General features: G+C 37.9%; 2 protein-coding genes across 8 annotated transcripts; one reads left to right on the forward strand and one right to left on the reverse strand.

Annotated features, from left to right (window-relative positions):
* Window positions 1–13,452: 13,452 nt before the first annotated feature.
* On the forward strand, window positions 13,453–95,125 carry STK39 (serine/threonine kinase 39). Of its 7 annotated transcripts, XM_053947348.1 has the most exons (18): window positions 30,090–30,164; window positions 30,653–30,765; window positions 31,573–31,693; window positions 35,723–35,831; window positions 37,242–37,383; window positions 38,641–38,696; window positions 40,308–40,417; window positions 40,515–40,616; window positions 40,808–40,941; window positions 43,385–43,433; window positions 43,540–43,605; window positions 57,191–57,313; window positions 57,443–57,475; window positions 59,440–59,507; window positions 73,564–73,616; window positions 75,474–75,542; window positions 89,528–89,592; window positions 93,646–95,125. In XM_053947348.1, exons 4-18 carry the CDS (start codon window positions 35,738–35,740, stop codon window positions 93,718–93,720), a joined length of 1,239 nt encoding a protein of 412 aa, XP_053803323.1. In that variant the 5' UTR covers window positions 30,090–30,164; window positions 30,653–30,765; window positions 31,573–31,693; window positions 35,723–35,737; the 3' UTR covers window positions 93,721–95,125. The 7 variants fall into 7 exon arrangements, with proteins under 7 accessions (XP_053803320.1, XP_053803317.1, XP_053803322.1 ...); XM_053947345.1 differs by lacking the exons at window positions 30,090–30,164; window positions 31,573–31,693 and adding an exon at window positions 13,453–13,677; XM_053947342.1 differs by lacking the exons at window positions 30,090–30,164; window positions 31,573–31,693 and adding an exon at window positions 14,079–14,201.
* Window positions 95,126–113,791: 18,666 nt separating this feature from the next.
* On the reverse strand, window positions 113,792–115,002 carry B3GALT1 (beta-1,3-galactosyltransferase 1). Its single transcript, XM_053947349.1, has one exon. The coding sequence runs from the start codon at window positions 114,842–114,844 to the stop codon at window positions 113,864–113,866; it is 981 nt and encodes a 326-aa protein (XP_053803324.1). The 5' UTR covers window positions 114,845–115,002; the 3' UTR covers window positions 113,792–113,863.
* Between the last annotated feature and the right edge of the window lie 29,177 nt (window positions 115,003–144,179).

Here is a 144,179-nt window from a genome sequence, read left to right on the forward strand (position 1 = left end):
GTTGCCATAATGACACTGTAGAGAGATTGCCTGGTTGATTCTAAGATTTGTGGCACATGAGAACTCTGTTGAGACACTTCTTACAGTAGAAGCCACAAACAGACTTAAAACATATACCACAAAGAAAAACTGGGGACAGAATTTTCAGAGTTGGCAATTAATTAAAAGTTGCTTCTTTCTTCTCAGTTCCTATTTAAGTAATTTATCAGTTTAAGTGTTGCATGGCCCACAATTTCTGATTTCTGATAGAAGATTTTATTAAATCAATAATGAAATAGATATAAATTTCAGCTCCATAATCCCATTTTAATTTGGTACAATCAGAGAAAAACACAGCCCTGCTCCGTTCAACAGTGCCAGGCTGTAAATCCTTGCAGCTCTCAGCAGTGCCTGGTGCAGTGCAGGTGCCCCTGACTCAAGGAGACAGAACGAGCTCCTCCAGGAAGCAAAATGCAGCTCCCCCGTGCCCTGAGCAGCAGCTCCCACAGCCACTGGCACATCTCAGCAAGTATACCATAGGATGGTGATAATGGAAGGGCTTTGCTTTTTGTGAATCTGTTTTATATTTGTCTCACTTGCCTGTGTCTAATCTTACCCCTTCCCCAGAGAGGCAGGAGGACTGGGCTCTTCTGGGAGAACCCAGTGTCTCTGTTCTCCCATCCCTCTGGACTCTGGGGAGTTTTTGAAGTCCAGTGGTAAGCTCTAGACTGGGGTATCTTTTGAATGAAAAAAAATCAAAGCATTAGAAGTAGTTTAAACAAATCATTTAATGCCAAATACTATATTTGAAGTAAGGTAAATTGTGTAAGGATTTCTCTTTTTGGCATGCTGGCATGATGGTGGGATGGATTTTTACACACTTCTAAAGAGCTTTGCAAAACAACTATTTAACCCTCCAAGGAGAATGTTAGGAACGGAAGGTGGTAGGGTAATTCCAGTAGCTTGTAACTTTTCTGAGTACCCTCACATTAGCAATCCATCTGGTTTTGTAGCTCTTCTACAAAGAGCTTTTTTAACTGCACTGGATACCAACAAAATTATATTGCATGTTCCTTATACATGCATGTATCTACCAGGGAATAAAGTTGCTACAAATACCTTGAAAACTTCCTTGAACAAGTAAACCTGCAGCAATTCTTTCTCCCTCTATTATCTCAATATAGACTTTTATAAGACTTGTTTCAGGCATGTCAATGTAGATGTCCTTTCTGATGAAAGGAAAATATTTTAGATGGTAGTTCTCTGCATTCAAATTCTGCTGTTAATTTACAATTTTTTTTTTCTAAAGACAAGGAAAAGATAAGGAAGAGACAAGGAAAGATGGCTTAAAAATCAGGTGACATGATGAGAATAGGATAAAGAGTATTATTAAATAAATAAAACACCAATTGACTGATATACATTGGGAGAAACATGTTGACACACATTTTCTGACCAGTGTTAGGAAGTGCTAGAAAGAGCCAGGCTGTGAACTTTCTGGATTCCCATGTGTTAATGGAATTCTGAAAAATTTTACTGTAGTTACACAGATGGCTACTGAACTTTTTGGTTTGATTACCATTAAACACAATATAACTAGTACAGAATGTTAACCTGCATCAGCTTCTCTTCAACATTACTGCACTTGTGAGATCCGAACTTTAGAGCTCTGTTAGACATGATGGACCCAAGTCAAGGAGCACTGCTTCTTCTTTGACTATAGGTCCCACCAGCAGGCCCTATCCTTCACAAACCTCAATTCCCAATGGACAGAACTGAGCTGAAACAAAGCCATGACTGTTAAGGCCTTGAGTCCCTCACCACGCAGTGTTGTCTTTCAGGGATTGCTCTGCCTGTGCTCGAGGCCCAATCTGACACATCATGGTTGGGTGACCTGAACCAGCCTGCTGTGAAAGCTGTAAGTCCTGCCCTCCTCCCCTGGCTGGGGTCATGCCAGACTGCCCCTGCCACTGGCCCTGCTGGCACCCAGAGCTCCCAGATTACCCTGTCCTTGCTGCACCCTGATTGATGCAGATGTACACGGTCACCTTCCAGAAAGCTTCAAGTCTGGGAATACAGCCAATGCTAAACAAAACCAGAAAATATATTGTCATGCACCTAAATGCATGTGTACTCACCCTATGGTCTGTGATAAGTTCCAGGAATAAGCCCATGGGTAAAGATAATCAAGGTTTATGGAAGAGTAAGGAATGGTATTGTAAAGGTATGATGGGACAAATAGGAGAGATTCCATCTTTTATAGAGCATTGATCAACCTTCAAACCTAGAAACTGACAGTCGACAAGTGAGGTAGGTCTATTTGCCTCTGATTACAGAGTGTCCCTGGCCCTGTCACCTGGCTGAGAGAAATCAGTTCGTTCTCTCCTTGCAGTTTGGGGGCTTTGCTAAATGATGCTGTGTGGCAGTCTCTGCAGAGACCTTGAAGATTGATGGGGTGGTGGAGCCTGGGACTGTGTTGATTCTGCAACCATAGGAAGCCTGTCTGCTTGCCTTGCAGTATTACTCTTCCTCCATTAAGTAAGTGGTTCTAGCATCTAGACTAGCCAGCTTGGCAATGTTGTAGGGGCAACTTTTGGGCCACAAGATTAAAATGGTTCAAAACCTGAGAAAACATTAGCTCTTTCTGTTTTGAAACCTCTCATCTGAAAGTGATAATTCTTTGTGTTTTTCTGACTTTTCTCTACAAGCAGTATGAACTTATAATTCATCAAAAGAGAGGAAATGTCACCTGAAACTTGCTGAGGAATATAAGATCAGCATTAATGCAAATCAATACAGGTTACTTTCCTGATTCATAATGTGTGCCAGGTTGCAATTCCCATGGCTGAAGGCAGCCTGCCTAATATATTTGTCTAGTACTTGAATCCGTGCCCAGCTCTGCAGAATATAAGATTTTAATTTAAAAGTAATAGTGAGTTTTTAGGCTTGTTGAGAGATTTCATATTGCCATTGGAGTACACAGGTTTTTAAATGTGTTTGGATGTGTGGCCTAAGAAAAGTCCTAGTGGTGATGGTAATAAGCAGCACTATTTCCAGCTCGGGGTCATCGCGGTCAGCAGGGAGAGTTTCCTGAAGGGTTCATCATTCATATGCTGGTGCATCACTTGTACTGTGTCCAGAATGGCTTAGACAGTAAGACTGGGTCCTGCATCTTTCATGAGTCACCTTTACATTCCCTGCAAATACAGCTGGCAATTATTTTTTCCATTTATTTTTTTTTTCAATCTGTATTATTGGTAGGTTTGGGATAAAAAATACTTAAACTGATTTAAGACCTTCCTCCTGATTTTTGACTATGCTTCAGAGAAGTTACATAGTTGAATAAAGACTTTACCAGAATCTCTAGGCAACTTTGAAGAGGACTGGTATTATGTGCAGTTCAAATGTTAATTCAAGCAAACATAATCAAAACTATTTTATTCGTATTACAGGAAAATCTTGCATGAGCCTAGAGCAGTTAATTTTTTGTTATATGTTTTACTTTACAGCCCAGAATCTAAGGCACTAATTAAAAGTGTAAGTCTTTATAGTCTGATTTAAGATATTTGGAAGACAAGATCTGAATCTAAAAAGTAAACGTATTTTCTCAACATGCTCTTCTTCTAATTGTTCAATATAGCATTTTTACTGCATAATCTGTCAGGGAACAGTAATAAATATGCACACAATTTGTATGAAAAGAAAGCTTTTGTGCTGTTTATTTTAATAAAAATAGCATTTTACTGTAGCAGAATAGAGAATTCTTGCAAATGTTATAACTCCTGCATATTTTGAGTTTACATATTGTACTGTTTGAAGCAGTGAAATATATTAATATATAGCTTCAGAAGTGCATCAAAGAGACAACATAAACTTGTCCCTTTAAGTGCGAATCAACAAAAAGCCCTTTATGTATTGTCACTTGCTGGGAGACTTGGAAACATTAACAAAACCAAAGTCATATTTTATTCTTTGCTTGACAAGGCAGCAAAGGAAATATTAATTTCTTTTGCCATCATTAAAGGCTACCACTTTTCTGCCTATTAGATAAAAACGACCTGATTTAAAGCAAATACAAATCCGACTGAGCCTTTCTTAACCATGGTATTAATACATTCTTGGAATACATTCAAACATCTGCTTGCTAAAAAGCTTGTGGCAGAGACAGGAGTTTCTAGCCTTCAGTTGGGGTGGTGTAAATGACCATAGGGAAGTCTTTAGCTGTTTTTAATGCTTCAAATTTCTTTGTGGGCAGATTAAAAAAGATATGAATATTTTTTAAATTTCATGTTATAAATGGAGTCTACTTAGACGTCTAACAACTTTGAAGTGACAGTGATTCTTAGCTGAAATACCACTGCCACTACTGATACAGAAAATTCATTTGTTCTGCTTGTTTTATATCAGGAGATTTGATGGTCTTGCCTCAATTCTGCAGCAAGCCATTATTCTTGTATGTATTTGGTCTCACACCTTTCTGGGAGCTGGGTAAGGTGCCACGTGTTCCTTTTTCCTTTGACTGTCTCTGGTTGGAGATCAGACTTACTTGTCATCTCTGATACGTGTTCCCATCTCTTCTTCTGCCTCCAGCTTCCTCCATTGTAAGTATTCTAGTTGTGAGTTTTCTATCAAAAATGTTTGCAGGTTACTGCCAATTATTCATTGCTAGACCTGTCAAATTATACTTTGTGCTATTAAGTAACAGGATATGGCATCAATGAAACTGAATCTGACCCTGTTTCTCCAGGGTTAATCCTTTTCAATAGGGATGGTGTTACTTGCAAGGGACTTTCAGCAAACTACTAAATTAAGGGATAAAGATGATCAACTTTTCTGTGATCTGCCCAAACTTGTGCCACACAAATTTCAACTTAGAATATTTATGTAGCTAAAAAAGGCTGACTTTGTCAATCAACTGCTTAGATGAGATACTCCTTTAGCATATCTATTCCAGAAAAATGTGTATATTAAATTGTGTATTTTCACCATCAACATAGACAGGTCTATGAAAGATTTTACTCATGCTCATTTTTCCTGTTTTTGTCTTCAGGAAAAAACTCTTTTGTGTCCACTGAACTTGTGTTGTGGCATATCTTGTTTGCTTTTTAAATCCACATATAGTCTAGAATTTTTAATACATTTTGATCTTAAAGATCAGGCCTCTGTTGTCTTGTACAAAAATTAAAATTAGCATATGAGTAAGATCTTGCTCCAAAATTGTTAAGTGGAGCTGGGCACCTCCCGTCCCCATTTGTGCTAATGGCTTTATCTTTGTAAGGCATGTCCTTAAGAATATTATTTTTGACAATCACAGCCTGTGTTTTGTTCAAGTCAGTTTTCTGGTTTGGTTTTTTTTTTTTGTTTGTTTCTTAATCTAATCATTATTTACCTGCCTGCCTTTTATTTTTCTTCACTCATGGAGGCAAAGGCTTTCAGGGCTTTCATGTTTAGTGCTACTGTTAGGACTACCTGCCAGTCTTCCTGGGTTTAGAGCTCTGCCACCTTTCCTGCCTCAAGACTGTGCTAGTTCTCAGTGCCATGTTTTCCACCCTCTGCAGATATCTTCCTAGAGTGGATAACTTCAGTTGTCTCAACATGTCAGCAGGCTAACCAAGATTCTGGACTATTGAAAGACCAGGAATGATGCTTCTGTTCACACTTCCAGGATCAACTTAAAAAACCAGGATAAGTTCATAAAGACACACAGCTTAATCAGGTTGCATATTTCCTTAGAGTTTCTCTTTCCTTTGGTTAAAAGATATTGCACATGTACATTTCAAATATATGTGTGATACACTGCTCAAGTCTTTGTAATAAAAATTCATAGTAAACTTGTTCTAAGTAAACAGCGTCTGAGATGCTACTGTAGGAAATGAGCTGATATCCCAAGAGTTTTTTGGCTTGTTGTACATTTTTTTTTTTTTTGTAGTACAAATTCAGATGAAAGATCTGTTTAAGTATCTTCCTGTTGTCATTTGTACTGCTGAGTCACAGAATCAGAGAACCACAGAATTGTTAGGGTTGGAAGGCAGCTCTGAAGATCATTATCTAGATATTCAATTGTACTAGAGCTTCCAGATACCCTATTCTTCCCATGAAATACCATTCTTGCCTTTTGATTTTTACCCCTCAATATTCTCCATGGACTTTACACATCCCAGAGTAAGTTGTGCCTGCTGCCCTGGCTTGTAGCATTCTCTTCCCATACAGCTCTCTTTGGTGCCACTCAAAGATCACATCCCAGAACTGCACCACTCCAGCTGATGCTCTGGCTAAGTGGTATGACCTAGATCAGTGAGTACTTTCATACCAGCACTAAGCCGTCTGTTGGTGGTGTAATCACTAGCAAAAAAAAAAAAAAAAAAAAAAAAAAAGCTGTGCCTATGCTAGGACATATTTACCAACAGAGATAATCTGCATTTTACTGGCACCATTTCCTAGTATGTTTTTTGGTATATTGGCAAAATCAGGCTTTTATATCAATACAATAAGCACCCTTACATAAGCACAACAAACAGAACTAGGCAAAGTGTGGCTTCTGCAACTATACCTAGTTTTGTAGGTGCATTGTACTGGCCAGAATGCCAGGTCAGAGGGAGGACTTTGCTGTATTTGCAGGGGATGCATTACAAGATGTAACAGCAAAGCCTGCTGAAACTAAAGTAGCTGGTATTTGTGCACAGTTGATTCTACTATTGGTAAAACAGGAAACAATATTAAGAATTCTGTCTGTTATACATAGTGGTATACACCAAAAGTAAGGCTTTTATGGGTACATCATCTGTGAATAAAGATGTCTGTTGAGTGTACTTTGTATATATTTTAATGATATGCCAGTAAAACCTAAAGAATGTTGTGCCTAAACTGCTTAATTTCTGTTTCTCATCTATTAAAAACACAATGTTGATTAGTTTAGGTTTCTTTTATTCTTGGATAAATTAGATTTTTAAAGAAATCATTAAAAAAAATAAGAGATGTGTTAGGAAAAAATGTTATTTATAATTCTACATTTAAATTCCTTTTATGAATGACACAAATTATGCAAGATCCAAAGCAATTGTTAAATGTCTTTAAAAGAAGACTAACACCTAAATTTTTGAGTCAACAAATGTTTGGGTTTTTTTAATATTGTGAATATTCTAGGAGATACGGAGAGGAGAAAAAGAAGTGTTTAGGAATTTTGAAGCACCTCACTGTTTTTGAGGAAGAGAGATTTTTCTTTAATTTGACTTCTTTTTTAATGCCTTAACTGGTATTTTAATCTTCCTAGAGTAGAGGCTACTCATTTGCTGGATTTACTCCATGTTGCTTTGTTTCAGACATTATTCCATAGCTTGTCTTAATCCAGGAAGCTTTATGAGATGTAGCTGATACACAGGAAAGGATGGTAACTTCTGTACTTTCCCCTTTGGGTAGTTTCTTGCAGTGTTTCAGCACTTTATTAGAGTAGAAGGAATTAGAGCAATAGGCAATTTTCTGAATTAAAATCTGAACCTACACTGACAGTACTTTTGATCTGTCACATGACTCTAGAAATTAATGGTGGGTATGGCAAACACTCCTAACAAGAGGAGCACTCGAGTTCTTGATGCTAAGCCCATGTTGCCAGGGCTCTGAGCACACCAACTGGATTTGCAACCTCTTTCCCTACACCTAGAGTTTTACTGTCTGCACTCAAGGCCAGCTCAGACATGGTGCTGCTCTGTAACCTCGGATCAAGGTGCTGTGAAAACAACCAAGCTGTAAGACAGAGGTAGGAGTCTTGCCTGGGTCCTCTGCTGTGTCCAAGCTCAGACCTTTGCCTGTGGTTCTTGCCTGAGCAATGCTGAGCCTGTGCTTGGTCCTTGCCTGAGCCTACTTTTACCCGGCAGCAGAGCCCAGTCTTGCACCTGGATGATCCTGACCTTGCCTTGCTGAATGAGCTCTCTAGCTGCAGCTTGGACCTGCTCTGTCCCTAGACTGACCTGGCAGTCACTGGACTGTTAGCTGACTCTGGCTGCCACCCCTCGGTCTGCCTGGGCTCTTGACAGGATGTCTCCTGCTTGGTGTGGCCACTGGCCCTGCTGCCTCACTGGTACTTGTTCACCTGCCCTCCAGGGCAGCCCAGCCCTTGTTGCTCCCTGCCATGACTTGTTCAAGCAGAAGCTCTTCATTAAACAGCTTTCTTCCTCAAGGGTGACCTAGACTGAGGAGCTCGGCCAGTCCTGTGAAAGCCAAGCAAGCTGCCCTGAGAGAGGGGAGGCTGTGGTTTTTATAATGCTCAAGTTTGACTGGGAATCTTATTGACTTACTTGAAGGGAAATTTATCCAGCAGCATTGGACATTTTAATTTCTCATTTGTAAATCATAATGTTCAACAGAAATTATAAAATATGAGCAAGTTTTATTTTGGTTTTAGGTGCCGTTTTGATTTCCCAGGAAGCACTGCTCATCAGACCCCAAATTTTCCAGGAAAAAAAAAAAAAACCAAAAACAAACAAACAAACAAAAAGCAACAAAAAAACCCCACCAAAAAAAAAAAAAAAAAAACCAAACCAAAGAACCAACCAACCAACCAAAAAAAAAAAACCGAAAAACAAATCAAACAAACCAAACAATAAAACAAAAAAAAAAAAAACCAAAACCACCAGAAAAAAAAATCTAAATGTAATTACAGTTTTTTGGTTAATGGCTGAGCTTCATATACAGCCACAATTATGGCATTTAGATTACAAAATTATTTCAACTTAGATTCCCAAAACTAAAAGGAAAACCTTTAGAAATTTTTAAATCCCAAGAACTCAAGCACATTATAAACATTGCTCCATTGAAGCTTGTAGCTTTCCTGTAAAATATGGACTGCTTCTTCTTTGATACTATAAAAAGAAAATGAACAAAGGCTAGGGTCATTTACTCAAATGATGAATAGCCTTTTCTAATTAAGGTATTGTTTTGGTCATTCCATGATCATCTAACAAAGCTAAAACTGTGCTTCTGCTTAAATGGTGGCATTTCCTATTCCCCACTATTGGCTGCATTTTTTTCAGGTCTCCCTTTTTTATCCCGTCTATGGCTTGTTTGGCTAACCAGTAACTAGCCAATGTTTTCAGATGAACCAAACCAGGAACTAGCTGTCAACCAGATTAGATCCCTGATCTCGTGAGGCTGTGTGAAATCTCATCCTTAGAAAATGTGTGTTACAGTCCCAGTTTTGCTACAGAGTTCTTTTATGACCTTTAGCAAATCCCTTGAGCTTTTTCTGTTTCCACATGTGAACTAAGGTAATTATATTCCCCAGTCTTTTTGTATGTGAAGATTGATTTATTAATATGCATCCTACAGTGATGAAAGCCATAGAAGTTCCTAGATCAAATCTTTTTTATATTTGAATTTTATTCATTCACAGCTATGAAGAGTTTATTCCTGCTAAAAGCTTCAGTAATCCAGACACCTCCACATCATCCTAATTATATTAAACTTTAGTTCAAAAGCAACAATAATATTTAGCTCACTGTCATTTTCATGGTGACTGTATCCTAAATTCATTCAAATAATCATTGTGGAGATTGTGATTCCTGCAGGTTCCAAAAAGGCTATTGTTGTCATTATGGCTAGCATGCAAATATTCTAAATGAATGTAAAATTCTGAATTTTGAATATTTGAAATGTATAGTGATTGATGTGCCATCACGACTTAGGTCATTAGCCACTGGGGCTCATGGTGCTGGGATGAGCTAGTAATATTTAGCCAGTGATTTTAAAGTTTTGGGCGGTTTGGCAGCAAGAGCAAGTTAACAGCACAATGTGTTCCCATGGCCTTGTTTGAAAAGCTGGATGGGCGGATGTGAAGGCTTAGCTGCTGTAACAGGAGTTTCCAGCATGCAAAGTCAGCTGGGACATTGAGGAACATGCTCTGATAACACAGAGAGGCTGCATCTGCTCTCCAGCTCTGCAGAGAAGCTCGCCCAGGCTCCGTTACTCTTTTTAAGCTATGTCTTCAATATGTCTGTCAGGGCTTCTCACTTTCAAAGGGGTTGAGACAAAGATGTGAGCATTTCCTCTACCTGTGGCCTGAAAACCAGGTTAACAAAAAATAAAACCCTTTTTGCAATGACCAGAAACAGCTTGGTGTGTGACACATAAGTAAATAATTAAAATACCCATTTTACTATATAGCAATAAATTTTAGCTTAATAGTTATTGGCTCAATAATCATTAATATCCAAAACACAGCTTTTCCTAGGATATTAAAAGGACTAATCTGCTGAGTGGAACACCTTGCAATGGTTTACAAGAGGAGGAGGGGAGAAGAAAAGAGATGAAGGCATCAAGGCCTTTAACCTAGGAAAAAAATAGAAATGGCTTATTTTGTAAGGTCACCATGCTTTGATGGACATTAACTTCAGTGAAACTTAGTAAGAACTCAGCTGACAGTGCCATTGGAATTGAAGCCTTTTCAGTGTAAATGTTCCAGTGTTTCCATCTCAACATGAGAAAGAAAGAAAATGTACTTCTTTACATTAAGTACTGCAGAGCACTGGAATGCACTGCCCAGGGAGGTGAAGCCTTCTCTGAAGACATTTGAAACCCACCTGGACATATTCCTGTGTAACTTGCTCTAGGTGACCCTGCCTTGGTTGGGGCAGGGTTGGACTGGATGATCTCAAGAGGCCTCCTAACCCAAATGATTCTGTATTAAGTACAATGTGTTTTGTAATGTGAATTGCCAAGATACTCATGTGTTCTCTGTGAGCAGAAACCAACCTAAGCTGTAAGCTTTGATGAAAGGAAGCATCCTAGTAACAATAATGGGCATGGCACCTATTTGACTGTGTATTAACTAGAGGAGAAAGGGAGGTTGAAAGCATTTAGTCTGCTCCCATAAGCACCAGCTGCTGTTGTGTCAGCCTTCATATCTCATGACATTGTTTAAAGCACAACCATTCCTCAGTGCTACCAAATTAGAAGCTTTCAGACCTTACCTACATTATTGGAGAGAGCTGTGCTGTATGTGATAGTCATAACTGCATTTTTAGGCCATTTTTGGAAGAGAGGGTGGTTTTCCTTCACTCATTTCTCTGAGGTAGACTAAGCGACAGTAGAGAGTCTGAGTTCCTTCTTGCTCTGGGTTAGTCTGTGGTAGGTAATATTGCTGTTTTGGTGGCATCTGCTGCCTTTCTATTCAGAAAAAAAGTTGTTTGGGTGGATGCTGTCCCTTGTCTATGCTACTAGCATACATACCTTTGCTTATAAACCCCAGTCCTTATGCTTGTCTGAGATTTATATAGGTATGCTTATGTTTGAAATTATTTAGTTGGTCTGCAAAGTCGTTGTAAGTACCAATGTTATCTTGCCTAAATTCTGCAAGCCTAGAAAAGGAGTCTGACTTATTTTGCTCTGAACACAATTTTGTCCCATCTGCAGAGGGTACTGTGGGAACTTTCAAAAGGTCTGAGCGTGGTCTGACTCTCCTGTCATAGTGGCCTACATGGATTTAAATTTTGCCAGTTTTGATTGTAACTTGGCTGTGTAAAGCCTTTATTCACTTTGGAATCAATCATTTGGTGACTGGACTCAGTGACCCAGACACTGAGAAAGTGGCACTCAGAAAGACCAAATCACATTCAGACGGGACCATTCTGAATTGTCATCAGAGAACAGTGATTTGTACATGAGGCCTATCAGTTTTTCTGGAACCTTCTAAACCGGCAGCTTGCTGTTCTTTCCAGTGTCCAGAAAGCCTTGCGGAGAAGGGCGCTGCCTGCGCGGCGGAGCGCGGCCGAGCCCGGGGCTGCAGGGCCCTTCCCCGCCGCCTGCAGCAGGGGGCGAGAGGCTCCCGGCCCCGGCCCGGCTCTCCCGGCCCGCGCTGCCCTCGCAGCCGGCGCTGCGGCGAGACCTTCTCCCGAGCTGTGCCCTGAGCGCCCGGAACACTTCCCACTGCTTATAAAATCACTATCCGGTAAGGGTCCTCCTGTAGAAATGACTCATTTCAACTAATTACAGAGTGCAGGTGCACTCTAGAAATCCCCAGAATGGTAGGGATTTTTGGGCAAATTGGGCAACAATCAGGACAAAAATAACTATAATGGTATCAGATGTTAACCAGCAGTTTAAAGAGTGATATGGCAGTAGCATCACAGAAATTCATGGCTCGGAAACTAACCACCTCCAACCTCCTCCCCCTGCAACAACAACTGAGTACAGATGGAGAAGTTGGCTGTTTTCCATCGATAGTGAGCAACCCATTTTCTCTGCTGATTGATTTGGCCTGTGCTGTTGCTCTTCTACTATTTTTTATGCTATTCCTGGCAGAAAGGTCTTGGCATTAAACTTAATGCCGAATGACAATTTAATACTTCCTCTTCCAAGTCTTGCTGACCTTCAGTTTTGTGGCAAATTATTTCTAATTTGTATATACTCCATATATACTTTTAAAAATGAGATTGAGAGGAATCATTAGTTTAGCACAAAAATGTGCAATATTTTTATTCTACTGCTAAAAGTCTCTATACTAAGCTAAACTTTTGCTTGTGAGAAAATGGAAGTGCAGTGCACAAATATTTGCAAGTTGCTGATACACCTGATCAATCATTAAGCAGTGGTTAGGACTTCCTTCAGCTTTCTCAGTAACACAACAAAATAGAAGTAACTTTCTTTCCTTTTTGGAACAGCCTTGAATTAACTGAGTCCTCACTGAATTGACCACACACAAAAAAATTAGTTACCAAAAGGACATTATCCCAAATGGAACAAAGTAGCTAACAGGCGTTAGTTGTTAGATGTATCTTTTCTTGACTCTAAATCACGCTTCATCATACTTCCTAACAATTTGTGAGGTTCTCTTCTTTTCGACAGTGCTATAGCTTTCCTGCTTGCATACTGTATTAGTTCTAATTCTCTTAGGTTCATTCTGTAGCAGGAAGTAAGAATTTGAACTATATGGAAATGCAAAGCATTCAAAGTAGGAATGAGACTATAGACCACACAAATAACTATTTTCTAAATTACTTCATAGTAAGTAAAATCCTGATGATATCATTGAACACTTGACACTACTAAGAGTCTAGAAGGAAAAAATCCATACTATATTAACACCAGAGTTTCATTTAACCCCAGGTTGGTTATTTATTTTTTTTTAACCTTGCAATGTATAATGGGAAGCGCTAGAGACATTTAATCATGATTCTTATTTGTTTAAATCACTTGGTACTGGTTAGCTAAAGGGAGCATTTTCAACTGTCCTCAGTCCTTCAAGGTAGCATGAGCTGAGGCAGCGTCTGCGCTGAAGTGACACGGTGCAGCTGTCCTGCTCATCCTGGAGAGGGCTACTGCTCATATGGTGATTTAAACACTTTGCAGCACGATCACCGATGAAAGCAAATGCTTTTTTCACGTCCTCAAATTCGAACACAAGTCATCTTGCAGCAGTGACACTTCTAGTGAGCTGTGCTCCAGAGCAGCCTGTGTGCTTATGCTATCGGCCTAACAGGTGCTTTAGCATCCGCCACGCGACGTGGCTTCCCTCCCTCCAGTCCTGCCCGTCCCACGCTCGGCCCTGGCGGGGTCCGGCAGTCCGCCGGCAGGGCCGTGGCCTGCACACGCTCAGCCCGCCGCCCTGTGCAGGACCTCGCGGTGCTTCCAGACGCACAGAGCATCCCAGCGAGCCGCGGGATGAGCGGGGAAGGGCGATGGCCAGAGCTGCCGCCAGCAGGCACGCAGGTAGGTTACGAGGTGCCGGGGAAGGCGGCGAGCACCGGGGTGCGCGGGGCCGCTCCCGCGGGGCGCCTCTGCCAGGGCGCCCGCGCTTCTCGCTCGGGCGGGGGCGCGTCAGGGGGCACCGCCTCGCTCTGCCGGCGCCGCACCGGCACCGCCCGGGGCCGCCGGGCCCAGGCTCCGCGCTCGGGCTCCATCTCTCCGCAGCGGCGCTGGGCGAGCGGCCGGGGCCGGCGGCGACGCCCGCCTCTGCCTCCTCCCCCTCGGTGCCCTGCCTCCTCCCTCCGCCGGGCGGGCGGGCGGCCGGCTGCGCGGGCAGGGCGGGCGGGAGGCAGAGCGCGGCTGAAAGGTGTTGCTGGAGGGGAAGTTTGGAGAAGGTCGTCGGGTGCCTGGGCGCTCCGGCAGCATCATGGCGGAGCAGGGCGAGTCACCGGTCCACGTCCAGCAGCCCCAGCCGGCGCCCGCACCCGCCGCCCCGGCCGCCGGCTGGCCCATTTGCAGGGACGCCTACGAGCTGCAGGAGGTGATCGGTCAGTGGAGCGGAGGCGCGGCGGGGCGGAGGTGGGGAAGGAAGGCAGGGATGCCGCGGCCGGCTCCGGGCCTACCAGCGCTCGCTCTCCCGCAGGCAGGGCTCGCTCACTGCGGCGGACGCACCCGGCACTGCAGCGGCGGCGGCTGCTGCAAACTTTATCCGCCCGGCAGCGGGCGGCCCCGGGGGGCGGCAGCTCCTGCTAGAACCCGCCGTGCCCCGCCCGGTGCGGCTCGGCGGAGGTGCCGCTGTCCTGCGGTGCATCGTCACTCCAGCCTTGACCTGCTGGTTTGCGCTGGGACCCCGGCAACTCCTCAGATGCGCTCTGTGTGCTTTGTGTGTCTACGCTGCGTGTGTCCGTGGATGCGCACATGTGCGTGCATCCGCTTAGATTACTCTGCATTTTTCCGGTGCTTTCATGGGGGAGGTAGATCTCACCCGTAGATCTGCTACTCACGTGACGACTCTCTATTAATCAGTATATATACGTATATACATATTTAAACTATTTCCTCTTCTCCCTCACCATTTCATCTTGTTCGCATCTCCTTGTGCCCCGTCGGTGGCACGTAAGGCCAGCGGCGGATTACAGCTTCATTTTCACCCCGGCCAACCTGCTTTTGACCCGGTTTGCCATGTGAAGTTTAACCCGTCTGCTGGTCCCCTCCCATGTCCCTGTAGGAAGGGGACTTTATTGGTTGTGTGCTTCAGCACTTTGTTCACGTATCCAACTAATGCAGATCACATGTGTTCAGCCTCCATTCCCTTTATGTAGATAAGGTTATTTTGAATTTTACTTTGTGAATGCTAACTGTTGTTGAAAGTATGTGCAATGGAAAGTTTTTCATCTCTTGCCCTAGATGCTGCTTGCTGCTAATGATCTACTTTGGGAAAACTTGCTTTTATTTGTATGTAACATTTTAAACTTTTAGCAAATACTGCTGATGGCAAAGACCAGCTCTGATTGCTATTTCTAACAAATAAGGCCACTTAAGTGAGAAAAGTCCAGGTGACTTGCCTGCTGATGCTGTTGATTCTCTTCAGTATTACACTAATTGCTAATTGTTGTCATGCTGATGACAACCAGAACTGCATGTTATTGATCTGGAAGTTGTGTGTACTCAACTTTGTCATTAAGCTTTTTTATTTTCCACAGCCACAGAAACAAAATAGTTGAGAAAAGCACTTCTTCCTTAAAAAGGGATGGCTTTTTGTTGACCCAGGTGGTACCTTTGTGTTTCTGTTTGTACTTCCAGGCTGTGAATAGGGACTAAGGAGGGATGAGGGTTCAGGTGTTCAGGTCCCTGGAGGTGGCTGACTTGGTTCGGTATTGAGCAGGTGTTACCCAAGTATGGGTTTACTGGACAGAGGACTGTGTCTTCCTCAGTCTGGGGAATGGATCAAAGTTAGCTAAGTGGAAGTGATTCTATTAGCATAAAGGTGTATCTTTGCTGAGCAGAAGATCCCTCTTCTAAGGTGAAAAAGGCCTCAAAAGTGTTGGATTAATCCTTGTCAAGGGTGTAATATGAGTCATATGAGTTACTTAAATAATAGTTGTTTTCTGTTACAGTACCTGTAGAATGCCTGAGAATTTCCTTTAAAAACTCCTTTCCACTTTATTCTTTCCACCTAAAAGCTTGTATCTTTTGATATGTAAACTGTAATCCTAACTAATACATATTTATATACATCCATTGAACAAGTGGATGCTAAATTGGACTAGCAGATACTTATATGTAGAGAAACTTTTTTGCTAGTTAGCTGTGGGTGCTCCTAAATATTGATGTTATTTAACTGAATGCTTAGGGAGTAAATTGAGGTCAGGGTACATTGAATCAGATTCTTGGACATACTGAACTTGCCTGCTGAAATTTCACTAAACTTAGGTTTCTTCCATGACTTTCCTTGAAAGTTGCTGAGATTTATTTTGTACCACTTGACTAAAAAATCTTGCGCTTAGTCAAACATGTCTTTTTTTCATTAACACCTTCTATTTGTTCTCTTAGTTTACAGGAGACTTGCTATGAGATTAAATTTAGTCTGGATACTATTAAAAATAGTAAAAAACCCCAACTGAACATGCCCCACCCTACTTTCTAAAAAATAACCCAGCCAAACCAAGGCCCCTGTAAATTCCATGTGTTTGACCACATGCTAACTTAATTTTGGAGCTGTAGGATGAATATTGTTTGTTTTAATGAACATGGTAAGGGACTCTTAAAGAATATTTTTTATATTGGAGGGAGGAGAGAATGACACAGTCTGAACTAAGCTCGGCAGCAACCCTTTGCATGCGCTAGGCCAGGCTTAATTGTGTTGTGAAAAGGAGTAGTTACTTCTTGCTGAAACAGGGCTGATCACCTCTGGAAAGCACCACATACTTCTCCCTGAGGAGCTGCATAATGTCAGTTGAGTTCAGTTACAACAGCCCTTTCCCAGTTAAATGAGAAAAAATAACAATGCAGTGAAGCACCATTTTGGGCTTTGCAGGAGGAAAGATACACCATGATGGTTTATCACAATGCTTCCTGGCAGAATAGACTTCAGATTCTTTGGAAACGAAAGCAGAGATGCAGGAATAGCATCTCTGGGAATGTTTAAAAGTTTGGGTGGGAATTACAAAATGAAAATTATTGTTAGTCTTGTGGGCCATCTCCATCCCTTGGATTTAGCAGTCAGAGAAGTTCTGTTCTTCTTCTCTGTGAGAACATGAACACTTCTTATTGCTCGTCTGCATCTAGCCACATGCTATGTTGAAAACCAAGGCCACATTATATGGATTTCCAATGAAAAAGCTTTTTTTTTTTTTTTTTTGGTCTGTTGTATCCTTCAGGATGGCTGGGAGATTCAAGTGTCTGCTGAGGAGCAAATACTAGCTTTAAGGAACACTTCTTATGAGATGTTATTCCAAATCTGCTTTATTTTTTAGGTGGCTGGCCAGTTCTCTGTAAACTCTTTGTATGCAGTTTCATGATGCATTTAATCTGCTCTAACAGGCAGCTGCTGAAAGGATCACATTGATCTGACAGCAAACTAGTTCTTCTGCCGGGTCAGTTTTCTGCAGGATCAGATTCCCTGCTTGACTTGCTGCATGGCTTTGTGATTGATAGGTTTGATGCAAGGAAGAGACTCTTCCAGTTAATGCCTAGATGCTTATATTTTCTGGAGTGGGAGAAAAGCACTCTGATTACTCTCTGTAAATGTATAGCATAAAGAGGAAACTTTTACATTAATTCAGATTAAAACAGACTGTCCATATATAAAAGCACTTAGGTGTTAGAAGGGGATTCCTAATTGTTAGGAAAGGAGGATCCAACCAACTTTCTGGCAGTAGTTACAGAGATAAGAACTGTAATTGCTATTAAGGTAGAGCCAGATTTAAATTAGTGAAGACCTGGGAGATGTCTTTCTAATATTTAAATGCATTAAAATGCTCAGTGGATTTTAATATGTGTGGAGGGGATTTTGTTTCTTTTTGTCTTTTTTTTTTTTTGTAAGATGAATATGACTTGGATTAAAAAAGCAATACTGTGAGAGATGTTCTCACAGTTTGGGTTTATAACCAAGTATTCAGAATAAAATAACTGAAATAGATTTCTTTGAATTTGTCATGTACATATGACTTTTTTTTTCCTCAGAAGCAATATAAATCTTCACAGAACAAGCATTTAAATGGTAATCAACACTAACACTTTATTCAATTTTCAGTTTTTAAAAAATCATCTTTCTACCTTTCCAATTGTAATGAGCCCTACATCCTGTGGATGAGACAAAGCAGCATTAAATCTTGGTCAGTTTTTTGTTTTATTTTGGGTGGTGCTTTTTTTTTTTTTTTTCTTTTTGTTTAAGTATGATCAAGTTGCTTCCACTTTATTTTGGAAAACTACTTTGGAGTTGACGCTTCTCTGCTGGATGTAACTTGTTCTCATCCTGCATTGATGGAAGGTGGATTCTGTTATGGAGAAGCAGTGGATAATCTTGTGATTAGGTTGGGTACTAGTTTCCATTATGAAATTATATTTTTCTCTCCTGCTGCAACTGACTTGGAAAATTATTTTGGCTGGGAAACAGCCAGAATTAGATTGAAATAAAGGGTTATTTTTATGAGACAGATTATCTATATTGGCTGCAAATCATTAAAAAGTTACCTTAGTTGAACTTGTGTGTTTGTCTATTTTTTTTTTTTTCTAACTTTGAGCTAAAAAATATCTTGTGGTTTGTTGCCTCATACGGTGCAGTGTTACTAAGTCAAGTGTGTTGGGATTTTGGGTAGAACAAGTTACTATGTGAGACTGTTCTGCTGATTTTATGGTTCTTATTATAAGCAGCCTGAGAACCTCTCCTGGTTAATGGCTCTGGGGTCCTTGGTTCTGTTTCCAGGGTATGTTATTTACTTTTTTTTTTCTCCCCTGCTGCATGTATTGCTAATGGCTCTTTGTTTGACAGAGAATAGACTCTCCTATATTTGTTATTATCAGAGATCTTTGACTGTTTCTATTTATGGCCCTCAGGAACCTGTGTTCATGTTGGTAGTGCTGTACAATGTTTTGAAAAGCCTCTGTAGTTAGAGGTAAAATAACAGTTCTGTGTTGTTCTTCTGTTGATCAGACACTCATGTCTCATTCACGTTTTCCAAAATTGCTTCTCCCTGTGCTGAATCAGGATTTTTTTTAACATTTGAAGGTCTTTCTTTTGCAGTAGTTTTTATGTATGTGCTGTAAAGTAAATCACACTGTACCGAATGAAATACCACACTAACAACTAAAGCTATGGAATAATTTCGTATTTGCTCTTGCAAAACCTCCATAATTCTTGCATGAGAATCTGCATAATTTGATAAGTAATACTTAATGCTACCTAATGTCTTTTTATCAAAACATTTTGTAAAAAGAAAAATGTGTCTGCCTTAATTCTGCTCCAAAGTAAATTCTATTCCTCACCAATAAATTTTAAAAGTTACTACAGCAGCCTAAGCATATTTTACATGCACATATTAAATACAGCCTTTGTAATATTAATTGTAACTTAATACAATTGCAGCTTGGCAGGAAGAGTTTAATTTTGTAAGTTAAATTTTACGTTTTGGGAAATAATTGGTTGATATTTTCTGTCTGCTAATAAACATCTGTAGAAATGGTGGAAATATTAAATCCCCATTTAATATTTTAATAAGGAGTGGCTTTTAATTCAGTTGCCAGGGTAAAGGTGGTCATGGTGCAATTTAAAAACACCTTGTGGAACATTCACAGTGCTGTGCTGCTAATGAGGCTGTGCAGAGCTCAAAGTTCTTAATTATTTGCTTTGTCTCCACATGGTAGTGTTGGGGAAGGGACCTGTCTTGGCTATTTTTTGTTTTTTTTGAATGGAAGTGCATTAGAAATACCAAGATTGGAGACATGGCTGTACATAGCTGTAGTTTTCATTGGTTCAATAGAAGTAAAACTTTAAGTGATTCAATGTTCAGACTTTTTTTGTAATCTAGTGAATTTTAAAATTAATGTAAATTGTAAAAAAAAACTGAAAAAAAAAAATAGCTTCCTTTGGGTTTCTCCTGATTGGAAGTAACCAGGATATTAACCTTGTTTTAAAGTTACCTTGTTTACTGTAAGGGTAAAGGAACATAGATCAACACATCGGGCAGTTGGCTGGTGCTGTGTAATGATAATTTATAGAAATATGCTTTCCTGCTCTTCTGATCTGCCTACTTCCCTATTGGTTGCTCTCTTCTCCCTATGCTTTCTCTTTCCCTTCCCTCCAAGTTCTTCTTACAGTTAAGGCCCAATACCTCTGGAACCTGCAAAGTCCTGGCTCCACAGGATTTGCTTGAGTGTTAGAAGAGGAGCTGCTCTACTGATGAGCGTGTAGAAATTTGAAGAAATTGCATGATTTTGCCCCTTGCTAAGTGTTACAACAGCAAGGCTTTGCATCTTCAGAGTAGAACTACTTCTTGTAACCAGCACTGTGCTTTGATGGCAGAGGCCAAGTTCAGATCTGGCAGAGCTATTTTAGATTGGGACAGATGTTGTTCTGAAACAACTTAAAAACTGCTTTACTTTTTTTCTTTTAGTGAAGAACCATTTTCTCTTAGGTCCTAGACCAGTTTGTTTTTTTTCCAGAATCTGTTTGTCAAATGGAGCTTCTCTTTGTTAACTGGAAACAAAACCACATCTGTTCTGATTGGCTTGAAGGGAAAAAACAGTTAGCTCTCCATGCGAAGGAGATGTGGATGGCTCATATAGTGGCTACTTGTCTAGGTCATATTTAATTCTTATGTGCACTGCCTTGGTGCTTTCTTTCTTTTCCCCCATTTGACCTTCCAAAATAATTTGGAACTGTAAGGCAGCAGTTGATAGAGGCTTTTTTCCCCCCCAGTAATAATAGTAATTTTCAGTGTTTAAAGAATGGGCCGTAACAATCAAGTTAGCTACTCTTGTTAACTTCTTGGGTTTGCTGAAGTCACTGGGACACTGCTGGGCAGGGGTTGCAGAGGAGCGCTATGCTTGAAGCACTTGGAAAACAAATATGTCACTAGGACATTTTCTGGTGCCCAAAATTAAAAGTGAGTTCCCCCCCAACCCCAAAAATCATACATAATGTATGTTGATATTTCTTACCCTGTGTAAATAAAGAATGAGCTGTATTGAATGGGTGGATTTTTCCTTATTTCTGCCTTTTACAGCACAACCTTTCCAGTGGGATGAAATCCTTACAGCTCTACTAGTTTTCACTGTTTCTTACTAAGTTTGAAGGTCTTTGGATGTGCACAAGGGTTTCATGGTTGAAGCTTGTGAGTGTAAGAACATTATCATTCAGCAGAAACGTAAGAACATTATCAGGCAGAATGAGGTGAGACTGGTATGGTGAAAAAGTCTTGAGGAAAGAATTATGTCTAAAACATTCCTTTTTCCTTACAAGAAGTGAAACTTCAGTATGATAAATTAGCTGTCGCCATTAATCCTTTGTCTTCACAAATAACAATTATTTGTTATTTGAATTATTTTATTAGCCTAATTATTCCTCAGAGGTATTTTGATTGTAAGTTAAATATGGATGAAACTTGAGAATGTTCTATAGGCTGATGTAACATAATCATTACATAGCTTTTGAGCTATGCTTCTGCACTTGGAGAAATTAGAATTGGAAGGAGACTGAAAATTTGGAGCTTTTTTGTGTTCCTAATCATCCTTTCAGAAGAATTGTCTACTTAAAGTTCTTGAAAGTTAAGATCCATATTGAATGTCTATGTGCCAAGTATACCTGGTTCAGGGTACTGGTACAAAAATAGTTAATTTAACCGACCAGAAAAATACTGTGTATTTGTTAATTGTGGTTTCTGTCTTTTAGGAGTAATATGAACAAGAGCATAGACTTGAGCTATTGCTTTAGAATTCTGAGAAGCAACATATTTGGACTCAGAAGCATAGCCATTTAATTATGAAGTTGCTTTTTCCTTCTCACTTTCTTGCTTTGAAGACATTTTATTACAGGGACTGAATTTAAGTTTATAATTTATTCCTCTTAGTGTCTTGTGGTTCCAGACTCTAAGCCACTTCAGACTAATAATAGGAACCTCATTAGAATTAGGTTAGAATTGCCTAATGAAAATTTAATGATATGATAGTATTAATATTGCTCCAACTCCTCCATTGTTTCATGAGAAGCAATATATGAGAAATAGGTAAGTTTTCTGCTTGTAGTGTGTGGTCACAGTAGACTCAATTTCTAGAAGGCACATTTTTTGGGGTGAACTAACTGAAGACTTGTAGCTCAAAACTGCTGTATTAATTAGAGATCTTTATGACACTACAGTAGCAATAATGCCTTTGTTTTGGTAGATTGCTGTTTTTCATTCTCGGAAGAGAATGATGCACTATGTGGTGACATCCGGAATACTTGGAAAATACTGCATTCATGGTATTAGAATTGTTGCAAGTGTTTACTTTCAAACTAAATGAGAAACAATGAAATATGCTGACTAAATCAACACCAGAATTTGTTTATAGTGCTACTTCAGAAATGAATAGTAATTATTTTTTAACAGCTTTTTTCTAGGCAGGAGACCTGACACAGCATAGCAAATCTCAGTTTGCCCTATTTTTATAAGGGAGTTCTGTGGAGTTCTGATGGTACCCTAGTAAAGTAACTTTTGGTTCCACAGTGAATACCAGATACCAAGTTCTCTCATAGGACAGTAGGTCTGATTACAAAACAACATTTTTGTAAAAAAAAAGTTTTCCTCAATTTTTCCAGTTTATCCACAACTGGAGAAGGCCTCATGTGCCTCAGTTCTCTTCTTCCCCTCCTCAGTCCTTTGAGCTGGTTTACAGCTAGTTTTTTTCATTATGCCCAAAGAAAAGTATTCTTTCAAATCTCTTCAAATAATGAACTGTTACATGTTATGTTACTCATTGTTCAATGGCATGTGTATTTTCTAGTCCTTAAGTTTGGTGAATTCACAAGTTACCTTTATATGCTGATATGAAAGTGAAGGCATTTTAGGTATTCATTAGGTGAGTACAGCTAAACACCCTCTTTGCTGTGTGATGTGATATATTTTGTTTCTTGGTGGTATTGAATTCCTAATTCCTGCTCTGCAAATGCTGTAAATTGCAGTAAAATTAGTATTATACAGAGCATAGTTTATTTTGCTCTTACACATAACATGTTTCACTTTTTTCTTTCTAATATGGCAGTTCATATGGAAAATAATGTGATTGAGAGGAGAGGTAATTTCAGACTTTTCACTGCTCAGTTCAGTTTCATACCCTTTAGTTCATTAAGCTCTTAAAATACTATACTTTATTTTACTTCATAATCACAGCTTTGGAAATATGATCGTGAAGGGAGTGTGAGCAGACTAGGTGTATAAAGTGGTTCTAAGACACCTCAAGCAGACCTAAAAGCCATGGAACTTCTGAGGAAAGCGTAAGTTCTGCAAACTGGAGCAGAGATACTTTATTTGCATTTCACATTTGCTGCCCATTAATGTATTATATGTTTTAAGTAGCATATTTTACGAGAGATTCAATGTTTTTGGGATCAGAACGAAATATTTTTAGCTAATTTCCTTGTTTGGCTTAGCTTTTGTTGAATTTATTAAGTAGTTTCTGCGTATTGGTTGTTTCCCCCATACCCTTCTTTTTTAGCATATGTAAGCAGAATAATTTTGCCGATTTACCAAAATGTAATTAAGATTTAAGCTTTATTTCTTAACCAGATATTATGTTTACTATAATACAGAAATTATGACTAGAATGGCACAGGATTTTTATAAACAAAATCTGTTTAGAACAATTTATAAGTAGCATAATAGAGAACTTATAATATGACAACTGAAGATTTCTTATTGACTACATCCTAACTTATCAACTAAGTATCATAGAACTTATATTATAACTTAGCTTCCTGTTTCCAATCACTGGAGCCCTCTGCAGATCGGGTCAAAACCCAGTGCATTGTTTCACGTGTCAATATAACAATCATAATCTAGACTGGAAGATCGTATGGAAGATACGAGTCAGTCCTCAGAGGTAGCAGATGATGGAAGCTTCTCTGGCCACAAGGGTCCTGGGTCTCACTCTCCACCAGCAGCTTGAGTCTAAGTTCCTTACTCAGGACTTGTAAGTGCTTGATGTTATGGGCAGTTCTAGTCTTCCCTATGTTGTTGTACTTCCCACTAACGAGTTTGTCACCAGCACTGGGACCTGGGATATTCAGTGCTGGTACAGAAGGGACTAATCACAGTGATTCCCAGGAATCTTGAAGCTGGGAGGGAGAAGCAGGAGAAATCCATTTGGTTTGTCTGCTTGGTTCACAGGACCTTCAGTGCCTGAGAATATGGGGGAAGGAATGAATATGTAACCTGTTCAGTCACAGAGAATTCCTGCTTGCCTTATAAAGTGGCATTAGTTATGCCAACCACTTTACAAAGGGTCAGGAGCAGGGCCTGTGGGTCGCACCAGTCTTATCCTGACATTTCCACAAGGCAAATTCCAGTTCTGATAACTCTAAAGCCTTGTGGATTATGGATTTTTTTATACAGACATTTCTCACCTAAAAATAAAACTTCTTATGAAGATATTTGAGATGTGGACCAGAGCAAAAGGAATTTAATATTGAGTAATGTTTATAATAGGGGGTTTCCCTAGACAGTTCCCTTTCAACTTTATTTAGATGACTCACCTATTTTAAAGGACAAGTCTGGGAGAAAATAACACCCACTGATAGTGGACTGCTCTTGTTTAGGTTTTCCTTATCAGCTGTGATGCTGACATTTCCATGACAGGTTTACTTGAATGCCCCAAACATAGTTAATGGTCATCCTTGGACTTTTCAATCTAATCTTAGTGTGTTGATGGCATTGTATCAAGCTGACAAGTGCTGAGCTCTGTATGGCTCTAGGCAGAAGTCTCCTTAACAAGAAAGTGTCTGAAAGCAAAAAGCCATCACTTGGGCTGATATTTCATTTTAAAGCTGAACACAGTCACTATTAAAAAAACCTATGTCAGATCTAAATATACCTGGTTTCACTTTCTAGCCACAGATTTCTTAAATACCTTTGTCAGTGACAGTAGAACTCTATAATTCTTTTAACCATGGCTCGTGGTGATAGCTGATTATTCTTCAGATAAGAAACATGTTTCAGGAGAGATCCTGCAATACAGTGTGTCTGAGCTCTCTGATGGAGGGAAGTAAGACTTGTATTTTCCAGATCATTAGTAAAGCTTCTCTACTTTCTTGTACAGTTCCAATTTGTCATATTTCCTTAATTCGTTTGTGATTGACACTTATTTGCTGTACTCTGACGCTACAGCCCTCTGTGTTCAAGAAAGTAGTTCTATTTTATATGCTTTTGGAGAAAATTTTATTCTGTTCTGAAGATTTGACAGGGATCTATATCACAGCAAACCTCAAAATATTTTTTGTCATTTATCTGTGTAAAACATCTGTTATAACCAGTTCTTCTACTATTTTAGTGGGAAAATAAAGATAATATCTCAAAAAGCTAGGTATTTTTCTCCTATGTCTGTTTTTCATGCATGTGGGGTTTATTGCTGATTGTGAATCCCCCTGCCTTTTTCTTTCTGTATGGAGAATATGATATCTGGTTAATGCTGAAACTTTCTTTATCTTAGCCCTAGCACAGATTGTCTTAACACTTGTATAGAATTTTTTTATAATGCATAATCATTTTGACATCAACATTTAGGCTATTTATGACTTCTCTGCAATCACTGAGATATCTGTATAGCATATTTGGATAGGTTTTTCTGGATTGTTTATGCAATGGGCTTTTAAAAAGTAGTATGGGATAAGCTGGATCTCAGATATTGTGTAAGTTAATTTCCTACAAAAAGGTAAATACAAAACTGAGTAACCTAGTGGTTCTATAGCCATAATAGTGATGTTTTTAAATGTCCAACTGCAAAACAAATTAATTGAGGAATTAAAGAGATCAATCGTTGAATGTTGAAAATGCAGAAGTAGCAGTTCTATGTGTGGGCAATTGATTTAATGTAACAGTGTATTTAAGTGAATTATGTCATAATTGCTAGGATAAGCAAAGTAGTATCCAAGTGAGCTATAAGGAGAGAGATTTGATCCCAGCATGAATTCAGAACACAAAGTGGGCAGGAATTGTTAGTAAATTGTACTTGCATGATTATTGTGAGGTTCTTAAGAACTCAAGTATTTGTCATGTGAAGATGTAAAGGGAAATAATGACTCATTTTTTGTCAAGAAGCTAAATTTCAGAAAGATTTAAGAGTTCAGTATGGAGGTGTAAGCTTTACCTGGCTGATTTATAACTTATTTTAATCAGTGGAAGTAATATGAAAGAAAGTGAATAATATTGAAAGTTGTCTAGAATATTGTGGGGTAAAATCTAGAAACCAAAAGGAATTCTTTGTTCTCTGTTTGTTAACCAAAAGTATTGCTTTGCCACCAACAGAATTAATTCTTTCAAAACTGAAGAGACTAGTTTGGCCCAGTGCTGCTATGGAATATTTTGAAGGGCTGATTGGTTTCATAACACATTTAGTAATGCTGGAAATATGCTACACATTATTGCGTGCAACATACAGCACACACAGCATAGCTTTCCAAGCTTGTATATAAGTACAGATGCTTTGTATATCACATTAAAAAAACTCCACATGTATTCATGAGTAGGAACCTGATCTAGATTTGTGCACAGTTTTTGTGCACAAATGCATTCTGCTCCATGCAAAAGGAATCCTGCAGTTACACTGTGTAGGAGTTACATTTAAGAATTACCTAGGGGCCTCTTCTTCAGAACTAGGATGTCATGGGAGATTAAATATTGATAGGCAGTTTCTGTAGGCTGGGGGAGCAGAAGATGTGTGCAAAAATGCAGGAGGCATAGGTTGGTTTATAAGACTTTATAGATTCTGAAATAAGATAGTCTTCTCCAATTGCAACTGTTCTCTAGCCCTTCAGACACCTAGTCAACAAGAAAACTTACCATTATCAACAAGTTTCATCCTCCTCTTCAAAAATTAGAACCAGTGTAGTATTGGGGAAGATCTTTTTTGTTAGAGTGGCCTAAACTTCAGAGATCTTTAAAAGAGGTTTGTGCTGAAATACTGTAGAGACTAACACTGAGCCACTAAAAGAGAGTCTTGATGAGTCATTATAGGCTAGTGGGCTTTTGTTTTTAAAGAGAGGAAGAAAATTGAAAATAAATGTTTGTGATCTATTTTGAATACAGTTACTGTGCCATGAGAAGTGGAAAGTATCAGACCTTTATCAATAATGGAATAGATGAAGTGTATGAAGGATATGGGCATGTGAAATATGCCAGTGATATGGTCCAACCATCTCACCTCACTGTCTTCTTGAGACTTGACTAGTGGAGAGCAGTTAAAGCTAAAAGCTTAATGTCAAATATCCTTCTTCTCTTTGTTGAGTCGGGTTCTGCAAGGGTTAAATTCATGTTTTAAAAAAAAAAAAAGGGCGAGAGGAAAAAATACCTTTATGTCAAATTTAGGAAGGAACTTGAACTTGAAGAAACTTGTTCAGGTAAGCTTAAATCCCAGATAAGTATTTGTGGAGTTTTTATATGCTCTCTGTGAGGTATATGCAAAGTGGAATGCAGAAAACTGCTTTTAGGTTACATCCTTTCAGAAGAGGTGAAGTGTGGCCATATGTAGTAGCTCTTGAGAAGGTTTCTATTGTGTGAACCCAGATGGTTAAAAAGCAATTCTAATTGCTCTGTTGCATTGAGGACAGGATGGTAGGGAGTGCATGAAGGGACAGGTTGGCTATAAGGGCATGCTTACACTAGAGAGGATGGCAGCAAAAACACCAGGACAAGATGAAAATCTGACCTGTTGTCTGTTGTGAAATGGGAGTAGTAGGTATCTTGATGTGGTCTGAAATTGCATTGTTCACTGCTAACTTTTGAAATTGGCAAAGAGAACTTGTCTCTAGCAGAATGACTTTTCCAGTAGTGGAAAAACCCAATTGTTCTTACAAAGCTGGTGGTTTTTTTTTTTTTTTTTTTTTTTTTTTTTTTTTTTTTTTTTTGTTTTGTTTTTTTTTTTTTTTTTTTTTTTTTTTTGTTTGTTTTTGGTTTTGTTTTGTTTTGTTTTGTTTTTTTTCGAGTCTGACCATGGGTAATCCTTTTGTTTTGTTCTGCAGGTGACAACTGGATGTAAAGGCTTAATGGTTTATGCAACCTGAGCTTTCATTATACTTTATCAGTTTCCTAAACAGAGACTGGGTGTTAAACCAGTCTATATTTTGGTTATGTTGTAGTTAGCAGTCTCTGCTGTGAGGGTTTTGGAAGACTTCCAAGGCTCAATGTATCTGAAGAAGCCCTACCTTCTGACAAGGAATGGTTGACTGTAATCTATTCTATGCAATTTTTTCTGTGATCCTAATTTGTTTTGCTAAATGGTTTTTGTGACAATTTAGTTTCACTGTATGATAGTGCATTACTTCTGTATTCTGTTACCTCTCAACTGAAATGCTTATTTAGGTAGTCTGGTCTCTAATAGCTGGTCCTATGGAACACTTCACACTTCTCCTTGTTTAGTAGATGAGACAAAAGGAGTCTTTTGACAAGATGTGAAAGCTGCAGGTTTTTCTTATCTCTATCCCTGCTTGTTCTATCCCCCTTGTGAACCAGAGAAGGAGAGAACATCTTTAAGAGGAAGGAGGCATATAGCTACTCAGTGTCCGGCTCCTGCTTCAGTATGTGAAACTGCTTTTTCGAACAGGTTTTATAGGTACGTAGGTCCAGCTGAGAAGACTGCACAAATTGACTTTACTTTCAAACTAGTGTATTGTGTAGAGAATTACAAAAGCTGGAGAAAGAAGAAACTAGGTATATTGGCTTTATTCTAGACCTAAAAAGCTTTTTGCATTGTCAGCAAATCTTAGTAATGTGGTGAAGAACGTTGCAAGTCATCTCTGTCAGAGAAGAAAACAGAGAAAAATATACTTTTTTTTTGTAGTTTATTTTTTCCAAATGTTTTAAAGTGTTACTTGCTGTCATTTAACTTGAGGAAGTAGTTAAGATTTTATCCTGGCACTGGGTGAATAAATTCTCTGTGTGCTTGTTCTTTCTGTCTTTTTTGAGGCTTTTGTATACAAATCTATTTTAAAAGTAAAGATCTTAGTTGTTTTCTACAAGTAGTTAAAACTACTGGCATAGATGAAAAAGATACATAAGGAAAATCTTGGTCTTTTTCCTGTATACTTAATAGCTAAAAATACTCTTTCTCCTGTTTCAATGTATGTTTGTGTAGTCAAAGTAATGAGAGGATTTGTGTCTTGATGTCTACTGAATGACAAATTCATTAAAGTGATGTATATGAGTCTTACCTTAGCTGAATTGTGCTGACTTGGTGGTTTCTTCCTTGCGATGTCTTATTTAATTTTTAAAATCTCTTAATTCTTTTATTACCTACATTATTGGAATTTTTAAAGGCTTTGTTATGTAAGCAGACAGAACAGGACATGTCAATATTTGTCTGTGACCACATCCTGCAGAAACATGACTAGTTAGTCCTGTTTTTTTAAAGAGACCTTTTTTTTTAAAGATGAGCTCAGAATTTTGACACAAAATTCATACACAGTTAAAAAGCTATGTGATTTGAATGAAAACATCATGTGAACCAACAATACATAAAAATAGCTAAGCAAATAGGAATTAAAACATGTACAATAACTTTCAGTCATGAGGTATTGTTGGTGCTGTTTTCAGATGAGCAGAGGGAAAAGCTCTCAATTGTTCTTAAGTCGGCTGGTAACTGAATCCATGTTTGTGGAGCTTGACAACAAAAGGCTTTTTGTTCACAATTTGTGTTCATCTAGGACATGCCAAATAAATAGAACATAGTTTATAAGCAGGACAATATAACATGTTGCTCAAATGACTTACCAGATATCCATAATTTATATTGAAATATTTAGAATTACGTGTAGAAGCTTGTTGGGAGCTTTTAAATTTCTGCATGGATGAGCACAATGTAATTATTTGAGGAAGCACACATTGCTATATTTGATGTGGCAGCAAGATGTGCAACTTGAGCAAAACTCCTTCTGAATATTACTTGCAATCATTTCATTAATTTAGGGAGGCAATACTGACTGGGTCAATGCCAGTGGGTGCCTGATAAAAGAAGCAACAATGCCTTTTACTCCTGTGGTTCACAAAGAAAGCATTCTAGAGAAAATTATTCTATTTCTTTCCCCCACGTTTGTTCAGTTCCCCTGGGTTTTGTTATCAGAGTAGTTGTGTGACTGTCATTTGCATGCCAAGTAAACATGAGTGACTTTCTCTGCTGGGCCATTCAGTAACCTGCATCTTCTCACTGTTGGTGTGGTACTTGTGCCTCCTGTGCTCTTCACAAGGATCAGCATGCTCCTTGTAGGGTGTTACTCCAGTCGTGATGAATGAGCATGAACACTGGTGGAACTATAGAAGATTTGGCATGTACAGTTTACTAATTTTTTTCTGTTCATTGGATAAGAGAACAAAAAACCTGGTTAAACAGGGACTGACCTAAAAGAACAGAAAAAATAACAATTGATAAAGAACAGTACCCACCCCTCCATGTATCAACTGTGCAGGTCATGTTCTTGATTAAAACAGATGTATCCAAAGACAGAAGTGTAATGAACTATGAAATGCATTGAGGTGGTGGTTATGTCTTGATAAATGAGCACATCATTTGAAATCATTGGCTTTGGAATTTTTTGTGGTGTATGGAAAAGAAACCTTCAGGTTTTTCTTTTCCATCTAAAAGGTGTGAAAGATGTCTTGCTAGTGGAAACGTATGCATGTGGGGAAAGCACTGAAAAAGGATAAACAGCAGCTTTGAGGTTCTTTGTCAGTATGGGCTTCTCATGCTGGTCACTGGTTTAACTCGTCTGTTGAACTCTGTTAATCTCTCAGACTGTTCCTTTTCTGCCCTTTTTCAGGTAGCGGTGCTACAGCAGTCGTCCAGGCAGCACTCTGCAAACCCAGGCAAGAACGTGTAGCAATAAAGAGGATCAACTTAGAAAAATGCCAAACCAGTATGGATGAATTACTTGTAAGTAAATAAAGGGCAATATGTTACATGGAGACTTACTTTCTGTTTTGACTTTGTTTTTTGCTTGGTCCAAGAGTGAGGGTAGAATTTTATGCAGGATATGAGAGAAGGATTTGAAAATAATCTGAAAGACTTACACCATTCCCTAAAGATATAATTTTTTAATACATATTTTTTCATGTCACAAAAATGACATATGCAAACTTTAATCTTGGGATAATCAACTTGGGATAACTGTGGGAAGACCCTAAACTCTTGTTTTCTGGAAGCTCAGTTTTTAAGCGATTACTGCCTGGTTGCCTATTTTAATACTGAGGAAAGATACATTTTCCTTTAGTTAAAAACTGATTAAAAATATGAAAAAAAAAATTTAGTAGGCCTCCTTAAAATGTCTAAAGCACCAAAACATGCTGGATCATTTCATAATGATAACTTTTAAGGAGAAAAGGAGGAATGGCTACACTGCCATCTATACAAGGAAACTCTTGTTAAAGCTAGTATCATGCATTTATGGGATAGGCCATAACAAGAATATCTGAAGAGTTTTATTTGTTTGGGCCACTGATCAGAGAAGAAAGGGACTTGTAAGAAGCCATTTGTAAAGGAACTGCAAGAATTTTTCCTCTGCACTGGTTATGACAATCCAGAAAATTCACAAAGAACTATTGAAACACAAAACCTATTGCTTTCTAATGTTCCTAGATAGGTGCTTGTAAGACTAATGTGTGTTTATATATAGGCAGCATAACAAGATTTGAAGAACACAAAACCATTCTAAAAGTGAGAACACTCTCTTCTGTTCCACAGGTTATACTACAGCCTAGAGACTGTGGGCTTTTTCTAATGCAGAAATTCCTGCCTCTGAAGGAAATGATCTCCTCAGCAGGGAATTGCCAGTGCAAAAGATATCTTGAATTTGATACAGAGGGTATGGTCCGTCCAGTTTCTTCAGATAAAATGGCTTTTTTACAGTGGAGGACCCAAAATGCTCTTCCCCTGGTGATTGATGGCATTCGCCTTCAGTTTATGTGACCTCTTGTATGCAACAATGTTGTGCTTTTTACCAGGATTGTGGTAGTGGAAGTTACTTCTGAGGTAGTGAGAATTCTGTCAACTGAAAACTCAAAAGATAAATTCTGAACTGTCTTTAAGCCCAAGGTGAGATGCTGTGCATGATGTATTAACAGCTACACTCCCCAAAGAACATTTCTATAAAAAGATAATTACTAATGATTGTGAGATAAATTGGTCAGAATTGGAAATTTTTGGTAAGAATTTGAACTAATACTGGGAATTAATAATTAAAATGTTACAAGCAAACAAGCAAAACCAGACAAAACTACCAGAAATCTGCAAGAGAAATTCTTGTGGTCTGGAGAAACAATTGCATTTAGTTATGAGCTTGTAAAAAGTTACCTTGCCAAATGCTTGAGTGTCTTTACTGTTGACATGTCACCACTGTCTGTCAAATGAGGTAGTAGGTCTTGAATTTTTGGTTCTATATTGCTTCCTTTTGGTACAAAGACAACTGTCCATACCATCTTTTTTTGTTTTATAACATAAGTCAATTTCTACTTTTCTGTGCTCAGATTTTTTTGTTTCTTTAATTTGTTGATCTGTTTTGATCTGAACATGAATTGGGATTTTCCTGGTTCCCAGGAAAAATGGTTAGGAGAGTTATAGAAGCGTGTACACATATGTGCATGTGTACACATACAGAGTTAACTTTTTTCTGTGAGGTTCAGTATGACTAAGTTCTTAAGAAACTTTAAATTTTTTTTTTGAAAAATAGAGACTTTTTCTGGAAAAAGGCGTAATTGACCTTCAAAACTCTTGTTACAACTGTACTAACATTTTCATTTCAGTTGATAGTACTTAGAATGTTCTTGTGTTTTTGGCAGAATTTGAGTCTAAAAATGTTGAGTTTAATCAGTTTTTAATCACTTATTTTTCTGATGAAACAGTTTTTGTTGGCACAGGAATGTTCTAAAACTGTCTATTCTCTGAACACCCTGTTTTTTGAGATGATGGTGCAGAGTGCTTGTGAGTGCTGTGCACAGGCACCCTTCACAAATTCTCAGCTGTGTGGCCTTCAGAGAAGTGGAAATGCATCAAGCCTGCTGCCCATGTAAGCAGACTTAGGATTTGGGCCAGTGTCAATTAAAATAGAAAGGCAGTGTGGGAGGGAGTTTAAATATTACTGAGGTTACACAAACTGCCAAACTCCTGAAATTCGATACTCTGTTTCCTGCAATGTCCTGTGTTCTTTCTATTGTAACCTTAGTGTAACTTTACCCCCTGAGCCAAGGAAACGTCCTGTCCTTAGTACTGTCGTGACTGGGTATCTTCCCCATTCTTTTACCTCCAGTTTTTTAGAACAATCAGAAGCTCAAGTCCACAAGCTCCAGAAAGTTCTGTAGGATGGTTGTGTGGTTGAAGGGATTTTCTTGGCTGTTTGCGTTTCGGCGGTGAGTGCCCTCGGAGCAGGAGCTGTGCGGGAGCCCCCGGCTGTGTGGAGGAGGCCCGGGCCCGCGGGGCGGCGGCACCTGCCTGGCCAGCGGGAGCCGGGCCGGCCTGGCTGCTGCAGAGCAGCACAGAAAGGAGCTGCCTCGCTGTTGCTCATTAACTGTGTCACCCACCTGCCCGTAGGCTGAAAGACATTTTTATGCAGCTGTTCAGTGAAACTGGATCAGGAATAACCTGGCTGAAAGAGGTTAGCTTTTAACCTGGGCATATTGCCTGGTGCAGTATGCAAATGCCTGTGATAGTGCAAAGCAGGGAGAAGAGAGGAGATGAGGGAGAGACTTAAATTGTGGTTACTTCTTTGCTGCTGTTGAATGTCTGAGGTGACATAAATGTGAAGAAGACTCCAGCATGCTCGCCTGGATGTTCTACTGCAAGCTGTTTTCCTGGCAGTGCATTTTAAATGAATGCTTCTCTTTCTCACCTGTGCAAATCATGGGCCACAGCCAAATAGATGAAGTCTGTGGAGGCTTACTATTCTGTTTGTGATAGGAGTTTTCTAGAACTGCAAGTCTGAAATTAATTAATTCTTTCCTGACTAAAATTTCATCCCTTATCTGTCATGAGGTGCTTTCTGTTTGTTTATTTTTGTTTTGCAAAAGCTCTTTGGAAAAAAAGTCATGAAAGCTGAGACGCAAGGTGCCTTTGGCAATGATTACTGTGGTAGCTCAATTGTTGCCCATGAGTTGATTCAGGGAGGTAAAATATTCAAAGCACTTTTCAGTTAAAGATAGTGAAGCTTATCTCAGTCAATTAGTTACATTTCTGCATTATTAATGTCTGAGAAAAATAGATGAGATGCATTTTTGCCCAGTGGTGTCAGCTGGACTTTTGGAGTCACTGTTATATTACCAGCATAGGAAAATAATAAAACAGTGTAAGAAATGAAATAGTAACCAGGGCTGGGAAGTTACAGTTAAAGTCTGGAATGGGTAGCTGAGTTAAGAACATGAGGCAGTAATTTGACTTGTGTTTAAGATGACATGTCTTCTGGGAGAGGGAAATGTACTCCACATGTCTGTCTTCTGTCTTTCACCTACTGTCTTCTGAGGGATGACAGGGAGCAATCTTGCAAATTGCTCTTATTATTCAGGCTCATTGATTCATTATCCAGGCATTCTTCCTTCTGTGTTTCAGGGTTCAGAAATTGTCTAAGGAGGGGGACTTTGGACAGCAGAACAAACTGAAATGTGTGTCAAACTACAGCCTGACTTTAATAGTCACCTACAAGCACCATGAGATTAAATCCCAGTCTTTAATGCATATAATTAACTTTTTATTAGAAACCAGCTGTGCTTTTGAGTGCATTGCAAATAACAAAAAAACCTCTCTCAAACAATTGCTAAAATGAAGTTTAAAGTTGAAAACGGCATTTGTGGCAGCTTTAATCAACCTAAGTGGGACCTGCGTAGTGCGTGACCTGGACAAGTGCTGTTGAGTCAGAGAGAAACACAGTCCACCTCAAACAGTTGCTTTTCAGGAAGAGAGGAGAGGAGGAAGAGTTTTTTAGCTGGACTGGCATCCAGACTGGTTCACCCTCCAGGAGCATGTCCTCTAGCACCAGGAGTGAATTGAGGCTCTGTGGCTGGAGATAGAGAGGGAGAAGTAGGGCTGGGACAGCTTAAATTGGTGTGAGGCCAAGCCCTGTGGTACAGAAGAGGCCTCATGCTCCTATGTAAAGGATTGGCAAAAGAATGAGAGCGGCCGGAAAGGTGTTACAGAACAATTATGTGAAAGAGTGAATAGAAAAAGAACTCTGCTTGAATTAACAGATACAAGACAGTCATTCTTAATGTGTACAGCTGTGGTGTGTCATAGATGCTGTTACTTGGTAGTGCCACGTTGTGCATCTGTTGGTGACTGTGTGTTCCTCTAGTCAATTGTTTCCTATGACTTTTGGCCCATAATATTGCTTTTTCTCTATTTCTATTTAATTGTGTGGCTCTGGTGTCTACCTGTCTCTCCCACAGTAGCTGAGCCAGTGGTGCTGTGTCCTTTGTTTGATGGCTTCCTTCCTCCTTTCCTACCTATTCCCATTCTATTCTTCATATCCCTTTTAAACAGAAAATGCATTAGATTTTGACCTTTCCTTGCATTTTGTTGCCCAGCCTGTGCCCACACCTTCAGCTCTTGGAGACTACTCATACTTCATTGCTTACTGTGAATTTGAAACTTTAACAGTAATTTCTTTGCTGTTCTCAGGAGAAAAGTGATGTAGCTATGCCTGTATCTCTTGGCCAAACTTCCCTCATGTTCTTAGCAATAATGTTTTTTCTTGCATGCAGATCTTTAGGTAAATTGAAATGTTTTAATGCATTGATGCATACTCTGTACATACTTTAGTTCTGTTATAATATTTCAGTTTGGAAATTAAACTTTATATTAGCAAAACTGATAGCTGGCTCTGTTGTTTTGGGCTTTGTATTTCTTACAGAAAGAAATTCAAGCAATGAGTCAGTGCAATCACCCTAATGTGGTGACCTATTACACATCTTTTGTGGTGAAGGATGAACTGTGGCTGGTTATGAAGCTATTAAGTGGGGGTAAGTTACTGGTTTTACTTGTTTGGCTGCAAGGCAATTGTAGGACTTTTTTTCTCCTAATATACCACCTTTGAGTTCATTGATCTAAACTAACCAATGAAAGAGAGGTAGACAGTACATAGGATGAACCTTAAGATGTAGGCATGTTAAGGGGGCATATGCAAGCTTAAAAAAATTTGTCTATCTGTATTCATAGGACAGGCTAAGAATTACTGAATAAAATAGAATTTAAAATAAAAAATAAAATAGATTTCATTTAAAATAAAAAATAAACCTGAATAAAATAGGCTAAGAATTACTGAAATACAGTAGTTATATAAACAGAATTTAATTTTCATTCTGAGCCAATTTATCAAAGTTCTCTATTAAGGCTGTGTAGGGAAAACTGATTGGAATTAAGTAAATTCTGTCAGTGTGATCTTTTATGGAGTTTCTCTAGAATCCTCTGTATTTTTATAAAAATGCATGTATATTTTATTTCATGATGAGTATTACTCATTGTTCCTTATTCAATCAAGATCCATCCTAGGCCAAGTATTACCCATATTGCATCCTTTTTATTGCTTAAGCTAACCAAACACTCATTGCATTTTTTTATGATGATAGTTACTGGCATGAAATTTTTATTTAGTTCTGGAAGAGGAAGAAGGAGGCTGAGCTTAATGTGCTTGTAGTTTAGAAAAGAGAGGCCCAGGAATAAGATGTGGTGGTCCTGGTTGTTGCATGATGTTGTTCAAGATTAGTCTTGATGGCAGCAGGCTGCTTCACCGTGATGCTGGGAAACAAGGAGGGGAAGTGCTCATAGCACTTGTGTCGCATTTGGTTGAATTGGTCAGTTCAAGCAAAAGCAAGCATAAAGCATGAGAGAAACAAGTGATTCATGACAGGAATTTACTGTGAGCTGTGTGCTTGGATAAAAACAAAATGTTTCCATTAAAAGCCTTGAAGTGTATAATAACTGAAGTTCAATGTCAAATTATGTGTCACTGGGAATGTTATAATTTGTTTGCATTTGTCTCCTTCCAATCTTGCAGCTGCATGTTTACATTGTGAACACATGAACCATGATCTAAACTGGATAATAAACCAAGACCTTTGCAGTACATGTCTGTTTAAATATGGGGTACTCCTGAATTTTTAATTAGTGGTTGCTTTGCAAGCTATTAGCAGATCTTTCTAATGGATCATTAAGTGTTACGGTATTTTTGACAAAAAGCAGTGCTCTGTATCTCACTTGGATGGATTAGTGGTGTGCTTTATTTTAAGAGCTAGTTACATGCATTTACACATCCATGCAAAGATTTAAATTGCAGTAGCATAGAAAGAATGAAGACTTACAGCTTTCTATGGAATCTGATATAATACTGCTTTGTATATGCTTTTTATTTGTCTCCTGGATCTGTAATACAGGTTCAATGCTTGATATAATAAAGTATATTGTGAACAGAGGAGAGCACAAAAATGGTGTGCTTGAAGAACCCATAATAGCAACAATTCTTAAAGAAGTTTTGGAGGGCTTAGACTATCTACACAGGAATGGGCAAATTCACAGGTAGGAGCATATACATGGTGAAAAGCATTTTCAAAATTGACTGTAGCTTGTTGATTCTGGTCAGCTGTAGTAGCTTGTCTAAGCAAGTTTTATTGCTTCTTTCAATACCGTAAATGTGATCACTAATTATGAAGTGATAGGGCTTGAGCAGAAGCTGTAATCTTGGTTGCAGTTTGTCACTTACATTTTGTGTTTGCCTGGATTTATCCTGTCTTTCTCTTCTAGTTTGGATAGGTCTGTGCTGTGATAAGCATGTCAGAACTGTGGTCCGTAGTCCTGTGCCCGCTGGTGCTCCAGATACCTAATCTGGTTCTGGTTTATGGTATATGTTTTGTGACTTGGTTATTGTGTTGCACAGTAAACCTGTAATCTTGGGTGTTCGGACTCCTGTAAAAACGCAAAATGATTTTTTTCCCTGGTAATCAATAAATATCTATTACAACTCTACAGACCTTTTATGACCACATGTGAAGCTGAGATTGGTACTCTGGAAGTGCATCTTAGTGTATATGCCTCTAATGATTGCTGTGTTCTGTATAATCTCTCTCCACTGACTTCCTCCATGTAAATTGTGCAGATCTCCTGGCATGGTATATCCATATCTGCTGTAGAAATCCAGAGGTTGTTCTTACTCTTTGATTGTTGGAAGTGTGTTCTGACCTTCCTATTAATTCTATTGAGGTGAATTTTTCCTTTAAGGAAGGTGTCTGCAGTAGATTCTCTGTTTCAAGCATTAGCCTAAGATAAGGGAATCTTTTACCCAAAAACCAGGTTAATTGAAGAGAAATGTACCATACATTTATGTCTTTTGAAGATATGTCTCTTCTCTGAAGATATCGAAGAGGAGAAATTTTTTTCAACTTTTCTTTTCTTTTTTTTTTTTCATTAGTGATGCAGTTGGATGTGAAAAAGCATTAATTCTTGGTTTACAGCTCTGAGAAGTTTCAGTTTGTGAGATTGTACCAGGTGGTAAACCAGACTTTGAACCTAAATATCCACTTCCTTAAAATCTATCCCTGAATTTTGCTCATTTATGCTAGAGCTGAATTCTGCTCTTTTTATATATGAAAATTTGTTAGAGTTTGAGTTCGGCACTCTGTTTTAATGTTATTCAGTTATATTTTACACGTCAGCTTCCTTTTGCTGTTTTAAATTTGAAAATGCTCTCTTGTGAAACTATTCAGTATGCAATATTTATTTGTTTGCATAAAATGTGCAGCATGTGCTTTCATGCTAACCCCTGTTTGTACATTCCAGAGATTTGAAGGCTGGCAACATTCTACTGGGTGAGGATGGCTCTGTACAAATAGCAGGTAATGGTGGTGGTAGAGTAATGGATAAATAAAAGCAAAAGGTAATTGCAGCTGGATCAGGGGCAACTGATATTGAGGGGGAAAGTTTTTCTGTTGGCTTTAAACTATTTCTTTTGGGGTGCTGTAGCCACAAGTTACCCAGTTTCAGATTTCAGGATTCTTGATTAATGATACTTGACTCAGAAATTATTCAGTATTTCTTTGTGTCCCATCAAATACATAAAGAAGTTTTCTAATGTCCTCTTAATGTTTCTATTTGATTCACCCATGCAACTTAAACAGCTTGCAAATGGTAGAAACTGTTATTTCTGTTAATTTCATTTTTTTCTGCAAGTGATTGTAATAGTTCTTTGGGATCCAACAGTCAGTGTATACTGTCCTTCATAAAGACTTTGACTATAAGTTTACTAGTCACTGAAATGCATGAGATATATCTCACTGAGAATTATTTTTGGCATATTTGCCATTTGTCTGGCAGTGGTATCTGTTGGATACAGTTTAGCATCTTAAACGTCCTCTGAGTGCATTGATGTGCTTCTTGAGCTGTAGTCTGTAAGAATTAAATTATTTGGTCTTGTAAGAGCAAGGCTCATATCCCATCTCTCAGGCTGGTATCAGATTTCCATTGTTTGGAAAACAATGGGAGCAGGTGGTGATACTTGCCCCTTCCTCCAGCACACTGCCAGGCCTTCCACAGTCTATAGTGGGTGACTGAGCACTGAGAGCCCTGGGTAATAAAAGTGGCTATAGACAGAAGTTGTAATTTTTATATAAATGATGCTTTCAAAGTGCCATGTAAACATTATTTTAAGGGCTTTAATATACCTGTGTCAAATAATGATAAAACCACATTTTTCTGTAATTACCGGAGGTGTTTTCTTTTCAACCTTAAAATCAGGTAACAATAGGAAAGCAATAGCGGATAAATTTAAGTCTGTAGTGAACTACTCTATTTCAGTATAACTGGATTGTAAATAATTGTAAATAACTGGATTGTAAATTCTTCCACTTACATGCCTGCCTCTCCCATACAGCTGTCATTAATGTAGTAACGGATTAACAGAATACTGAGCCTTTTTTTTTTTTTTTTCTTCTTCTTCTTCTATTTCAGAATTTGGAAAAAGCTATTCATGTCCTGGTCTACTATTAAGTACATATTAGTGGTGGCTTTTCTGATTGTCTTTGGTTTTTCAAATTCCCATAAGAATTGAAATTACATATAGTATTCTCTCTAGTTCAAATCACATTCATATTTAGTTGCTATGCAGAAGAAGCTCCTTGTCTTTGAACAGTAGCAGATGCAAACCTTGGCACAAAGTGAATATTTGAAAACTCTAGGTGACGGGTGTATTGAAGTCCTTTGCAACTTTATTCAGGGAGACACATACTGGGAAGTTAAACTTGAGGATGTTTTAGTGTGGATTTCCCTGATAAAACTGTACCTTCTGTTCCATAGCATTTCATGAACAGTGAGTTGTGGAGGAAAGGTCAGCTTTGCAATGGAGAGTTTCTATAAGCATAGCTTCAGGAGCTGACTTTATTTCTAAAATGTAAAACTTTTGCTTTGTTATTGGTAGTTTAACAGATTTCAACTTTTCTCCTCTTTCCCAGATTTTGGTGTTAGTGCATTTTTAGCAACTGGAGGTGATGTTACTCGTAACAAAGTAAGGAAAACATTTGTTGGTACTCCCTGTTGGATGGCCCCTGAAGTAATGGAGCAGGTATTCTAATACTAATCAAAAACTTAAAACATTTTGTCATTTACTTTTGGAATGTGAGACATTACCACCTTGGTTTTCCCTTCTGGTTCTGTTTCAGGTGCGAGGTTATGACTTCAAGGCCGATATGTGGAGTTTTGGGATAACAGCCATTGAGTTAGCAACAGGAGCAGCACCTTACCACAAATACCCTCCTATGAAAGTAACAATCACTTTGTAATTGTTAATGCTGTTAGCTGTATTATTAAGGCTGCTAGATAGTTAGTACTACTTCATTTTCAATAGCAACTCAGGGTATCTAAATAGATGTATTCTGGGGAGTATTTTTTTCTTTTAATTTCTACATTTCAAATTGGTTTTGCTTACGACGCCTCATTTTTGGGTTTATTTTAGGTGTTAATGCTAACGCTTCAAAATGACCCTCCCACTTTAGAGACAGGTGTAGAGGACAAGGAGATGATGAAAAAGTATGGCAAATCCTTTAGAAAACTAATCTCATTATGCCTTCAAAAAGATCCTTCCAAAAGGTAGGTCACTATTGCCATGTAAAATAGAATTATTTTTGAAAATATGTAGACTAAGTTACAGTGATATAATCTTGAAGTGTATGGTTTGAATTTTGTAAATAGCAGCCTTCGTTCAACTCCATCTGGGGAGAAGAAATTGCCTTTTTACTGTTATTTGAGTTTACTTCTTCTGATTGTTAATCTAATATATTTATACTTAAACACAGTATTGAGTTAAATGTGGATCAAACAAAAATCCATGCTCTACATCTTAACTTCTCATATGAAGTAAGATATATATCTTGATACTGATGCCTTAAACTTAGTGCTGCAGTTTGGCTGCTTACAGATAGGAATAATAAGAATGATGGATAATCAAGCTCTTGATAATCAAGCTTCTTTTAGTTTCCTGTATCTAGCAATTTTCAGGGCAAGATTAAAGTGGTATGAAGTAATGAGAACTAAATAAAATGAGTTTTCCTCCTTGAATACATAATGTTGAGTTACCTGATATGTAGTAAAGGCATCGATGTTTAAGGTACTTATTTAAATTTATACATTTATTAAAACACATGCAATACCTTCATACTCAGGATTGCCTTGAATGGAACAATTATACCAGCAAATAGATGTTCAGATAGAAACAGGTATAGAGCAATTGTTTTTATACTGGGGGGTCATCATATTTTTACAATCCAGGATGTAATTTTGCATGGAGATCCCTCCAGCAGCCATTATGTCAGTTGTGGGAAAAGTCCTTGCTCTTTGTGGCGAATTCTAGGACTGGCATTGCACTGCTGCTGTCTCAGACTGTGATGTTTTTGTTTCGGGGATCTCTGTGGGTGTTTCTCTCTCTCCCCAGTGCCAGGGATGCTGTTCACAGTCCTCTGCTGCAATTCATTGCCACAGCTTGTGTGGAAAAACAGGGCCAGAAAGCATGTCCAGACCAGTTCAGAAGCATCTGGCATAATTAATGGTGGAGGAATGGAGAACACTAGTTTGGAGAAAAGTTACTAAAATGTAGCTTTTAAGTGTGCATAGCCCTGTTATGAGATGTGATGGTACTGTACTTTGAGAACTTAAAAACTTTGGCACAGAAGCTGGTTTTTCTTTTAAATAGTTTTCCCTTCCTTTTTGCTCATCCAAGATACATATATGAATTACTATGGAGTCTGGTGGTCTCCACAGGACCACTGATCAGAACTCCTTTATTGTAGGGCTTGGTGCTTTGGAGGTGAAGAAAAATATGTGCTCTGTGGAACCTACTGTCTGTGTCTAAATTGAATTTTTTGTTAATGTCAAGAGATGTTTCATTATTCCTTGCAGGTATTAAGTGATATATACATACAGACTATTTACTACTCCTCTTTTGCTCACTTACTTTACAGATCTGTCCTCAAAGAAATAAACTAGGTCAGATTTTTGGGGGTTTTTTGAGATTGAGATCTTCCAAATGGATGCTTCCTCACTGGTTTACGTAGTTTGTTCTATATTCAATCTCTTGCTGGAATTCAAATAGAAAACTAGAGTAGATGTTGCTTCTGTTTACTTAGAAATTATGAGTCTTGAAGATTCTGACTTCCCTAAATTTAGCTGTGTCAAAATTAATCCTGGATGTGGATGGTGGTGTGGGCTCCTAATGGAAATGATGGAGGATTTTATCTCATCCCAAGAGATGCTTCACTTTCTCTTCAGAGTCTGCTTCAGTACCAGAGTCTAGCTTTGGCTAGATTCGTGGCTTTTTGGATCCCTGAAGCTAGGGAGACAAAACCTGCTGTTGGAATCACTTTGGTAGCTGTGAGATTGTGGTTATCTCTTGGAAATGCTGAAACAGAGTTAAACAGAACTGCAAGTAAAAATGAAGTGTGTCAGTTTTTACCTTACAGCTGTTGTTTTGGTTTGTGTTTGTCTGTTTGATTGGAAGATGATCCTGATGACTCTCTTTGGTTTATGCATATGTTAATAGTGTCAGTAGAGTTTCTGCTGACATCTGCTGACATCAATGAGGTGAAAGAATGCCAATAGGAGGTACTGATGCTGCTGTATGGAAAATGTGATTATGCTTTTATTGCTGTGGAGCAAAGTTTTAGTTGTATTCATAGAGTCATTTGGGGAAGAAAGCAACACTTGCCTTTTTTGTGGTTTTTTTTTTTTTTTTTTTTTTTTTTTCTTATTTTTTTTTAAAGGTTAAATGCATTTGTGTTGAACAAAAAAGGGGGAAAACTGGCAGCTTAAGAGACTGATTTTTTTTCTCTCCTTTTTCGTATTTTTGCCATAGAGAGGCTTAATTTTTTTCATGTGTGGTGAGTTTGTGTGAATTAATTCAGTAGCTATGATCATTCATTCCCTATTCATACAGTACTAATTCAAAAGTATTAGAGACGTACCATTTAACTAACGTCTTGTACTGTATTCACTGAGAGGGGTCTTTGTTTTCTGTTCTAATTTATTATTGATCTTTCAGGCCCACAGCAGCAGAACTTTTAAAATGCAAATTTTTCCAGAAAGCCAAGGTAAAACGTTTAACCCTATGAGTAAATTTTGCTCTGCCTTAAAATCTATGTGAAATGTCTTCTTTCCTTGTACTGATTTTTAACTTAACAAATGTTGGTTTTGCAGAATAGAGAATACCTGATTGAAAAGCTTCTCACTAGAACACCTAATATAGCACAAAGAGCAAAAAAGGTGAGTGCATTCACATATTTTCCTTGACTGGTGTGGAAGGTAAAGCAGGGACTCCTCAGTTGCCTTACATTTTTAGTTGACTAACTGATCCATACTTTTAATGTAGTTCTTCAAAGATAGTGTTGAATGAATGTTTTCTGCATCCTTGTTTTCTCTAGGAAGCCCTGAGGTGTTTTTACTTCCTTTTTGACCTTGTCAAAATGATACATGATGTTTGTCATACTTGATATGATTTTTTTCTCACTTCCTTTTAGAAAGCTACAGGTGAAGTAGTTGTGGGGGAAAAAAGGTGACCTGCAAACATATAGATTAATAAACTTCACAGTTCATATCTTCACTGATCACCTAGGGAAAGGGTGAAGACACTTTAAATGGTATTTATTGAAAACTGCCTGGTTCTTTGGATTATTTCAAATGTTATTCCCAAAAAGTCAGGTCAAAACTCTGCAAGAGTATTGCTGAGTTTTTCAGACCAGTGGAGCCTTATCCCACAGGTGACAGAGTTAAACCCATAGCTATGGCATATGCTTGTTTTTCTGTGGTGCCTTTGGCTCTTGTATAAATGAGCTTACCAAGTCATGTGCAGGAGAATAAAAAAATAGTAACTCCTAACAGATAAGTATTATAAAATCTTTAAATATGAAGCAAACTGCTGTTCATAAGAGCTAAGAAACAGGAATGAATGTAGACTCCTGTTTGGTGTGTGTGAAAAATGATTGAACTCCCTTTTCCCTTTCTCTTGTGACTTAACTCACCGTGTGTCTTCAGTATGAGGTGCCTGCTCAGAGACTGCTGAGCCTCTGCAGGTGACAGACACAGTAGAGTACTGACTCCAGCCTTCTAAAAGCAGGCTTGCTGGGGGGATATTTTGAGGAGGGCATTTTAGAAAAGGAGCTGTTTCAGCCTTTGTTGCCATGGCAGTTGGGCTGCAGCTACCCTGACTGGCACTTGTACGATTTTCTGTTGTCTTTGGGAGTACAACACTGAAATGTTCTCACAGCTGGTGGCTCACATTTGAAAGAGACAGTCAGCAAGATCCGAGTGCTTCAAGTTCTTTCGAATCTTGTTCATAGGAAAGTAATTTTGGGAACTCGTTGGTGGAGGGCTCTGAGAGGCTGGAGTAGGAAGGGATGAGAGGGTTTGTGGCAGGGCTGAGCAAGTTCGCGCCTACAAAGCGGGGAGAAGGAGTTCGGGGTTTGGCCGTGTGGTGGCAGCAATGCCCACATAAACCGTGATGCAGCAGGGAAAGCCCGTCCTTGCTTCTCGGTTTGCCTCGGGAGCGCAGCAGGGATGCAGGCATGTGCTGCTGGCAGCCAGGCTCTGACAGAGCGTGTGCCTCCTCCCAGCTGGATCCCCGCGTCAGCTTTAGAGACTGCCTGTTAGTGCATGCACACATGCACGTATACTTCATATTTCTTTAGATAACATAGCACTTGGAATTGCAAAGGGAATGCAGGATAGCCTGCCATACACCACCAGAAATAATTTTCTGAATTACTTCTTTGACAATTATTTCTAATTTGAAAGAGGTGTGAATCTTACAAAATCAAAGCTATACAGTGGTGGGGACAAATTAATATCTTTAATTACATCATAAATAGAAAAATATTTGGATTTTAGCTACTGAAAATGCTAAATAATTTATAGTTTAAAAGGACACAATATTAATATTCATTGGGGACTTAAAGTTTAATTCACTTGTTAGATCTGTGCATGTAGCTGCTGTTTTAAGACACCATAAAATATAAATGTACTTTAATAATAAAACTCTGGGGTTTTGTTTAAAAAGCTTGTGTAAGTTGAGCTTGGTTGCTTAAACATTAGCATGTAAAATGTCTAAGAGGTTGCTCTTGGAAGAAGTAACCCCTGTAATTGAAAAACTAATATCACTAGGGCAATAGATAGGAAGGAGCTGGTGTCATCACTGCTTAAATTATCTTCTGTGGCACTTGCTGTAAAATGCCTATGACTAATGATCTGTAGCACCACTGCTAGTACAGATGTCAGATCTGCCCTGCGGTAATCGAATTTTTCTTCCATTTACCACATGTATAATTGCTTTGCCTTGTTGCCCAGAACTCCAGCCTCAGTTTAGTTTTAACTTTAAATTTTTCTCTCTTGACACAGTGTTCCCATGTTTTGCTTCTGCCTCTATAGCTTATACTTGGCATCTGTTTTTTTCTAAATATGAGTTCAGGTCTGTTTGTGAAATCCTGAAAGCAAATACACAGGTCTTGTATGCGTGAGGAAAACATTTGGTGCTGTAAAAGTGTGTCCTGCTTTAAACCCCAATTTGATAATTGAGCAACATCTTCACTGTGTGTTTAAAATACTATGTAACATTAGAATTGTAACCTACATGTTTGTGCACGTTTCCCCTCTCCCATTGTTTAATTTGCTTTTAATTCTGCTGAATTTTAAATTATGTCCTTCTTGCTTGCCCTAGCCTAGTAATTAAGGAATTAATGCCTCTTCCTGTGCAGGACCTGGTTAGATATGTATTGGTACTGATCCACAGGAATGAGTGTTACACCATGTAACTTCTTACTGGCAATTCTGGGTTTCACTAATGGGACTGCTCAGCTGTGAGAGCTTTGCTGCTATCAAGAAGAGCTGGAGAAAAGGCTGTGAGGAATGGTCCAAGCTCAGTATGGTTGGGTAAGCAGGGACATGCTCTGAAGCCACGCTTTTGTCATTGATATAAATGTAGGAGCCCTGACACCCATGCCTCTGCTTGGTTAGATGGTGTGATGCTTAGAGCAGCCTGCCCTGTCCTGCTGGGATGAGGGCTGCATAAAACAGCCCACCAAGGGTTTACATACACTATTTATTAACACGTGCTGAAGTAGCTTCAATTTTAAACCGAACACTAATTTGTTTCATTTGTGATTAGGATTGCTGTATTGGAAGAGAGCAATTTGAAATTTGAAACAGCTTTTAGAGTTCCACTGTCAGTTTTCAAATCTTGTCACACTAAAAAATTAATTATAACTCTAAGTGCTCTGTATGCCCAAAGGCCCTGGGTCAATTTTATAGTTTTGTAATCCTATTTTTTTTGATTTTTAAAATCTCCTGCATGACTGCCACTTCTACAAAGTGAACAGGGAAAAATATGTATCTGCATTTCATTTTATTGCTGTCTGAAATGCTGCTAGTAAAAAAAACCCTGAGCAATAATTGGGCTTGAATACTATTTTTGGAATGGTGGTATTGCATTGTGCTTGTAATAGAAACTTTTTTTAGAGCTGAGAGTTGTATGTTAGTGGGAAAAATGTATGACAGCATGAAGAGATGATTAGTGTGAGTGATACCAACATTTATTATACTTCACTAAAAATGCCCTTATGGATGGGTTGTAATTCTAGCTCCTCAGTATAGCTATTTTAAGGTAATGGTCATATTTCATTACATAAGATATCATCAATCTTCTGCGTTTAATGAGAAAAATATCATTATATCCCAGATTTCTTGGACAGCTATAACAGCATGATTGCACCTCAGCAAGACATACATGTGCAGCCCTTCCTTGCTTCAGTAATGGATTTCATCTGATAGATACATCTCCCCAGTGATGATGAGATGTTAGTGCAGCTGGACTCCAGCTGAATTGAAAAGCAGAGAACAACATGAACCTGAGGTCAGATTGTTAATATAATTGTATATTAACTTCTCTTTACAGTTTAAAAAAATCCTTTTTCAGTAATATTGACATATAAAGGGAAGGGACATGGGTTATACTGGAACACTTTTTCTGGAAGGTAGTAGCTGAACTATAAATATGTGTTTGGCAAGGCTTTGTGTGAGGGAGGGCCCTCCATTGCCGAGGATTAATTGTTCAGGTTATCCAGAAGACTGCTACAAATTAAAAAAAAAAAAATTAGTGGAACTGTATTTATATGGTTGAATATTACTGAAAAAAGGGGCGAAATTGCCACTCACAGCGTGTCAGCTATTTTTTTTTTTATTTTCAAGAAGTTGTTGGAAGGGAAATTTAATAAAACCACTTCTTCCAAGTGTCCAAATGTAAATTTGACAGCAATTCAAATAATGAGAAAGCAGTGCCTGCATTAGTGGATAGTAGAATTGGAAAGTGTTTTAAGGGGCAGACACATGTAGTTGCATCAGCTTTGTTTTAACATTTCATGTAAAGGAAGAAGAGAGCTTAATGTTTTTGCTGCCATGTAGTTGTGCCATTAGATGCAAAGAACTTAATGCAATATATGAGTTTGTCCATCTTTTCTTTCATAGGGTGCTTTTACCATCTGTGTGGTTGTTTGTGAAGTTGGATTCTGTGCCTTTTCCAATGGATCTAATTGTTACGTAAATAAGTGACCTTTGAAACAAACCATGGATTAGTTGAGTTCCTTTGTACTTCAAATAGCCATATGCGTATCTAAAATAACTTGGATTACTTATTATGGCAGAATTTAGAAGCTTGTACATGATTCATCTTAGTTGTTGAAAAGTAGCCCTGTTCCCTATTGGAAGGTATGTTCCAGTCCATGGGCCATCATGGTTCCACTTCAGAATTAATTTTTGCAGTGAGTCCCTGTCTCTTGTGTGACTGCATTGATCTGCTCCTTAGCTAATGTTGTGTTCATGACCTGTTGACTTGTTCAAAAATATCTTGAACATGGACTGACAGAGGGTTGGTGCATATTGAGAACTTTTCTGCTTAGAGCAGTAGCTCTAAGTATTTGGCTGTATATTGATAAATATTGAAGCTGTTGAAATTTGCAGAACTGGAGAAGGATTTTCTTAGAAGTGTTGTTGAAGGAGTCATGAATAAAGAATCAAGACAGGATAAAGGAAGTCAGGGTGTGTATGATGCTGGTGGTAGTCTTTGATCAGGGATTAAGCCTTGTAAATAAGCAAAAGATAATCCTATTTTATTGCCCTGTTTTGTAAGGATTTGGTTTTCTGTCACTGAGAATGTTCAGCAAGATGCTGGTTTTACCTGTTTACTTTCTGAGAAATTAAACGTCAATCATTTCACTCTCATGACATCCAATACCAGATCACTTCTCTTGGATTTGGAATGGCTCCCTAAGTGAAAGTGTCTCAATGGAATTCATTCTAATTTAATAATTTTCCCAGTTTATAGGCCAAATCAATATTGTGTCAATGCAGGCAGCATCAGCTGGCTAGCTTGGGTCACCTTACTGTCATGGGGTTTCCTTTCTGGAAGAGACAGCCTTTCTGCCTGTCTTTGTTCATAAAGGTAACAAGGACTTTTGGGAGGATGTGGAAGTGTGTATTACTTGTGATTTTGTATATTTTTGGGAAGTTTGTCAGGAAAGTCATGCAGGCAGATGAATTACAAAGAAGATTCTCTAAAAGCAAGGTGTCTCAGAAGCAGCATTCCCACTATTTACTATTTGCCTAAAGACTGATGGAATAGGTGAGAATTTTTGCTTTCACATGGAAAAATTAAATATTTATCCCTCATAGTTTAAAAAGAAAAATTTAAAAAAAAGGAGAAATTAAAAAGAAAAAGAGCCCAGGCTCAAGAATCTGAAGGAAGTGTAAAGTAAATAGGTTTTCCTGGTTATACCCTGTAAAACTTTTAAAAGTACAGTACCAAAAAAAATTGTGCGTGTCATTTGTTTTGACACTCCCCCCACACTTGTGCTTGATACTGGTGATATCCTTGGAAGTTCCTGGAGTGAGCTGCAAGGAAAGTACAGGTGACAAGGACATGCTTGAGATGGTGTTTCCCAGTTATACTCTAGGGGACTTAATTTAGCTGAAAAGTGCTCTTGTCTCAAGGAGCTAAAATTATGTCTGGAGCTGAAAACTTCAAGGTTTTAACCAGAACAAGTAGATTAAGGCCAGCAGAGCAGAAAGAAGGTCTGGAACAGTAATAGTTTAGCTCTGAAAAACAGCTCCTCGAGAAGGTTATTCAAACAGTTCATCTGCAGCTAAAGTCAGACAGTATGGGAAGAGAAATGGAGTGTCAGGGATGCACATGCCAAGTGTGGGATTTACTGGCAGCAGAGGGCAGCCACATCCAGTGCCGTGCGGCTGGCAGGATCCATCCTGCCTGAGCTGAGTCTGCACTCACAGGCTGCGAGTCTCGCTCCAGCTCTGGGATTTTTAACGCTGTAAGCTGGTTGAATGCATGCTGCTTCTTGATATCTGACTAAAATAGAAACACTGGGGGTTTTAGAAAATTTGATTTTATAAAAATTGCAGAACTCTGTTAATTATTTTCATGTTAATTTATGACTTTTTTTTGAGAACTACACACAAGTTTAAATTTGATCACCTTAATATTTGAGAGAGACCTTGAATAAATTCAGGTCTCTTTAAAATCTGTGTGGAATGCAGAATGTGTATTACAGTAATTTCTCTTATGTACATAAGCAATTGGAAACCTTGGAGAAAATAGAAAAAGGTAAAAATTAGAATTTCACCTTGAAATGGTACTTTCAAGCCTCTGAAAGTAAGTGAAAGTCATAGTAATTTCTTACTTGAATTCTACAGTAATATACTGCTTTCCTAATTATTCTTTACTGTGTCTCTAATGCTGACTGTGAAACCCACCTTATAATGAGTTTTTTACTACTGAATAATGAAAGCTCTACATGAGGCTGTATTTGTCTTCTTTCTTTTCGCCTCTGGTTATTTTAAAAAAGTAAACAGCTTGGATGATAGAAAAGGACGGTGGAATTGGAAAATGATGATTATCAAGGTATCTCTAGTGGTCCCTCTAGTGGAAAGTCTTCTAGTAGTGATTCACCATCATGATGTGCATTTGTCTGAGTAGCCAGGAAAGAAAGCTCTAATGATCTGGATCTGTCTTCATCATCTTTCAGAATACTAAGTTACTTCAACAATTTGCTCTATCTTTGATTTGCTTTTTTTGATTCTTGCCAGGTGCCTTGGCACCTTAATTTGATTGGAAGGGTGGAGGGAAGCAGGCAGGGAAAAGAAAGAGGATAGAAAAAAGCCTCGCTCTGCGTGTGTGAATTAGCCATCAGGTCATACCTGGTGGCCATTTGGAGTGATATTTTTGTGGAAAAATGTACCTCCTCTGCACAATTAATTGAAAGCATCCTCCTGAGCACAGGTACACGTTCATGCCTGAAAGGACTATTGTTGAAATGTGAGTGAAAGAATTATTTGCAGCTAATAACATTCAATAATGAAGGTTACCTAGTGGAACTAATAAATGGAGAAATAATGTCTGAAAACCAAAAATCATACTGAGTTACTAAATTTCACATTTCCAATGTGACTGGAATTTCAGCAAAACTGTGATTTCTCAAAGCAAAATCAGATTCCAATTTTGGACTTAGGCTGAAAGCAGAGATAATAAGTATGTTGCAGTATTTAGGTAAAACCTCATGTTTAAGGAAAGCAGAATTAGGAGTCCAGGGAATACCTGCACTTGTAAACAAGATGTTTTGGTAACAAAATAGTGTCTTACTTTGAGCCACTGAATTTTGCTGTCTTGAAGCAGCATTATCCTAGCAATAGAAGAATTGGTGAAGCATGGAAAGGGGGAGGGTGTTGGACAAAGAATCCCCTAGAGCAGGTGAGGACTTGGTACAGTGATTCCCTGGTACTTTTCTCATCATTTCCTCTAGAGGTGCAGGAATGTGCTCCCTCATCCCATCTCTCTTCAGCTAATAATGGCTTTGTTTTCCTCTCACTGACAGCTGCACTGTATTCCATTTCTAAATTGGGAGTGTAGGTAAGATTTCATGGCAGTCTTCTCAACTGATGGCCATGCCCTTGGGTGTCACACTTGTCATCATGTAACCATGATACTGTTTGGCTTATAAAAACAAACCAGTTCCATAAATATTTAAAGCAAATGGTCTTTTTTTTTTTTTTTTTAACAGAGATCTGGTTCTTGTTGACTTCTGCTGTGTTATCCCTTAAAAAGGGTGCTCTTCCAGATCCATTAGAAAGCAGAAGAAATCCCGTTCAATGCAGAATTATCAGTCTCCTGTATTCAGTATTATTTCATGAAGAATGATAAAATGATCTTATATTTCTTGACTTTAAGCTGCCAGTGTAATTGATTCCTCTAGGAGGGAGTATTCCAATAGTTTCTGCCTATGAGTATGAAACACTGCAAATTCTAACTTTTTTTCCAAGTAGGAGAAAAACGAAAGACTAGGGTTTTTTTCCATGATGATATTTGCAGCATTCAGACTGGTTTAAGAGGAGGTAGTGGAACATCCCATTAATAACGATGGCCTGCATAAATTGTGGTGAGAAAAACAAAGGGTTTGAATCACATAAAACACATTCAGGCTTGCAGAAGTTTTGTGCCTTCCATCACAATAGAAATAAGACTTCACAATATAATGAATTCAGAGGAGTTCAAGAAAAGCCAGCAGTGAAAGGATTAGGATGTTCACATGATCTGTGAGACTGGGTTGGATGGGGACCAGCCTTCTCCTGAGGTAGTGCTTCAACTCTGCAGCAAAGGATGATGTGAACATGTGGGAATTCTTGTGCTGTCTTGGGCCTCAGGGTTTCTGTGGTTTGGGTTTGGTTTTTTTTGCAAAAATGTGATTACAGTGTAGGTGTTCTTATGCAAAAAGAACAGTGTTCTTTTGCTTTACTATATAATGTGGAAAGTGACTTCATGCCCTTAACCTCAGGAGTTGTGATTAAAGCTGTAACTGTTTTAAGCAAAACACTTGCACCATAATTGAATGCACAATGATAGGCTGATTTTCTTTGTTGCATTGGAATAAAAAATAAATGCATAGGGGTGGAGAAGGAAATTTGCTTTTTTGTCTTAGGAAGCATTCAGGAAAGGTTTGCAAGATGGTGAAAGGTAAAAATTATAAAAACCGTTTGCTCTATAAGTTTAAGCTGTGTATGGAAGGAACTAGTCTAGGGATTTCTTTTGAGAGAAAAATACATGGAGCAAAGTGTGGTGCTAAAACCAAAACTATTCAGTAATGTCCTATTCCTCATCACTGTTCTTTCCATAAAATAACTAGCATGGAACTGGCATGGGAACTGGTATTATAAATACTTCTCATGAAGTTGTATGAGAAATGAAGCTCTTGAAACCTGTGATTTAAAAAAAAAAAAAAAAAAAAGAGGGGAGCACTGGTTATGCAAAACCCCTCCCCTTATCAATTGGCAAGTAATTATTAATACTTTGAAGAGTATATTTTTTCTATAAGATCTTCAGGGATCTGTGTAGCATGGGAGTCCAGTTTCCTGTAAGAACCAGTGTGAGATTAAGGTATACAGCATCAGTTGACTGGTCTTTCTTTTTTTCTGCCTGAAAGTCAAATTTAGGCTTTTATGAGGACAGACAGCATAAAATGAAAAAAGTGAGGTTTTTAAATGACTGCCTTGTCATTACTGCACTCACAGGCTGCTCTCTGGGATATGTGGGGTTTGGTTTATCTCCACTACTGTACTAGCATATGTAACTGTGGTAAAATAAAAGACAATCAGTGGTAAAATAAAAGACAATTTTATCTCCAGTTGCAGTATTTCTGGAAGGATATGTGTTTAAAAATGAAAAATAAAAAAGTATAGCTTGCCCTTTGTAGAGATACACAAATGCAAAAACTGGACAACAGCACTGACTATTCTCTAGTTAGAAATTAATAGGAAGCAGTGTCAGGGTTCCACAAAGACTTACGCAGATGTGCTTTAAATGTGTGGAATCTACACATTTGCTACTCTCCAGGAACAGAGGAACAAATTAGATTTGGGCTCTCTGTTACCTGGAGCGTATATGGAGCGTCGCAAGGCACCTTCCATGATACTCAATACTAATGCTCATTAATGCCATCAGTTTTACTTACACAAATGCATCTTACTTCCCATGCTTTCAGGTCACCATACTCCTGTGGAACAAAGTTTAAAAATACTGGTTTAAATCTCTCCAGGCCTCCATTGCAACTATTCAGTTGCCAGAGCTTCAATAGGAATACCTTAAATATTTCAGGTAGTGGGAAAGTCAATGTTACTAGTTCAGTCATGTTCCTGCAGAAGGAGGAAAAATACAGTAGATGCATAATAGTGCTCTTACTGACAGACTGGATTTGTAATGTAGTCTAAGATCATGTGTTGTACCATGTATGAAATGCAGTAATGCTTTATGTGTATACACTGGCATCCCACAGTGTATGTTTTTTATTTATTTATTAAATTTAGACCCAGAAATAAAATAATCTGTAAGTGGGCCCAGTTCTTTTCTGTTTTGAATAAGGAAGGAATAAGAAAGTAGAAAATTCTTAGTGTTCAGAAAGCATTCATTCCCTTTGCTGTCACTTTACAAAAATAAACTTGCAAAGGGATTGCAGCAGCTAGAGAATCAGTAATGAATAATAGATTCTTCTTTCCCCAGTCTCTAATATCTACATATAGTGAGCACATCAGTGCCTTGAAGACAACAATTTATGTTTTGCTTCTCTACATTGTAGCCTTCTTTTCATCAAGCCTTGGGAAATGTGGCATCTGCATTCTGCTGTTGGAGTTCTCTCTCTGTCAGGCTTATTAGGCCTGACCTTCACTGGGTGGGATTTACAGTTGCCCCGTTCATCTGTTAACACACATTCTCCTGGAAAGCTAGTGCATGGTGTTATTGGCAGGAAATGTTAAATTATCTGTATCCTACTTTAAAAAGGTGGGGACAAAGAGTTCTGTGAGCAGCTTAATTTATACTTAAATCTTTGTGACTGTATTGAATTCTGCAATAAGCTTTAACCAGGAACAACATATACAACAATACTATTAGTACTACTAATATAATGCTTCATATTCTGTGGTGGTCATGCTTTTTTCACTCACTGATTTGTCCAACATTCTGTTTTAACTGATGTTCATAATGTCTTTCTTCCACAGCTGTGGTAATGTTGATAGTCGCTTATTAAGCTTTTCCTCCTAGAAACAGCTTTTGGTTGTACATGATTGTGTTCTGAGCTGCTTTTGTGTTGGCTGTAGTTTAACTGCCAGTCATTCAGAGTAATTTTTTATTCTCTGTGTCTTCTGACTTATGTGAAATATGTTTTCTAATATGTATTAATTTGTCTTGTAAAACTGATCTTTCATTGTTTTCTTTATTAGTGAAAATTATGGTTCAGTTTAGTTCCTATTTGGAAAGATCATTTAGATTTTTAATCAGTAAAATCCAAATTTGAACTGAGCATGTTTTTAATTTGTTTTCCTTTCCCTCCAAAATACTCCCTAAGAAATATACAATTCTAGCATAAGGAATTATCGATGTTGTGTATTTTGACTGAAGCTGATGGGGAAATTACATTTGTATGACTACTGCATGCAATGTAAACCAACTTACTTCTTATTTTTGTAGATACACAAGAAGTTTGTTTGGGTTCCATGCTCTGTCCTGGATTTGCTTTGTGCCCTTGTATATCAATAGGTTCCTTTGTTTGCTGTTTTATTTCTCTCTGTAAAATGGAATACCTGTAGCAGGGTATCAGGAGAAACATATAGAATATTCTCAATTGCCTTAATACTGTCATTATTGGAGTGAAATGCAAGCATGCTGCCTGTGGTATCAGTCTGCTGCTAGTATCTCAAATTATAGCCAGAACAGAAATTTAATATGTTATGTAAATGATGTATATTTCCATCCAATATCTGATACTAGAGTGAGATGTTTATGATGAACAAAGAGACAATTTATTTGCAGACGTGGTGTGCCACTCGTGCTCTCTCCTTCACCTAGGTAGGGTACATGCCCTCCATATGTGACTGATTCTTTGTGGCTTTACCAGAACTAAGTCATCAAAGCCTGTTAGTCTAAAAATTGTGCAAATTAGTTCACCAAGCAAGTGTTAAGAACACACACCAATTAAAAAAATGTTCTAGACAACAACTTCACATTTTTGAAAGTTGAATAGGTTGGGTACTTTGCTCTAGATGAAATTATAATTTCTTTCCTGTGAGCATGTGTATTGGTGGGAATCAGTCTGATTGAAACAGCATAACAGTAAACTTCTTTTCCTGCTTTCAGAAACCTCTCAAGAAAATAATTTAATTTAACATGGTATTTTGCTTTGTACTTGAGCCATTTGTTTATTTTTTATTAAAAGGCAGTCTATTTAAAAACTTGAAATGCGCTCCTCTCTGCAAATGATGCAAGCATCATTAAGCCCCATTAAAATAATTCTGTTTAGAATAAGTCTTCAAAACAACTGAAAATGGAAGCAGAAGAAGAAGATACTGATTAGTGCACGATGCAGTGTTTAAATGTGTCTATAAACCAATATATCCTGTTGTGCTGGAAAAGCATGCTTTCAGTTGTGGATGATGTCCTCTGCTAGGTTTATGTAGAGCCATTTGGAAGATGCCTGTGCTGTTAAACAAAAGCCTACCTCAGTCTCCTTGAAGGATAATAAATTACATCCAGAAGCAGCTGGCAAATTGCCTGCTAGATTGCCTTGTGTCTGTGCTGATCCCTGATGATGTAGACAGTAAGAGCCCACTGATTGTGCCTGGGCTGATTGCAGCTCAGTAAAGAACTTCGTGCTACTGCTTGCTTTGAGGTCTGCCTGGTCCTCCCTCCCAAACCCACATGAGCTGCTTCTACCAAGTTTGGAGGTAGCTAGGCTAAAATGGGTCCAATAGGAGTTTGATATAGGAAACAGGGAAAATTGTGCAGAATTTGTCCTTCAAGAGATGGAGTAGGGCATTCCCTCAGTGTCCTGCATAGGTTTCCCCTCTTCTCAGTTACAAATGAGAACAAAATATGGAGAAACTGAGTAGGGCACTCTAATTCAGTTGTACAAGGAAGAAATGTAAAGGAGGAATATCATAAGGACTGAGATCTGAAATCTTCACCTTCTTCTCTTGTTTAGTCTTATATATGCAAGAGGGAAGGGGGAGGAGCAGGTGGGTGTTTGGGAAGTGAAGAGTGGAAAAGAGTCCAGACAGACATTAAGATGCCTGTTTGTGTATGGACAATGTTTTGGAAGAAGGCTCCTATCTCTCATGCTCTTGTGGTGTCAGGCCAGCCAGCTCCAAAATGTGCTCGGCCTAAACCCAGTACAGGAATAGCATAAGTGCCCAGCTCTCTATGAAAATCTGGTTTGGAAAAATTGTATTAATTCCTGCATCACAGTTTCCTTGGAGGCTCATAGTCTCAGACTTGAAGTGGTCTAAACTATTTTCATGTCATGCATCTTGCTGTTATGGTACCTGATGGGATTTAGAAGCAGCTGGAATTTGTCCCATGCTGCATCTCTCTACACATTATGGTTTGCAGCAAACCTTAGGGGGTTAGAGGAGGGCTAATACCAGTTTAGTCTTTCTGTTAAAATTCATTATGCTGAAAACCACTGTAATTTTTCTAGTCAGATTTTTATATTTAGTTTTTTTTCCCTGTTTTGTGTTTTCCATCACTGCCACCAACCAACAGAATGTAGAACCAAGTTGATCACTGCTCATATGATGCAAGACATCGAAACACCACTGGCTTAAGGAGGTCAGATATTATTAGAGCATGCTAGTGGCTCCTGCAGCAAATTAATGAGAGCACACAGAATAAAAATTGCAAATAATTGCTGATTAACCAGAACACCGATAAAGACTAAAGATGTCTGTGTAATAGTAAACAATATTTTGTTAGGTCAGACGAGTGCCAGGTTCCAGTGGTCACCTCCATAAAACAGAAGATGGGGACTGGGAATGGAGTGATGATGAAATGGATGAGAAGAGTGAGGAAGGCAAAGCTGCTGTTTCTCAGGAAAAGGTATCTTGTGTTTGTGCCAAAACATTTATACTGTAAAAGACATTCTGTCTTTATGTTAATTGTTAGTATTTCTGGATCTTTGTTGCATAAAGCTGTATAGCTCATATCTCACTGCATTTTGTTTTCCAGTCACGAAGACTGAAAGAGGTGGAGAACACAGAGGTAAAAATGTCTTTATCAATATTTTTTTTCTTCTAAGCATTTGAGTAAAGGGATTTCTTTTTCATGTCTGCTGTTAAAAATGTGAATTAAGTGGGAGTATTGTTCTGCAGCCTTGTATGGTGAGCGCTTGTGAGGATAGAGCTGTTCTGCCATTGTGCCTGTAACAATGAACTTCAGCACACAGTGGATAAAATGGATAGGAATTTAAAAGCCACATTATATTTGTGCCCAGGAGAATTCATGAAGATAAGTAATTTGGCTGGTTTTAATGAATCTTTGTAGCTAGATCACATTAATTGCTGTCTGTAAGGGTAATGAAGGCTGCATTGGAGTAGCCTGAACATCTCCAAATAAATTTTTCTTCTTATTATCTATATCATGACATGTAGCTTATCATTAAAATATTTCCTTCCAAACACAGTAAAATAGTTCAGTACTGATGCCTATTAGATTAATTCAGAAGAATAAAATACTATATAGAATTTCACCTGTGCTAAGCCTGTGCTAAGTGTGAGAAGCATTGCTGCTATAATCAATTGTTTAATAGGATTATGGGTTACAGACTAAATGGTCTTTAAAAATGTCTGTTCCTTGGGTGGGTGACCCTTGCCACTTCACCTGCAATTTTAGATTTTCTGATTTTCATTGGTGTCAGAGAAATCTTTAAAAGCCTAGCAGCTTCCTGCCAGATTTAGTCCTGTTAGCTCCTGTGATGACCCCAGTGTCTCCAGGCAGACCTAGTTTACACAGCTCTTCAGCATCTCAGATACTTTTTGTAAGCAAGGTACAAAAAAAGGACTTTCACCACACAGTCTTACTGTCTTAAATGTTGAGAGTTCTACTACTTGTGACCTGGTTTATAGAGGTAACTCATAATAAAAAAAGTTGCTTAGTTTATGAAAGAGCAAAAACCCTCTGATTGAAGTCTTCTGTTGATTTTTGTTTCCTGAAATGCTCTAGAAGATGACTTGGAACTAAGACTAGTATATCTTGTCATTGTTGGTGTGTGCCTCTTGGGTCTTTGGGATCCACATTCCTATATACTGGCACAACATGTCTGTTGAAGATGCAGAAATAATAGTAGCCTATATGAATGTAAGGAATTTAATCGAAGCAGAAAAAAACCCACTTTCATTTTAGTGATTGTGAAAAAGAATTTTCCAAAAATTCAATAATGTTTGCTGAAAATATGTAGATAATGAAATACAGATCTTGTGTAACTTTTCAAAAAGTGGCTTTGATATGGAAAACTGTTAAAAAAAAGGTCAAATGAAATTTGTGATGAAAGTCTTTATTTTGGGAGGGCTTCTGAACCCTTTGTAACTTCTGAGCAGGCTGTTCTGTGACTGGTGACAATATGCCAAGTTGGGTATGAAATCATAGTAGGGTAGAAGAGCCTGGTGCATTCTGTATGTAGGATGCACTTTTGCTTGAGACTTCATACAGATTTTAGTTGAGAGCGGGGAGGATATCACAGTGTGAGGGAGGAGTGATAAGGTGAAAGATATCAGTATTCCTGATTTTTCTCTGTGGAAGACATCCTCTGAGCTTGATACCTGCTTTGATATGCTGCTAGTTCCTTGCATATGGGTAGATGTAAGACTTCTTTAACAACCAAAACTGTTACACAAAAATAATATGAGTAGCAGTTTGGTATTCTTACGGTGTGCTTATTATTCAATAGGTAATTGTTGCTTTGATGCAAGGTGGATTATAAGCTCCTACACTCAGTGCTTGAATGCAGGCCTTATTTATGAATTCTTTCTCTGTAATTGAAATATGGAAATTTTACTGGTATCAGCTATATTATAGGCTGTGTACTGAAAGTGTTTAAAGGGTTAGTGAGAGTTAGAGAATGTGTTAAATATTCTGTGCTAACTTCAAACTGTTAGTATGGAAAGTTTTTTGTGATTTTTTTTTCCTTTGGCATGCTTTACAAGACTTTTTGCTTTTTTCTCTAATAGTCTCAGCCTGCTGTTAGTGAGGAATACAGTCAAGTTCCATGTGCGGTGAATCTTGTCTTAAGATTAAGGTAAAAGATCCTTCTATTTATTTAGCTGTATTATCTTGATCTCCCTCATTACTTTCATAATATTAACATAAAATCAATGCTGAAGTGTATAATCTCCCGGTATGACCAATATGAATAGTGTTTCTGTGACTAATTGTTGTCTTTTAATTGCTTACTGACACAGTGTAAAATGAAAAGCAGAATATGAATGTGTCTTCAGGCTAAGTGTACCCTTCATTAAGTATTTTCTTTCTTTTTTTCCTTATAATGCAGAATCACAGTGAGAAGTTTTTAATGAGTTTCTTTCACACTTCAGCAGTCAGCCTCTGACAGAAATAAACCTTAGCTGTATTACAAGTTGCCTACTCGAAATGTTTTTCACTGGCAAGTTTGATCAGCCACTGTGGAGGAGAGATGAGTATTTTAGAAAATGGATACAAATATGTTGTCTGACTTAAATTTTTACTTAGTTGAAATTAGTCAGATTACCTTTAATTAAAATTAGTTTATAACTAAGGTTTGAATTGCTTAATTATGCAGTCTAGTTCTTGGATAAAACTGTTTCTTCATATGAAACTTTGATAGCTTTTAAATGTTTTTTCTTAAAAAGCTTATTACCACGCACTTTAAAACTTGCTTACATCCAGTTTATGTTGACAGGATATCTATGTGAGGTTGTAAATTCCTAATTATTGCTATGGAGAAAAGTTAAGTGTTACTGTTTTTTATGCTAACAAAAAGATGAGTAGTCAGAAATAATTAGAAAATTACAACCAGTATGTTAGAAACAAATAGCAGATTTATGCATAACAAATAGCTTTAAAACAGTAACATTAAAAATTGTTAGTGTCCTGGTTCCACTGTTTGTAATCAGAAAAAAACCAATTACACAGAATGAGTGCCAACTTTCAAAATCTATTTTCTTCCCTTTTCTTTGACTACTTTTCTAGTGGCAGGTGCAAAAAAAAATTGCATGGCTGCCAAAGGTTGTGTACAAAAGAGAGGATTAATGAATTTTATTGTGGAGATAGGAAAGACTTAGAGATTATTTGGAGTCATTTTAGTTGTCCAATTTACATAACTGCCCAGTTATGCTATCAATATTCTTTTTCATCTCTTTGCTGGCAGGTAGATGAAACCATTTACAAACAGACCAATTTGACTGCTGTGTGGATATACCAGTGAGGTGCTTTGGGTATCTATAAATTATCCTGAAACCCAGAGAGTGATTAGCTTCTTACCCAGTTATTTGCAGTGTTGGCATATTCAGAGGGCAAACATTTTAGACCTGCAAGTATATGGGAAACATCAGGGATTACGCTTCCAATTTTTTGCAGCTTTTAAGCCTGAAGTGAAGGAGGACTGATCCTGGGAGACTTGAGTTTCCAAGCTCTTACTTGCACAATGAACTTCTGTTCATTCTGTTTCTAAGGATCCTCTTTAATTCGTGGCTGGAAAAAAATTCCCTCTCACTACCTTCCTTAAAAGCAAGTCTGTAGTAATAAGGTTAATTTCTTACATTTATGAGCATACAGGTGGTTATTGGTAGAGAGGGAAGAAATAAGAATTTCTGTTTTAGGAATCAGTAAGTTTCACTTAAACAGGAAAAAAATAGTCTTGAAGAGCAGATACACTCTTGTATCTAGTGTTGGCAGCACTGAAAAAAACAAAAATCTGATGTGTAATTTTGCAGAGTTCTGTTAATTTAACTGTCCTGCTTTTGAGGGAAGAATGCTCTGTGGTGCAAACCTCTGTCCCATGTGAGCTCTGGCTGTGTCTGGTCTCAGTGGTAGGAGGGGGACAGTTATAAATCTTGGCACAGGCTTTGCTTCTGGTGGAAGCCTAAGCATGTGAGTAGGGTCAGAGCTAGCACACGAGCAGAGAGAGTGTGTGTGTGTGTGTGTGTGTGTGTGTGTGTGTGTGTTTGGGGGGAGTGTAGGGGTGTGGGCTACACTAGGTAACACACTTTTCTTTTGTTTGGCACTTTGTGAAGGGCTGATTTGACTACGAGGGCTACAAGCTGCTTATATCTCTGCTCAGCAGCGTAGATTCAGAGACAGTATTTAGAATTTCTTTATATTTACTAATTTGAAGGCAAGAGTTATCTTGCTTATGGAACATTCACCAAAGCTCAGGCAGCCACCAGCTCACTACAGATATTGTCTTTAGCAAGGTACCTTTGGTGGCACTTGAGTTGTGCTTCCTGTTCATTGTTGACCCTCTTCCCTGTTGAGACTTTGTCATGGAAGCTGATGCAAACATTTAGAGCTTTTTGAGCAGAAACAACTTAGTATGAGGCTCAAGAGTGTAGACCATAAGGTTTAAAGAGTAGTGCCTGGGGATTTGGGACAGGGCAAAGGGTAAGGAGATGGGCAACCTTAAAAAGGAACAAGAGGTGGGCAATAAGAAAGTGCTCCTCTGCTTTGTTCTGTTTTCCTCTTCTACAGTGAGGCTACACTATGACAGCCCATCACATTTTAGATGACATCTTGCATTTTTTTCCCTAGCAGTATGTTCCAGAACAAGGTTAATAGTACCCATAAAAATTAAAAATTGCTTTCATGAAGGAGGGATTCTGGCAGAAGAATCAATGCTTTGAAGTAATTCTTTACCTGGATGGTCAGGTTCTATTATTTTTTCCCAGTCACAGCAGGGTTGGACTCATTCAGTAATTCAGTGGGGTGTGCTAAATTAACACTGTCCTCTGTTTACTGCAAATGCCTTGTTGTGGATCAGAAACACAACTTACAGTCTGAAATAATCTTTGAAGAATCCCATGGTACTCTTTATACAAGTGGTGGTATTTAACTCCCTTACTCAAGTTGAAAAACATCCAGACTAACTGATTTATCTGTCCTTACCTTGTATTTAATACCTTTCTGTTTTCATAGTTTTCTCAGCGTGAACCAACTTGTCAAAAAATTCTCTACTGTCAGGGTTACTTCATTGGCTGGAGATAGCAATTTCCAATTTTTCTTCTATCTTTTGCAGTATTGTGTCTTGGAGTGCATTGCCCCAAAACAGAAATTATCAGCAGGCTGTTTTAGGTAATTCCATGCAAAGCTCTTGGAAGGCTCTAGTATTAAATGCTTAATATGGGCCATTAGTGTTTTAAAGCTCAAATGTAGTTAAGAGACTGTGCTTGAATTTTGCAGTGAACTGAAAATAGTGGTTCTCACTGGCTGGATCTGTTACCACAGTGTGTAACTCTGACCCAGCCTGAGCAATTGCCACTTTGAAATGCCGATGCTCCTGTATGCTCACCCTCAAGAGAAAGTGGTATTTGAGAGTAGGGAGGAATGAAATCTGTAATCCAAATTTTTTCCAGTAAGGCTGTGAACACCACGTGTCTCAGCAGCAGACCCTGGCAGGAACTCTGCAAAGAGAGGCCAAGGCATTGTCTGTGATTTAGTCCTCCAACAGGACTGTTCACAGCACCAGGGAAAGGAAGTGGGGAGGAATTACCACCCTGGATTTGAAATTTCCAATCTAACCACCAAGCTGTTGCAGGTACAGATTTAGGAAGGTTAGAGGGTTTGACTATTTGGATTAATAACAGAGATATTTCATGTTAAATTAGGAGATTTGTTAATGGTTAATAATTAAGAATTGCAAATTATCTGAAGCAATCTAAGGTGGCTAAATTAGCTCCAATGACAGGAAGATAATTTATTGACAGTAATTCGGAATGTCCCAGGACCTAATTTAATACAGTTCCTGCACACTAGATGAATTAAGCCTGTGGAAGAAAAAAAGGGGCAAATGGAAATATTTTACTGGCAAATGGGATATTTCTGTTATTGCATATCTTATTTTAAATAAAGTGTAGAGCAAATGCTATGGCAGAATTGCCTGCAATGTCACTCTATTATTTACGTGTAAATGTTTGTGTGTATATATAATAGAAAAGCATTTATTCTGCTAATGTAGCTGGAAACTGTGGCATTTGATGAGTTCTGAGAAGTTTACCTCCTGGGGATCTGGACAGACACAAGTCCAAGGTGTAGCTGGCAGCAGGTGATGCAGCAGCAGAGCTGTCAGGACTTGAGTCAAACCTGATTTCCTGTGTGTACCAGGACACAGGCGATGAGGTATCGCTCACTCGTCTGAGCATGGGCTCAGGTGCTGATCTTCCTGCTTTTATGTTGGCCTGTTTATTTGACCTTTTCTTACAAAATTAATTACATGGAAAGTCATAAGAAAAATGTACTTGGCTGGAGGTACCTAGTAGAGCTACTCCTGTGTTGGTTAATACCTAAGTTTGAAGCTTACATTTATAGGAATAAACCCCTAAGAACTATGAACAAGTAAATCCCAAAATATGTTCTGGCTAGGGGCAGAATGAGTTTGATAATTGGCTTAGTACCATAAATCAAAGTTCTCAATTCTCATTCTGTTTAAAATATTTTTATAGGTTTGTTTTGGTATATTAAGCAAAAACTTCCATCATTTCCATCTCTTTTGTAGGAAGTGGGGCTAATGTTTATCTTTTCACCCTCATTTTTGCTATTCAAGTGGCTTCTGTTATCAAGTGTATTTAATGACAAAATTCACAAACATACGTCCAGCTGTGCAGTAGATTTACAACTGTAAAGTAACAGAACTTCTGTATAGTCTGGGAATTGATCCAGTTACAAATATCATAAACAAAAACATTTGTATGATTCTTGAAATAAATGTACCTGTGATTACAGCATTTATTTTGCCACATCTAAGGGATTTGTTCTGGGAATCACGGAGGTGTGGGGATGTGGTTACTGAACTGAATTTTATTTTCACAGCATGGAGATTTCATTTAAATACCCTGTATAACCATGATTAAATCATGACTGAAATCAGTAAGTAGGAACCCTTGATTAAACTATGGATTTTAATCCTGCTTTTTCTTTTAACATATATTATTTCCTTCAAAGCTTGCTCCTTAAACATGGTAAATTATGTATTTCTTATTCACTACTTAAGGATGTTTTTATGCCTTTCTATATTTTTATTGAAAATAAATTAAAAATTGAAAAAAATTAATTTTGACCTAGATAATCCTGTATGCAATTGCTATACCATCACTCATTTATAGAGAAATGGTATATTTTTTATCAAAACTATGTAAAATTTATAAGTATTGAGTCAAGGAATCAATATATTTTTTTCTGCTTATTAAATTTAGGTTATCCAGAAGATTTGTATGTCTAAATATTTAGATGGAAAGGAATTAGGCTTTTAACCTGCACAGCTGAGGTTGTAAATTATGCAGGCAATTGCATTTGGGGATGTTGCTTATACTGAAAATTAAAAATCACTAGAACTTTTTTGTTCCCTTCTGTCTTTTTTTTTTTGGTACTACTTGCAAAAGAAAAACAAAGAGGAGAAATAAAAAATAACAATGAAACCTAAGTACCACCCCCAACCTTCTTTATGTTAAAGGAAGCAATTTAAAGCTTAAATCAATCTCAGTATTAAAAATAATTTTATTTGTATTATTAATGGCATGTACATTACTTGTCAACTGTAATAGGGTTTGCATTTTGATAGTTGAAAATTCAATTCTAATTAGATATTTTTCTAATATTTTTAAAAGCATTTCTCTACATTCAGAGTGTGAGAGATCACACTCTTCCATCTTCATCCATCTGCTCTAGAGATATCTGTGAATGTGGTGGTGTAGTACATTGGTCAGGGCTGAAACCATTTGAAATAATTTTTTGTCTGTTCCCACTTGGTGGTGTGGTTCTCCCTCTTCCCTCTGGTAGGGATGTTCTGGGACTGTGTTTGGTCCCTGTAAAGCAGCCAGCTTTCAGTTGGTTGGTTTGTGACTTCCGATATTTTTGAGGGGAAGGCAAAATGTTAAATGAACTAATTTATTTTGTTTTGCCCCACATTTGTCATTGCTCTAGTGGGGCCAGTGAATGGCCACAAGAGATGCACTGGGACACAGGTGTGACAAGAATTTAACATAGGAGCAGACTTTGCTGGTGAAGCTGATTTACTGTCAAGAGAAAGTTTGGCAGGATAAACAGATGAAACCTTTGAAGATTTTAAAACAAAGCTTAGACTTTTTCTCCATGCTTCCCACTCTTTTTGATAAACTAGTCAGGATCCATGACTTTTAGATGGATGATACACAGATTGTAATTTTTATGGTGGCCAGGTGTCTCTCTGGTTTAGCTAAAAGTCTTCTTTAGTTTGACAGTAATATACTGACAGGTGATCAGAACTGTAAAACTCTGAGTGGGATTAAAAGGATGCAGACTTCCAGGGAGTTTTTGATTCAACATGTTTAAAACTTTCTTTGATTTGGATAAAGTCAAAAGTTTCTCTGTACCTTCCCCTCAAAGTCTATTTTGTGCACTGAGGAATTACAAGGTTCTATTAAAAAGCTCCGTATACCTCTAGAACTCATTGTAAGTCTTTTGTCTTGATTTCATAAATAAAATCAGTTTTCTAGAGCTCTATTCTGAAACACCCCCAGCCTCCTGGCAACGATTGGCCTTTCAAGCTTTCTGATTTAAGGAACTGACATTTTGTTTCAAGCATTGTGGCTATTTTTCAATGCTGTACTTGAAGAATTTGTCACTGGAATAACAGGGTATAATCCCTCTTCTTGTGCACCAGGCATGCAGAAGCATACAAAGCAAGGCTTTGCTTGCTTAATCTCTAAATTGCTCTGGTATTTCTTATCAGTCAGACAGATGGTGTATTACTTTAGTCATGCAGCTAATACAGGTTTGACTTCCTTAATGTGTGCACTGATCAATAATATTTGGTATCAAGACATACAGAGATCTTTCAGAGATACACTCAGAGTGGATAAGTTAAATTACAGGCAGATCCAGAAAGGCAACTATAACCACCATGCACTGTAATATTTAACAAAGTGATCAAATTATGTGCATGTTGTCTTCTCTATTATTGAAGTGCTCTCTGAATACTTCCAGGTGGTTGGTTATTTTAAACATTACTGATCTTTGTGTACTTAATTCTAGTTCGTTCTAGGGAAAAGTCTGTTTTAGATCACTTCTGGTTTCTACCAAGCATTAAGATTTTACCCCATTAATAAATTCTAAGTATAATTGTGTATGCCCTTCCTTGTATTTCAAGTACTTGTTAGAAACTGATGCTTTTCAATCTTTACCACTGCTCTTAAAAAAAACTTCTGTGCTACTTCAGAGTAATTTCAGAGGAAAAAAAACTTATGATCAATATTGCCATCTCTGCTGCAAAAAAACCTGATAGCTTTTTGCCAAAGTTATTCCCACTGCTAATGTATGAGAGCAGGTAGGAAGTGTGAATTTCAAAAAAGATGATGCAAGTGAATACTGCTTTTCACTGCCTGTGCAGTGAAATGAGTCACTGATAACTGAGGCAAAAAATATTGTTTCAGAATTTGCTGCTTGACTTAGCTGGAAATGAACATAGCAAGTAAAAAAATTGAAGTGCTTTTAATGTTCTTCTGATTTAGCTTCTGGCATCAGCAACTGCAGAAAGAGAGAAGCAGCATATCTGGATATAGATATATTTAAAATGTCTCTAGTTCTAACACTTCTTTGTCATAATATGTAGACTTGGGGCTGTAAACCAGTGGATTGAGAGAGAGGACTTAATGTATATATGTCACTTCTAAAATGTATCAGTTTTCTTGTGTTTCTTCTGTCACACATTTTCTAAGTTTCACTATCATATCCCATGCATTTCTACTAGATGGAAAGCACTCTAGTTTCTTTTGAGTCTTAAGCAATTTGGACCTATCAGCTATGGATAGAAGTGTTGTAAAGACTCCTCCTGAGGGAGGAGCTATCAGCTGCCCTGGAGCCTTGGACAGTGTTCCTAGCTGATTTGATTGTGACCATAGCAATTCCCTTGGTGGCTGATTTTTTTAATGTGCAGTTGCCTTTTCTGTATGGTAAGTGGCATAGAGACAGTAAATCTTTAACAGGTAACTGCTGCTGTCTCATTCCAGCAGCTTAACAGCCAAATGACAATGTTTCCTTTTGGCATTGGCTGTTTTCCACTCTTGACAGCATCATTTGGCTGTGCTTTGCTGTTAGTGTTGCTGCTACCTCTTGATGTGTACTGATGAACAAGTGTTTGCATCATCCGAGGGATCTGTTCTTTACCAAAGATCATGTGATCATTAAATAGTAGTGCCATTTTTTTGTGCATTAAACTGTTGAGTCCTATAACCTGATTGTGAAACATCATATACTAAATGTATTTCCTTCTTCCAGTAATATATATAGAGGGAGCTAAGTTGTAAACTCATGGAGTTTTTCCAGAACCACTGAAATAAATTGTATAGTTTTGATGAACTTCAAATAATTGTTTATTTTGGGACCACATTTTATTAATACAGAGAGATTTTAGTCCCATTCTTCTTGGTGGGAATCTGGAAGCAGAAGAGAATTCAAACATCTCTTTTGCTCTTACCAAAAGTTAGCAGCAATGCATTTTTGTTTAATTTAGAATTGACCTGAAGTAAGTAAAATTAAGTAGAGAAGAACCATCTCCACAGTGCTGAACAGACATGATCTACTCTTGATAGTATGATAATTTGTAATGGAGGAGCCTGGATATTGATTAGTAAATGACAGCTGAGCATGAAAGTGTTAGAAATAAAGGGCTTTACATAAGCATGTGGTGAATCCTCAGGAGGCTAATGCTTCTTTACAAATGCTCTATTCTGTTGTGTTTATATGATCCCACAGGAGCCTTCGAGTTCTGATTCACAAAATTACATTAATTATAATAAATTTGTCTTATTCCTGCTTTGGTTCATCTGTGTGCATAGTATCATGACTTCAGAAATCAAGGAAGCAGGGGCAGGAGCGGGAAAAAAGTGAACTGTGATTTCTTTTGAGGTAGGAAAGGATTCTCACTTGCTCTGTCCTAGATTAATAGCTAAATTGCACAGCTGAAGCATAAGAAAATTGTAAGGCAGAGAACATAAATATATCGAAGATTGAGACCTGGCTAAATCTCAAATATGTGATGAATTAATATGTTTACTTGTTTATTCCAGTATTTTATTCCCTTATCCTCTTTATAATATTGAAAGTAAAGTGCCAGTTTGTATTTCACTGTTGTGTGTATATTAGCTACGTTCTGTAAATAAAGTTGAAATAAAGTTTTAATTAATCAAAACTGAGACAATAAAAAGGTACTACGGATCATCAGTATAGGTATTTAATACTTAAAATTCTGCTGTTAATAAAAAATACAACACCTATGAAATAAGCTAACTGTGAAAACAAGGCTACATCGGCTACATGGGGGAACTGTGTTTATCCTGGGCTTTGTGCCTTAGGCATGTGAAAGAGGAAAATGGGAGACACTTTATTGAGAGAAGGCAGATTACCTTTTGAAATTTGAGCGACATTTGGTGAGGCCAAACATTTGTCTCTCCAGCAAGGAAACAAAAAAGCATGTAAAATATCTTTCAAACAAACCTGCAAACCCCACTCTTCTGTGCTCCCCCCCCCCCCCCCCCCCCCCGATGATATTTCTTGCATTGCATGCACTAAGATCTTGCCCCAGAGATGTAGAATGAAAATTGGATGAATACAGCTCTAGGATGTACAACCCACCTATCATTCTGATTAGTCTACTTCATTTTGATGTGAACTTCTGCTTTCTCTGCAGTCTAAATGAGCAAGTTGTTTGAATTCTTGTGTGGTTTTAATTACAGCAACAACTGCAATGAGGTAGTACAAATGCCAAACTGCTCGCCCTTGCTTCTTAGGCTATGCTGTCTTGTTTTTTCCATTTGAACTTTGCTTCCATGGTAGTTTCACTGCAGTTCAAATTTTAGATGGTAGGATATCTGTAGGTCTGAAATTTTGTACAAGTGAAATAATTTTTTTTCTTTTTTTTTTTCTTTTTTTTTTTTTGTGTGTGTGTGTTTTGTTAAAGCTGACACACTGACTTGGCCGTCTCATTACTCCCTGATGGTGGGGAAGCTTCTGTCCTGGTGGGAATAGAGCTTATTAGGAATATGAGAAGGGGAAAAACTGACTGCCATGTGGCACCATTGTTATGGTCATTTTCATAATAAAGTTTCTTCAGTTTTGGTTACAGATGAGCTTATTTCTGGTTCTAGAAAAGAATACATATTCTGCATTCTGCTGTTGTCTCTTCCAGTCATGAGTCAGCTGTGGTGGTTACCATTCCGTCAGTACCTGCATTCTTGGACACTTAGCTCCTTACATCAGTCTTTGGAAACCACATGTGATGATTGAGTAGCTGAAGTCTGAAAATTAGGCAAGCAATGCAGAGACAAAATGTGGATGTTCTTACACACCTGCACACACACACTTCTTTTGGTTTACCTTGTCTGAGAATTTTTTTTCTTACATTGGGAAGGAAGAATATACAGTTATTTAGCTATAGTAGGATGCATCTCATCCAGGAATACAGACTCTCCCTGAGGGCTGTATGGAAGATGCTGAAGCTTATGTGAAATAGAAGCTGATGTTTTTGATAACTCTTCATAAAAAATGATGGATAAATTTGTGAGGGTATAAAAGGTAGCAAAATTGAAAGAAATTCTACTGCTTGATACATAATCAAAGTATGCCAGCATGTTTTAGTCCTAAAGTTTGATTCCAAGACATCTCATTTTCTTGAACTGCATTTACATGACAGACATTCTGTTTTTAAGGACAAAAATAATGACATTTAATGTCTCTAATTTACAGTTGTATCATTACACAAACAATTTTCTATTTTAATTCAACAACACACATCTTTTGTCAATCATGTGGAACTGAGATAATTGACTGTAGTAGGAATCATGCTATCATTAGGTAATTATTTGAAGGCTTTGTCTTCAAATGCAAATGCCTGAAATCTCTCTTGTGTCTTATGATTTTGTCAGTAGAACCATGTCATTATGAATAGCTGCAAAGTTTGTTTATTCTCTAATCCTGATTTTGGTCAATATTAGCATTGTTTTGCAAATAACTTCCTTCAAAACAATATCTTTCTTTTATATCCTAATGACAGGATTACCAAAGTTTGTAGGTGAGGGGCTAGGTGGATGGCCTTTTGTGCTTTTTCTACTTCCTTGAGGAAGCATTATTCCCTTAAAAATCAGATTTAGCAATCTTGGTGTGCACATCAGGTGGTTCTGATGAAAACAAAAAAACGCTATTGCAGAGCATGCTTTCATGAAGTGGGAAGTTTTAGATTCTGAAATTACTTTGCTGGTAAGATGGCTGCCAAAATGTCTTAGCACGGCATGCTTTGGTGTCCTCCTTATTTAAAACATTTGGAATTCTTCCTGCTGCAGGTGAGTGCATAAAGGAAATCAACTTGAAGTGAATAAAAATACACAAAGTACTTAAAATTTACTACTTTTAAAAAGAGATGAGGGATGGGCTGGTTTTATCCATGATAATCAAGGTATATTAGTCTGTAATGGCACAGAGCTAGAAGCACATAAGAGGTATTATAAGACATGGTAAAAAGGTCTGAGTTGGCATTTTAAAACAGAAATAACTTTTTCACAAATGCATTTGAGAAAATGGGAACCATTAAGAAATGATGAAGAAGATAAAATTATTAATCACAAAGATACTAAGTGCCTTTTTTCCAATCCTATTTCTATATAGCAGAAATCAAGTCTGTATGCTGCTGCATGATAAAAACGTAATGGATGTAAGTAAAAAAAAGGAACAAATGAAACGCTGCTTGGAAACTCTGCCTACAAATAAATCAACAAATCCAAACAGTTGTCACCAAGGGAACTAGCAAACTAATTTGCAGTTACAGTAACATTAACTAGAACCAGAGAAGTGTCTAAAGGCTGGAAAAGAGCATGAGGAGCTTTTAGGGGATTTGGTGGATTATATATTCGGATACATAATTTATGGAAATCAATAGATGTCTGGCAGGTAATGGAACAATAAGCAAAAGCACTTACAGTCTTCTAGCAAATTAATCTTGCCAAACTTTCATTGTTTAGCTTTCCTGAATTGTTGCATACCATTATAGAGAAAGCAGCAGTGTCCTAAGTTCAAAATAGTTCAGAGTGTAACAATTCTCAATAGCAAAGTTAGATTGCTGAATATCTATCAACCTTCAATGAATTTTCACCTTGACTAAAATAAACTGATTTGACTCCTTAACTTTTTATTTGGGATATTTTGGAATTTGGAGACAAAGTAATGTACACCCCATGTGCATCCTGCTGGAGGAAAGAGTATATCAGGAGCAGCTCGTCTTTCACACAGCTGTGAAAAGCTGGTAATTTTCATAAGAGTTCATAATTACTTGGTACCTTTTTCTATGGTAGATGTTCTGCTTATGGGTGGTCTGTGGAAAGATATAATTGGAGAACCTAATGTATTAGGTTTCTTGGTCATAGAATCAGAATGATTTGGCTTAGAAGGGACCTTAAAGGTAATCTAGCTCCTACCTCCTGGTTTACCTCTACAAAGGTGTGAAAGTCTTTACTCACTTGATTTGTTTCTTCCAAAGTGTGTATGGGAAATGAGTATTTATTTGAGTTACATTACATTCAGTCAGAACATTTCTTATTTCAGAATAATGCTAAATTTCTCTGCATTTTCCTTTTTTTTGGAAAGCAGTTTTTGTCAAAAGGGAACTTGGAGATAGGTCTTAAGTTGATTTTTTAAAATATTTTTTGTTGTTGTTTATTTTAACAAAAAGCCATCCACATTTTTCTAGGAGAGAGAGAAAGGGGAAAAATTGAGGTTCATACTAATTCTCTGTTGAATAAAGATAGATTCCATATAATGGCAGTAGACTTCTACAGGAAAAGTAAATGAGCCTTGTAAATCTGTACCTGGCTAGCTTCATTATCTGCAGCTTTGTGTCAGTGATCTTAAACTACTATAGTTCTTTATTTAGAGTAGAATTTTGGGAACCTGAAACTCCTTCAGCTTTGAAACATTTAGTAGATTCAGTAAATGAGTACTTTTCATTTTAAGCATTGCATGTGGCATACTTATTTTTCAGGGTTTGCTATCTTGCTGTTGTGTGTGTTGCCAATTATTCTGGGTTTTGTGTTTCTGCTTGTTGCTGGTTTTGGCTCTGTAATATTCTTAGAAGTATTTAGCAAGCAATAATAGATGTAAGTCACAGCTGAATATGCATGCCTATTGGATTTAGTTTTCCCACAGCAAGACTTCATGGCCTGGTATGCTGAAATAAGAGCTTGCATACAGTTTCCTTGCTGAGGAGAAGAATAATGAGCTGCAAAGCACATTCTGTTGCTATTAGCATTTCAAGTGAATTGAGCTATTCATTAGAAAAAGAGCGGGCTACAGCAATTAGGTTCCTCCCTGTGTTCAGTTGACTTGTCATTTCCAAAAATGAGATGGACCTCTGTTTTGCAGAGGCTAATGTTTTGTTGATGGAAGAAATTATTAACTAAACCTGAAGCTGTAAACATGCATGGAATGGAGGTTTGTGGCTCAGTATAATGCTATAAATGAATTCTTTAATATTGCTATTAACTCCCTTAAGACTGTTTCACACACTGAACTGGTTAAACACTCTTTGTGGCAAGCAGGAAGACAAGAAACCTTGGGATTTAACATTTTACTGCTCATTTTATATGTAGGTGGAACCTCACTGCTGAGACAAAGATGGGCAGTGAAAGAATTTACCCTTTTATAAACACTGTGCATCACCACTTGTCTCTTAAACATCTTTGTAAAAATGTGACCTTAAATGGGGAGCTTTAAGTCCAAGTGAATCTTCTGTTGACCATGGAGCATAAGTTGTCTGATTCAAACTGTGTTGAACTATTAGAATCAATATGGCAGAGTGTCTTTTGAAGATAAAAAGGAAAATATTTATCAGAGGACTTTATTTTATCCTTTATGTTACTGAATGCATTTTCAACTTAAGCATATTTTTCTGCTAGTTTTCCCAAAATACTGCCATGAAAATGTAATGGAGTCTTTCCAGTCTGGGTGCTTTGGGAGAACAGTATTTTCAAGGAAACACATGCTACAAAAATATGGTTGTCAATGCCAGAGGTGTTCTTTGGTTGTAGGAAGTGAATAGTTGTTCTATTCTTCATTAAATTTTAATGTATGCACTGTCTGTTTTTCAGGAACTCCAGGAAAGAACTTAATGACATACGGTTTGAGTTTACTCCCGGCAGAGGTAAGGTTCCTGCAACTGAATTATTCTCTTACTGTTTAAAAAGGCATTTCAGAAATGGATTACTGCTTATGCTTAATGCAGACTGCCTCTCTGGAATATTTCCTACTGTGCAGAACTTTATATTGAACCTCAGTGGAGTAAGAATTGCAAATGTATGTAAATTCTAGTGGCAAGGTTGCATAATATATATATTAGAAAACTTTATTCACAATATACTTTTATCAATTTCATGTCTTATTTAAATGATCTATATGGTATATAAGATCTTGCCTAGCAATCTTTCCATTTTTACATTTGGAAAACATCATAGGAAATAGAATATAGTAGCCATAAAAGTGTGTGTGGTGATGGTAGCAATATTTAAGTTTCTTTCCCTTTTATAATAAATGATGGTCTATTAACGAGTATGAAGTGCAGACCATTTTTCAAATGCTGTCTTCAGCTGAAAGTTTAGCTGTATCTCTAGCTTTGGTATTACCACCAGAAAGAAATTCTGGTATTGAAACTTCAAACTCTACTGCATACTTATAGAACTGTAGGCTTCCCAGTGCTAAGAGCTGTAACAACTTGTACAGTTGCCTTTGTTTGGAAAAAATCAAGTATTATGGGGATGAAATGCAAAGAAGTCTAATATTTTGAGTAAGAAGGTATCATCCTTGTTAAGCTGCAACCCTTGGAATGATGAACCTATTTTATATTCCTTAGAAGTCAGTATTCACTTTATTTAGAGTAGCCTTCAAAGAGCTTTGCCTAAAATTAAATCCGGATTGGAAGAGGTGTCTCTTTCATAGTAAGTCATAGTATGTTTCATGTGCAGTAGTTCTGTGCATGAATTTATTCAGTATTGTCTACCTGCTTTTCTCATTGATTTTGGCAATGAGTGAAAACAAAAGAGGCCTGTTGCTTAACTGGGCACAGAAGATCTTGGTTTGCCAAAAGAATTACTTGGGAAGCAGTTACTTAAGTCATTTGAGAATTCCTACTTGGTCAAAAATAAGAAGATAGACCAGGACCGTTTCTATAGTCAGTCACTGAGACAGCCAGAAGGCAGCTGTGCTTCTCATCTCCAGAAACTGCAGCTGGCTCAGCTACCTTGCTTTTCACCTGTGTGTGTTTCTTGAGGAAATGATAAAATTTTGTGTAACTGCCTCAAAGCATGAGCTCCATTAGGGTGTTTGGTGCTGGGGCCAGATTACAGTTGAGATTTAGCTGGAATTTAGGCTTGTTCCTGCTGTTCCTGCCTATTTACATCTAAGCCTTCTAAGGTCTTTATCCCGGGCAAGTACTAGTCACAGAGACTTAGGAATTGACCCACTCAGGTACAGAAGTTAATAGAAAATCCATCCAAATCTTTGAATTTCCTGAGTCAATACTTACAAGCTATTTAAAACCTAGATCTCAAAATAATGACTATTCATGTAGGTCATTTATGCCACTTGCAACAAATGAGAAAGCCTAATTAACCATGTCTCTGTCTAGATATGCAGAACAATGGAGGGCATAAAGAAAACAGTGAAAACCACACTAAAGTCTTGTTTATTTTCTTGGTTGTGAAGATACTGAATTTGTAAAATGTGTACAAGGATGTAGTTAGATAAGAGAGAAGTGCTGGTGGCCAGGAGAGGTCTGTAGGGGGTTTGTAATGAATCAAGTCATTGCCTTATGTGATTTGCTGTGCAGAAGCTGATAAGATAATTATCTTTTTTTTCCTCCTAATTAAAGATAATTTTGAATTCAATCCTGCCTCCATGGGTGTTTTGGAACTAAAATATATTTTTTGTTAAATTGCATTGGATGACTGATACTTTTTGTTGTTTTTGTGGACTCTTACACTTATTCCTTTCACCTTTTGGACAGACACAGCAGATGGCGTTTCTCAGGAGCTGTTCTCTGCAGGCCTGGTTGATGGCCATGATGTAGTTATAGGTAAATTACATTTTTGTTTGCAATTATGCTCGTGTGACAAGTTTGTGTTAAATAGATGTGAAAAAACGTTTTCTCTGATGCCGGTTTTCAGAAAATCTTTTTTGTCCTATTTTTGCTTTCAGGTATGCATAGTTCAATCAACAAGGCAATTTTGATAGCAGTCCATGAATTGCTTTTGGAAGTCAGATCTCTTCAGTGGTTTGACAGGAGTGATATAATATAGTTCTCCTGAAGGATTATTGACAATTCTATGACTGAGCATTTTTGTGATAATTTCATTTTCTTGTGTAACAATCAAATGATTTGTCAGTAGGATATTGCAGTGTGCTTTGGCGACTCTGAAGTTAGTAAGTCTTCTGTTTGGGTTCACAGAAGGAGGAGCAAGACAGTGTTCAGGACCTATGGAAATTGCATCAGTAGTGTTATTTCTGTGGTTAAAAAAAAAAAAAAAAAAGAAAAGTTAATCAGAAATGTTTTCTGGTGGCTGAAAGATGCTTCTTTATTTTTCTATTCCAGGCTTAGTAATGTTTTAATCTTTTTCTTTTACTTGAAATTTGGTGCTTCATAAAGATGATTAATTAGGAAGTGCTTATTTCTCTGCATCTTCTTCCTTTCTTCTAGATGCTCAAGACCAGCAGATGTATAGTCACCAAAATCAGAGGGGCATAGTATATGCTAGATGAGGGAGAAGTGAATTGAGGAATACAACCAAGTCAATTTTTGTGTTGTGGTCAAAAAAATTCTTATCAGTAGGTTGAGATTTCCTTACCAAACTCCTCAGTGGTATGGAAAATGTTTTATAGCTCCAGAATTTCATTACTTGCCTGGAAGATTATCTAAAATACATTCTCACTGCATTTGTAGTTAAACTCCTTCTGAGAGAAGCCAGTACTTTTTGCTTTTCAATGATCAGAATACAGATTAATTCTAGCTGATCTGAGAACTAAAATTCTTATCTGATTTTTTAACCTTTATTTCTAAAGAAAAAGTATTTTAAAGAGGCTTGCAGATGATACAAGCTGTAGACACTCTTAAAGTCACTTCTACTGCATGGTTATTTTAAGGGTTCAGGAAGAGGAGTTGCTTGGCCTTGCTTTGTTGTCATTTAAACATCCAGTATGAAAAATGTCATTACCATACTGCTGATAATATTTCTGGCAGAATTTTTATTTAGAAAAAAAGACATTTTTTTCTTCATAACAAAAGGATTGCTAGGATTGCTATTTGACTGCCTGGGCAGTCAGGTGGCACTCTGAGTCACAGCTAGTGATGCTGCAGTGCAAGTCCTGCTGGGACCCAGTGAGAAATCTTTTCCCTTCTGCATTTTCCCTTTGCTGCAACATTCTCTTTCGATGCAAAGTGCCAGTACTTCTGTGAAAATGGAAGCACGAATGGGATTTGTTATCATCTTGCAAGGGGCATGATGGGGGAAAGGCAAATGAAAATAGATGTCCCTCAAGTGAAAAATTCCCATCCCACAGTGATAGTATTTTGGTCCTTGAAGAAGCACAAATATTTAAACAAGATTTTCTCTAGCAGGTTTGGTTAGAGACACTGTCTAGTTAGTGATAAAATTTTACTTCTTTGCTTAGGCCTGTTTTGAATTGCATCAGACTTTGATTTTTAGGATTATGATGGTTCCTTCTGTACTTTCATGTTTTGTCTTTTATTGTGGTACTAAAAAAATCAAAGAAAATAAAATTTCTTGTGTGTAATGAAATGAATCAACTTATATTTAATTTCAATAATTTATTTTTAGTTTATATTAATCTTTATTTAGTTTATATGGTAGGTTTTTTATGATGTAACTAACCTCAAGCTCCACAGGCACAAATTCTTGAGTGAATTTGTGTTGTAATCTTGTGTCTGCTTCACCTGTGAAGTTTTCAAATATGTTTGGACATATTTACCTTCCTAGAAAATTACTTCAGATTTCATATTTTACTGAAGGAAGATTTCTGCAAAATATGATTTTGCTTTTAATTAAGTAAAAAATTAAATTTGCACTTTGTTAGAATATTTCACTGTAACAGTGCAATCTTAAGAAGTGTTTCAGTTTAAAGGCAGAGGTCATATAAGAGAGCAGATGGTGCTTAAAATGTAAATCTGCTTACAAAACTAATTTTCTGTGTAAAATTATGTTAGCATCTTGTTCACTCAAAAGGTTTAAAATTTTCCTGTATAGGAAGAAGGGAATAATATAGAAGAGCTTGGTTAACCTTCTTCCCCAGAAGAACTGATTCCATTAGTTTCTAGACTGAAAGCAGGTGATAAATTACCTTTCATTTTTTAGCTGAAGCAGGCAGAAATTCAGCCTCTGTAGCCTAAATGAAAACAAGGTTCTGAGATAGTCTCATGAAAGTTGTTCCTGTTGATCCTTTTCATGGATGTTAAAACATGTGAAGACTTGGACAAAAGAGGAAGGTGAAAATACCTGTTTTTATGTTGAACTCGACAATTTGTTGGCATAATGGCTGATCTCTTCTGAAAGGACATTTAAATAGGAATCAGCAAATGCTGTTGTGCAAGTATGGCCATGGCATGTGTGAGCTGAAGTTGTTAGTGTATAGACTTGAAAAGCTGACACCTTAAGTTCTATAGAATTTACTTCTAAACATCAACAAGCTTCACCTTTTGAGTCTTGCTGGATTTGCTTCACTTAACACAGGCTTCCCAGGAAAATTTCCTTTCTGATGTACATGAAGTTCAACCTGTTCTGCAGAAAAAAACAAATCCCAGCTTGCATGTTTGGTGTTGGCTCTGATTGGCTGGTTTCTTTTCCTTTAGCACTGTTTCACAGAAGGTCCCTAGGTCATGGGAATCAGCACAGAGATTTGTTTAAAAGCAGACTAGAGTTTGTGTTTGCAGAGGGGAATGAGCCTTGCAGCCAGTGGTAGCTTGCTGACGAGGTGTTTTTATGCAGTACTGAAATATCTATGTTAAATCAGATCTGGAGTATATTCAAAATTCCTTTTGAGATAATGTGTCTCTGTATGCACTACATGTATATTAGCTGGTAAATGTTCATCAGGTAATACTTCAGGTAATACATTATATTTTTGATACCATAAGGAAAACTCAAATCATATCAACAGTTGACTGATATGATCAACGGTAGATTCTGTTCAAAATCACATAATTGCAATCCTACTCCACTGTTATATACAATGTGCATATAATTACAATGAAGCCTTAGACTACAGTTAATTTTCTGTAGCCCTTGCTTAAATTTCAGAACCTGAAGGTGTATTTACAATTACTAAATTGCAGTATATACATAACCACTACCCCCTTCCCTTCCTGAATACTGCTTAAATAAAAGCCTTGATGTCCATGCCATCAAGAAATGTTAAATTGCCCTCTGCTGTATTAATGTTTTAAAAAGATGTTTTTGTCAAAAAAGTATCTCTGAACTTTCACTTTTAAATACATGTGATGTAACCTACTGCTGAAGCTCTTTGATGTTGGAGATATCCACTTAGTAACCAGAGAAAAAGCTTTTAGTCAGTTAAAAATAAAGCTTCCTGCTGAAAGACCTAATGTGTTTAGGAGAACCAGCTGAAAACCCAACAGATTGTATTTTGTAATGAGGTCATATTTTGAAAGTAGCAAGCTTTTTTCATCAATATCTTGAATATTTTCTTAGAAGTGTAAATGCAATAGATGCCATAATAGTTTGATACAATTACTTTGGTAAGTAAACAGAACTTAAATTGGCATTTAGATTTACAAAGAAAGCCCATCATGGCTGTGGATAGGCTAATGAGTTCAGAGAACATGAATCTGACCAAATCCAGAATAACATTATTTCAAGGGTTGTTAAACAGTAAGTAATATATATGACATAGTGTAGCAATAATATATAGTAATTATTCACAGTAGTAAAGCATTTGAAATTGAAACAGCTGACTGTCTTACAGTATGATGTCTGCTGATGCTGAAGGTACTTTCATACTAAAATGGAATGATGAAAAAGCACCAGCCCAGTTTGTTAGTACAGTTAGCTTATGGTGGCACTGATAATCCACATTCCTAGAAAAGCCATGGATTGACACAGTAAATATCCTTTTGCTTTCCTAGGTTTTGCTCTGCATTTCCTCATACCTAGTTTTACTTTGTCCTTTTAGACTAGTTATCTTTGAAACTGAATGAAGTGATGACTTTTGTTCAACTAATTCCAACTCATCTTACTGCAGTTAGGAAATGGGATAGAGCTGCATGAGTGGAAGACATACTGCATGTATTTTTGTGCTCAAAGAGCAGTATGGGTGCCTAACTGGAATAGCATTTGAAGGCACCTTAGGTTTGTCATTTAATAGCAGTGGTATTTTGACGTGCACAGATTTTTGTGAAATATTTAGAAAATATTTAGGAATATTTAGGAAATATTTAGGAAAGATTTAGGAAATATTTTACAAGTTTTGTTTGTTTTACTTGTGGTTCAAACTGAGTGAAATAACTGAATTTTTAGTTAAATGTATCACAGTTTTATTTATTCCAAAGCTCAGTGTACCCATAAACTTTCTAATGAGAAAATGCCTTTATAGATTCTTACCAATTAATTTCAACTAAATTAGATAGACTAAATACTTAGTGTTTACTTTTAATATATTATCCAGAAAGAAAACATATAGATTTAATGAAAACCTGACTGTATTTTAAGGCATTTTGTAGAAACCTATGTGCCTTCAATATGTGTACATAACTCAGTATCTCTTTAGCAAGATATGCAAATGCATTACAAGTGGAAGAATATCTCTAAAATCCCTGGGGGCTTTAGAAGGACTTAAATATTTCAACACATCTGGCTCATTTAGAGCTAATGCACTGAAGGGTGACTCATAATGATGAGACTGCCAGGAGTTCTGGAAGCCTGAGGTGCACCTGCAGCTAATGAATTTTTGTGTCTAATTGCACCTAAGTTATTTTAGACTTTCCATGTTGGATGTAAGAGGTGCACTGGAGGAAGTGTATTGCATGAAGCTGGCAGGTTTCATGGAAGTTCCCACCGTGATGAATTTTCAGTGTGGTGAAAATGTAAATGTTCAAGGTGAAAATAACCTTGTGTTAGGTGAATAATCACTGTTGCTGTGGTTTATGGCAGAACTATAAATATGTGATATAAGAAATTCTCCGAGTGTGCAAATTATTCTTCACACATACAGATGTGTGTTCATGTGTCATAGTGAATGTACCTGTCTTACAGCCATGATAAAGTAACTAATATTTTTTAGTTATTTGAAAGAAAAAAAAGGTAGAATTGTCAACTGCCTTCAAAGAAAGTTCCTTTTTTCAACCTGCAGTCCACCAGTTCCTACTTAAGTGCAAATGAGGAATAAATCCTTGTGGTTATTAGTGGGATTAGTTTGAGTTTTGTCTGATACAGTAAGTGATAAACTCTGCCCCTCACAGATCTGAATCAAAGTTTCAAGGACTTTCCTTTCTAGTTAAGAAGAAAACAAAACAAAAAAAACCCAATTGTGAATTTGAATCAGAAATTGCAAAAGCATCAATGTATGTAATGTTCCTGTTTTCAATACTAATTTACTTGCTGTTCTTTATTTCCTTGGCATTCACTTCTCTACAGGGGCTAGTATGTCAAAATAAGGATTTATTGAGGTTCTTCAAACTAGATGTATTCTACTTCAGAACCTAACTCAAGCACATCAGGGATTCTTTTCTAAATATATTCTTCTTGTTTCAAGTTTCAGATACAAGGTATTGAAGTAGCCTGGCTGCTCTTTCATCTTCTTAATAGTTTTGTCAGAACATTATCTATAATTCATAGCTGAACTTGGGACAGGAGGACTTGTGAAGACCTGATAGGAAAAGGAGATTGCAAAGTAATAATATGCATAGGAGAATATGACCTGCCTTATTTCCGCATAGACCTATATTTCAGATCTAATCCAGTGTGATGAAGATACTTGTTAAAGCTGTCTTCACTATCTTGATGATTATCAAACTGTTGTCCAAACCTGTGTCTGAAAACTAGCACTTGATTTCTACATTCAGTCACAGGGAAATGATTTTTTTCAACTTAGTACTTTTATTCTTTTGTATAGAGAATTTAAGAGAACAATTTACTGTAGTATCTCAGGCTTGTTAAAAAACCCCACTAGCAGTGCTGGGCAGCAGATCTAAATTTTTATTATAAATGTTCATTTGAGAATAGACTGAGGTTTAAAATGCTCAGGATCCTGAAAATGAAGGGGAAGTGATGAAATATGTATATACTCATCCCTCACCTTCCTAAGTAATCTACTCTATTAGGCACATGAAGAATCAAAGTCTAAAATACATAAGTATTTAATTATCCAAATATATTCAATTTATCCTTTTATACAGGAAAGTAGAATACCCTTTTACTTTGTTTACTTAGTTTGTTTTAAACATGCAGTGGTTACCCTAAGCATTTTTCACATCCTCTGGGGGAAGAAAAATCAATTTGAAATATCAACCTCATTTTTTTTATAAGTTTTTGGGAAAAGGTACAATTTTCCAATTGTACAATTAATACTTAAGTCAGTTTCTATTTGGATACAGTACTCTTGTTTCATTTTTTTCTTTTTTTTTTCAGTTTGAGCAAGGGTAAATATTTAAAGTCTTTATTTGTGGGTAGAAGTCAATCAGGAATATACTCCCCTGATGTCTCTATGTCTCTGCCATTCCTTTGAATAGCCTAGGGTAATTGGTTAGTTGTTAAAGCTTTGGTCCCAACCAAGTCTCTCTTTTTTTTTTTTTTTTTTTTTTTTTTTTTTTTTTTTTTTTTTTTTTTTTTTTTTTTTTTTTAACTAGATAGCCTGGTGCCAAATGCTGGTTAATGTCCTTAATGCCTAAACCTAGCATGTCTGTATAGAATAAGGAATTTATACAGTATTGGGGCTCAGAACTCATATGAACCACAGAGCTCAAGTGGTGTTAATAATTGCTTTAAACTGTGGAAAGTGCAGGTGGAAATTGTTCACTAGGATCCTTGTTCACTGGGATGCTGTAGGAGACCATTTCCAGTCTTGGTGTTCCTTTCAAAGCAGAACTGCTTTGGCCTTCTGTTGTCCTGTACCTGCCCTCTTTAATCTGTGTTTTCTGATAGTCAGGCTGCAAATCGAGCTGTAGGAGATTATCATAGTATCAAAAGTTGAAATGGGCATAATTTCCACTGTCTTTTATCTATATCTACTGATTCAGCAACACACTTTGAGAATTCAGACAAATTTATGAGCCTTAATCTCCCTTTGATAAATTCCTAATGACAGCCTCTTCATAAATAATACATTTTTAAATGCTTTTAATGCTTCTGCCATATCAGTGTCCAATAGCTTCCTCAGAAGAGAAGCCAGGTTTGCTGTTGATCTTTCTGTTTTCTTTTATTTCTTACTTACAAGAATCATGTCTAGGTCCTTGCAGTCCTCTGGCAATAAACACTTGCTGGTTAGCTGCCACAGATCTTCAAATGGTTTAACATTTCCCTTGCTACTGAGCAACATAAACTGAAGGGATTTTTTCACAGCATCCTGAATGGTTGAATTAATGGAATCACATTACACTTAAGTGACCTTTTTGATCTCTCTTTGAAGAGACCTTTAATCTTTCAAGGCAGACGGTGAGCTGTTAGATAATAAGACAGAGATCCGGAGGAATTGTTGCCAAAGCTCTAAACAAAAAGCTCTAAACACTGATTTTTTTTCATTGTTTGCATAATATACTATAATACAGTACAATCTAGATTTTAAAACTTAGTTTTGATTTCGTTCTGAACTTGCAAATGCATGAAAATCACTGTGTAGTATGAAATATAAATGAATGCATAGATTGCAATGAACCTCTTGCAGTATGTGAAATGGCCTCAAGAGTATGCATAATAAATTCAGCCCTTTGGAGGAAAACCCTACCAGTAGCTGAATTTTTAGGAGTGATAATTTCACTTAAAAGTATTCCCTGCTACTCAGGCACCCTGTGTCCTAAGACCTATACAGGAGAATACAGCATTAATCCTCAAACCAGCAGACTCCCAAGGCAGTTAATTATGGTGAGCCCCATGTATCAGATGAAAATGGTAAAATAACTGCCTACTGTTGGGGAAGAGGTAATATTTGAAACAATCAGCAGGAAAGCCAATAAATCTGTGGAGGTTTGAACTTGTCTTCTCTAACAGCCGTACTGTTGATGAAGTAGGGAGCAGATGAAGGTAGCTATTTTTTATAGACCGAGTTTTAGACTACATAAAAAATATTTCACTTCTAACTTATTAAAAATATTTTTCATTTTCTCCAAGGTTATAATTTTTCTCTTTTTTTGGTGACAGTAATTTTGTGCCTGAATAATACTTCCCTTTCCTCATATCTGAATTTCAGGATTACAATATGCACCAGCTTTGCAAACTGTTGAACCTAAGCATAAGTTCATGAGCTATTTCCGAGGTTACCCATCCATTCTTTGCAAAATGGAAAAGCAGATGAATCATTATTCTTTTGAGAGCACCCCAGAAATATCATCTCAAGCTTTAGATTCTGCTTGTGTCTGTGTTTATGCCAGATGGCTCTGGCTTAGTTGGCTGGGTGGGCATTGTACTGGAAATAGTTTAACTGTACTTCATATAGCTTTATTTACTGTCTCATTAATTTTAACTTTTCCAGAAGTTTTCCCTCTTCAGAAGCCATTAGGGTTAAGTTTCATGCCGTGTTAAGAATTTTAAGTAACCAGAGAGAGAGATTTGTCACATCACAGGAGAAAAACAGCTATTTGAGACTGCCCAAAGTTTGTTTATTATCTTGTATTTGTAAGATCTTGAAGGTGGCCTTTTTTTGTTCTGTTACCTCATATCCTTAACTCATTTAAAAACTGTAATTTATATGGTTGGCCAAAATTGTAATATAGCAAAGAGTAAGTAATTTGTATTATATACAGGCCAAACCTCTAGTTATATGGGAATTTTTTATTTATTCCATCTGCAATTAACGCCCTATGTTCTGTATATTTATATGCTGGGTTTGACCTTTTCTCCTACTGCATGTTCTGCAAGTGCAGACACTTATTTTGTCAGAGTAGCACAACCATTTGTCACTGAGCAAAACCTGCAAAAGAACCTGGAATGATTTGTGGTGTGTAGGTTGATTACATGTCCTTCAGAAGGCTTCTGAAGAAAGTGAACAGCACCTCATTTATTGTTGTAAACAACAAAAAGCCTCTTGTCCCAACTGTTGCTAATGTCTAAAGAGAGCTTTTGCTCCAAGACATGATTTGAAGTATACTCTATTTACCTGAGGTTACTGCTGGCAAAGGTTTTTCCATCACCACTACATTTTTTCTTGTTAATGTTTCTTCTTCTGACTTTTATAGGTGCATGGCCATAACATATTGAGAAACACTCTGCAAAGTAAAGCTGAGTATAGAATATCCAGGTCTTGCAGAAGCAGTGAATTCCCAACAGGGGTTTAATTATCAATTAGTGCTGCTTGCAGGTGCTAATCTATGAATTTCACAAGTACAACATCCAAGGCATGACTTCAGATTATTTAAAAGAAAAATGTCTTTGTCAATAGGAACTGCAGTATACTTAACTTAGAGATAAGGTGTAAAGAGACATATATTTTACAATGCTCTTCATTTTTCCAAATAATCTAAGTGGATTCTTGCCTCTCTAGAAAGTCCTAGTATGAAACTCCTTTTCACTTTAGGGAGAGTGTTACTGTCTTAAATTGACTTTGCTCACCAACTTGCAACACAAGAATTGTTGGGACTGTGGGGCTGGGAAAGGTTGTGAGAATGGGGTGGTTATTTTCCTCACTATGGTTTGCAGATGTGATTGGGTTCATTTAGAAACTTTAGTCTCATTTGTCATATTTAAGCCATATTAGAACTTTGCATGTGAACTGTACTAGGAGGGGTTAGTGAGTCTTGGCCTAGTAAATAATTTTCCTGAATGACAAGAGCCTAAATCCAGTAGCTAGAGGAGATTTTCATCAATAAAGCCTCATAGTTCCACTTAAAAATAATTGGGTTTTTTTACTTGCCTGAAGTGACAAGTAATTCTGTGTAGGGCTGAACAGTAACAGCAACTGCTTGTAAGTGAAAGCATTCTTTACTGGCATTAATTTTTTTGGTGTCTTTGGGGGATATTTGCATACCTAGTGGTCCAAACTGTGTAGGTTTAGTAATAGTCCTAAATTTTTAGAAATATATTTACAGGAGTGGTAAGTCAGTTATATTTGCTGCAAGTGATATCTTTAATTGCATTTAAAGTAGGATGAGTATTCAACTGTAGAGTATGTTGTTGTATTTATAATTCTGAGGATGTCTTCACTGTATGGGATCCCCAGACCTTCTGGAGAAATAACTGGAAGGGACTGCAGGCATTCAGGAAGGACTTTCACCTGCTTGGATGGCTTCTACTGCCTGTGCTGCAGGCTCTGTTTCTAGTGGAATTTACCTAAATTAGGGATGCCATGGGTGCCTGCAGTTTATGGGTTATGTCTGTCTTAGGTGACTTCATCAGGCTCCAAAGGATTTCAGTTACTACTTGAACCCAGATCTTAAACATTTTAGGTGCAGAGGGACACATCCAAAGCTATGTACTTACTGAGGTCCTAGAAGGTTTGGCTTGCATTAATGTGAAAAGGGTAATGATTGTCTCATCCCTAAAGGTAATGAACCATACTTTAGAGTTTCCTGAAATACTGATTTTAGGTATCCAAATTCAGACAGTTGCTTCTAATTTTTGCCTTTGTGGTCTAAATAAGGGCAAGACCTTTCAAAACAAAAACAAGGAGTTAGAAAAATGAAAAAGATGCCAGCAGGATGGTATGGTTTTGCTAGATAAGTATGTGCAAATACTTGGCTCTTAGTTGATGATAATTACATACGCTTTGAGATATTGCAGAAAGTGTAGGCTTTTGGGAGGATTTGCATTCATGGTGGCTTGATTGACTGTGATTAATGACATTATTTTGGCTAAATGATTTCCATTGCCTTTCTGTAAAGGCCAGAAAATGTAAAACACAGTACCAAAGTCTGAGGTGAAATGCTAGTTGTACTTGAAAATGCTGGATATGTACGATTAAAATTGAAAAGATCTCTCTGTAGGAAAAGATCTCACTGCAGATATGACTATTCTTAACGTAAACTTGTATTCTAATATTATGGACTCTTTATAGGTTTGCTTTCTCAATTTCAAGCATAGCCTGAAAATATCTGACATTTTGCCCTTAAATCCTCCTAATCTTCTATTTGATTACACTTCGCACTCTAGCTATGGTCCATCAGAAAAACAGAAATAAAGCATATGTAATATGTAAGAGTTTCTGACTTGAGTTCATATTAAAAGTAAAGACAAGTGAATAAATAAAATTGTGTTCCATAGCCTTTTACTGGGCACTGTTCTTGGCCTTCTTGAGGAATGATAGCCATCTAAAATACCACTCAATTCTGGTACAGTGTTTAAGTAACAACTACAACAATGCAATTAACATTAACTATTTACTTATATTAAAAATCCAATTTTGCTATTTTTACTTGGAAATTTTTAATCTCTTCCCTGGTAAAGAATCAATCAGGAGCAGGGTTAGGGTTTTTAAAGACTCAATACTACCTGTGACATCCCTGATGCCCCTTAGCCAAGTGTATGCTAGTTCATTAAAACCCTTGCTGATCGTGGGCTGCTCTTTGCAAATGCACTAATAATATCTTTGCCAGTAACTGCCTAAGGGCAGCTGGAAGGTTTGCTCCTGGAGGGAATAGCCCAGCAGCACGCTGACTTGCCTTAGTTGTTCCACAGCAGGTCGACATTAAATGAGAGGCTGCCCTTCCTAAAGATATGCATGCACTTGAAGCTTGTATATTTGTAACATTTTATTTAGGTGAAGTTAGAAATCTTTGGATTTAGGACCCAATGCCTATCTGGTTTTGTAGCAGTGTCTTCATTTCAGTGCAGCCAGTCAGCTGGAGTTGGTGGTTGTTTTTTTCTTGGTTTTTTTTTTGGTTTTTTTTTTGTTTTGTTTGTTTGTTTTTTTTCTTGTTTGTTTGTTTGTTTGTTTTTTAAGATATGGTTTACAGAGATTTGTATAAACCAGAGCTGCTCTTGAATGCATGATTGTATTTAATAAATTTTAAAAACTAAAAAATGGAAGCTATTCTATCCTGGCTCCAGGACATACGAGGCTGAATGTTCCTAAGGTTCTAAATATTAATTGTAATGAAAAGCATTATATGTATTTGCATGTATTTTATCAGGTAGGAGGTATTGCAATAAAACTGACTTAAAGATTGTGGAAGTAAATTGTGTGACTAAAATAAAAAACTGTTTGTAACTGGTAGAATAAAAATTTTTATTAATAATGAGGCTTTAAAAATGGAAAGACTTCCTCTTGCAGTGCCTGTAGTTGAGTTCATTTAACTGTGTAGGTTCTTTTCTTTACAAAACGTGTTCTCTACAAAATGTACCTCATGCTTGCTTTTAAGTCCTATTTTTAGTTTCAAACACTTTCATGTCCAGTTAAATTTATTACAAGTATATAAACAATCCTTGATGCCATTTTAATTGTATAAAGAAAATGAGACCCACAGAAAATTGATTTGCATTTAACAGTGGCAGCAGATTGGCCTAATTGTTTACTTCTCTAAATTCCCTTGCTAGATACTGTGCTTCCCCTGTGAGGTGAATTTCTGTTATTACACAGTGGATCATGCATGATCAGGCACAGTGGGAATGAAAATGTTGTCATCACAATGTTAGAAGAGGGAGGAAGCAGAAACCTAAGTTTGTAGCAGTAGGACACAGAATGTGCAAATGTTTGGTGTGTATCTTCCACCATATGAATGATGTAGAGAGAGTTACTTGTGGGCAGCATGGACTTCCTTGCCTCTTTGCTTTATGGTACTCACCTAGTCAGTGCACTAAGAAATGTCTGTCTATCTGTTAATTTCCTTTTTATAATCTTGTTTAAACAGCTCTGCCAGGTGTGAAATATTTATCTCATGCTCATATCCTGTTGATTACATCTTGTGCTCATATATCAGTCTCGAACAAAGGCCCTTAATGATTTGGTCTGATTTGTTTCAGGATCTGTGACTGTGCAAAGTTGGGGAGCCAGTTTAGTAAACATACAAAGCTGAATGCAGACATTGGGGTTTTTTGGTCAAGATTAATGGTAACGATATTGTTAAAACAGAACAATTAAAAATGTAACTTAGGTGTTTTGATAGAAACAGTGTTTATTAATTTCTTGCATTCTCCTCTGTTTTCAAAGCATAAATTGTTTCCTTCCTGCTATTTCTGTTATAGCATAGAGCTTCCTTTTCTGGACACTCAAGCTCTGTTCATCCAGTTAAAGTGTTTGTTGCTGTTACTTGACAAATCTTGATCATGTTTTCTTAGAGAGTAGTTTGAAGATCAGCTCTTTTTTTGTCACTCTCATATTTTAACTTTTTTTTGGGTTGTTTTTCTGCTAGTGAGCTGTAATATATCACCTAGAGTCTGTGTTAGTGCCAGGCCAAAAAAGGGAAAGAAGCACATGCAGAAAACCAGTTAGAGGGGACAGTGAGCTCAGAGTTCTGCTAGAAGCTGATCCTAATAGTAACCCTGGCTATAGCAGAAAGATGATCTAAATCATGCCAGCCATCAACTTATCCTTGGCTGTCTGATTCTTCGCTCTTCCTTGAACTTGCATTTGTGTGTTTGTTAACTGTTTATGGAATAGACTAAACTGAAAATCAGTAAGTTGGGTTTTTTCCTGTCATTTGATTTTCAGGCAGATTATGCCCCTGAATCAGTTCACATAGTCACGAAGTATCAGTGACTGTGAAAGAAAGGAAGTAGGATTTATGGCAGCCCAACTGCTCTCTGAAACAACAGCTAGAGGGATTAAATGATTCAAGTGGTAATTTACAGACACGTATATGTGTAGAATTAAGTAGAAGATTCAATAAAAGTCTTGATGTCAAGTTGAATGCAATTTTCTGTAAATAATATTTTTTGTCTTTTTTTACAGTTGCTGCTAATTTACAGAAGATAGTAGATGATCCAAAGGCTTTGAAAACCCTGACTTTTAAGTTGGTAAGTAAAAGCATCAATGGAAGAAATAAACAAATTATCACAATATTCACATAAGAATCTGGGTTCTATCTCAGTTACAGATACTTTGTTGAATAAATGTGTTGACAGATAAAGTGACTGAAATTTCCATGTATTAGAGAAAAAGCTTAAACCCTGTTTTGACAGGACAGTTCCATAACTGCATGGGGAAGGAGGTTCAGTCACATGAGTTCTGAGGCAGCCTGAGGTTTAGGTGAGAAGCTGCAGTAAGAAAACTCCTGGGAAGCATTGCAGAAACAAGTAAAGCAGAGAAAACTGTAATAGCTAGGTTAACACTCCTTCACCCCCACCCCCTTAGCACTACCCTGGCTGAAGTGTCCTCTGCTGATGGACATATTGTTCCAATCCCATTTTTTCAAACACCTGTCCCCATTTTTTTTGCATGCAGGTCACATTCTCCACTGCTTACTTCTCCGTAGTTCTTCTTTTCAACCTTCTTTCAGTTGACCATCCACACCTGCATTTTGGTCTTTCTCCTACTGTATTTTATTGTTGTCTCTCCTTCTCTACCTTCTTCTGTTTTCTGTATGTGTGTCATCAAACCCTGGGTCGAGGCTTGGGAGTCCTTTCTGTGCTGCATTTTGTACACTGGACCATGGGTCCTTAATTTTGGTCAATATTGATCGTAGCATGATAGATTTAATTTAATACTAATAAATTTAAATTGCAAAAACTTGAGCCAGAATTGATGTGCTGTGTTTGTTTTTATTTATTGTTAAAATTAAGTTGAAAAATGTATATACCTGAAGCTATTTAATTATTAGTTATGTAAATACCAGTTAGTTTTCAGCACCTTTTGCTGAGTGACTCAGTCACACGAGAGACTAGACTGAATGTCTGTTAGATAAGCAGGTCTCCAGAATCACAGCTTTGTTTATAAAAGCAGCTGTTATAGAGAGCCATTTTTAGACCTAATTGACGATGATGTATTAATTCAAGACTCTTCTTCCCATGTCATTCTTTATACAGATCTGAGGAGTTTTAGCTGACTCATTTGAACTAATTTTTCCTTTACAGTTCAGTGAAATCCCCTGAACTTCCACATTCCTTGTGAGAAGGGGTTGGGGCAGGGAAATAAAGACATGTAACTCAAATTAATTTCTTTCTCTGGCCTTTTCTATAAATATAGCTTAAAAGCTACTGCTTTTCTTTTTGCAGCTGATCTGTGCTCTTACTGTCTAAACATCTGACTTGGCTTTATTGTGTAGTAAGTGGCATCTCACCAAGAGCATTTAGATAACACATACTCCACAGGCTCTGAGAAGTCTGGGTTTCTCATTCACACACTTAAAATAGAGGCTTGTGATTCCAAAATGTAATATCCCATAGTATTCAGGTTATGCATGTTGAAAACACATCCACTTGAAAATTTAGGTTGGGATATTTTTTCTTCTATTTTTCGGTGATTCAGTTATATTTATTGCTGAGTTTAGTCAATGTCATATAGCATTTCAGATTCCAGTGAATGAATGCTGCTATCATCCTGCTCCTTACCATACTCAGAATTAGCAGACAATCCAAAATCAATGTCTTTGTCCTTGCTGTAGGTAAGTTCCATTGGATAGGTAGGAATTCTGGAGATTAATTTTTAACCTTAGTTTCTTCCTCATACTTCTGACCTAGGTTTCCTGCACTGGTTCCTATTTTCACAGCGAAAGACCATAAAAAGAAGTATCCTAATTTATTTTTCTCCTTGGATTAATTTAATATATGTTCTGCTTCTGCCTATTTCTGTATTGTATAGTTAAGTTGCTAAATGAATTGTTGCCTATGAGAACTCTCATCTTTGTATGCACTACTGGGCCTTTGTTACCTCATAGCAAGATCTCACTGAATTTGAACACTTGTATACAATTTGATTAAAACACATTTTGTTGGTAAATAATTAATGGAGATTAAATATGTAGCTGATTAAATGTAGCTAATCCTATATTCATTCAGAAAATTCAACTGAAAAATACTTCTTAGTCTGGGATTAGTTGCAAGTATTTCTGGACAAGGAGTCTGCTTAGTATCTCACTGCTTACAGGTAGTTGCTGGTATTTTGCTGGTAAATAATATTTCTATTCAAACAGCAAGCTGTCAATCTTTGGGGTGAAAAAGGAACAGTTTATGTCTTAACTATTTTTGTATTTAATTATTACTGAAGTAGTAAAGAAAATTTTTAAGGTGAGGTGCCTGGGTGGCAGGGGTTGGATTCCCTCTCTTCCATATTTTAAAAACAATGTATCTTTGCTCTTGCAATGATGTAATTCTGCAGAACATATATAGTATTAAATATCCCCTAGTTGTCTTGGCTAACACAGAATGAAAACTTTCCTATAGGATCCAGCTGTCCACACTTTGGGAGGGAGGCTGCTTTAATACACAAATAATCTTGGAAACACTCAAGGAAACACAAATCACTGCACAGCATAATTTGCATTTTGTGTAAGGACTTTGCTTATGAAAAAGGATGGAAAGAAACCCAGTAATGAAAGAGTGTGTTCAGTCTCTACCAAGTACTTTTATTTTGCAGTTTGTGTATAGTATTTGCATTTATGCTAAGCACAAAAAATAAGTTAATAGATTCCAGGTGCATTAAATAGACATAAGATAATATTTATTGCTAAGGAAGGCATTTAAAAATCTATATGCATCTAGATATGTAATTTAGCATGGCTGTGAGGAGATTGACAACTAGCTAGAATGTAGAACAATGTTAGTAGTATTAGCACTTTTTAGCATTAAATTTTAAGTGTAAAATTCAAACTCCATTTATTTGGTAAATTCCCAATCCAAGCACCATTCAGATATCTGAATAGTAACCAGGAGTAATGGTCTCAGACCTTTGAATTGCTGCTTCTGTGGAATAAGAGATGTGAAATGCTATCTGAAGAGAGAACTGTTCTCTGTGTCTGCTCAGAGTAAATTTGAAGGAGTAGCCTGATGTAATACTTCCACAAGTGTCAACACAGTTTTATTTCTGATCATGAAAATTCAATGGATTATGTCAGTGCACCTTCTATGCACAGTCTGAGAGCTCTTAACCTTATAGCACATGTTCACAAACCAGTTCTATTAAAGGGTTCATCTGCTACTAATGCAAAAAAGGATCAAAAGCATTTTTATAGGGGGGGACCAATTGTTCTGTTGGAGATATTTTGTGATATGCAAAAGAATCTGAAGGCATCTGTCATAAACAAGTAAGCATGGCACACTTTTAATCCAATTCTATTAATATTTTGACTTATCTACCATACAGATAAAAATATATAAACCTCTTTATTTAAAATGTCACTTTTATCCTGCAGAAGCATCTTTTGTGCTTAAAAATTGAAACATAAAAATACTTTGCCTCCAGCGTATTTTTTCTAAAACAGACCTAAAATAATTGTTTAGTCCTGAGCACAGTGGTTTTATATTCTTACTGTTACATATGAAAAATGAACTGATCACTTGTGTCAATTTGTTTTGTGACGGGCTTTACTGAGGAATCTAAACTGTACAATTTTAAGTACTAGATTGTACTGTCAGGAGGGAGCTGTCCCGTTGCAAATATTAGTATTTACTCTTTTACTTTTACTGAAGACTGTTTCAGTTTCCTGATTAAAAATTCAGCTGGTTGTGAACTAACTTGCTGGTTGGACTAATGAGACATTTGCTGTGTACAGCACAGTGGTAAAAAGTGGATTCTATACGTGTATATTAGATGCTCTTCATGAGTGAAAATGGTTTACTCCCATGAAAAAGCAAATTTGGGTCCAGTCTGGAAAGTTTGGTTTAAAGGTTTTGGGTATTTCAGTGTCCATTTTCCAGCATTTTTTTTTCCATAATTCTTAATATTGACTGCAAGAGTTTGCTAAAATTAAGGATGCAATTGGTTGATGCTGACTGAGGCCACATGAAGCAGTCTGAAAGCTTTCCTTCAATCAAGCTGTTTGCTGACTGGGTGATGTGGGGAAACTTCATATTCTGGCTGTCAAATGCTCCTTTGTAGCATGATATACTAAACATTTCTGTTTGTACTTGCAGGCCTCTGGCTGTGATGGCACTGAGATTCCTGATGAAGTGAAACTGATTGGTTTTGCTCAGTTAAGTGTCAGCTGATGTCTGTCCCTTGACCCCAAGCCGAATTGTGAGATTGCGAAAAAGCCAGCTTAGATGCAAAGGAAAATTAATGCACCACACACTGAGTTCTGCTTCATTATCTAGCAATTCACAAAGTCAGAACAAGCAAAGCCCACAGCTACACCGCTGCTGTTAACGTTCAAAATGCTCCTAAATGTCTCTTAGCAGTTGATTTGGATTCTCCCAAAGTGAAAAGCCTGTGGAAATGCTCTCAGGTGGCTGTACTTATTGGTTACAAAAGGAACTTTCTATCAAGCTTACTTCTTTCATAGACTTTGAGTGATACTATTTTACCTGTACTTGTGGTTGATAATACTGCCTTTGTTCTGTTACATTTAGAAATTAACATACATATAAAAGTTTAGAAATTTTAGCCAAACTTGAATTCTAGTTTAAAAAATGACTGTGAATTTTATTTTTCATATATTTATGCATTACACCTACTAGTAATAAGAAAATTATTTGACTTGATTATGTGCTATTTGCAGTTAATCTCCCACTATTTAAAAGAGTCTTTGAAGTATTTGGTAACTTCTAGGGGTTTTTTGAAATAATTTGATCTGGCATTAGCAAGATTTTGTTGGTTGTGTGTCAAAAAACAGTCCACAAACTGATCCTCAAGGGAGTGGGAGGTGCCTTGCAGATATTAATGTTTTAAGAATGTGCCTGAGGCTGCTTATATAAATAATCTCAATTTTCTAGAAGTACCATACATATGGTACAATAAATATAAATATTGTTATCTGAGCAAGGAGGGGATATACAGTAGCAAAGGTGTTAGAGTGTTTTGACTATGCTTTACTGGGGAGTCCATGAGCTAGAGCTACTGTGAACTGTTGTTAAGGTAGAACGCTTACTGTGTCCATCTCTGATCTGACTTACCTGTAATGATAGAAACCAGTTTCATACTAGTGAATAAAAACCTGAAGAATGGAACTGAAGCTTTATTTGAAGTTCTGCTAAATGCCAAGGTGGAGTGAAAATAATAGGGCTTTGTGCAATGATCAAGGAAAACTCTGTTACAAAGAAAACACTTCGACCCAAGTAGTCCTCTGCTTAACCTGTGACATAGATGTTATGGAGCTAGGGAACCTTAGAAAGACTTCCACATTTGGAGATGTGTTTCTCAGAGGTTACACTTCAAACTACTTCCTAGTTAATCCTAGATAAGTGGCAGCTCTTTAATGTACTGAAAATGGCAAATATATATTGTTAAGAGAAGTTATTTATAACGCCTTGTCATAATCGTTGAGGTGTTCTAGAACTATTTGCATATGACTCGATGTAATCCCATCCCATCCTACTGTTTACATGATGATTACTCCAAGATGACTGCAAAGATTAAAAAAATAAAATTAAAATAAAGATATATTGCACAAACTGATTTGTATTTTGAATTTCCATGCTCTGAGTGGATTAGAGAGTTGTTATCACAAAAGGCTGCTGCTCTTACTTAGTTTGGGTGCAGCAGCTGGGGAGGAGGAGGTGGACGAGAGGAAATCCTGCTTATGCCCTCGGGGTAGAGGGTTGCTTTGGCTCCTTGCTCTCCAGGGCTTTGCCGAAGCCATTCCTAAGGCTCCCAAGGGCTTACTTAAAGAAATCAATGGTTTTCTCGGGACGGGCCCCCGTGTGCTGCTGGCTTGTGTGGGCGGAGAGCGGCAGGGCCCGGGGTGGGGTCGGCGGCCCAGGTGGGGCGCCCTGCGGCCGGTCAGGCCTCTTGGGGCTGTTGGTGTCCGCAGAGCTCCTGGTGGCCGAGCCCCGGCGCTGGGCTGGCTCTTGGCAGCCGTGCGGCTGGCGGGCAGCGGGGTAAGTGAGCCTTTCCCCCGGGGCCTGGGCACTGTGCTCTGGGCCCTGTGCTGGCCGTGCCGGGCGGCCGCCGGGGCTGGCCCGGCCCGGCCCGGCCCGGCCCGGCTGTGCGGGCCCAGGGCGCGGCGCGTCCGTCTGCGGGGCAGGCGGGGTTCGCAACTGGGCGTTCACCTTTGTGCCTTTGCAGTGTGATTCTATAAAAAAGGTACCTGAAACGTGCACATAACAGTGACCCAGGTGATAACTTGCAGCACTGCGATGGGGAGGGGTTAATTCTGAGCGTCGCTATGGGATTATTTTAATGTACGTTTCTCTAAGCATTGCACCGTTATTGGCTAATCCACCTGCACTACTGCTACAGTACTTTCTCAGATGAAGTGAGTGTTCAGGGAAGCTTCTTGTTTTCACTGTTCTAGAAAAAGAAATGGAATATATATAGACTATATGCTTGGATGAAAATCATGTTCCACTCGCTATACACCTCCCCAGAAGCTGGGAAGAAGTGTTGGGATATGAGTAGCAACTGTCAAAAGTGCTCATCTGGTGTGCTGGTTGGGGCTGCAGGAGGTATCTAAATAAAGAATCCAATGTTTTAATTGAGGCAGTCAGCAGTATTGTACCAAGATAAAGTTGTTACAGTTGCTGCTCACTTGTGGTCTGATCCAGAATCATGGGGATGCTTCTGTGGTTCAGTGAGGCAGCCAATTCATGTGGCACTGTTGTCACAGCTGTGTTGGATTTTAAAACTTTTTTCTTGTTTATACTGCTAAGATATTGTGTATAAATACAATGTGAGCAAAATGCATTTTAGAAAAGGTAGAAAGAAAGGGTAATTAAAGCTATAGTGCTTGTAAGTAGTTTATACTTTTAGTATATACAGAAGGTAAAAAGAAGATGAAAATATATAGTATATTGCAGTAGAAAGCAGTGAGCAAGCTGTGATGAGTAGAAGTAAATGGCAAACATCATAACAATTTGCTTTTTTATTATTATATACACATCCTCTGTTGAATAATAAGGGAGAAAACTAAAAGCTATTCATTTGTTCATGTTTTAATGAAAAGCATTAAGAAGCTGGGTGAAGTTCTTATATATGTGACATTACTTGCCCCAAAATAGTTGTGGTGCTGGCTACTGCACCTGTCTTGTTTGAAAGAAAAGGTCTCTAATTAATGAGGTGAAGCTGGAACAGGGGAGCTACCATGTAGCTGTCTCTAAGGCCAGGAAAATAGGGCTTAATTAGATAGTGCTAAAAATATAATCATCTGTATGGTGATTATATGCCAGTGCCTGCAGCTGGGCACTTGCAGGCTCTGTGGGCTGATTAATGTCAGTGTCCATGGAGCCAGCCATGCCAGTGTGCTGTGCTTTAGCTTGCTGAAAGTAGCTCTGTGGACTGAGATGAAAGTCAGTCAAAACACAGTTCTGCATTTATTAGTTTCAAAGTGATAGGATGAATATAAACATAGAATTAACTTAGCACAAAACCAGATCTGGAGACTGGTTTTGCATGTGTAAAGGAGTGGGAGAGAAGGGACATTTCCAGTCTTTTATCTTGTGGGACTCCAGCGTGGGCTTTAGGCCAGGAAAGCTGTTTCCCATGCTGGCAACATATGCTTATTGTGCCAAGAGCACAGGAGCACATCTCTTCCTTCTGACAAGTGCTGACCTCAGATCTTCCCACCAACGTGTACAGAGTTGTGCATTCAAACTGCAGTTCAGCTAGCTAGTTTGATAAGTATTCTTGTTTTCTAAAATATTACCCTATGTGTTATGAACAGTTTCCACGTGTTCCCCAGAGACGCGGGCAGGGCCTTCCTAGTTCCCATGGCAACACTAAAAAAACTACTAACTCTAGCTAAGTACCGATATTGAAATGCTAATTAGCTAATTGCTCTGTTTGTTTTCTCTAAACTACCTGGAGATAACCGGCCTCCCACCCCTCCGCGCTGCCATTCTGGGACTAACATGCAAATAAAAACCCCTTAGGATCATGGGAGTATTTTTAGGAGATAAAAAGGAATATAAATCAAAAACTGAACACAATAGAGGAGTCTAGGCAAATGCCCTAGCTGAGGAAGAGGGAAACACATCCCCTGATTGACTTTTAACCGTCGCCATCACCTAAGAAAGAACAGACTATATTAGGCTCTGAGAAGCAGGGCGATAGAGAGACAGAGAACTCTGGTACTGCCACCACGGAAGGAGTGGGAACAGCTGTTTTTCTGGACTTCAGCAACAGACTCTGCACACCACGCCTCCTCATCCTTGGGCCACTGGTGTGCCACAAGGAAAGAAGAAAGGACAGCTGCTGCTCGGGACTCCAGTGACAGACTCTGCACGCCTCCTTCCTTTCGGCTGCCTGGGAAAGCTACGACCGCGGGGGCGAGCTCTGTGTCGAGCCCCCTGCCCAGCTGATCTTTTTAATAAAGAGCTGGACGTTAATAAAGGCATTAGCCCTGTTCATTTCACTATGTACTATCACAATTTCCTCTATTGTCGTAGAACACCCTTTGTGAGTGGGAGTGGAAGAAGTAAATCAGAAAACATAATTGAATTTTCTCTCTCCCATGTTCTCTCCTGAGATAAAGATGTCTGCCTTTTCACATAGCTTGGTCCATTGTCACATCTCCAATTTTGGGGCTTCCAGAGCAGTCCTATGAAATTTGATTGTGAGGTGTCTCTCTTCAAAGTGTTTTTAAACACTGTAATGTCTCTGAGAGGGAATGTTGTGTGCACCTTATAAATGGTATGCCTCCCACTCATGCTTTTCTTTAATCAGAGATCTGTTTTCCTTTTCACCACCTACCTCTGCATAATGATGTTGAATGGTGAGATTTGCCTGTGCCTGAAATCAGTTAGCTCTGATGAGGACTCTGAGACAGACCTAAAACACTGCTAATTGAGTGCATTGAAAATGCTGGTTTCTGTTTAGCAGGGAGCAGAGGATGTTGCCGCCCGTTCCCACCTTACCCTCCCACATTTTACCAAAGCAGCAAAAAAACTAAAAGAGAGACCTTGTTGATTACAAATAATAGTCTATTTTTTCTGTGAATCAATTGTGATAGAACTTTATTCAGTCACTTGCTGTGGGTTTTTCTGCTGCATCAAGTGGGCAGCCTATCCATTCTCTTGCAGTGCACTCATGCATATGCATGCACAAAGAATGCTAATTATTTTAAAATGAGAAGTTGGAAAAGGATCAGGAACCTACATCTTTGAGTACCCTGTGCATGAGCTCTGCTAATGAACAGCCGGGTTTACTCAAACCACAAAAACTCCAACAAAGTCTGGTTTCCTTGCGTTTTATTGCACAGTGGCCCAGCTGATGAAATAATCAAGGCATATTAGTTGAGCGTTGTGACATTTTAGTTATTCGTTTTCCCTAAATGACTAAGAGTAACATTACAATGCACGTAAAAATGTGGTTTTTATCTGCTTTATGATTGTTAGATTGATGCTCATCAAGCTGCTTTCATAGTTGTGTTCATCTGAGATGTTGAATCAAACTCAGTAGTTGTGAAGTTGTCTGCTGCTAATAACATTGAGAATATGGGCAATGGTGGCTCAGTGAGCAATTACAGAGACATGGAAGAGTATGTGGTATGAAGGAGAAATATAATTTTCCCTGCATAAACTAATAAGGAGGCAATCTTGTCCTTTTTGGGACATGCATATTTTTCCATCTAATTTTCAAGCATGAATTTGAAAGGCTGTGCTTGTTTATTGTCTCAGTAGGGTGTCAAAAATCATTTATGCAAGTGGATGTGTTTATGTAGAGGGGCATAAATGTAGAGCTATACAAAATAGAATTGGAGTAGATGGAAAATACTTGCCTTTACTCCATTTTTCCCCCCATAAGTACACTTCAAAAATTAATAAAAAAACAGCTATGTTTCACATAAGGAGATTTATTTATTTATTTATTTATTTGTTTATTTATTTATTCTTATGGAAATAAACCAAATTGTTACCTGGTTCTTTTTCATCTGTGGAGTCATTCAGACTCACTAAGGAAAGATGCTGCTCATGAGTAGGAGTGCTGGGGTTCTTTAGATTCACTTTTGAGTAAAAAGGCTTTTTGAATTGTGTCATTTTTACTCTGTAGACCCCATCAATCTAACTTTCTTTCCTTTGAGGACAATTGAGTTATGACATCTCAAAAGGTATAGGAATGTGTGGTTATTTGGTAATACAGTTGTCTTTTCACATAAAAAGCAGTGTGTATAGCTGTCATCAACAGGCAATTATAAATAATGAACCAGAAGAACCAGAGTGTCAAGAGGGTTTGAATAGGTGGACTTTGTGCTACTTATGTCCTATAAAAATAAATCAGTAGGCAAAAAGATTTAACCTCACAGGTAGTAAAACTGCTGTGTTCTGGAAGACAAGCTGTGTAGCACTAAATTGCTGCTTTAAGGGAGAGGCCTGCATTTTTACCTGCATCTCTGTTTTTGAAAGCATGGACTTGGTTTTACGAAGCATTCTGGTACTGGGAGGGGGAAAAACCCACCAAACGGCTTCCCCCAACCCACACCTGTACTGTGGTGGTTTATAATGTAGAGGGCAAGGAAAGCTTTTGAAGACTGGTACCTTAACCTTCTGGTATTTGTATTAAGGTTGCTGAAAGTTTATTTGTTTCCTTCTGGTAAATTCATATCTTTTGCCAGTGCCCTACATTGTGTTACTGCTCTATTACTGACCAAGTAAAAAATCAAATGGTCAGCAAACACAAGTTTTTCGGAAGAAGGGAGGCGTGGGTATCAATGCTTCCTCTTCTGCCTGGGGTCGGTCCGCGATGCCGCCGCTGCTCCCTCCTGTGCTGGCTGGAGGAGGCGGCTCCGGTGCCGCGGGGCGGCTGCAGGTCCCGGCCCGCTGAGCGCGCATTGCTTCCCCGGCGGGAACTGAGCTGGGGTCTTCGCCTCTGAATGTGCCTGAGCAAAAAGTTAGCAGTGCTCCATTCTGATGTAAAAAGTACCTTCCTAGAGGTAAATTTATGATGCCTTTTTTGCAGGACTTTGTATTTAGGCAAAGAAATTGATTTTACGGTTTTCCAAGTTGCTTCTTTTCCAGCGATCTTACCACATAAGCTGAAAGCTGCAGCTTTCTGATAGTGCAAGGTGGGCAATTTGTGAAATTAAATAAAATTCCTTACCATTTTTTCCAGCTCTGTGGAAAGCTTTTTGTGAAGTGTTTACAGTGCAGAGAAGTGCAGTAGTTATCTGGTTGAGGTTGTTAAACCTGAAACTATTCCCATCATTTCATAGAATCAGCTAAGAATCCTGTTGCATTCAGGATCTGTTTCTCTCCGACTCCCTTTCTTCTCTCTCCTTGTTAGATCACCTCTGATTAAAACAAAGCACTGGAGCATTTACTCTATATTATGAGAAATAAGAAGAGGGTGGAGAAATCTGCCTTGAATAAGAATAGAGGATCCAGAGGGAAGGACCATTATTGAAATCTCAGCCCCATGAATTAGTAATACTTCACAACAGCTTCAGTGGGGCTAAAATTTCACTCCCAATCTGTGTCGATTATGAGCTCCTCAGTTTACTCATGGGGCTATAAAATGGAAAAGGATCCAATCCTGATTAAAGAGTAAGTGTGATTTGAATGGAAGGTGATTACTGAAATCTCTCTGAACTCTTCTATCCTGCTTGTGCTGCAAGCTTTTCTTATTTATAATAGCACAGCAGAACTATCCAAGCAGAAAATTACACCAGAGAGAAAGAGTTTTCTGATTATCTCTGATTAGGTTCAGCGCTAACCTTGTAAATTTGCCTGTGAGATGGAGCACTGCCAAATCACCCATAAACCTGATATTCTACAAAAGATGGAAAGGGTGAGGAAACTCCTGCACTTTTGTATTGCTTGATACTTTCTTTTTAGTTTTTTCTCCAAAAGAATTTTTGCAAAGATGAATCTAGACTCTTGGATGAGAGCTACTGAGCTACAATTTAGTGTAACATCAATTACTCATTTAGAAGTGCTTTGTGTTCATGGATTTCTGTTTATTTATGTGTATAGATTTATAAGGCCGCAAAGGTCCGAATCTCTGAGGTCTGTCCTGTTTGAAGGTAGTGTAGCTTGCATTGGTCTGTGAAAGTCAAAGCAGGGCTGTGTTTAAGGAAATGGATGAGTGTTACTCTTTTCCCTTTTTTATCATCTTCATATTCTGTTGTCAGCTTAGTTGAGTTTTTTCATAGCCAAAGATTTTAATTTTTAATAAAGTAATTTCGGATGCAGTCTTACAGTAGGGCTGTATGTATTTAAATCCAAATTGGGATGGTTGGGCGGGGCTGTTGTATTTGCATATGCTCTATAAAATGTTTAGGCAACATAAAGAGTTTATGCTAAAAGTAACAGTACTGAAGTAAATTTACTATTCCTTCTCTTTTCTGGTATAAGCTGAAGGCCTAAAAATACCCTTTAGAAGAGTACTTGTGCCATACCAAATTAGTGTCAGTTTAAAGTGAAGACAGCTATGGGATACAAACAATTGTGGCAAAGTGAATCAAACATTCTGTTTCAGTTCAGGAGAGTAAACAGGTTTGCTTCCCAGGTGTGTGTTAGATGTGTATCTTCAGTGTTACAGAAAAGGGACAGTGTTTTACTTGTGATGAAATTGGCATTTTGAAAATGCTTGGTACCATTTTGGTTTATGTTAATGCAAGGCAATGCATAGAAGAAATTATTTATACCATAATATTTTGTAACTGTAACTTTTATTTTGTATTGGGTGTTGGTTGCTGTGGACTGTGGAGCCTTGTGTGTGCAGAGTGCAGGTGTGAGGGGTGTGGAACGACCTCCAGAACATCGCCTGGACACAGTCCTGCTGCTCAGCCTGTGCTTGTTATTTGTTCAAAGGGAGAGGAGAAACTTCTGTGGAGCAGGGTGGCAAGTGCAGAGTTGCCAGTAGATAATGGGGAATGTTGTTACCTCCTAGCTTAGAACAAATACTGTGAACAAATACCTGGGCTCTGATTCTCTCATCCTGCACCAGCACATTTCTCTTGTACATTCTCTTATTTTCACTCAGTGGTTTCAGCACTGAGTTTGTAGGGAGGTATGTGACTATAAAAACTTCAGAGTGGCAACAAAGATCTTGATAACGTATTTAATACATCCTAGAGCTGTATGCATCTTTTTGTGCTGCTTTTGCTTGTTTATATGCTGTCCTTGCTTCCTATCTAGAAAGTACATGGCAGCAATTTCCTAAACAAAAAAAAAAAAAAAAAAAAGCTCTACTACTTCACATACCAATTTAATTAGTGGCCTTTGATTCTTCCAAAAATTACATCAGTAATTGTTTAGCTCTCCACAGTATTTCTTTTTCTGTCCCAATTTATGGATACATAAAACTGTTGTGAACCTTGCAGTTCACAAAATACTTTGTTTTCTTTTTCCTCTGTTCTGAAAGGTTATTTTTTTTAGCAGTGGATTTATCTTTTTGTCTGGGTTCACTCATCCCAGCACTTAACTTGACATGAGAGCAATGTGAGGTATTGGGCCCCTTGTTCTGTTTCCTTAGTCCTGCCTTGCCTTTCCCATGGACAGCTCGCTGTCGAATGAGGAGATCTCCGGGACCCACAGGTGCTATGTTGTGGCTCATGCAGAGGTGTATGTGCAGACTCTTTTCAGAACTTAGACCTGCTGTTGCTTGGAAACTGCCCCTTCTAGAAAACCATTTCAGGGCTTGCTCACAGCTTTGCACAATTTAGTTCTTCATAGTCAGCTCTGGAGCCCAAGGTGCTGCTGCATTAACTGTTGAGCAAGTCCTAAATATTCTGTACAAAAGACTCCCCCAGGTCTGATTTACTCCAGCAGTCATTTGTGGGTTTTAAAGTTACCACTGTAACTGTGGAAAAAAATCTAGCAGGGCTTTGATATCTGAAGAGTTAGATGGTGTAAAAACCCAAACCCATTCTGTAGCTGTAAACCTGAGTGGTTCTCTCTTACAATACTTAGCTTTTGGTTTATCTGTGCTGTGTTTTTCTTTTATTGTCACCTCTGAACCTTGAGTTTTTCTTACTAGACCTGATTTCTGTTTGTCTGTCAATACAAATTAAGCTAATGGAGCATTACTAATGCTTGACAAAATAAATCTCTGGAATTTACAATTTGTTAGTACTTTTAAAGGCATTTGAAAAAATAAACCCAAACTATTGAAATTCCATACATACTTAGATCTCAATGAGATCCTTTCAAAAGCTTCTGTTGGAGACAATCATGCTTGCATATTAACATTAGCTACTATAAATAGGTAACAAACTCTGAAAATTAGGGCTTCTACTGCTTATTTAACAATGATCACAATCCTTGTGTTAGTCACAAAAGAAATCTCTTTAACTCTGGAAATAATTGTTTTGTACTTAAATGCAAACTTACTGCCTTCTGGAGAGGATTTCTGAGCTGATTTGTTGTAGAACTGACTCATATTACTGTCTGAATTTTTGGCAAGTTAACACTAAGATTACTTGTATATAATGTGGATAATGGCAAATCTAGGAACAAGGATATACATGACTTCACAAGATAGAGAATGGTACCTATATCTGTTCCATTGTAACAATCAAGCAGGTGAGGCTAAGTTATTGGTGTATGCCATTTACATTTCTATTGCTTCTTTCTGTTGTTGATGTTTTTTCAAGCTAGCATGGAGGAAGTTTTTCCAGAAAAAAAAAAAAAAATGAAGTAAGCTTTAGTAATTTTACCTATTGGTGACATATTATCTTGAGGAAATGTAATGTGGTTTATGGTTAAATTAGGTCTGTGTTACAATTTAAATTTGTTATATCAAACATGTAATTTTGGCCTAAATGCAGTGATCTGAATTTATTGGAAAAGATATGAGTTGTGGGAAGAAGACAGAATGTACTCCTCTTGAAAATGCTGCGTGTGGGTCCTGATATGATTAAAACTGCAGTTTCACAAATACATACTTTCAGAACTGTTCAGATAAATATGTTGCCAATTGTCTGATATGTTGCAGGCAGCTGGAAATCCCCCAGATGATGATGTCTCACCCATTGTGAATAATTGCTTAAAGCAAATACACGTCCTGGCATTACAGCAAACTGAGAAGAAACATGAAAATTAGAAGCAATGGTGTACATGAAATTTCAGAACATGATTATTTTTCTAGAGCTTTGTTATCTGACGTAGGTTTCAAAGAAATGAGTATTTTTGTCATCTGCAGTGTGTCACTTCCACTAAAATTTCTGCAGTTCCCAAGTTTTTTGTCTAGTCCTTGTACATAAGGCCCCTTTATTCCTCCTCACCACCTCTGGATGGTGATGATGTGATGTTCTCTTTGCTTCCTATCATAGAATGGTTTGGGTTGCAAGGGACCTTTAAAGGGTCACCTGGTCCAACCCCCTGCAAGGAGCAGGAACACAGAATCATAGTTTGGATTGGAGGGGACCTTTGAAGGTCTTCTAGTCCAACACTTAGTCTTTGATTAGATCAGATTTTCTTGCTCTCCAGCAATAGCACAGCTAGTAAAAGTAATACCTGGGAAAGGGCAGTGCTGTTTGCCCTACTGTCTCCTCATGAGCTGTTACCCATCCTCACAGTATTTGCTGAGAAAAAAAGCAATTTTTTCCCATTTTATTTCTGTATTTCATGTCCATTTTGCCAGCCAGCCATGTGCATGCAAGTACAATTTTCCAGATGGATTTTTTTCTGTTTTTTCTTTTAAAAGTTTGCATTACATTAAGCTTTTTTAATTTATTTATGAAAATGTAGCTTTACAGAAACTGTGATGCATTAAAAAATAGTAAATTGTTAGATGCTATTGAAATGAAAGGCATAGAAAAGAAAATAATGAAATTATTTCTGGAAAGGGGAAATATGGCCAGGTGGTAGTATTAACGTTGACAATTCATATGAATTTTAGTTTACTTACTGATACGTCTGTCCCAGCATTCAGATAAAATGTAATATACTCCTTTGAAGTGGTATATCTCTGGTGTTTAGCAGAAGATAAAAGTGCAAGCTTGTTTTCAATGACATTTCACACACAGCAATTTCAAAACCATGAAAAAATTTTCAAAAGCATTTCATTTTAAATGGTCAGGAAATAGGTGATTTGTCACAAATGAGGTAACTTTTTCTGCTAAAGGTTCACTCTCCTTAGTTCATAGAAATCCTAAAATGTAGTGTTTCGGGCCACCACGATCATTTCTCTAAGTTAAAATGTGCTCTTTCCTAGTGTAAAATTTGTGCCAAAGTGTAACCAAAGATCCTGCAAGGTTTTTGTCTGCTTATGCTAGAAAGCTCTCCTAATATTGCTGCTGCAGAGTTTGAAGACCATTACTGCCCTGGCTTTCTAATACAGGTGTAGTTTGCTGTGGTACTTAATAGGCTGGACATTTTTCTACTTGTTGACTTTAGCGGATTTTGGATGTTCCTGGAGTTGAAGACAAGAAGCAACATCTGGAGCTTAAACCTTAAATTGACTAGAGTAGAGGCCTAGATATTTCAAAAGCTGTTACATGTGCTTGTGGACCTTCTTCCCCATGTCTCATGTTTCAGTAAATGGCTTTGTCCTAAAGAAGGACAGCAGTAATCATCTTACACTGGATAAATTGCACACAACCAGTGGAGTGTTTTTTGGGAAAGTAAGGGTCACTTATTTACATTTACTTAGTCTGATCAATCTTCTAGGTGTATGGCTGGATATATTGTCTTCACCTGTCTCTGAGACAATTATACATCAATATCTATCATGTTAGGTGTGTTGTCTTGTGTGAATGGTGGGCTTTTTTGATCTTGTTTATGAATTGATAAAACAGTCAATAACTATTTTGTCAAATACTGATGCACAAGGCTCAGTTTATTTTCCTATAGATACTACATGTTCAAAGTCCTTTTTAATGGAATCTGAACGATTGTGTAATTTATTGCACCAATTAACACAAGCCAATACCTTTGAAAGTAATTAAATCAGTTTAAAAATGTTGTACAACTCACCCATCTGTTTGAAGTGACAGCTAAATTGCAGTATAATACAATTTAAAAAGTATACTTCCATAACCTCTACTTGTGTGACAGCACCTGCACTATGTGCATGTATATTCCCTTTTAAAAAAATGTAATTTTAATTACATGCTGTATATATTTTTTATTCTAGTCCATTACTTTTATCCCCATGTGTAGAAATGCTGAATCCAAGAAACAAGGCAGTAAATAATACTGCCTTTTAATGAGCAATTAAAGCAGCCTAGCATCAACCTTGGCATCAGCTGTGTTGCTAATTCAAAGTACAGCTATGCTTAGAGTAAAGCGGTGCTGGGGAGGTCCAGTCGGCCTCATCCTACCAGGACACCGCTCTCCAGGGGCAGCAGTTCTCCATTTCATAACCCATCCTGCCAAAGTGATGGCAAACGTAATGCAGAGCTGAGTGCGCTTTGTGGAGTTTGTCCTGAATGATCCGGACCTTTTTGTGGCCTTTGTGAGGGGAAATGATGTTCTGTATAAAATTCACTAACTGCATACAGTGTGCGTGTGCAGGCAGCCTTTGGGGAATATCGGGCGCGCTCGCTGGGGTTGGGCCTGCAGATGGAGCCCGGGGGAGACAAGAGGCCGTGAGCCGCCAGCTCCGTGCGACAAAGGGCGCTGGTGCCGCCGGGCATGGACAGCGGGACACGGCAGGAGCGGAGGCTTCCCCGGGCTGGGAGGGGCTCAAAGCCCAGCGTTCCCTTGCTGGGAACGCTCCGCGGAGGCACCGAGTCGGGCTGGTCCTGTGTCACCCCGGTCCCAGCGGCGCAGGTGTGGCCTTGCGAGTGCGACTGCCGGAGGCTCGGGACTGGGCACGCTGGGAGTTCCCGGCACAGCGCCTACCGTGACCATAGCTACTGCGGCCTTGCAGACTTAGTGTCGGCTCCAGAGGCTAGCGGAAGTTCATTTTCTGCTTTAGATGTGATATTAGTAGGATAAGCTGTCCCGTCTGGTGAAACAAATCCAATAATGCAGTTTTTGATAGCTCAAAGACAGCGACAGAGAAAAGTAGTGCTGTGTTCAGCCTTCATGCAACTACTCCTGTAACAGATTCAATACCAGATGTCTGACTAATGGGGAGATATGCGGAGAGCGGAGGCAACACAGAGAACAGAAGCAGATAAAAAGGTTAAAACATTGAACTTGTGGAATAAAGTATACTTGATTAAGTGGGAGTTAAAGAAACATGAAAAATGCTGTTTTGAGTTCTGATCCAAGGTTGTGAGGAAAGGTAAAAGGAATAAGGAAAAAAAGCCAAACAACCTTAGAGTTGTGATAGTGATCTCTGCAGGCAGAGGCAAAATGAAAGATGATAGATCTTTTTTTCCCCCATATACCTGAACTAGGCAATATCAAAGAAAATATTTTTGAAGGAACAACTTCAAGTGCTACTCATCCCTTGAAATTTGCTGAAATCAGTATGCCAGCTATTCGAGTAGGACTGTAAACCTGTCAGGTAAGGGTCCTCTCTTCATGGAAACATTGTTCTTTGTGGCTGGTTTGAATGGATACCTTTAGGTGGGCGAATGCTGAGCTATGCAAAAGCACATAAAGAAAATGGAAGGAGTTTTGGAAATAACAGGAAAATGTACCAGATTGAAGTAGTTTAAAAGTACAGAAGGACAGAGCAAGGCTAAGTGACTTTTGTAAATCAAGGGAAAAGCTTGTGATGATGCTGTAGGGTGTTCCCTGCTTCCCCCTTGCTTTTACTTTTATCCTGAGATACCTAGAGGTCCCATTTCTCTTTGGAGAAAGATGTTAGAAGGTAGGCCAGAGAAAGGAACTCTTTAAGAGAAAAGGGATACTTGATAGATGCAGATATGGTAGGTGTTAGCCAGCACACCTCAAGTTTGGGGTATTTGCTTCACCCAAATGAAAGGTGTCTGCATTACAAAACCACTGCACTTAATTCTGTCCAGCTTGATATGTAATGCTGCCTTTGCAGAATAAGTGCTCAAGGATAAATCTTGCATGACTAATAAATGCCTCTTGCTCTTGGCTCTTTCAGGTGAGGCAGAGATATAATGTCGATTCAGCTCATATGCAGACCTAGCAAAAAAATGGATTTTTGTCCTGTGTTAGACAAGTCATCAGAGGAGATACTTGACGCAACTTAATTGCAGGTGCGGTTGAATAAATAAGGTACATTCTTTCTTTTTTTTTCTCCCCAGATGACTCCTCTTCTTCCATTTCATAAATTCATATTTTTTAACAAGAGAAAAGGAAGCAGATCCTATTCTGTACAATGTTCCGTGTCATACAGATCTCCCTTTTTTGGTGCATTGCTGCTGTAATAGGCCAGTGTCAGCACTTTTAAGAAGGTTTTCTACATACTATTTTCACTTAGAGCACTGCAAATTTCTCTGGAAAATCTATGAGAATCAATTAAGTAAATGAGGAAATAGAATGCTTGTAATTAAGATAATCAAGCTACATGAAACCTACCCTACTAGTGCTAATATCTGTATATCTCCAAGCTGTCTATTAATTAAACACCATGTAAGTGTAGCAGTTAGACTCAGGCTGCTTTGGTGGAAACAAGAGAGATGAAAATGATTGGAGGGGTTTTGCTGTATGTAAAACTCTTGCTTGCTTTAAAGCATCTCATTGCGGTTTGTAAGGCTGCTAGGTTGCTGCAGACACTCCTGGGATGCCTGAGGACCCTGTTGCAGGCTTCAGCTGCTTTCTGGTGACCACTTTGGTTTGCAAAAACTACCTTTCTTCTCAGAGGTGGGGTTATTTTCACCTCCATTTCGTGAATGAGTTTTGGATATTGAGCTCTAAAGCCAGTGGAAAAGAGGTTAGATACTTTGTTCTGTGTAGGAAACTGCAAAGGGGAGAATGGGGAGAGATTAATTTTTCTGATGTTCTTACAAGAAAAGGGACTTCTTCCTACTTTTGTGTTATTTTGGTTTTTTGCTTCTATTTTGATATGAGGACCCTAAAGTTGCCCAGACCTCCCTGAGAGACAAAACAATATCTTAAGATATGTGTGTTGGGAGACAAAGGCTACATGAGACTTACTGGGTAATCTGAGTGTACTCAGACTGTGATTCTTCATTTATTTTCTGGTGTTTGTGGGGTGGGGGGGAAGCAAAAGGCTGCCATGGTCACTGTGTGTCTGTGAGAGACCGGGGAGGACCCCTTCCCTCTGTATGGGTGACCTGGCTGGTGACACAGCAACATCAAACAACTTTATTGTGGTTTTATGAGATGTGGGTTTTGGGACATTTCTCCTTTTCTCCTGTATGTAGCTTTTGATGGCTGCAAGCGCACACGTTAAGACACCATGCAAGTAGCAGAAGAGCCCTGCTGAGGGTGTGGAAAAGCTTTGCCACCTCAGACTGGCCAAACCTGGGTTTCATTGGCTGGGGATGCCAAAGCAGCTAAATCGGGCAGAGCAGAGGATGAACCCGCCTGCTGCTTTGCCAGATGTTGCCATGGCTGCATTAATATTACTGCTTTCAAGCTCAGAAGTTTCAGGTGAAGTAGTACACCTGATCTGTGTGGACATCAGCTCGATGAAGTTGTTGCACAAATAATGAATAGAAGTAGTATTTTGTTTTGTTTTGTTTTTTTTTTTTCAGATTTTTAAAAAAGATCTGCTTTTACAGCACAATATTCTTCCTCATGACAAATGAGCAAATTCACTGACACTTGTTTCCAGGTAATACAATTTACATTTCCAGAAAGAGGTGAAGAAGAAAACTTACAGGACACCTTCCATTTTTCACTTGATTTTTTTTTATTATTATTTGACATTGATACAAAAAAATAGTATCTTGATTAGCAGCTTTGCTGGCAATCCCACAAAATGGTAAATAATACATTAATCTAAAAGAATGCACTCCTACAGACACAACAGATAAAACAATATATACAGTTTAGACAAATAATACATAAGTACAGCCAGTCATATATAATGGTACACCTAAGTTTCGGTTACTGTTGACAAGCTTTTCTAGTTAATTACACTCTTCATTTACAAATTGCCATTGCCATCTACATTATGAAGACAAAAACCCTTCAAAGAATCAAAATTGATACTTAACATTATTATTAGGAAATGTGGAAAATGAACCTTGAGGCTTCTGTTTAAAATCTCTCACAGTTTTAGCAAAATAAAAAAGGAAAAATGCTTTTGTGAAAAAATTCCTCCTAAAGAGAGCCACTTCCCCCCCCCACAAGCTGCTTTGCTCAATGTGCTTTTTTTCATATGCATTTTGGAATCAAAATGTGATTACAGTCAAACTTTTGAAGTGAGCAGAAGCCAGCATGTTTAACCAAGTTGTCATTTGTCCCATGCCCAATGAAATAAAATGACCTTTAAGTAATGTAAATATTTTTTTGTTTAAAGGAAGTCTATTGAAAACATTTGTTTCTTAACAGTATCCCACATGGCGCAAATACTACGGAGTGGAAGGGAAAACTGTCCCTATAAGTAGATGTATTGCTACCTTTCCAAATCCAGGTTCCAATAGTGAAATTTCTGAGCAAGGTGAAAACAATAAATCTAAGTGTAACAAGCTAATGAAATCTAATACCAGAAAATTAATGGAAGTAGAAAATTAGGATTTTGTTGTGTTATTTTAAATTCACTTGACAGCAAAAGAAAAAGTATCTTGTACATTCAAAAGTTAGGGCACACATGCTTAAGGCTCTTGAAACACTGGACAAATATAATGCCTCACTCAGCTCCATGCATAACAAAATTCTACATAGCAAGCAGACTGACATATATATACAGCTGAATACAGAAGAAAATGCCTTAGAAATATGTACATCAGTTTCAAGGTGAACATTTACATTTCTGTTGAAGGTCTGTCTATTTATAAATGGCAAGAAATACACTTTTTCTGATATTATTTTCAAGGTACCTTGCAATTATTAATGCAGTCTACTTGTATTAGGAGAAATTCAAGGCTACTATGCTGCTTGAGCCCTGAGGTATCTGGACTGGGAGCCCTGCTGTCCTCCTGGTTACTAAGCAAAGGCCACAGAAGCATCAGCAGAAATAAGGCAACCAAATCCATTTGTTTGTGATTCAGAACCCCCAAATTACTGCACAGTGCACAGGGACAGAAGTGATTGCAGCCTGCGGGTTCAAATTATTACAAAATATGTTCTGGGCAGGATGGCATCTGTGCTATCTGATTTACCCAAGGGCTGGAGACGAATTCCTCCCGCATTTCCATTCATAAACAAGAATATTATGGGATTTATGTAAGGAAATCTGAACTTCACCCTGTCAGTGTGTTATATATTCACTTATGCAATTAGTTGTGCCTTGGAAGTTCTGTATTTAATAGGGCATAGCAGCTTTAACAAGGACTAGATCAACTAGGGAAGGATAACTCTTTAATTATGCTGCAAGAGATTTGGCATTCTTATAAAAATTACTGGGGTTTTGGTTTGGGTTATTTTTATTTATGAAGGGTACACAAACTCCTGTTAACAGTAACTCCTAGGCTGCCTGTTGTGTAGCTTCATCTTCAGATCTGACATAGATTTGCTTGAGATGGCTCCTGCTAGTGACTTAAAAGCCAGGTACACTTTACCTTATTTACAAGTAATTTCTTTTGAAATCATAGTGCTGCATCTGTGAACAAGACTAACAATTTGCCTTTTAGGATAGCATCTTCATTCCTCTGTCACTGTTGTAAAATGCTGTGTATGTCTATGGCAAAATCAGGTCAAAGTTTCCATTTAAATTCTTCTTCAGCTAATTTCTGACAACTTTATAGACATTCTCAATAACATACAGACTTAAAAGTTTTGCATATGTTGCACATAGTGCCAGCTGCAATGAATGAGACTGTGTGTGCTGAGCATGGTGCGAGTAATCGTCAGCTGATAATACATGTGGTGAGTTTTGGTTTTTTGTAACTTGTGTGTGAGTTCTTCATTCCAAGTTATTTGATGAGCAATATCATATTTCACCTCCTTGTTATAAGGTGGTACTGAGTAGAGATGGCCTGAATTTATCAGAGCTTTCATGACATTTCGTAAACATTCATATTCAAAATACATAGAAGCCTGTTATGAAACTTGAATAAATATTGTGTACTTGATCTCCTGAGTGGGACCTCAGTGAGTATTGACTGTGATGAGTAAATGGAGAACTTCAATAGGTTTTTAAAAAGGATAGAATTTGTGTAGTTTTAATAGTTTTTTTCCTTAAAAACCATCTATTTTTCTGTGAAATTTGTCCATACATGTTACGTATTCTGTTGTATGTCCAGTCAACAGAAAATTGATTGCATTCTTTTATTGGACTAAATTCCTCTTTTCTACACCATTAAAAATCTGTTAGAATCTTGTTTCTATATGTACTGCAGCAAAAAGTAAAGCTTCCCCTTAAAAGCTGCTTTTGTGTTACTTGTTTTCAGGTAAATAGTGCACTGACTGATGTTGAAGAAGTATGCTGCTTATTGACACTTAGCATTCAGTGTAATTATATATTGCTATTCAAGGTGTTTAGTGGAGAATCTGTTAATACTAATGAGAGACATTGCCTTGCTTTGAAATTAAAAGTTAAGATATTCATGCTTTTCTCGTATATTTTAAAGATATTTTTCATACATCTCCCCCGTCTTATGTCACCTACAGATTTACTTAATTTTTAAATTGTGTTACATATTTTATGGGCTATTTTAAGAATTGTAAAGAAATGGGTTATTCTGAAATAATTTAAAGAAATACCATTTGGTGAATGAAAATATATTTCAGTGTGTGGGTTTGTTTCTAAGGCCAATGAAATTTTGATGTTCTTACCTGTCTAAATTCTGCTATTACACCATTAGTAAGCTATTTGGGAATTGCACACGTACTATAAAATACACATGTCAAAGTAGGTATATAAGTTCAGTGCAAATGTATGCTGCTTAATTTATTAACAAGGCTCTAAATAGAAATGGTTGTAGGGTGTCAAAAGAAGAATAAAAGTATGTTTGTAATTCTTCATTTCTTAGAGCCTGAGTCTTATCTGAGAGGCTGGGGTGTGAATTGTTAAGCAGCTCATAATAGTTTATTACTGTCCTTTTACACACAAATGCAAGAATGTATATGTGCAATAGATGATAATATACAAAATCTGAGATTTGACTCCAGATTCTTTCAGTGGGCATAATGTCCTTATGAAAAAGAGCCTGAAGTTTGTAAACCAGTAGTCAAAGTGAGAATGAAAAATCAGTCATTAAAAATCCTCTCACAGTTAATATCCCACAGTTTGACCTGCAAATCAGCAGACCACTTTGTCAAAAAATAACCAAACTCAACCAAAATTTTAAAAAAGGTATTTACATCTATAAAAATCTTAACATCTAAGGTGTTTCTTGCTGGACATGTCATTCCAAATTCTGTGCATTTCTTCTGGTGTTATCTGGTGCACTGTGATCACCCTGCGGTACCTGCACAAGCTGTAGGCCATTTTCCAGTGATTGAAGCCACTGTTTTGGAAGGGGTGAATGCCCAGCTTTCGAAGGCAGAGTCCAACATACACATCTTCAAGATGTAGAAGTCTGGTATGAAGGGAGGTTTTGTAAATCATTTCTGCTACATCGGCTGAAAAAATGTAGCCAGTGCCTGAACAGAAGGGTGGGTAATTGCTGTCGGGATACAAATCTCTGGGCATGTACCACTTACTGCGAACATCTCTTATTGGTCCTCCATTTATAACGTAGCCTGTGAAGTACCTTCTCCTTGGCTTGGTGTTAGGTTTGAGCAGCTTATAAATAAGATTGTCCATATTTACAAAAATATCACTGTCTGTCTTCATAACATACTTTGCTTTTGAACAAAATGTTGCTACCCACCTCATCCCCATCAACGTTTTCAGAGTGAGGTTATGGTAAGAGTCGATAAAATCTTCCACAATAATGTCATGAAAAATTTGGCTTTCTTGCTCTACCATTTGATTTAACACAGGATCTGCGTTTTTTCCAAGAAGAAATAGTGTGGCGATTTTAATTCCTTTGAAGTTGTTTTCATCGCCCCACGTTTCTCGAATGGCTTGCCTTGCATCAAACTCTTTGTGAGTCGTACTGATAAGAATGACCAAGAACGGGGCGCTCTTCTCACATTTGTTGGGTTCATTGATAAGAAAGTCAAAGGAATGTGGATTTATAGGTCGTGTTCTTATGTTGCCAAAGGACACATTTTTTCTGGCTATGGATATGCTGCTGACCTGTCTGTGGCCCGTGTAGGAAGAAGTAGGACGAGTTATACTTAAGTACCAAAGAGCGCTTGCCCAGCAAACTACTGTCAAAATGTATAAACATGAGACCTTTGAAGGCATTGTTCCTCTAGCTCTTCTATTCCATGTGACGAACCGATAGCCTTCGTACTGTGAGTGCACCTGTGTCCTGGAGAGTCAGCATGTTATTAATGAAACTTGAAAGTTCGATATAGAAAAGTAACTCTGTAATCATTCATGGATCTCAAATAGGAGCTATTAACCCTGATGATACTCAGCTTTTCTTCTTTTACTAGGAGCGGCTTCCATTTCTTGGAATTTTCTGTTATTTCTGAAAAATATGAAGAAAAATTTTCCATTGCGAGACCGTAAAAGCCTAGGGCACGAAAAATGAGCTTATATATGGTTGGCCATTAATAAGCTAAATGTGTTAATGCATTTCTCAGATACTCCTTTTTTTTCTCATGAGGTACCAAAATGCGAGATAGTGTACTGGAATACAGCAGTGTAACTGAAGTAATGCCTTTATGACTGGTAATTTCTCACAGATGGTTTTATCTGAAAGAAGATAAGCATGCATAGCATGTGGACCATTTAGATAATTTTAAAGGTATATGAAAATAATTTTATGGTTTCTAGCATTTTCTTGCTTCTTAGCATTTCTTCTGGCCAATCTTTCAAAATGTGCTGTGGAACATTTTAAAATTATTTAAAGAATGAAAATGTTCTAGGATCGGCAGCATCTGTGGCAGCTATGCACACAAATACTTAAAAATCTAATTTGGACTAAATGCTAATGTGTGTCCTATTTACAAGAACACACTTTGGTGGAAATCAGACAGAATGGAACTCATTGGGAAAGGTACAGAAGAGAGAGAGATATGTATGCTGTCTTACCCATGCAAAGATCAGCGCTCAAGTAGACTCCATAAAAGTCTAAAAATAAATTAACACAGTTCAGTTATTCTTGTTAGCTTCCTTCTCCTCTCCCCCCAAACCAGTCTTTCCATGAACAAACATAATTTGTGGACCGTGTAAGATGAATCAGGATGGCAGCCTAGTAATGGTGGTACTTCACTGGCTGGTGTGCAGAGAGTTGCCTGCCTGGACAGGGTTCTGGCACTGGCAGCCCTGTCTTGGGCTGTTCCGTCTTGCCTCCAGCATCAGGTAGTTTTGAGACTTTCCTGGATGGAGGGAATGTGCCAGCCCTGAACCTTCCATTGCTCTTGGCAATTTTGCTGGGAACCAGTTCAGTGTATCATCATATTGTGGAAATGAGACAAGCTGCCTCAAGCCTGCCAGCTCAGTGCTGACTCCTCCAAGGCACATCAGTAGCTGGAGAGTGCCTGTAGGCTCCACCTTCTTGAGTTTTACTGTTGTGTTACTTCAGAGCTAAAGGATAGTAGAAGCATGCAACAGAGGAGCTTTATGCAAGAGTCCCTGAAATATTTAACCTTTACTTTGGATAGAACAAAATATATATTCAGATAAAAAGATAGAAGCCTTGTCTTAGAAATGTCCTCTCTGATTTCACACCACTGACACATTGCAGTCAGACCACCCCCTAGGCAGGCCATCCGAATGAAAGGACTGTTAGGTACCCTGTGCATTATTTCATACTGAGGTTTATGAACAACAGAGAAACAACCTGAACATTTGCTAAATCTATACAGACTGTATTCTCCTTATAAATTCTTATAGCTAGCACTGTCCTGCTAGTCTTCATTACATGCACTTTTAATTATTTAATGACTGGAACTCACATACTGCTCTTCCCTTTCACAAACTAGGGTAATATGAATTTTTTGCCTGTTTCAGAGCTTCATCACTTTCAATTCGTTTTGCCCTATAACTGGGGCAATTTAATTAGGTGGAGGTGGTCTGTGATCTCCTTCATTGCTTTTCACAGGACTCAGGGTTTGCAATCTTTTCCCACCAAGCAGTACCAGGAAATGTTTGGGAGCAGTGCATTTAAGTGAGACCTTTAATTGCTCCACAGGGCTGCAGAACACAATCTTGGCAGAGCAGACACATCCTAATATGGTTGTGATAAATATATACACAGATGCTACTGTAATGTCTGGAGAGGAGATGTATCCTGCTTTAACAACCTGCTGTGATAAAGTTCTGAGAAAAGCAAAACCCTTCCCTGGTCTGGTAGGTTGGTTGTGTTTCTGGCTTCTCTGTGAAGCTCTGCTAATACTCCCACTGGAAGTGCCAGTGAGGAAAACCACCAAGTGCAAAAAGCCATAATGTAATGAAGACACAAGAGTGTAAAGTCTAGAAAACTGCGTTAATAAAGAAATACAGCAATCGTGGATCGGAGCTGGAGAGCAAGAGATAACAGAAGTCAGTGTGTTTAATGGACTCCAGCATTAAGGTCTCACAACTAAGTGTAATATTCTGCATATGATGTATTATTTTAGGAAACTATATATTGCATTATCTAGATGTGTATTATGTTCTATATCTTTTCTTTCATAAGGATAGGTGCATTAGTTACCATGAGCACTATGCAGACATCTGAGAGAAAGGAAAATTGTAACCAATGCCTCTTACAAACTGCAAAATTACATAAAATTACTTTTCAGTCCAGCAGTGTCATGGCTGTGATAGCCAATCTTGTGTGCTCTGAAAGGATTAGAAGCAACAAAAGCCTTACTCCATTTGGAAAAAAGATTCTGAACTGTTGTAGGGAATTCTTTTCTCAGTTATGAAATCTATAGGTAGCTATGTGGGATGAATGCTTCTTATATTGGCCCTTGGATCGCTGGGTCTTGAAACAGTTTTTTTCTGTTCAGTATTTGGTGGGTTTATGTATTTATTTATTTATTTTATTTACTTTGCCTTTTAAAAGAACAGTAAGAGTTGAGATGGTTTGCTTTGGTTTGGAGTGTTCTACACCAATCCTGCAGAATTTTGGAGCAAAGTGCTGGTGAAGTGGTTAAGATTACACAGGCTGTAGTTTTCCTGATGAAATTTTACATTTACTTATTTTTTAGGAAGATTGAGGGGAAAACCAAAATGAGAGCTCCCTCCTATTCCAGCTCTTGTGAGGCGAAGATGTAAAAATTAAAGTTCATATTCCTTCTTTACTTGAGCTTTGTGCTATACATGGGGAAGAGATTTGAAAGAAAAGAGCATAAGCAAAATTGGCAAATAGTGTGAATACAATACCTATACAAATAGCTAATGCAATTAGCTGAGAAGTCGTGGTCTGTTGGTTGGGGGACTGTGTGCAGGTTATGAACGGGACGGGACTGTTGTGGAACGCGTCTCAAGTTGGTTTATTTTCTCGTATTAGCTTTACAATGGGAAGATGCCAGCAGCCCACATCCCAGGCAGCAAAGAACTTAATGTTACAACTTACTTTAAAAGCTTTTTGACTAATCACACAAAGCAAAGGCATATTGACAGCAATTCTATCCAACCACTATAAGCACACATACCTTTGGTTAAAAGAATGTTCGCTTATTGCAAATACAATACCTGCTTGTAAGCCTTAAGATACAATGCACAGAGCTCCATTATTAAGCTTAGAACTTCCTAATATCTCACTAGATATACTTTTCCATAACTTATGGAGTTATTCTAGCCAAGCATTAATACCCTGACCATTGTTCTATTTGTCCTTACTTTCTACTTCTTGTATAATTTTTCTGCTGACAAATCTTACGGCTACTGCTTAGCTCTAATCACAGTTCTGCTGTCTCTGAGGCCTGCCTTTTGCAACTTGTCCAAAACCTTCTGATTTTAAGGGTTCCCACAGTGGTCTGTAATTTAGGTGAGATTATTTTTCCTCCAGGACTGATCTCACTTCCTTGTAGTATCACAGAGGGGTTGGATAAGTAGCTATGTTGTGTATTTTTTTGACCTCAGGGCAAATGCTCCTACAGATTATTTCTGGTAACATTGGTCCTGCCCAGTAATTTCAATAATGTGTATTTTGTACTTGTATAAGAAAATACCTAGCTTGATTAGGCAGAGAAATATGAACTAAGCAGTGAAATACTTACTTTGTGATGATTTAGCAGTCAGGAATTTCAGAGGTTGGCAAATTCTATTATTAAAGATTATGCTAATTAATCAAGATCCTAAACTAGCACCTACCTCAGGCTTAGCTGCAACACAGGAATAATTCTAGGAATTTTGCAAAATTATTTGCAGTATCAAAGTCTGTGACAGTAGATCTTTTTGTTGTCATGTGTTGTCACCTGTAACAAATTTACAGCCTTGTGGGACTTGTATATCAAGGATGTGAATTATATGGAGTGAAATCAGAGTGTAAAATTAATGTACTCAAATTATAGTGAATTAAAAATTTTTTGTTAATTACTCATTTGGAAAGAGGAGGAGTAAAGTATGTGAGTGAAGAAACTAAGATCACTATGATTAGAATAGTGACTGAAAGCGCTTCAATGCCCATGTTACTGTACTTCCTTTAGCAGTTTGCCCAGAAGTTATTCAGAATATTTTTAACCTCATCAATCGTAAATATTTCAAAAGTTGCCTTCAATATTTAAGTGTGTAGAAAATTCATTTATATATTGTATTTTAATCAGTTTAGATTATGGATTCAGTATATCATCACTATAAGGATGACTTTTTTTTTTCACTTTTTTTGCTGTGATCTTTTTTAATTTGGTGTTGAAATACGAAAACCTTCTAACCAGGAGGGTATGGGATATCACAGGGAGAGTGGAAAGGTTTTATCAGCTTTGGATTTTGTCTGTTGGACTAGACTATATCACATTTGAGGATACTTACACAGGCAAAGAAAGGTGTCACCTCCTTTCCTTTTTTCTTTGGAGTGAAAGAAAGCTTTCTAGTGGGACAATAGCAATGTTTAAGCTCTTGGATCCTTGTTTTTAAAATTGTTTTAATTCAATCTGTCCCTTTTTCTAACCTGGTAGTAATACTGTAAGTAATAAAAAGCTCAAGCATTGAGGATAGATGATGGCAAAAAGCAAATGTTTAGCATTGTGTTTCCGTACTGTGACACAAAGTTTTGCATTTAATTGCACTATTCACAGCTCGTGCTGTGCAAGCCAGAGAAGCCATCCAGTCGGAGCACAGAAAGCTCTACTGTGTAACTTCTGTAAGTAATTGTCTTGATGAGGACTGTATTTGCAGCAAACCTTTTATGAGCTGACTGCACATCAAGAATAATCCTCCAGATAATGAGCACATTTGAGAATCTTGTTAACTGTTCCTGGGCAATTTTCAGGCAGACGCCAAATGAGTTCAGCTAACGTCACTCACCAACGGCAATATTTTGCCAGTATTTTGGAATGCTGCTGTGTCTGCTGAGAGGCTGTTGATCTTTCTTTCAAGAAAGCCTATCCTATGCAAGTGCAGTGGCATTAATGTGTCTAGATCACAGTGGAAGCCCGTGATAGAAGCCACAGCTCTTGAAGCCTGGCTGGTTGCCATAGTTGTAATCCATGCCGTGCCACTGCTGCTGAGGGAGGTGCTGAGAGTGCAGGCAGTCAGGATGCTGACAGACTCCTGGGGATGACCCAGGTGAGAAGCCAAGGGAGATCACAGCAGTTTATCCTGACACCCAGGAGTCTGTTAGGCAGAGCACAACTGAGTCAAATTAACACTGTGCATCTCTGCTAAAACGTACCTTTTCCTTTCCCTGGAAAAAAGAGGGAATGCAGCTGCTCAATTATTTAGTAAATGTAGCAAACTCTTCTCATTTTCCCTGAAGACACATTTTTGTAAGTTTTCTGTGATCATGGCTTTCATCTGTATATAGACCAAGATGCTGAAATGCCTTCATCATTTATGAAATCCTTAAATTACCTAAGGAAAAGTCTGTGATTATTACTGAATCTTGTTAAGAAGATAATTATACTGAACATTAAGAACACATCTACATGGAAATCTGGGGATCTGTTATGTTATAGGCTGTATGTTTTCATAGTAATTTCTGGAGGAAGTTTTGGACAGATGGCACAGGTGATTTAGCAGAAGATTGCAACCTCCTTTCTGGGAACTTCATTTAAAGTTGCCTAAATACTATAAATGTGTATTCTGCCTGGGTGTAATGGATCTGAAACCAAATCAGTGCTGCAAAGAAAGACTTTCTTTTCTATAACATTGTAGAAAGAGGCTGTAACAGATGCAGAAACCACAGTCTTGGGCTGAAGGGAGGAAAGTACAAGCATTTATTTCAGGTTCATGTTTTTTAGAAAACTAAATTCTTCTATTTAGAAGGTTCATAGCTGTCATATGTTAAAATATATGCTTTTCTCAATTAATCTTTGTCAAAAAAGGAGGAGTAACAATTACATGAAGACCAGAACATGTGAAATCACAGTCTCTGTGGTGATGATAACTCATCCAAGTGGATAATGAATCTACTTGCCATAATTCACATGCTCTTAGGGGCATCAAAAGAAAAATAAAAACAATTGAAGCTTTTGGATTTACTGGGAAAAGTCCTAAAATAGTTTGGAGCCTGCCCATTAAGGTATCAGTCATGATGCTTGAGGAACTTGGCTTTTAACTTCATCAAAACTAGGGATGCCTCAGGCTGGAAACAGCTATATATAAATATATTGTTATAAACTCATACTGATGGTTAGTAACTGGAAGGATTCCACAATATCATAGGCATATTTAGAATTCATGTTATTCTCTCCTCACAGAAGCGAGGCTAGAAAATTTTGTAATTAGTGAGTTTAGCTAATCATATTAATAGCATAAATTCAACTTTTCTGTTTAAGGATAAGGTTAGGTATTATCAGATGCCCAAGGAAATTGTTGTGTACTGTGACAATGTGTATGTGGGCTTTTTTTTTTCTTTTCCCTGGAAATATTCTTCATGTTGAGGACATCCCAGAGCCTTGACCTGTCCACGCATGAACAGACTGCAGTACAGTTTTTTTCATGTTTACATGACAGTAATTAATGTGAAGCTGTGTTGTGAAGCATTTGTCCCCATGAGCTGTTTGTAAGTCAAGCTTCGGGTTTCTAATTCCCATTGCGAAGTTGTGATTAACACAGGCTGTTGCTTTTAAAATTGCATTTCTCTCACTGAACTGTAACTTAAAAAACCCTACAACCAAAAAAATTTATTTTATCTTCAACAAACAAATTACTTATTCTCAGATATGTGAAAAACATTTCCTAGACATATACTTTATTGGTTCTTTTCTCTTTTTGGCAGTTGGTAAGTCATGATTGAGATCCCCCAGGTTATTTGGGCTCTCCTGGTCAGAGCTTTGTGAAAGCATTGCCTTAAGCCTGGCAGTTGGAGCAGTTTGGGCTGTACCAGGCAGGCAGGGCTGGCTGTGCCCCCTCCTGTGCCCCCTGCCCTCCGCTGCTCCGTGTTCCGTGCCTCTGTCCCGCACTGCTCCGGCTGCCACACCCAGCACCTGCACCTCCAGCCCGGGCTTCCCAAGCGAGTTACCTTGCAGAGAGGGGACAGGCCTGTTGGGAAAGTGGGACTCTCTGCTCATTGACTGAAAAGTGGAAATATTGCCTTGGATGTTTGCCTTAAATACCGTTGGAGTGGAGCTTTTCTGCAGAAGTGTTGGTGTGGCCACCACAGCCACCTACAGCCAGTGTAGGTGCTCACAGGCCCACTGACCTCAGCACAGCTCAGGGCCAGCACTTCTGGCTCTTAGCTGTATATGATTGCATTAAAACAAAGAAACAGGTTTCTTTTCACTTTGTCATAACTAAATGAGAGATGAGGTTCTTGTCAAACCTAAATCAAAACCTACTTTTATGGGGATTGAACAAGAAAAAATTCCGCTGCAGGAGAGAGGGCATTGTTTTTGCAAAGCTGTTAACATTTGAGAGCAAGCTAGCATCAGACTCCTTCAGTTAGCACATACGGAGCATTTCACAAACATGAGCCCAGATTATTTGTCAGCATTTAGTTTTCTGAAGCTTGCAGTTGAATAGATGGCTGGGCAATGTTACACTTAAACATTTACTCAACACAAGAGGCCATATCTCTTGTGGCATGATTTTGAAATGGGCTCATAATAACTGGAGTTTCTTGGATGAATCAAATAAAGGAGTCCATGCTGTATAACTTTATTTGGTAAATATATATCCTGGTGAATCCATGGGAGTAAAACTGTCCTCATTCTTCTCTGATATTTCTAAAGTGCAGCAACTTGTGTCCTCAGCTGAGAGGACGTTTGAAAAATATTATTTGGCATCATAAATGGGTTGCTGCCTCCTTAGTTGAAGTGAAAACACATTCTGGGTTATCAGCTATGCCTAACTAGTCCACCCTCTTGCTCAAAAAACTGTTTCTTTATTTTCCCACTTTACGAAAATTGTGAAAACTGTGTATTAATATCAGCGAAAGAAATTTGGGTGTCTCTGTAGAAGGCAACCAGTTAACAACTTGTCTGTTTGTGCTCAGATCAGAATTTAACCTGACTCCTATGAGAATTGTTGAAAGCCAAAATTGAGGAAGTTTTCTTGTAAAGTGTTATTGATGAATATTTTGTAAGAATTTCTTTGTTAATAACTCTTATCTCCCAGCTGGGCAGAATATGGCTGATAATCTTAGGTATCTGATAAAGCAGCAGGAAGAAGTGCATTTTGGTAAAGAGTAAATCTGAATTCCTATTCAACTTACTTTTATCACTTATGTCCTTAGAGATGTCCTCCATGTGTACTTTAAAAGCTTTCACTAGGGAACATAAATTTCAAATCCCAGATATCTCTGTGAGCAGTGAGGAATACGGACTCATTTCTTACATCTTTTGTCTGTGAAGATTGTTAAATAGGGGTATTCACAGTGACTGGTAACTAGGAAAATAGCTAAACAAACTTCCTCCTGATGTTTGTCCATATGCGTTTGTCTGTCTGTCACTAAATGTAACAGGCCATTTCTGTGGGCTCATTATGCTGATAGCACATTTAGCTTTTTCTTTATCCTATTGTGATTAAGGGAGCATAACCAGAACTGCCCAGAATAATTAGAAACCCTTCAGCTGGCTTCTCCACCTGTAATTGCATTGTCTGTGGTGGGCTGATGAAGGTATAAGTGTAGACTCATTTGTCCATATTGAAGGATTTCTCAAAACAGAGGCAAAGAACTGTTATATAAAAGATGACCTCAAGTGTATTCAGGATTGAAAAGCAGGGAAAACAGTCTTGCTTCTCTGTATTGACTCTTACTGAAACTCTGCTGTGGCACAGGTAAAGTGTGTGATTACAGGACTGCTCCAGAGAGGATTATGCAGCAGCTTGTGTGCAGCATTGCTCACTGTTTTCTATTCCAGCTCCTGGCCTTGCACAGCACACCCCAAGAGTCACACCATGTGCCTGACAGCATTGTCCAAGTGTTTCTTCAACTTGGTCATGCTTGGTGCTGTGAACACTTCCCTGGGGAGTCTGTTCCAGTGCTCAACCACCCTCTGGGTAAAAAACCTCTTCTTGATATCTAAACCTCCCCTGACTCAGCTTCATGCTGTTCCCTTGGGTCTTGTCACTGGTCCCGAGAGTGAAGTGACTGATGTTTGCCCCTCCAGTTCCCCTTGTGAGGTTGTTGAAGACCACAGTGAGGTTTCTCTGCTTTAGTGTCTTGTGCCTTGATCCTGCCTTGATTCTAATGCAGCTCAACAGACAATATTCTCTTTTTATCACCTACTTTTCTTTGGGATATGTTGGCTCCTGCTAGGATAGGAATATAGTGCACTACTGATAGAAATCAACTTAGTGAAGCAATAAACAGAAAATATGTTTCTGTCACTATGCCCAAGGGAATCATATCAAACCTTAGTTATCCATGTGTTCGAGGCCAAGCCTTAAGGAAAAAGAGGGTATATGAATATACAGTGTAAAAATATAGATTGCTTCTCTACACTCCATCTGTGGACCTTCAAGAGGTCTATAAACACAAGCTCACTGAGCAGCTGTATATCCCAAGGAGGCAGATAACACAGTAATAAAATATGCCAAGCAATTTAAGGGTCCAAATCTTGATACATACCACAGGGTTGTAAGAATTAAATAGAGTAGTTTTAACAGACACATTCTCTTCTGGGAGACTTTTTCTTACAAGAAGCAGCATAAGATCAAACACCCCTTTTGATCATTTTCCAGACTTCAGAAGTGCTTAGTCTTTGAGCAGAATCAGAAGAGATTGCTATATAAATAATGTGAACCAAGACCTCTGGAGGAAGGTGTTTGGCTCACAAGGTGGCTGGAAACAACAGGGATTCTCCTGAGCTTGTTTTAACTCTTGTGTAGGGCTCCCTCAGCATCCTAAAACCTTTTCTCACTTTTAGCAGTCTCCTTTCAGCATTATTTTAATCTGAAAAGATCTCTTGAACAAAAGAGATTTTAAAGCAGTCTGCAATCTTTGGTTCCTTTCATTTCTTGGCTACTCTGATATCAAAGGCAGCATGAAGCAGAAGTGAAAAGAAATGCAGTAAAACAGCTGTCAGGCCAACAGTTGTGGGATCACACAGGAACCCTGCTTTGCTGTGTGACCAAGTGCTCAATGTGGGACTCTGTTCCATGACACAGCCAGGGTCTGTCTCCACTGGCACTCTGTCTGTCCATCAAGGAAGAAGGTGTGCTCAGATTCATTCTCCTCATGTGGAAAAAGAGCAGGAAACCTGAAAATTGATGCAAACATCAGTAACACTTCATCCTGCTGCTTGGGAGAAAAGGAATGACTTCCTGACACTCTCAGGAAAGTGGGGCAAGAGCAGCTGGAGAGGCAGGTGGTGTCTGGCTAAGCCCTCTTTGGGTACACAGAGGAAGACAGGCAATCCTGCCTGCATTGCAGAGTGAAGCCTCTCCATAGGGAATGGTTCAAGGTGAGAGGAAGACAAATGATCTAAGTGCACAAAATTTCAATTTATTCTTTAAAAACCTTTGTTGCTAGATATAATGAGGAGTAATGCCACAAAAAAAAGGGATGTAAATAAATTCTTGTTTGTCTCTTGTGTATGTGGTAACAATATAACCCAAAGCTACCCCAGTACTTTTAATGCTTTGTTATTCTTTCTTGCTTTTCCTTTGTGTTTTTCTTTGAAAAAAACCAAAAACTCTCTATAGCTCAGAGTCTGTGTACTTTCCAAAGATGCTGCCATCTGCCATTTACTTTCCTTTCTGAACCGTGACCTTAGACATATATTTCAGGGAAAAGGAAGTCAAGTGGTTGAGTTTATTTTCCCTTTGTGTGAACAACAATGCAAATAATTCCAGAGCTAGGCAGTAAGGCTGCCTGAAATGCCAACTGCAAATCTCCTTTTCAGTGAGTCATTAATTCATTCTGTGAAAAATATGCTGGGTAAAAAACTCCATTTCAATTCCTCCTCCACTGGCTGGATCAATTAAACTCCATATAGCAAATTTTTGAGATAAAGTAAAATAATTTTTTACATTTTCTAACCCTTATTCCAGCTCACTTTCCTTTCAACCTCTTGCTATATGTGCTTCTTGCAGCAGACAGGGGAGCAGTAGCGGATGCTGCTGGACACATGGCAGGGCCAAGGTTGCCTGTCCTTGGGTCACTGTGCACTGCCATGAGGCAGTCTCTCACCTCCAGGACATGGCCCTCTCAGAACTCAGGAACCCCTCAGTGGATGAGGGGGATTAATGGTCCCCTCCTTAACAGGGAAAGTGAGAGTGTGAGAAAGGGGCTGATCTTTCTCCTTCTCAACTGCTTTTGCCTTGTTCTTTGGAGATGAGTTCTTCAGGAGCTGATAAAAAAACTACATGAGATCAAGATAGAAAACATTTCTTTGCATCTGGGAAACTAGAGCCACTGTGTCTAAGCTGGAACTGCCACAAAAATATCCATGCATTTATTAATGCTTCATGATGATTTTTAGTCTGACCAGTTCCCTGGTCAGATGTGCCTCATGGTCACACAAAAGCCTGGATCAGTACAGCCGAGGGGCATCCTCACTTTGAAACGAGAGGACGAGGCAAAATGGGGCAGACTTATTTTCATGACCACACTCCTGCCTTAAATGAGTATTAGAGACCTGAGGGCTCCCCTTATTCCCTTGGGAACTGCAGCAATAGCCCCAAGATTTCCTTACACAAGAGTAAGACCAAGCACACAGCTATTTCCTCCTCTTGCATCAATTGCAAACAAGTAAAAAACCAAAAAGCTTTTGCTTGCCTATCAAATATTTATGTTTAAATTTCAGTGATTACTGGAAAGTTTTGGAAAACAATTCAAAGACTTGTCAAGAATTAAGAAAAATACTCTCCCTTTAATTTTTTTTTTGTTTTCGCAATACCAAATGATCCGTTGGATCCTTTAACTCTCCTGAGATCACTCTGAACTTAAACTGGAAACCTAATTGGATTTTAAAAGGAAATCTGATCGTGCATCTAGCAGCTTTAAGTGGCATGAACAGAATAGCATTTGAGAATGTGCTGCTATTTTGAAGATGGATGTGATTTTCTGATTTTGACAGAAAATGAAAACATAGTGAGAGGCTGCCACAGGCCTCTGAATCAGCCAGATTCTTCTTAAAAGCCAAAGACAGCTTGGCTCAGGTAGGCTGTTCTCCCACATGCCTTTGCCAAAACAGAGTGTGTGCTGAGGCTTTTTGCTGCTGTTTTTTTCTTCCAGATGGTGTAATGAGGGATAGACTGCTGGTTGCTTGCCAAGGGTTGTACAATATTGTGGCAAAATGCAATCGCAAGCTGCAGTTTTGAAGGTAGCATATCAATCACTTACTCATCAGGTTCCTATAGTTCTTGCATGTGGGGTCAAACTTTTGTCATTGGGCCAAGGCTATTAACAAGTTTAGTCCAAATGTTTTGAGAGCGACAAAATTTGGTATGGTTTTCTCTCCAAATGTTGATTAAAGTGTCCACTGTTAGGAAGGTAGGAGCCAATATGCAGCTAATCCTTTTTAAAAATCTCTATCTCAAACCTAAATTGCTAAATCCCGCAGGTCAGCTAAAAATAATAATGCTTTGAGTTTGCCTGTGATTTTTCTCTATATACATCTAAAGTAAAAGCAAGAAGTTACTTGGTGTCACAAATTATTTACTATGGTTTGAAACAAATTGAGTTTTTGGAGTTTTAAAAAATTTCTTGCACTTAAATGAAGTTATAATAATAAACAGAGCTAAAGATGAGGATTTTTTACTAAAGGATGTACAGTTTTTCACCAGATTGATATGTACGCCTTCCTCCTGTTGACATGTGTTTTCAAAATAAACCTGATATTAATTGCATCTTCACTGGGTAACACAGTGGCAGAATGATCCACCTTCTGGCTGTCAGGTCTTTGAGTGGGATTAAACACTTCTAGGAACAAAGTTACTCCCTGAGAGTAACACATACACACTATTTAGTCACTGTACTTGAGAAAACTTGAATCTAGGCAGGGTTAGTGACCAAAACAGGCCAGGAAGTCAATCTGCCTCGTCATCTTTCAGGTATAACTTTATTTTACATAAACTGTTCTTGTTCTAGGTGTTCACTCAACCTTGCAGCAATCCAAGATGCCCAAAGTGATGGTGACTTGAAATAAATGCACTGGCATTTATGATCATAAAAGCAATTTTAATATGGCAATATGCTGCCATTTTAATAAACTACTACAAGTAGTCTCACCCTTGTAGCAGGGTAGGGCAGGGTTGGTGTTGAATAACATTTTATTAAAGACTTTAGAATCACAGTGTGTATGAAAAACACATGTAAGAAGATTGCTTTGCTATGAGTTATAAAACATAGGAAAAAGTTCTCCGAAGCCCAAGATCAGTTTTTTAAAAGTGACTTGACAAGCTAAGTATGAGTAGACTTGCTCTCCAATTTAGGCTGTTTGGAAGAAACATGGCTGACATTTTTAGTGTCTTAGTGATATGACAACAGACAAAAATCTACAATCACTCTTTAGATGCCCAATACACTGTATTTGGACCACCAAAAGTATTTTCTTCCTCAAGTAATAACAGATTATTATCCTGGCTGACAGGAAATAACCTGTAAATTATATCTATATCTAGCACATATGGAAGAAAAGCCATCAGATAGTATCATACATGAAAAATCGGTTGCCTTGCTCTAGTAACAAAAAGTTTAGGCATAACATCTTTTAATTTGAGAAATGATGAAACCAGCAGTAACAAGAATAACATTGCTAGTTTCCAAAAGTAGATATATTAGATTGAGAGGTAGGTCATTTGTCAGCCACCCCTGTAGATAAAATGAAATGGAAGACAAAAACATTTGCTCAGTATCACAAAGCCAGAGACTGCAGCACAGTATTCCATGTCAGTATATAAGTTCACGTATTCTAAGGCATCTACCTCCTTTTCTGTATACCTCTAGAGTCACTGAAGAAGGTCTCAAATTTCAGCATGCTCTAGCATGTCAAGTTCTGGTGGGAGGCAGAGATTTCAGGGAGTTGTCTTTATACAGCTGGCATCTGTATCCTTGAATGCCATTCATAAATTAGACTCCTGTTGAATAACAGTGCCCCTAGGCACCTGCTGCTTAAAAAGTGCCCTTCAGAGGGACTGAGCAATCTTCTGCAGGATGGATTAAGCATTTTACAGTGCTCATAAGAAACCAATCTGAGAAATAGGTACCAAACCAATTAAATCACCTCTGTTGGTGGATCTCTAAGTTTTTAAAAACCTCCTGTGTGAAGTTCCTTTTGCAATATTGTTTAGAAATTGTTTAGCTATAACTTTAAGTGATAGATGCAGAAAATAAATGTAGTGGGCATTTCAGTTCTGCCTTTATTCTTTGTTTGGCAGTTGATCTTGAGTGCCACCAGAGCCCATTAAACTAATTTTGCTATAGCTTTACTATTGACATCTGAGATTAAATGTCAGGGTATGAAATAATTTTTTTAAGCACTATGATTTTTTGTTTCGATACAGCATTGTCAGGGCCAAAGGACTGTAACAGCCTGCTGTGGTGTGTTATTTCAAACATTTCTTCTTGCCTAGGGAAAATATTTCTGATTAGTGTAGTTACTATCCCTTTGTTACAAGGTTTATACAAAATTCAGCAGAGTTACTGCAACTGAACTTAATAGGAGCTGTGAATGCTTGGCCCTGGCTTTTTCCTGTTGGCAGAGCTCACTTGTCTCCTATTGTCTGATAAGCTGCAAACCAGTATAACTCCTTTCCCAGAGTAGTGGTGAATCTTGATGCTACAATGCTTCAGTAAAAGATTTTTCAGTCCCAAATCCATGCTTTAAACATGGTATTCTCACCCACCCAGTTGTCATTCAGTCTGAAAGAGATGGAGACTGGAGACTTGGGGTGCTTTGGAGGCTGGTCCAAGACTGCCCACCTGGACTGCCCTTCCCACAGCTGGCAATGGGGGTGGGTTCAAAAGGAGCCAGAGCCAGTGCCTCATGGTTTTACCTCTCATGTTGGTTCTGGGGCAGCATCTGTGTTAAGGCCTGGGAATTTAATTCTGTATCTTTCTACAAAATACCCAAGGGAGTCCATGGAAATGGACTTCTGCAAGTGTAGGACACCTATGTGTAAGTTAAACACATTTTTCAGTGTTTTTTTTATGCTCTGAAATGATCCGAAACTTTCAAGGGCAACGTGTGGTAGAAGAGGTCTCATAAGGTGTTTGTATAATTGTGATGCATGGCAGCCTAATAATACACTTTCTGCTCTCCTGCTTGATGGAAGCTTTTCCTTGATGTCCAATGGATATTAAGCAATTTAATGACTTGATGAGTAAGAACAAGGTGATTGCAGAAGTAGTCTCAGCCAGCTAAAAGTAAGCATGCATCTCATTGCTGCTCTGCTTTCTGTTTAAATGGTGCATTTAATTATAGGCATCGCATTTGGCAAGAGGTGTTTGGTTTGCAGCACATACCTGACAATGTCATCTGGAGTCTTCTGTTACAGCAACGACTTTGCCTGAACAATGTTATTTTTTGTATCCCACCCAGTGTGTAAGAAAATACCTTCAGGGAGCAAACCAGCCCATGTTCAGCATCTCTTGCTGAACTAGGACAGCTTGCATGCAGCTTAGAGCACAGGGCTGTCCGAGTGGCTTAAGAGACGAGTTTTGGCCAAGTGTGGTTTTCTTTCCTCTTACTTTTGTGAGGTTATTGCAGTCTGCCTGGGCCTCTCAGTATTAATAGCATTTACACAAACCCTGTTGTCAGCTGTTGCTTGAGGAGAGATTCTTCCTTTTTGCTGCTCATTCATTCTCTCTGCTCCAAGATTACTTGTACATACAGATACAGCTTCCAGATACAGTTTTGACTTTTAAATTTATAAATGAGTATCAAGCTTCTTGTGCTACTGCTGTTGTTGTTATCTTTCATCTTTAGTGGTATGGGTCTTGTGGCATTTGCAAGCTTTTTGTTGCTTAGTCTTCTTCTTGAAGGACACCCAAGATAGTAACAAATACTTCTGAAATGGCTCCACAATGTGTTTCTAGTATGTGTTTAGGCCTCTGGTTTGGCTGGCATTTTTTTTTTTTTTTTTCCTAAAGTATTTTGAATAGAGCCTAGATTTGTTTGATAGATACAGTGGGAAGAAATAAAGTTGTTTACTGTGAACCCTGTCTTGTCCCATGACAGCCTAGTTAACTACAGATCAGCCGCTACAGCTGTAGACTCCAAACATGAAAAATCCAGAATGTGTTCCAAGGAAAGGCTAATTTACCAAGGATCATTTCAAAGTCCTGCTGATGCCTGGTTTTCTGTCTCTGGTGTCTGTAATTGGCCTGGGCAAATGCATGGCCGTTTGTATCTCACAGCATGCACTGCTTTATTTCTCTGGTAAAGGTTAACTGTTTAACTGATTAATTATCCAGACAGACTGGATTTAGCAGTGGCAGCTCATGGATTTTGAGAAGATGCAGCACATTGACTTTATAAATGTAGCATCTGGCTTTTCCTATTTTAGCATGTGATAACATTTAAAGAGCTGGTCAAGCTTCTGGAATTTTAAATACCAGATGGGAATTTTATATTCCCTCTTTATTATGTCTAGTATATACTGAAAGAAGTGGTGGCTGCCTCAAAAAGAGGACCTGTGCTTTTCAACTCCCAAATGACTGGGCATTTATTTCTGGTGCTATTTTTAGAATTCTCATTATCACCTCTGTCCCCTCACCACCCTAAGCCTTGTCCATGTCCAGCATGTCTGCTTATTGCTTCTATAACACCTTTTTTAGGGGCAGGATGCTGCCTTCTTTTGTTGTCTCAGGAGCTAAACTTAAGACAAGACGGCAGCTAGGAACTGGGCTGTGCCCAGATCAAGTTTCTAATGCTCTCAAGCATTTTAATATAAACACAATTATTTTCAAATTAAATAAAACTTTTAGAGTCTTTACTCTGCATTAGAAAAACAAGATAAAAACTAAGCAGACTGCAAGGCAAACAAAAATTTTTAAATGCCAGTGGACTTCTGATGTTCTTACCTGCACGTCAACAGTTTTGTGTTTTTTGATACGCTTTACAAGCAGCAAAGAAATAAACTTTACATAGTCAGGATAACATGAGTCTCAGATTCTCCTGAGAGAATCCAAGCTGCAGCAGGCACTGCATCTGCAGCTCCTGTGTGTCAGCTGCTGGATCTAGTCCACAGTGGAAAGAAAAATAATCTGTTTCTGATGAAATGGCGCTCTGTGATGGGTGGTGTCAGTGGTGGAGATGCTGAGATTTTTGTAAAAATAAACATGTGCAGTCCAATATAAGAGTTCATTAGGTAGTTGCAATAGTTGTTGATCCGTGCAATTGTAATATTTTCTTTAATTTTCTAGCTAATGATCTACGTCTTCCTTAATGAGGATATTGCTTAGAGAGAAAATAAAAGATCAGAATTTTGATATAAATGGATCCCTCAATATTATATTAATTTAGATTTGAATGTGTAGATGTGGAAAAATGTGGCTTAATTTTTAAAAATAATAATTTTAAAGGCTTTGAAATAAATAAATATGTCTTTTTTCTTATTGTAATTAGAAGTGTAAGCACCACATAACTGGAGAAAGAGTGCCTGTTCACTTAAGATTTACAGCTCACTATTGCATGCTCAGAAATAAGACCTTCATCTGACCTTCAAACTTTTAAATATCTGGTTTTGTCTTCTGATGTACAGGAATTCCTTCAAACATTTGAGATCAAAAAAAGTGCATAAGTAGTGCTGAATTCCCTGTATAAAGAACAGTAATCTAGAATTGTCAAAATATAATGCCTGTTCCTCATGATAAATCTGGTGCATAGCCATTAAGTTATGATAGCATTATACAGTTAAGAAATTTACAAAAATGAAACTTGTGTTATCTGAGATTTTTAAATTATGGTTTTGATGAACAACATGGAAACAGGAAAAGTGAAAAAAAAAAGTTTTCTATTCCTTACATTTTGCTGACCCTCATCCTTACTTTTAGCTTTTCTGCTAAATATCAGAAGATCTGGCATACTACAGAGTGACAGGAAGCGCATCTGACAAACCTCTCTCTTAAGTGTGGTTGAATAAAACATTTGGTGGAAATGGTTCTTGGCACCATCAGGTTTGCATTAGAAGTGTAATGGCTTTAAAGGAAGCCTAAACACCCCCTGACAAATGACAGTTCCAGATTTTAACAGTAAGATTACAGATGCTGCTGAAGATACCAAAAGAAATGTGCCCAGCAGTTGCCTAGAGTGCACTTGCTCATGACAATACTATTTGTCTGTCAGAAGATCACCCACATTGGTGATCTAACACTGATGATGCTGCCAATCTCTACATGATGAAAAGTAGAAGCCTTGATCATTTTGTCAGCCACACAGCCAAGGTTCTGCCTTTCTCGTCTATACCAGAAATTCCCCTTTCAGATTTCTCTAACGTAGTTGGAGGGACCAGTTTGTCTGAGTTGTGAATTAACAAATTATTTCCATTTACTTGAAAAGTAAATTATAAAAAACCCCAGCTTATAAAAGCTATTTTATTTTGCTTACTTGTTTTCAATAATAACCATGCTAAATACTATATAGATTTTGAAAGATACAATCCTGGACAGAATTCTCAATCTGCACTAGGTTGGACCTAGATGATCTTTAAGGTGTCTTCTAACCCAAAAAACTCTTATGTTTCTATGCTGAAGACTAATATAAGAGAGTAAATCCAGGCAATTTTGTGGACTCAGCTGCACATGTTTAGCATATGGTTTGAAAAACCATAGACGTGGTATATGCTGAAGTTGACTGCTGCTATGAGCTAGTCATTGTGTTTCCATGAGTTTTGTGGCATTCTCCAGCTCCCCCCAAGCCACACCACCAGGAAACATTGTGTTCTTCAACCTCTGATGCTAGCAGAAGTGCCTGTTCATTATGGGCAATTCTGAATGCAGAATTCTTTTTTATTGCCATATCCAGACACTTAAAATGAAAGACTCCTAATATGGTTTCCTTGGCACTGGTAAGCTCAGGAAGCATTCAAGGAGGATCAGAGTCACTGGAATGAGAATGAAGGCCTTATCATCACTTATTTTACGTTTCTCTTGGAAGAGTTATATTTCTGGGAATTATTTTTCCTCCACTTTTCAAAAATGAATATAAATAAAACTTGGAAATTTGAATGTAGATTTCAAAGATTTATATTTAAAAATGTAAAATCAAGTTAATTGGGCAATCCTGAGCAAAATTGTCTTTTGTTTGGTTTCCTGATAACAGGACTTGGAGATAAAATGAACAGAACATTGCTTAAGTTCATAGATACAGTTTTAGACTTAGAATTCTTTTAAAACATCAAAAGAAAATACCTCATTTTGCTCTTAAATGCTCTGATATCAGGCAGATACTTATTTAAAAGTAGGAATATTTCTTATTCAGAGACAGTTATGGTCTCATTATCTTTATTAGACACAACTCTCATTGGAATCATCCTGAACTTTGCTTCTGTGACTATGGGTTTGAATGAGACACTGACATTTTCAGGAAGCTCTTTGTTACACCACTTCTGCTTTGCTGTATCTTCCCTTCCACTTCTTTATTGTGGCAGACCTATTGTCCAGTATACTTTTGTTCCAAAAATCTATTAATTCTTTTTTTTTTTTTTTTTTTTTTTTTTTTTTTTTTTTTTTTTTTAAAGAGAAAAAAATAGGGGAAAAAAATCTCTGTATCAAAGGAAATGAATATTTGTGTCTCAGGGAATACTTCATTTTGAAAGTTGCTTGAAAAAATTCAGTAATACAAAACCTGAGATATAGTCTTGGTGGACTGTGGTGTATAAATATCTGTATTTTGACCCAATCTGTTTCAAGTGGGTTCATTAACAAGAACATAATGCATTTGACTTTTACATTGGTAGAAAACAGCAATCAAATTAACTAGATGCTGAGTGTATTTAAACTGTAATTGCTCCTTCCAGTAGGTCATATAGTGAAATAATTTTTCCAGAGATCCCTCTTCCCACCTTTTAACAACATTCTGGTTCTTGCTACTGTTGCAATTAGAAAGTTCTTACAGAAGAGAATGTGAGAATACAGCTACATCTCACATCATCATTTCATGTAAGAAGAGTTTGGAAAAGAAATTTCTCAGTACTCTTGGATACAAATCATGTATTCAATAGATACTTTTTTGATGATACATTGCAGTTTTCTGCGTAGGACACCCTCAATGTTTCAAGGATATTAATTAATTAATTAATTAATTATCTGTCAAGCTTATCCCACAGGAGCTAATCATCTCCATTTTTGCTAATACTACTTTCTTCTCCAAAGGTGCTTTTTCTTTCAAATTTAATAAATTATTGCCATAATTAATTTAAACATAGAGATTTATTTGCAAGCTGCCTTTAGGCTGAAGTCTGTGGCTTCTTCTTCAGGCCTTGCTGGTGTTGTGTACCTAAAATCACATCTGTTCTTTTGTCTGCTATATAAAATCATCTCACAAACAGTACTACCTCTCTCTGCAAACTTAGGTGTACTTAGAAAATGCACTAATTAGTTTCAATTATCCTTCTACTTTGCATTTTTTTCTCTCTACTTATAGTTTTATGTAATTTGCTTTGCTAGGCTTTGCTTTTTTTCATTATGCTGTGAGCTTTTAAGTTCGGGGATATAACTTAATAGGATCTGATTTAATAAGATGCCAGCAGGTAGTACAGGATATAAATAGTTGAAATAATTGTTCATAAATGCTTTTAATGCAAATATATCTCCAGTACTTACTGTAGAGCATTTTATTTCAAATTTTCTATTTTGATCTAAAAGTTCTCTTTGTATTAGACTCTTGCTTATCCAGCCCTGTGAAGTTAAGCACTGAAAGTTCTGCTGCTGTTAGGGGTCAAGGGAAGAAGTCACCAGCTAAAAGTCTGAGTGGTTTTAATTGCAGTGTGCTACTAATTTGGTGACCTGCCACATAGGGCAGGTGTAATAGGACATTTATTCAACGTTCCTTAGCTTTCAGGTATCCTTGCCATGTCTAAACACAGCGCTGACATTTCTGGCATCAAATTTTGGGTTAGAATCTCAAACTTAAGCTGGTTTGAAACAAACAATTTGTAACTTTATGATGATGATTAAAGAGAAAAGAAATTCTGTCCTCTCCAGAACATTAATGACAGACCAGATAACATCTTTCATGCTAGAAATGAGGTTAAGCACTTGGAAAGCCAAGGCATATCAACAGAAATGAAATTGAGGTTTTCAGAGCAGACTATCCAATCATCTCACATTGCAACCAAATCACTCTGTGCAGTGATTTTATACTGTGGAATGTTTTTACAGTGCTATTGCTTTATATCATCCTGAAGCATAAGCCACCATAGGCCTGCTATAGAAATGACCCTATTAGGAACAGCTGAACAAGTGACAAATCTGCACACAGATTGCCAAATTAAGTAGTACAAATTCTATTAGTAGCTGTGCTATTTAAACCTTTCAGTTTTGTGAAATACACTTCTCTGATGATGCTCATGTTGTTATTCCAATCATAGATTACATCCAATCACTTCAGGATTTTAAAGCTAGTCTGGGAAAACATGTAATGCAATTTATCATGCATTTGCAGTCAGCTGTAGTGATTGAATTGACACACATCTTCTCCTACAATTTTTTTTGATCACTTTTGAAATTTGGTCATGAATTTGGGAAGAGCAATGCCAAGCCATTCTACACTCTTCCCACAATTGTGCTGGTGATGTTTGTTATCTTTGTCAAAGGGGGATAGAACAATATTTATTTTCCCAAAATTGGAGACCCAGTTTAACAAATTGCAACCTGTTTTTGCACCTCAAAAACAATCAGATCTCTGCTGGAGCAAAATTCAGTGAGTAGTCCTCACCAAATATCCCAAGCCATTAAGCCACTGGGTAGAGTGGCTTTTTAAGACCTTCTGATAAAGAAATAAAGAAATAATTTCAGCATACAACATTATTTAAATCCAGGCTTGAGATGGAACTTCTCATGTTTTTAAAATTTTAACATTTAAAAATCTTTATCTTCCTATTCATGGCCAGGTAATTTTGCAGAATGCAGTGAAAGGAGGATATGGCTAACTTGCCAGTAAAAATGTGTCATTGCTTTTCAGGATATAAAACTGTGCTGGACACTGGACACTTGTGGAAGCTACAGTGTCTGTTTCGTGTTTCTCAGACAGATCTGGTCTGTTTCTACTCTGTGGCCAGCCATGACCATGTGGTTCCAGCACAGATGATGGACATGGAAAGCTTATTTGCTTTAGCCAGTTGAGGTTGTGTCTTCAAGCTGACTTATCCTTACTGTTACCTGCTTTATTCCTCTCAATTCTGTCTAAGGAAAATAGGTCTAAATTCTGCATCTATTATCTAAAGCACTTTAAATGTTTGTTTCACATTATCATTGGAGCCTTACTGGAGCTGTTTTTAATCCTTTGCAAACATGGTTTAATAGAAAGCATAGAGAAGAGAACAGAGTAATCCAATCTCCATGAGGATTTGCATCAGTGATGTAGGATAGGCAAAGGACACATCCCCCAAAGCTGTAGATCCCCAATTACAGGACTTGCCTTGTGCATGTTGGAGCAGCAGGAGCTCTCAAGTCTGCAGTTGCCCTCTACACCACTGCTGTTGGCTCACAGAGCAGAAGTTGTGTTTGTTTTGAGCTGCTCCTAAAGTTTGATTCCCAAAGGGGTCTTCACATCTGAGAGGTGTGGTGGGTAGAGCAGCTACCTCCTTGCTTCTCCTCACTGTCAGGCTGGGACCAGTAAATAGATGTCTGTGTGGGGAAGGCAGAGGGATGTTCTCTTTAAATGTCTTTCAGTTTTTCCATCACTGAAGCCTGACAGAGACTTCATTATTTATAATGACTGTAATTTTCTGTTGCTGACCTACAATGCAAAATGCCTATGTGGATATTTTTATACATTTATACTATTGCCTGGCAGCTGGGGACTTTTTAAAGATGCAGCTTGTGAATTCTGAGTGATTTTATGAAGCCATTGTATCATGACTGCTTTGATATGCATGTGACCCTGATAAGCTGTTAAGGCAGAACAGGACTGAGGGCTGGGTGAAGAGGAGGTAAAGTGGCTGCTGAGCATGTTCTTTGGGACATGGGTGTGGGGATGTGAAAATTCAACCTCTAAAGGTTGCCTGCAGAGATTGGAGCAGTTATATCCAATCACTGGAGTTGCAACAAGCCTAAATTGTACTCATTATTTAGTATTCTGATGTATAAAACATGAAACACTGGTTTATTGGTTAATTATATAGCATGCCTTTCTGTGTTCTCTCTATATAGAAAATATTTCAAAGAAGGGTCATAAGATTTCCTTTTCCATTCCCTGATTTAAATTAAACAGGAGAACCTTAATGTGCTGTAGCTATCTTTTTACCTTGCAGCACAGCACTGTGGTAATGTTAATATTTTTTGTGAACTTGTTAGTTTTGTTCAGTACCAAATTAAAAGGCTAACAAATTAAAACCACTAAAGCAGAACTTAGTAACACATCATATGTTACTGCTGCTCCTTTGATGAAATTATCTTGTTCTAATGTAGCAGGATCAGCTTTACCTTTCGCTCCAAAATGTCATCACATTGTAAATAGCACATACAGTGTTCTGTGTACATACTGTAATTGCACTTAGGCTTGACTCGTTCTCATGCTCCTTGTTTCACTGAAGTCAGTGAGGTTACGTGGTTCAATGAGAGCAAAATGTATTCCTTTCATCTAGACTGAAATAGCAAATTACAGCTGTGAGTGCTTCTGGGAACATAGTGAAAGTCACAATAAAATTTAAATATAATTTATGCATTGATCTGAAATAGGAAACTTTGAGTGCTCAGGAATGTTACAGAAAATTGAAGTGACTAGTGTTGAATTTTGGTCCTGTTTTTTCATTGTATTTTCACCACCTCTGTACAGCTCATTACAGAAATTGAGATCTGGTATTGCTTCTTACAAAAGAGGAAAGTAATTTTTTTCTAGTGGCAAAAATAAAAGTATTGGACCCACTCTTTACCAGAAATAATTAAAAAAAAAAATTGAAGGGAATAAAATTATTTTTGTAAGATATTTTCTTTTTGAACATAGATATGGGCTGAAGTTAACAACATTTCATAATAAAATACCAGAACAGTGACTGACTTTATCTTCATCATCACCAATCATCGTTATTTTAAGTCTGAATGAAGAGGGTTTATGATTTGCACAAGTCAGTACATGCTCATCTGTATCAGATGTGCAACCAAGACTTGACTTGGCTTTTTTCTTTCTCAGCTTTTTCTTTTCATACTATGGTATTTTCTGCTGTGATACATTGAATAAAATGGAAGATGATATCCTCAGATTCTAACACCCAATCTAAGTGTGAGAAATCACCTACATGTAAGTTTTCAAGACCAGACTGTAGGATATCTACTAGCTTTTTCTATCTAGAAGTACAGAGTGCTAGCAGCATTTGTGATTTATCAGGCACTGCAAAGGAGAGGCTGCTTTCTTAAACACACTACAACACTTGTCTGTCCCAGGCCAGAGCTGGTTCTTGGACCACTGCTGAATTTTCCAGTTAGTGGGATAGATGCTGCATCCTCTATGGGGACAGTGAAGTCGGTGTCCTGATGATGAAGTGAGGAAGGCTTAGACAGCCTCTGAAAAGCAGTGCTTGGTATGATGGGACAGGTAATGCTTTGGGGCATTTGTGAGGGATAGCAAGTGAGGGAAGTGGTGCAGCAAGGATTTTGTGTAGATCTCAGAGATCTGGGGAGTTTGGTTTAATGTATAACTTATGGTAAACCAAACTGAGATATGAATTGGTGATGTGTTGAAAGTTACAAGGATTAATGTTGATTCTCAACAGAAAGGCATGATTATCACCTTTTCTTTATGTGTTTAGCTTTATGTAGAAAAAAAAAATCTAGTTCTAAATGTCAGTGTAATATTTCTGCAGTAGTGAATATTGTGCATAGAAAAAACTGGACAGATAAACTGCACTGACTCACCTCTACATAAGTAACTACTATGAATATGCCACAGTGCAGGACCTCGCAGGCAGTGGTGGTTGGGTGTGCAGCACTGACCTGCTTTTGTATGTGCAGAAGTGGAACATAGCACCTTTTGGGTCCAGCTGCTTCCTCCTGCACTTTCAGATGCTGTGTGAAGCTTTCTGAATGTATGCTGGGGATCTATAGTTTTATATGGGCAACTTAGTTCCTTTGGAAAAGTCATAGAACAAATAAATGCCCCAAGCTATGGCTCTACTTTTCACCTCATAGAGACTGTATATAGGCTGGTTAAATGGATGAAAGGAAAATGTAGCTTTTTCTTGTAGCTTGGCCACAAGGAAAATAAGTCCTCTAATTGATTGGGTCAAGACCCAATCAATTTAGGGACCCCTGCTTGGATGAAAATGGAATGTCATTTACAGCCGAGGCAGGAAATCTGATCTAACACAGCTAAAACAAATCAAGAGTCTCAGAGATTCAAATTAAAAGTAAAGTTAGAGGTAAATGTGAACAGCTTAAGCTGTGGAGGGCCAAACTTTTTATGCTCTGAGGCCATATTCATACCCAAACTGATAGATAGGCCAAGCCACTATAGTTATGCTTTCCATGAAGAGCAGCTTTCTTAGGAAACTGTGCTTAACAACACCAGAATCTCTTACTGGCGTTTTTAGCTGATCCCTCCACCTAGATGCCAAATCCGGCAGGCAGATTGGTAAAGTCAGGGTCCTGAACTGATTTGTTGGCAATTTTAAGTTGAAGTGAATATGAATTGGTGAGGACAGGTGAAGCAACAACAGTATAACCAGGCACATCTTCCTATACAATGGAAATTGAGGAAATCATGGTTTAAAGTTACATTGTTCAGGGAATGCTCTTGCATTCTTTCAGCTGCATTTTGCCGAGGAAACTGAACAATATATTCTTTATGCACTAAGAGCAACCTGGAGTACTGTTGAAAATATAAGCAAAAATCTAAAATCCGTTACTGTTGCCCTGATTTTTAAAAGTGTTAAGTTTTCTTTTATAGTTCTTTTGAAAGTTCTCATAAAACTTCTTTAGCCTTCGATAATGTTTACATATTTCTACTGGAGTTCTCACACAGTGTTCATGTAAATAATGATTATTTTGCATTCTTCTTTGTGGGAGGAGAGAATTGATGGACTGCTGGTTTGACCAGTGTGGTTGGAGAGGTGGTAATTCCATCCTCCCATCCAGGGTCACCTTTGGAATTCTATAAATACCAGATGTACAAATAAAGCTTTCTCTTTTTTCTCTTTGGAACTTACCAAGCTTCTGTGTACACATTTCATGTCCAATAGCGACATGTTACTGTGCCCATAATAGCAAGTATTAAAGCCTTCTATGTCTCTCCTTCCCATACTAATGTTTCTATCTTTTTCCACAAGTGTTCAGGTTCAAGCCCCCAGTAGGATTCTCCTGGCAGGCAGGAATTGATGCAGCTGCCTCTTGCAGATGCTCATAAACATCTTGTACTGGTCATGGAGCCGTGGCAGGTGAACAGGGTAGTTATGGATGATGAGTTATAGTCTCCACTGATGACCTCATGGGAGGACCACAGCCACCAGGAACAAATGAGTGCAAACAGCTTTCATGTGTTCAGGAGGTGGGGCAGAGAAGCAGGGCCCAGCCAGGGGTGGTGTGGATGCAAGGAGCCTGGGCAGCTGCGTGTTCTTTCTGAGAGGTGAGTGCTTTGCACAGCAGTGAGCAGAAGTGCAAGGGAGGGAAGAACCAGCTCCACTGACAGCAGCTTGTGGGTTGTACAGTGATAAAAGAGTAAAGGATTAGCTTATTCATATTAATTATCCACACATGTTTGTGTGGGACAATTTAAGTCACTAAACCTTTGGGTAATTACTTATATAACATACTTGTATGTCTGTGTACCTGTAGAGAGAATGCTCTGTAAGTATGTAAATACTGATGGTTTGCTATGGCTGAATGATGTGACCCTTTATTTTGAACTTTGAAATGGATTTTTTTTTTCTAACTAGAATATTAATGAGCCTGCAGGAAATGCTTGCTTTTCAGAAAGTCTGTGATTTTTACAACAGTTTTCCCTCAATTAATTGGTAGAAAATGATCTTGACCTCATTTTCCAGACCCTGGAAAAAATGAATCTGAAGCAGTTGACAGCTACATAAAAATGACAGCTTTGCACAATAATTTATTAATTAATTTTTCCTACTTGGAGATGACTGTCCTTGTACACAAGGGTTATTAGTATTTTCTGTTATCTGCATTTTCCATTTAGCTGTTATAAACATGCTATTAGTCACATAAAACTTACTTTGTTTTTGTGAAACTGTTAATTATTTTTTCTACACAAGTTTTTAGTGGGCCTGCAGGAAAGAATGGTTCTGATTTTTTATTTATTTTGAAGTAAGATTCCTGAGGGCTGGATTCAGTAATACAATCCATTTGTCTCAAGCACTGCAAAGGCTCATGGCACAGCTCTAAAAATCAATTTTTTGAGACACAGAGAGAAAATGTATAGCTGTACAGCGGTTTTAACACTCCAGAAATGTGAGGTGTTTTCATTTTTTAACCAGTCTTTAAATGCTTATAGATTTGTTTGTTTTAATAGGATTATAATCAAATATTTAAGTCTCAGAATATAGACCCTGTAGGTAGGAAAAAGTGGACATCATTTATAAAAGCAAATAAGATATAGTAATGAATTCATAATAAAATCCCATTAAAGCACATTGCTTAGAGTGTAAGATCTCTCCTCCAGAACTGGACATGAAACCAGAACTAGAATGTGGTGTTAATTAGAAATAATTTAATGCTGTGGTTCCATTCTGACTAAATACAAAATATGAGTGGCCTGGCTGTCAAAAAGTGAGCTTGGAAGCAAATTCTGGGATAATTTGAAAGGCTGGTGGCCCAGCACAGGCCAGAGATGGGTGGGAGGGGGAAGGAGATTGTTTTGTCTAGATGGTGTTGCCTTGAGTTCAGGTGTGTCCCTAGTGCAGAGCTGCTCTCAGTAAAAGCTCAGCTGGTGGCTGGGACAGAGCAACCTCTGCATCCTCCTCAGGTTGTGACAGGTGAGGCCCTGCCTGTCCCTCTGCTGGGAGCTCTGCCTTTGCCTGTCACCTCTCTGCAGCTCTGTCAGGCTCCTCCAGGGATGAGGAAGGTGCTGGCCCCTTCTTGGGGGCTCAGCCAAGGGATGCTGCTCAAGTGGCCTTGCTTGGTCACCAGCACAGTGTAAGCCCCATCTCACAGGGTCAAATCAAATTATAGAGGTTTATAAAGTAATTTTGTGAAATGGTTTCCAAACTTTTGATGCAAGTTTGGGAATGCAGATGAGGTTCAGGGTCCTTTGAGTTATTCAGCCCTTTCTGTAGGGAGAGAAGCTGTCGTGTGAGTCAGGTTGGTTGACTGTAGCTTTGAGTAAGGCCTGACTCTAGTAATTCTGAAAAAAAAAATGGTGAAAGTTTTATGGATAATGTTATAAAAAACAGAATGAAGGAACTGAATTATGATTCTGACTTGCAATACAGCTGGGGATCCAAAAGATTCTGTTTTGCTTTGCTACTGTGGGACAAACACTGGATATGCAATATGTGTATTGGTAATATTTTACATAAATCCTTAATATGTTAATATTGGAGTGGATTTGTTTGAACAGAATAGAGATATATTCAGTTCATTGAAAGACTTCACAATATTCATTTATAACAAAGCTGAAAAATAATTTAAGTAGATATTTTATTAAACATGAGAGACGCAATCCATGCTTCATAAATGTATTTGTATGGTTTGAGGGAACTTCTGGGACTGAAAGATGGTGAAGAAGAGGCTTAAAAGTAAAGAATTATACAGTAGTGAGACTTTAAAAAGACACCAAATTTAATCCTATAAATCCTGTAGGAGTTACAAGACTGGACTTCAGCTGATAAAGTTTTTGTTGCCCCATTAAAGTAATTCTTGCGTATTTATGGAGGAGATCTGAATGTTTATATTTTCAAATTGTATTCCTGTATAAAAAAATAATCTCTGAATGGAAGTCTGTGATCAGGGATTTTCCTAAATACAGGTTATATGGCA

This window comes from Vidua chalybeata, chromosome 7 (assembly GCF_026979565.1).
Source record: "Vidua chalybeata isolate OUT-0048 chromosome 7, bVidCha1 merged haplotype, whole genome shotgun sequence".
In the NCBI taxonomy this organism is placed as follows: domain Eukaryota; kingdom Metazoa; phylum Chordata; class Aves; order Passeriformes; family Viduidae; genus Vidua; species Vidua chalybeata.

Coding starts and splice junctions, on each gene's coding strand:
- STK39 (XM_053947342.1), top strand. CDS start 14,081: ATGGCGGAGCAGGGCGAGTCACCGGTCCACGTCCAGCAGCCCCAGCCG. Junction 37,384..38,640: donor AGGAATGGGCAAATTCACAG/GTAGGAGCATAT, acceptor TGTACATTCCAG/AGATTTGAAGGCTGGCAACA. Junction 43,606..57,190: donor TAGCACAAAGAGCAAAAAAG/GTGAGTGCATTC, acceptor ATATTTTGTTAG/GTCAGACGAGTGCCAGGTTC.
- B3GALT1 (XM_053947349.1), bottom strand. CDS start 114,844: ATGCCTTCAAAGGTCTCATGTTTATACATTTTGACAGTAGTTTGCTGG.